This window comes from Gouania willdenowi, chromosome 7, assembly GCF_900634775.1.
Source record: "Gouania willdenowi chromosome 7, fGouWil2.1, whole genome shotgun sequence".
In the NCBI taxonomy this organism is placed as follows: Eukaryota; Metazoa; Chordata; class Actinopteri; order Blenniiformes; family Gobiesocidae; genus Gouania; species Gouania willdenowi.
Window position 1 is genome coordinate 13,468,354 of NC_041050.1, and position 141,207 is coordinate 13,609,560.

The 141,207-nt window shown below is 38.7% G+C and overlaps 3 protein-coding genes across 3 annotated transcripts; 2 read left to right on the forward strand and 1 right to left on the reverse strand.

Annotated features, from left to right (window-relative positions):
• The first annotated feature begins 11,797 nt into the window (after positions 1-11,797).
• emilin3b (elastin microfibril interfacer 3b) lies at positions 11,798-30,102 on the forward strand. The gene is made up of 6 exons (XM_028453095.1): positions 11,798-12,525; positions 26,158-26,280; positions 26,810-27,129; positions 27,234-27,580; positions 27,693-28,043; positions 28,339-30,102. The coding sequence occupies exons 1-6, from the start codon at positions 12,341-12,343 to the stop codon at positions 29,470-29,472; spliced, it is 2,460 nt and encodes an 819-aa protein (XP_028308896.1). The 5' UTR covers positions 11,798-12,340; the 3' UTR covers positions 29,473-30,102.
• Positions 30,103-38,455: 8,353 nt separating this feature from the next.
• On the reverse strand, positions 38,456-79,127 carry b4galt5 (UDP-Gal:betaGlcNAc beta 1,4- galactosyltransferase, polypeptide 5). The gene is made up of 9 exons (XM_028452070.1): positions 78,488-79,127; positions 50,678-50,797; positions 50,481-50,594; positions 49,975-50,102; positions 47,615-47,731; positions 47,323-47,510; positions 47,106-47,228; positions 45,374-45,475; positions 38,456-42,941 (listed from the first exon to the last, which is right to left on the reverse strand). The coding sequence occupies exons 1-9, from the start codon at positions 78,594-78,596 to the stop codon at positions 42,794-42,796; spliced, it is 1,149 nt and encodes a 382-aa protein (XP_028307871.1). The 5' UTR covers positions 78,597-79,127; the 3' UTR covers positions 38,456-42,793.
• Positions 79,128-79,943: 816 nt separating this feature from the next.
• Positions 79,944-106,827, forward strand: slc9a8 (solute carrier family 9 member 8). Its single transcript, XM_028452069.1, has 16 exons — positions 79,944-80,321; positions 81,709-81,893; positions 83,609-83,689; positions 86,000-86,058; positions 92,331-92,414; positions 92,592-92,693; positions 92,895-92,929; positions 94,227-94,370; positions 99,005-99,146; positions 99,238-99,343; positions 99,431-99,547; positions 100,400-100,482; positions 100,570-100,681; positions 103,751-103,974; positions 104,665-104,811; positions 105,800-106,827. Exons 2-16 carry the CDS (start codon positions 81,773-81,775, stop codon positions 105,911-105,913), a joined length of 1,671 nt encoding a protein of 556 aa, XP_028307870.1. The 5' UTR covers positions 79,944-80,321; positions 81,709-81,772; the 3' UTR covers positions 105,914-106,827.
• Positions 106,828-141,207: the final 34,380 nt, after the last annotated feature.

Below are 141,207 nucleotides of genomic sequence, written 5' to 3' on the forward strand. Positions count from 1 at the left end.
ATGAATAATTGAAATTCTTTAAATTGTGGGCCCTGAATCTATAATCTATGAAAGTTTAACTTTTTGAATGGAATTATGGAAATTATTTAATTTCCATGATATTCTAATTTTTTGGAAAGGGTCTGTATTTGTATTTGCATTGAATTATAATTAACTGGTAAACTGAGGTAATACCGATAATGTTATTAAACTAAATTCCAGAAATAAATTATTGTTTTCAGAAATGTCACACTGATTCCCAAAATCTAAATTCCTATAAACCTGTATTGAAGGCTCAATATTCACTTACTTTTTACCTGATGTACTGGTGGTCCAGCTGGCGGGTCACTTGCAGTACCCCCAGTTTAAAACATTGCAACTATACCCGTAAGTTTTTTGGAGTGATTTCAAGGTTGCAGCAAAGGAAACACAATGATGGCTTGAGCATTTTGAGTTTACGACCCTTTTAGGTGCTGACCTTACACAAACCATTAACGACTTGTGTGGGAAAAGCACACTCACACATTTAAACTAGCAATTCGGGGACACTCATAGACAAATAACTTAACACAAACACCCCACAGCATCGTAAGTGATTGGCCCATTTCTGTTGTTCATCCCACAGGAAAGAGAACAAATACAAGAACACAAGGCTGCTATTGTGTACTTCAGCATTTAGCACAGATAAGGGACAAATACCAATCTCTAGAAAACAATTGAAGCCATACATTTGAATGATTGATTATTTTTAACAGCGATAACCCAATCGCAAGTGCTATGAACTGACTTTGGCACAGTTTTGTGATACAGTCTGGTACAGCAAAACAAAAACATCAAGAAAAAGATAGAGAAAAAGCAAGCTTCATGACTTGCACCAATTTACCCGCTTAAGCCCTAGCAGAAATCCCTAAGCAGCTGACCCTGAGTGGGCCAAATACTGTAAAACACTGTTTCAAGTCTTTCCAAATAACAATAATCCTGCTTCAATATTTGTGTCTGTTTTACTGCTGGAGAGATTTCTGAGGGAATGTTGAAAAAATTAGGTACACACATGGAGCGTGTTATACCCACTCACACATCCTGCAGTGCTATCATAAGACACACAAGCTGGTGTGGGAGTTTCTCTGAAAAAACACAATCTGTACAGTGCATACCAACCTGAGCCATAGATATTCTCATAATCATATTTTACCACTTATTATGTTTTTTTTTTTGCACTCCTTTTTTGGCTTTGATGTACTTGTGAGCACTTAAAAGAGAAGATAGACTTTTACTCGTCCCACAGTGGGTACATTTGGTTTGTACTGTAGTAGAAGAATTACCTCACACAATTAAAATAAATAAATGTAACATCAATAACAAGGACACAATCACAAAGACAGGGATAAATACCGGTATATATATATATAGTAACTGGCCAGTAAATGATAATGAATAAAGTCACAGTAATGACATAAATAGTCAGAAATTATAGACAAAAATAAGCTGGTAAAAAAAAGAAATTATATAAACACAAATAAGAAAGTAAAAACAATATTATTCAAATGTAAATAGAAGCATTAAAAAAGTACAAGCAGTGCCGGGCTGTGAGATCATGATTATGTTTATATGACTAAAACTGCAAATAAAATAAAATCATACTAATTCAAGGTCATAAAATTATCCAAGAAACATTATGTATCATTATCTTAAATTATTATAGGATAAATAAGACAAATGAAATAATGTTTTTATTGGAGAGGACCTTGCAGCTGCTGAACGTCTTTGGATTTTTGAAAAAAGATTTTGAACCAATAAATGTGATTTATTTTTTAAATGTTACTGTAATACGAAAGAAGCATTTCACAGGCAACGCTACAAACGTAAACCATTTTTCTTAAGGCTTACTATGAAAGATTTATCTCACTTTTTTTTTTTTCCATCTTCAATAAATCTGTGATGATTTCACCATCATGATGATAGCCGCACACATGGCACGCCTTGTGCTGCAGTAGTGACGGGTTTTTCTCCTGCCAATTTTGACTAAGCTTTCCTGCTATGTGCACGTACACATCTTTGTGTGTGTGTGTGTGTGTGTGTGTGCGTGAGTGTGTGCACAGCCGGGCAAACCTGGAGGATTGCGTCACATGCGAAGAAAAGAGCAGTCCTGGCCAGTAAACTCGTCCTTAATTGCTTTGCAACTGAGAACACATTGCTGGGGAAACAAGGAGCTCATTGTGAGCGCGTGTTCGTCTCCACACACACCTAATATTTTCTGCAGACCGCTGACCCCCACCACAATTAACAATAAAAGCCGAAAGCTGCCAATTAAAGCACTAAGTGTTCGCATGCACGCTCACATGCAGTCACTTTGGTCCATGTGCACACACACATACCTCGTCATGGTGATGTGTTCCAACTGTGGGTCAAGATGGTGCAGCTGTCTGAGCACTGGGAATAAATGGGAAGTAAACTTGCCCGCCGGAGGTTGTACAAGATTGAGCTTCTGTGTTTCACTCTCGAAGCTTAGCATGTTGTGGTATTAAAAATGAGTGATACACGTGTGTGTGTGTGTGTTTCATGATGGCGGTGGTGGTCTGGTTATGATGTAAACCAGATGTGGGCTGGATGCAGTCGCTGGTACCCTCTGGGAGAAAAAAAAAAAAAAAAGGTATGTGTGTATCGGTGCATGTAGAGCGCCAGCATTGATTACGACTCCAGTGGAGTTTTGCATTGCACTAACCGCTTTGGCAGACCTTACAGACTGTGTTAGCTGTAATGAGATCATACCTTATGTGACTGATCCATAAATCTAACAGGTTTCATACAGCCACTGCTGTCACATGTAAAAAAAACTGGGGAATGCTGATGTTACTGCATTTGTTTATAAGCTGTGCTAAAATATAGGGACTATTCAAAAAAAGAATCGACTGTAAACATTTGGATCTAGGCAGGGGTGGACTGGGACAGCCCACTACATTATCAGTGACACCATGTAGAAGCCGTTATTAAATCAGTGATACTCAACATGTGGCTCTTTATGTCTTAATTTCATTTATTATTCCCCCGGAAAACCTTAAATGGGGACTTTTTAACCCCCTTTTAATCTATATTATTTTTGCAACTTCCTTTGTCCCATTTTCAAAAAGCTCTGACACTTTTTTCAGACTTTAGCCAATGTTTGTTTTGACACTTTTATTCAATTTCTGTTTTATCTTTAATTTATTTGACCACTTTTCATCCAAATAAGCTATAAATATTTTTTTTTCCTTTTTTCCCTTCATTTTGCCTCTTTTTGTTCCACATTTTGACCTTTTTCACTATTGTTTGCCATATTTTGCCCATTTAAGTTACCCTTTGCCATTACTTACCACTTGGTTCCTCTTTATTTGCCCATTTTTGACCACTCTTGACTGCTTTTGGTCCATTTTAGTCACATTACACTTTTTTCTTGCTATGTTTTTGCCACTTTTGGACCGTTTTTGGCCCTCTGTTACCATGTCTGCCTCCACTCGCTCGTCAAAAAAAAAAAAAACATAGTGGACCGAGCCGGTCCACTTTGGGTTGAGTGAATTATTGAGAGAGACTGATTTTAAAACCAATTTTCTCCAAGAGGCCACCAGAGAGAACATGTAGCTATGTAGATATCAGCTTGGTAAGAAGAAACAAGATTCTTTCTGCGTTTGGTAAACCTAATCAACTGTAGTCGAACAACACTGGGCTCATTTGTTTGTAGCAGGAGCCTCAGTGTGTTCACTGAGCACATATTCATTTGCACCAGGCCGCTATATCCAACTAATGTATTTTTTCATGTTCTGCTGTCAGGATAGGAAGCACTGCCGGTGCAGAGAATGTGAACTTATTCAAGAGGTCAGATGTTCTCAACTCTGTTCCCAATGGCAGGAGTGACATGATTTACAGTAACTATTAGCAAAGAAACACTAAGAGCTCATTTTGTTGAGATTTCTTAGATTATCGTTCAAGGTAAATTGATTGACTTGATTTATATTGCGTTTTATAACCACAGCGGTAGTCCCAAAGTGCATAAAAATGTATGACCTTTACAGTGGTTAGCACCAACCATCGCTTTGGTTTCACCTATGGCAAGTATTCTCTTGGATTACAGATGTTGTTTTTGTTGTTGTGATTGAAAAAAAAAAGTCAAACACCAAAAGGAACAAGTGAAAAGTAACTGGTTAATGAAGTAGTGTTGTTGATTGATTCTTGTCAAACACCTCTTGACATTTTAATTTGTCGTATTTTGTTGTAAAAATGTAAGCGTCTACCCTCTATGACAGACATGGGCAACTAGTAGACCGAGGGCCACATGTGGCATTCCGTCTAATGTTTTGCGGCCCCCAAAGCAAATCTCCCAAAATTGTAATTCAAGAAATTGGAAGGAATATGAAGACCACAATAACACACAAAATAACTGCCAAAGCACAAAGATCAGCAGCAAAATGCATAAAGTACACAAGAAAGTCCAAAAATAACAACAACCATCACTTAAACAAACAAAATGACTACAAAAATAATACATTACAGCTCCTAAGACACACAAGCTGTTAACAAAATTACACAAAATGACAGGAAAATACAGAAAACATGAACAAAAATGCAGAAAATGACAGAAAAAATAACAAAAACACACATGATGCCTCCAAAAATACACAACATGTCTAAACACCGACTAAACATCAAAACCACCAAGACAAAAAAATAAATAAATAAATAAAACCCTTTTCCTCCCGTGTTAATGCTCACATGAATGTTGATCATGTGGCGCTCGGATCAGATACAATCACAGTTTTGTGGCCCCCGCTGTGATAGAGTTGCCCTTCTCTGCTCTATGGGTTGAGACCCAGCTATCACAATCAAATTTTGCAATTGGCTGAAAATGGCAGTTTGTGACATTTTGGTGGCTTCTTACTCCACGGTTGGCCCCGCCCCTGCTATAAAAACTATCACTCTTTGACTCTGCAATAGGTGGCGAGTCGGTTGGATTGAGAGAAATGCAAATAAAGAGGTATAATGAGCATTGAGTAGGTTGTTAGCACAGCATAACCTTAGGGTTTATTTACTCTTTAAAGGGATAGTTCGCCTATTTAAGACATGACGTTGTATGCAATCCTCACCAGCACTATAGTGCATACACATTGTCTCACTCAGTGGTCACCTCCCTGGTCCGAGTTCTGGCCGTTTGAAGTTGGTCAAGAAAGTAGTCCCGGTTAGTTTCCGGGGCCACAAAACTGTGCGTTTTTAATAGAAAAAAAGATATGCGTTTGAAAACTTGATTCATTTAGCCAAAGCTGGCTGGTTGCCATCGGCGGAGTCAGACATGTTGTCCGCGAGTCGCGCTATCAACAGCTGATGGGATTAGGCGCACCGATGACGTTGACGGCAGCGCGGATTGATGGAAACGGAAGAGAAAATAGTGCCGATTAAAACTGGAGGTATGAATTTTTTTTATGGCCGGTTTTGTTCGCCTATTTAAGACGTCATGTCTTAAATAGGCGAACTATCCCTTTAAATGTGCAAATTGAATGAGTCAAACTGTACGATATGTAATATAGTAAAGTACAACCAACCAGTATGAACCAAATGCATTAAAATGTTATTAAAAGTGCATTAAAACAACAATAAAATACATCAGGAAAGTTAAAGGAATTGCAAAGATTAATTCATGTATTTGTTTATCTTCAGTATCCACTTCATCCTGCAAAGGGTTAAAAACGGCACCTTTGGGTGCAAGGTGAAAGGATGTCTGTCTATCACATAGCAAACATTAATTTTGTACAACTTTACAGCAATAATAAATCAATAATATAAACTTGTCTAATTTGAACTATCTTTAGAATTCAATGAACTATTTTGACCCATATAGGAGAAAGGAGTGCAGCAGTTTGTGCAAAAAGGATAAATCTTCTAGACTAAACACAAAAAATAACAATTAATTAGAACTAGGGTAATTGGTGAAATTAAAGGGATAAAAATAAGGATAACACAAGAAAGAGGAGGGTTTAAGTCAGTGAACCTAAAACATCTGAGCCCATGAGGTTTCCAGTGAGTCTGTCATGTTTCCGGCGTGTTCACTAACAGCGTCAGAGAAGTGGATCAACTGAGTTCATTGTGTTCCTGGAGAGTCCATTGTGTTTCCTGTGGGTCCGCTTACCCGCATCAGTGATCCAGATCAACTGACTTCATACGTCCAATGGGTCGGCTAACCCCTGTCAGCCGCCGAATCATCTGAGTCTGCAGCGTTTCTGCTCTGTTGACATTAGCCACTTTGCTAACTTGCCTTGTGTTCTAAGCAGCAGACTGTCAGAGGACTCATAAGATCCAAGTAAATGGAGACAATTGACTTTGGATTTCCAATTAGCTTGGAAGGTTTTGTTCATTAATTTGAATGATTGCAGGAACCGAGAAGCAGGTTGAGAGTTAATGCAAAAAGGGTAAAAACTAATTATCTAAATAAGATTGGCAAACGGTTATATGGTCTATATGCTTACTCAGAATGTGCAAAGTTTGTAAATTTCAATGGAAGATCAACACAATCAATTGTATAGTAGTAGAATTTTGGGGGTAAAGTTTACTGGTGTTGTCTGTCATATTATTATTAAGCCAGTATTGCTTGGTTGTGCAATGAGCCAATCCCAACATAATGGGTAACTTTATCAATGGTCATTTTTGTCTGGAACCATAAATATTGACTTTCACACTTAACAATTTTACAAATAAGCAGCACAGAAGTCTTGCAATGGATCACCAGGCAACTGTCAAACAGCATCCAAAAGAAAAATGAGCGTGACTGGGAATTATAAATGGTCTGGACTTTTGGCTGAGAGCAGGACAGAATAGCTTTGTTTGCTTTCTGGGAAGTTTTCTGGTATTCATAATGCGTATACCCCAACTAATTTAGGTTGTGGAAAATGGACAAGTAGGCATAGGAGGCATGTTTTTAGGATATATTTTATCAGTACAGCGGTTTTGAAAAGAAGCTTTAAGAGTATCTAGTATTTTACTTTCATTTACTCATTCATTCATCTTCTGTACACACTTATTCCTTGACATTCCCATTACAGACCATTTAGAGACTCCAATTGACCTAATACTGTATATGGGATTAATTATACAACATGCAAACTTCACACAGACACCACCGTTCCACTATGATGCCCATTTCCAAACATTCATTATTTAATCTGGTGTCACAAAGATTCACAGATGTGAGCCATAAATTTTCCTCCTCACTGAAAAATTATTTTTGAAGATTTTGGGCCATCGTCTCTGCAGAAACAGTTGTCACTTTGGGCCAAAATGTTGCCATCACAATGAGCTCCAGGTCCATTTCAAACACATAAAGCCTCTCTTTGTGCAACATTTAAAGTTTTTTCTGTACTGACGTTAAACATTCATGCATACCTGACGAGGCCTGACAATGAGGAGAAATCAACCATTGTGCACTCCTGGCTGAGCTCTGAAAGACCACTCCACTCCCACACCTACAGTTTTATAACTTCATATGCTCTGTGGCGTAATGTGGAAAAAAGGAGCAATTTCCATTACAGGAAGAAGGCCCTTTGACCTCTGTGAAAACACTGCATCTGGACCCCTATTTTAAGTCTTTATTGACCCTGTTTCGAGTGGCTTCTTATTTTTAACACAACAGAAGAAAAACGCAAACATCGTCAACCCTTTATTTTTGTCATTTAATTTCCATTACAAACTTTCAAATCCTTGTTTTAGGCCTTTGAGAACTCAACTATGCTTTTCCTTTATGATGGGTTAGCATTTTAGCCACACGGCAGGATGGCCAAGAGGTTTAACTCCCAGCGTGGTCTCTCTCTGGGTTGTCAGGTTCCCTCCCACAGCATAAAAACATGTATGATGGTCAGTTAAAGTATCTAAATTGGCTGTAAAAACACTTCTATCTCAGTGTCTCTATCATTTATTTCTCATCTATTGGGACTTAAAGGCACACCATGGACTTTTTGACCTAAAGAGTTGACCCATATGAGTTATTTTAAATGATTCCTCAGGCCAATATACAGGGATTGACAGTATCAATGCTCTGAGCGGGGCTTCCCTCTTGAAATACCAACTATGTAAGTTTGGAGAAGACGGACCCTCTTACACCAGGTCATGTGACCTGGAGAATGCCTGGAGAACGTTTCACTTAACGGCAGTCACGTGACCCCAGGCTCGGATATATATAGTTCCCACGTGATGTCACAACATACGGACATTTCCTGACCCGGCGCCATTGCTGTGGGCAGCTGGAACGATTTAGCCTCTGTTTACAGCCAAAAGAGCACAATATGGAAGTTTCGTGTTGGGTTAATGATGCACTTATTGCTGCAATAGTTCAGTTAAACATGGGTTCTTTAGTAAAGGAAGTCGGAAGTCAGATCCGTAACTTTGGGATAAGGATCTCTTCTCCCCGCCTCCGGAAATGTGGGCCCGCCTCGCCGTGTTGGTGGCGCTCCCCCTACTCCCTGGCCTCGCCGCCGTTGTTGGCCCCCTTCTCCAGGGGTCGGAGGGGACGGGTGACCTGGTCATGCGCGGGGTCGCCTGTCCGCCCCGACCCCGGCGCTGACCATAGCCGTGGCCCCAGCCCCGCTTCGCACCCCAGCTGTTAGAGCCAATCTTTATCCCAAAGTTACAGGTCAACTACTTTCTGCATACAGAATCAAAAGACAAGGGAGGCTGGCCCGACTGACTGTTTGTTGGTTTTTGCGACAGTGTTGCAGCGCTTGTGGTACTGGGAGGGGGTTGACATGAAAGTTACAGGTCTACCGCCCCTAGTGGCCAAAAGTTACCCAGTGTGACTTTAACAGATTTTGATTCTGCATCAGTTTTAAAAATGGAAAAATCCCTGTCTGTAATCATTGGCAGAATTTCAAAATGTTTATATCTGGGTTCGTAATTGACAGATCTTTATGAAATTTAACTCAGTTATGGCTGGTATAGCTACCCCATCAAGTTTCATCCGGATCAAATCTGGATTGTGCATTTAATCGCAAGTTTAAAAATAAATGGGGGTGCCCACACATTTTTTATCAACTATCAATAGCAATGGGGAAATATATTTCTTCCAAGCCTTTAAAGTATGAATGTTCATGTTACCATAATCAGGATCACTGTTTCAGGTAAATGCCAATACTGTATCTGGCAAAGATTATATTTGGTGCTTCGTGGACGTTGTTGTTTTGAATGATTCTTTTTTTCTGCACTGAAGAGTTTTTCTCTCTATTAGAAATATTACCCAGTCCAAGCTCAAACCTGACAATTTCCCCTGGATTTTAGACAGAAACCAGTCTATGGTCTTTAATGGCTGTGGGAAAGGTATCACCGCTTATCTTAAACTAGAGTGGACAGAAGCCAGATATTAGTGTCGGTGTCACATGATAACAAGACAATTTATGATGAAAGTAATGGAAGGTTAAACCACAGAGAAATTACCCCATCAGTGAGCCTAATAGCATATAAATACTGTATGTTGCCAAAGAAACGTGGTATTTATTAACTCTCATCTTTCCCTGATGAATAAACTACTAACGTCATTCCACTGATGCATTTTATGGTTATTGTTTTTTATGTGCTTGACTTTTGACCTGTTTTCCTCTGGGAACAGGGAAGTAAATGACAGTTATTATACTTATTTCATATCACAAAGATTGGTGGAACTTTGAGGTCAAATGGTGTCCATGACTCCAGGCCATTCAGAAGTTGATTTCATCATGTTGAAAACTATCCATCTTTTTTACTTCTTTATCATCACTGTATTGTCTTTCTGTAATCTAAATCTAATAAAAGAGTGTCCTGTGAAAACCCTGGGGAACTGATACTGAATGATGGAATGGTTAATGAAAAGATTTGGAAAGCAAAATTCCCTGATGCAACCTTTTATTTAAGTGGGTTCCTAACTAGACGCCTGTATAAAGAGAGAGGAATATCTGAATGCCACATAGATAGGACAACAAAAACAGAAATCACAGGCCAGATGTTTAAAGTTGATGGAATTCAAGATTCTGAAGTTTTTCAAAAGTTGGATGAATTTTCTCTCAGGCTTCCATTCAAACTATGGAAATTGTTCAGCTGTGCAGATAAGGAAGCTTATCTAAAATGACTCACAGATGGAGCTCGAACGATTTGAAACCAAGATCGGTCAAGTGACCATCAATCCTACCTAGTTGAACAAGGAAATTAAACAAAATATCCAGACTCCAATGACTATACGTGTTCAGACACTGTTAACGTTGATTCACTCCATGAATACAAATTATTTAATATCTTATTTTGTCTGTTTAAACAACAAACTCCTAAGCTTTACCTCTACTACTAAAATGTATTGTAAGAGTACAATAAACTGAAAACTCAGACGTGCTTTGGGAAAAACTAGTTCACCCAGCAATCCAGTCGTAATTACTCCTCTGTGGGCGCCGTGGACTCTCATACATTTAGTTTCGCTCCCATACATGATTGGCCTCTTTCTGTCCCATGAAGCTGTGTGTTTTTCTTTCACATTGACCTGTTAATGAATAGTAAATAGAGGAAGGTAAATAATGTGTAGTCTTCACTCTGCTGAGAAAAGCCCTTCAAACTAACAATCTAGATAAAAACAACAGTTCACACAGAATCGATTTCCGCTGTGGATTTCTGAAAAGCATTGCTACTATGTTTCCTTCCCAAAGAAATGGACAATATAGAAGATTAGAAGCTGTGACGTAGTCTATGGAAATATGGTCAACTTGGTACAGCCAGAAGACGCATCAGCTAATATCTGTGGTTCATGGGTTTGACTACATCTCTTAGGCTTGGCAGTACTCGTGTACTCACAAACTCTCTTGTCGACTTTAAGCCTGTTGTGGGACCAAAACCCACGATCATTTCCAGCTCATTGGCTTCTTTTGCCAACCATTGTCTTTAGTTTGATAAATCACAAAGAGGTCGCCCGTCACATTCTGCTTGAACATTTAGCCTTTAAGGCTAACCTAACACCTCACAAACACCCTGAAAACTATATTTTGCCACAAAATAATCTGCTCTATAGTTTGATTGTGAAAATGTGTGTGAGACATGTCAGATTCTTTTAGGTGGAAGAAATCTATTAACTGGAAACACTAGTCTTCATTGTGGCAAAGATTAATGGAAACATATTTTGGCTGAACCAACACCCACTCAGATGATGATCAAACACTGATACTGGCTTATTCTGCAAAATGAACACACTTGAATGCACTGAAAAACCCACTGCAGAAAGAAATCAGTGAAGGGTAGAGTTTATCTTTGATTCTCTGGTCTGGATATTTAGTAAATGTAGTGACCATTTTGTGGCAAAGAGGAGGTCTATTATGTCCAGCACTACAACATCTGAGCAGCTTGCAGTCACAGACGTCCACATGGTGCTTTGATGCACTGCTGCTTCCATAGCAGATGGAGAAAGAAAAAAAAAGCTCGAGGAAATGAAATCATTAAAAGGATTTAGGAAAAAAATCCTCACATTGTTTGAGCCAGAAAGAGCAATGAATAAAAGGATGATGAAAACAGTTAAAACTAAATTAAAGCAAAAGTTTTTCCCCCCCCTTTTAAATTCTGTTTTGAATCTGTGTCTTCATATGCAGATCTGCACATATTTGAAAAAGAGAAAACTATTCACTAAATTCCCATAAGCAGGAGGTTCCCCTCTTTACCCCCTGTGCAGAGCAGCTCGGGCACAGTTGGGGTGGGATATGCAAATACATTCAGTGTGTGTGTCTGCCCCCTCGGAGACAGCAGACCAGTGCACTGCTTCTAATGCACACACGCATGAACACACACACACACACACGCACACACACACACACACACTTACTTATGCAGTGCACAGAAATACTTGAAGAATTCAGCCTTGTTAGCACACACACATATGTGTCTCTGGAGTTCAAACCTTCTAAGAAAGACACTCATGCTTCCTTTCTCTTGGTCTTTCCTCTGTTCTGCTCTCTCTCTCTCTCTCTCTCTCTCTCTCTCTCTCTCCTCCTTCTCCTTTCCCCTCCTACAACACACCTTTGTGCTGTTTTCCTTGCCCTCTTCTCTCCCCTCCCTCTCCAGCTTCACTGGTTTTCCCTCTGCTCTATCAGATGTGCTCAGATTTTGGTTAGTGTGCAAGCTGAAGGTGTGCAGGACAAGATGCTGCAGATGATACAGCTGTATGGTCTCCATGTCACCTTCAGGGCCCACTGAGGAAAACAAGACTTCATGTGCACTGAGGACCAACTCCACACACCAAGGAACTACCACAGGTTTAGTTGGTGTTACTCAGCAGGCAGTTGCACGTTTGACTCTCTGGAATTACTCGTAACTTTTAAAAGACTTTGAAAAAGAAAAAAAGAATTAAACAATGTGGACCAAGCTGTGTAAACTTATTGCACACTTGCTTCTCCTGGAAGTGTTGCTCTCTGAGGTGAACAGTAAAGGAACTTTCTATGGAGGTCATGTCAATCCTTTCTATGGAAACAGATACAACCTCTACAAGGCTGGATTCAACCCTCAACCCTCATCAACCAAGCCCATAACCCGTCACAAGTAAGTGCTCTGTTTTGGACATGTCATCTCCACATGCTTCACTGATGTTTTATTCCCCATTTTTGGGGCGAGAGCAATGATTTCTTAAAGCATTCCAAATAATTTGAATTGAAGCAGGGCCCACCTCATACTATTTCCCCACAGAAACCCATGTCAACAGTGGGATGCAGAAATGTGGTTTCAGTTAGAGAATCAGCTTGTAAAGTATCCCAGAATTGACACTTATTTTCTGTCTTACTCATTTTCAGCCCATTTGTCTCTGGTTCACACCTAAAACCATCTGCAGCTGCAGAAAACATTGTAGAGCAACAACGACATGCTGCATCTCACAAACAGAGCCATCATTGTGGCCTTTGTGGTGCAGTGGTGGGTGCTGAGTTGATGGCAGTGGTATTGATCACAGGCAAAATGTGGTGGTGGGGGTCACATTAGAGGTAAAACTGACAGTACAGTTGGGCATTCGTCAAAGAAGGGTGTGGCTAAAATCAGCCAAGATGATCTTGAACATTAAGATGACTCTTTAAAGATGGAATGCCAATTAAGGAAAGTAAATTGTAATTTTATCATTGTTGCTGCAGAAGTTAAGTGTGTCCAAATATTGCAGGACGACTAAAATGTGATGATAGATATGCAAGAGAAGCAACAGAAATAATCATCCAGATTGGATTAGTTTTGCTATGGGATGCACAGGAACAGATGGAATAGAGTAAAAACTATGGAATAACATGAGGTTTTGTAGTGTAATGTAACCCAAGTGAGTTGCCAGGATTCATCAACAGAGTTTTTGAGTGAAATTCCAGAGATGTTTCTGTTACATCATTCCCGGACACGTTGATGTAGTTGTCAAAATGAGCTTTTTATTCCCTCAGAAAGAAACACATCTTCACTGCCGTCAAGGCTCCGTTTTTTGTTTCTCACTCTCCCACTGTATTAGTGCATCTCCTTGCTCTCCAGCGCCACCCGCTGGCGGGGAGGTACCACTACAGTCAAACAAAACAGGCTTTACAATACATGCAGTTCTAACAATTCTGAGAATGATTTCAGTTTAGCAAACACTTATTTAAGTGCTACATTTCCATAATTGGCCATGCCAAAATTAGCTCTAATGAATGAGATGGACAATGGGAAGGAATTTCATTTTCTCTCTTGTCTCTGTCATCATGTTTCCATATACAACATTTCCAAGCCTCTAGGTTTAATATTTAGATTATATTTAATATTATCCAGTCCCACCAGGATTTCGCAGGCATTTTTTGTGATTGTTGCTGGCTGAAATGCCTGATTTCGCGGGCCATTTTTCCAAAAATTGCGGTAAAAAGTTGGTTAATTATTTCTACCAATTATAAATACATATTGAGCAGACATGTTCCAGAAAAAATGTGCTTTATTGTTGGAAAGCAAACACCAACACAATTTTTTTTGGCTTATACACTGAGCATACCCTGAATGCAAAAGTTTTTAATCAAAATGATCATCAGAAGAGCAAGTCAATAAACAATATTGAACTAAAGGAATCTTAAAGTGTCATGAAGACATATCTTTAGGCATAAAAAAAAAGCATTAATGAACATACTGTATGTAATGATATTATGTGCTTGCATTCTCTTGACGTGCTTTGCAGAAGCAAAATGCTTATTTATAGACGACTTCCGCTTTTGCTCAATGATAACATTGCATTTTGAACAAAAAAAGTTTACCTCCACTCTTATGAAGCAACGTTGGGTACTGTTTTGCACGGTCCTTAGCCGATATTTTTGTAAGCAAATGCAAGGTATGACTCCATTGAGCGCTTTGTCCCAGCACTGGTTGAAAACAGGATGTGACGTGGGCATTTTCTTCTTCGTAGGTTCATTGTAAGCAGCGCAAAGCATAGACATAATATACATAGACGCACCGCTCTATTGGGGGGCAGCAGTCGATGCAGCATCTACGTATACATTTTTTGGCGCAAAGCCCATAGTACAAGTGCTAAAATGCCAAAAAATAACAATAAGCGGCCACATGTTTATGGTTTTTTTCATCGAAGTTGCAGGAAAGTTGCGGGCTTTTGGAAATATTGCATTGCCGCACTGATTTTGCGGAGTTTGTTTGATTTTGCTATAATAGTTGCGATCGCAACATTGCAAAATCCTGGAGCGACTGATTATCCATGATTTCAGTCAAAGTCATAATTATTGTTTGCATCAGAATATCAGCATTCCTCTTTCTAGAAATTTTTACAGGTGGGTTTAAACGAGTTAAAAAGACAGGAAATTTATGCTTGACTTGGCAATGATTCATTACTTCAATTGTGTTGCAGTTGAAGAAAAATTGCCAATATACACAAATATTTACCTTGTGATTTTAATACCATTTCTTAAAATTGATATGAAAAATTGAATTCCAAGCATATATCTTGGCCTAAAAAACCCTTTGTTGAACATCTAATAACTTTGCCTGTTACTAACTGGCCAACATTGACGGACAGTGACTGTTGTTTCTGGTAGCTGTGAGGCTTCTTAGCTTGTGCAGTGAGTCCAAATATAATGTTTACCCAAGAGGTGCTGACCCATCCTGGACACAGAAGCCCCTGGGGAAGTGTCAGCCTCAGACCAAGGCTGCAGATATACGAGCTCAGTTGTCCAGTGAAAATAGACACTTAAAAATAACACATGCTACAATGTGCCTATAAATATTTGTCAGCCAAGAGCGTGCTTACATTCAAATGAATTTATGTGTTTTCATGCATGTTTTCTGAAGGAATTTGTTAGCACAGCTTATAAAGTCTCTTTCCAATCTCTTGCTCCTTGTGCGTGACTTTAATAGTTTCCCAGCTGTTGATGCCTCACTGAATTTTTGTATTTATGATTAAATGATTCCATGCTTGACTTTCATTCACTGCGTCTGGTTGCCGCTGTCAGTAAATATATGGCCCTTTTGTCACTCTGTGTGACGTCTTGGACAGTTACAACCGTACCTGTCACAGCTTTATTGAGGAGTGGTTTTAGTTTCTCTGTGGCTTGTGGGTTCACATTTCATGGAGAGTGTTTTCATTCCAAGGTGTTGGCACCAAGACAATTTATAAATCAAATAAATAGGATTTCAAGGTGTTATAGTAATGCCATTTTGTTTCTCATGTTCTTCAAGAATACTTTCATTCATAAACCAGAATGTAGAAGGTGTGAAAATAGGACTTTAGTGGATTCACGTTGTAAAAATGGTAGTCTTCATCTCCCTTGGTTTAGTTTACCATGATTCATATAAGTTCTGTTTGTTCATAAAGAATTTCCAATTTCTTCTCTAAATGAGTATTTAGTTTGTAATCAATCAGGACCTCGGAAAAGACCATGTCTTAATTAATAGAATTAGAGACACATCAGAGGACTATTCTGTGATGTATGAGACAGAGTTCAAGGGCCAAAGGTCAGTATGCTACCAGAGGTTAAAAGGTCATGTGCAACTGTTGTACATTTGTGTTGGGTGTCCAGAGGAGGGCGAGCTGGGAGTCAGTCTCCTGCTAAGGGTCAACAAAGACCAGACTCAGCTTTGAAAGTCAAAGTACACCCAAGAACTGCTGCCAGTGCTTTACAGAACCAACACATACGACAGACACAGAACGACACAGAATGACTGAGAATGTTTGAGATAGTGATGCTATCAAGCATCACTATCTCATTATTATTATTCTTGTCCAGCTAGCATTATAAACATGTTTAGCTGTTTTTGTAGCTTTAGCGTATAGAAAAATTTAGAAAGCTAAGGTAAGGGTATCCATTTTATCTTAGTTCAAGGGCCACGTACAACCTAGTTTGATCTCAAGTGGGCCAGACCAAAAAAATCCATGTTTTTGTGAAGGAAAAAAAAAAAAAGTTCAGTAAGAAATACTGTGGGTCACTTACAATATTGCGAAAGTTGCAACTCATTTTTTCTAAAATGTCATGCAATTTGCCAGACATCTATAGGATAAATTACAAAAAACTTTCTGGGGTTTAGAAAACAAGATCTGATGAACTACAACCGGGCCCGCGGAACGTCTCCGCGCCAAATAGCACGTACCACGTTCCCGAAAATTCAGACTTGGTTCCAACAAAAAACAAATGAAATTGTGCAACGTAAAATTGTGATGTTTGTTGAATTGCCTTTGAAATGATAAATCACACGACTATGTTCAAATACATTTAAAAATCACCAAAAAAGGGGGTGGGCCTCTGGGCCCCCATCCCAAAAATGTCTCAGAGCGGCTCTTGACATCTCCTCATAGAATGTCCATGTCAAAAAACAGCCCGATTCAACGAGCATTAACAGAGGAGTAGTCATTTGAAAAATGGGGCCCGCTGGCGCCCCCGTGTCACATACAGAGTAATGGGTCCCATTCATATATTGGTATGTGTCAATGATTTGGTACAACCAACCGTTGTAATATTTGACTCACAAACAAATGAGAAAACAACTTTAATGGAAATTACCAAAAAAAGGGGCCCTAATCGAATTGTGCGAGGCATAATCGTAATCTACGTTTAATCTCCTTCCCAGCGGTTGGCAGTAGGAGGCCTTTATTTACCTCTTCTTCCTACCCATTGTTTCATATTTCGCATCTAAGAAACGGAGTGCTGCTCATGCTAGCTGCTCCCCAGTACTCCCGTACCAGTCCCCCATGTGATTTGTTATTGTCCTTCATGTTTCTTGGTCGGGATGTAACTGAAACTGAATTTCTCGGGGGATTAATAAAGTATAATCAATCAATCAATCAATCAATTACCTTTGAAACGATATATCACACAACTTTGTGGCCATAAATTTGGAAATTACCGGAAATGAGGGATGGGCCCCGGGACCCATTTAAAAAAAAGGGCTCCAAGCGTCTCATCATATTCATTTAGAGTATTCATACCAAACTGCATTCCAATCTAACAAGAACTAACAGAGGAGTAGTCATTTGAAAACTGGGGCCCCACTGGCGCCCCTGTGACACGTACGGGGTAATGTTTCCCATTTATATTTTGGCATCCATAGATTATACGTACCAAATTTCAGCCCGATCCGTTCTTGAATAACAGAGGAGTAGAGATTTTAATTTACACAACATGAACAATAAAAAAAAGAACAACAAGAACAAAGTGAGTGATGTTTTGAGTCCGATAGCCCGGCCTAAAAAATAGTGATTAATATTACTGCAAATAATGTAGTAGCTACTGCAAGCGGCATCATATTTTAGTAGAGTTGTAATGACATCAGATATATACAACTTCCTGTTTATGGTGATTTACAGAGTCATGTTTTTTTTGCTGTAATATTTACTTTGAACAAAATCTTCCTGTGAGCCAGAAAATACTTGAGTTTGACACATGTGGTTTAAAGCATTACTTCTACACAATCTGACTTAGGAATGAACATGTGGGGGCAACAACTATTACAGCGTTTAGAGGTTTCTCAATAGAAATGTTTTATACAGGCACGTTCATCACTGCCAAGAGAGTTAAGTTTGAATACACTTATGGAAACTCCATTGTGTTTTTGAAATAATAAACGACTTTAGCTCATCGTGTTAGCTTGCATTATGGTGGTTGACCATCTGACCTGTATTTCCAAAAATTACTTTGGAAACCTTTATCTGAGCTACCCCCGCACACCTTCATTAATTATGCAAAATTTGAGCAGTCAGATGTTTTTGAAGTGGATTGTTAGTCAGAACATAGTGTATGCCGGGGATTGCATTGGAAGATGAATATGAACATGGATCAATGATCCCGATCATGGTACCATGATCATTGACACTTTAAAGATGCACATAATTACAATAATAATAATAATAATAATAATAATAATAATAAACAGGTCAGCCTAGACCGGCAGAGACCGTGCTGACGTCTTGGAAATTCTATCATAATTAATTATTATTCACATCAACTACAGTTGAAGTTAGATTTCTACATTATGTCATGTCGATTCTTTTTGTCAACGACTTTTCAAACCTTTATTCTGAAGGCCTCAGAGAATCACAATGTCAGAACAACCCCTGTTCAGTTTGCTCCTCCTTTATCAGATAAACATGTAAGACATTTAAATCCACATTAATAACAATACAGTAGGTCAAAATATATGGACATCCCCATTTTTCCTAAAAATCCACAAGGTCATCCAGCACAAAGGTTTTGACAAATCTCAGAAAACTTTTTTTTCCCGCAAGCACAGCATTCAAAGAAGATTAAGTGCTTTTAAAAAGAGGATAAAATGTGTTATTCTGCTACCCGCATTTGAGCCTCCTAATTTGCAACAACACAAACAATCATTCATTCATCTTCTGCACAGAGTTGTTGAGCATATCTCAGATGGATTATAGTGCAAGGCGGATTACTGCCTGGACTGTACTTTAGTATATCTCAGACACATTCACAGCCACACGTGCACACTTCAATGAATCTAGCATAGCCTACATGTTTTTGTAGGGAATCGGATTTATCCTACGGGCATTCAGAGAAAACATGCAAACTCTGCAGAGAAAACATCACCAGCAAGTCCAACTTATCTGTTTGTGTTCACAGATTTAACTTCCTTGTAATGAATGCAACGTACTGATCTATACATTTACTCTGAATCTACGCAGCTCAAGAAGTATAAAGGGAACACAAACAGCCCAATGTAACTTAGTCAATCACACTTCTGGTGGAAATGACGTAGAAATGAGAGACAAGACAACCATAGCAAGACCCCCTATAAAGAAAATGTTCTGGTGGTGGTGCCCACATCTCTCTGTTCTCATCCTTTCTGGTTGATTTTTGGTCACTTTTGCATTTTGTCTTTGCCCTCACCACACTATTAGCAGTAGCATGAGACAGAGTCTACAACCCACAGAAGTTACTCAGTGAACACTGTGGCCAAAAGGTTTGCTGTGTCTGTCAGCACAGTGTCAAGGGTATGGCGGAGATACCAGGAGACAGGGGGAGGGGCCGTAGGAGGACAACAACCCATTAGCAGGGCCACTATCTGGAGCCCTATAAAATGACCTCCATCAGACCACCAATAACCATGTTTCTGTTAGAAACAGATGCCATAATGGTGGCATGAAGGTCCAATGACCACAAGTGGGACCTGTAATGACAGCTCAATGCTGTACATGGTGACTGGCATTTGCCAGAGAACACCAAGATTGGCAGCTTCACCATTGGCGCCCCGTGCTCTTCACGGATGAGAGCAGGATCAAACAGTCTGGAGACACCATGGAGAATGTTCTTCAACCTGCAACATCCTCCATTATGACAAGTTTGGCAGTGGGTACCCTGATTCAATTCAATTCAATTCAACTTTATTTATATAGCGCAAATTACAACAAAGTCATCTCAAAGCGCTTAACAAAAAATATAGAGTCCATAGTAAGAAAGAAAGACTAGTTGAGCCACAAACCATTGATCAGTCCATCCAGGTGTTCCAGACTAGTTGAGCCGCGAGCCATCGATCAGGAACCGCCAGCTCCAGCATCAAGACACCTGAAACAGAAAAGAGAGCGGAGGGCGAAGAGAAGGCACAGACTGCAGGAAAAACATGATACACTATGATACGCTCGTTCCTAGTGGTTAGGTTAACATGAAACGTCTTGCGGCATCCTCCATGCTCGGAAATGCTACCACTACAGACAAGGTTTTGTCGTGTACTGGTCGCACATATTGATATGTGGGGTGGACATCAGTGTAAATGGTGTGAAGCAGTGTGAGCAGTATGATGTTTTATGCAACCATTAGGTACCAGGATGAGATCCACAGATGGGCCCTGGGTTTGTTCTGATGGATAATAATGCTAGGCCTCATGTTGCTTGAGTTTGTCAGCAGTTCCTGCATGATGAAGGCATTGATGCTTTGGAATGGCTTGCCCACTTGTCCCAGAAGTGCTGAATCTAATCCAGCACATCTGGGACATCGTGTCTCGTTTCATGCACCAACAGCACGTCACACCATGGACTGTCCAGGAGTTTACTGATGCTTTGATCCAGGTCTGGAAGGAGATCCCTGAGGAAAAAGCCTGTTGTCTCATCAGGAGCATGTCCAGGCGTTGTAGGGAGTGCATAAAGACACACACACACACACACAGAGAATTGTTGGATCAGCCTGTGATCAGATGTTGAACCCAGACTTCCATGGAATGATACATTTGATTTCCATTGATTGATCTTATGTTATGGTGTTGTCAAAACATTCCACTATGCAATAAATAGAGGTTTTCAACTGTTTCATTGATGCGTTGCTAAAGTGTTCCCTTAATTTTTTTCGCAGTGTATAATACCTGTGCTTCCCTGTAGTTTTAATGCTGGGGATATCGAGTCATCCTTTGAACTTGTTACAGACACAAGAGCCACATACTGTGGGGCCTTTAACACTGGCTGTCAGCCTGAAATAGTCATTGTTAAAAGAGTATATGAAAATAGACCGCCCCTGGAGGATAGTGTCAGCTGATAGACATGCTTGTTAAAAGTACTATTAGTGAATGGATGGCGTTCTATCCAGCCTACTCATGTCATAAATCGGCCGAGGCTGACAGCACTGTGCTCAGTTCAAACAGTCAGGGACCCCTGCAGGTACGAGGTTGGTTAATAATGAGAATGTTGAAGCCTTCAGTGCCAAAACAAGCAAGGCAAGAGTTTGCCTTAGACAAAACAGAAGAGACTAAAGAAGATTTTAAAAAAGAACAAAATTCCAAATGTACTCAGATCATTAAATGGTGGCTATTCTCTATTTTATTTTATTATTTTAAGAAATATCAATAATGATTAACAATACAACCCGATATCAAGCATTTTCTCCCGTTGGGAATCGAGAGACACAATCAATCAAACTAAATGGTAGGCTATAGTAACCAATAGAAAGACAATGTTGTGTGAAATGGTTTCGACAAAATGAAATGGGATGCAATATGAGTTTTATTTCATTTTAATTTGGGACTGGCTGGTCCAGCGATGTGTGCATCAACTGGAGTTCATTCTTTTTAAATCAGTGTGTGGGTGTTAACTTTTCTGTTCTCCTTCACTGATTTCAAATACACAAGATGATTTTTATTAATATTGATATGTTTGGAATATCATCTAAAATATTTAATGATGTTATTTTTTTTGCAAGGAAATTTTCCTCCCAAGTCCTTTCGATTTAAAATTTTGACTGGCTTATATTAAATTTGTTGTTCCTACTGAAAATTAGAAATATTATCGAGCTTTGTACCACATATGCAGTCACCTGTGAGGCTGTTGTATACAATAAAAATCTAATACTCTGTTAGTTTTTAATCAACACACCGAAATCTAATAAATGCCATCATCCATCATTACAGAAGATAGAAGAGTTATGTGCAATTCTCTAAAACTGGTGACTATTTGCAAGGTGACAACTCAAACAAGTAGAAACCCCAACTGTAGACTATTGAACTGGTTTGATCTTACTCTTCTTTGTCTGTTTTTAGGTCCCTCTGGTCCTCCACCCACAAAATCAGTCATTGATGTGACCATCATTTGCCTCAGGCAGACATTACGCTGTCATTAGCATGAATAAGGTGTCATGAAATCTGTCATTAAGTGTCATTCGGTAAATTATGACACCTTTGGAGCTATGTTGGCATTTCTTGGGTTAAGTAGAGGGATCTAGTGGGGTTAGGAAGGGTTAGGTTTAAGATTAGGGGTTAGTTTTCGGTTTAGGTTAGGTAAGGTTAAGGTTAGGGTAAATGTGATGATGTCTGATTGTGTCCCGCAGCAGCTCCGCTCTGCATGCTCACTCACTGATAGCTCTGTCTTTGCTCAGTCACTCAGGTTTGCGGGTCTTTTCCGTTAACGTTTAGGGTTTGTTCAGCTTCAGGTTTGTTTTTACTTCGGTTTGTACTTACTTACAGTATTAAACAGTAGAGTTCTGGTAAACGTGGGTTCGTTCAGACATAGTGCTTGGTAGAATGCGACGGACGTTGCATCTCTGCCTGTTGGAGATTTTTTTTTCTTCTTTTTTTTAACCGTCAGCTGTGCTCTAACCAGTTTTTTTGACTTCACTGAGTGTCTGACACTTGCAACCGCAACTTGTTCTGTTAAAAGTTTGTTTGCCATTGTGATCAAAACCATTAATCTGAAGCTAAATGCTGATGCTGTCCTGTAAACAGTTTTCTAATCAGAAATAAATAAAACAATTTATGGTCAACCCATATCAATTGCATGCTTCAAATAACATACCGGTAAACGCCCCACCCATTTTAAGACAACACGACCCACTTCCGGCTTAAATTCCACCCACTTTTGGGTTAGGCCCTGCCCACTCTGAGTACAGATACATATACAGATAATTCATATGGTTAGCAAATACAGGCAATGCTGTACTCGCTTGTCCCTAAGAACGACACTTAATGACAGCCTTCATGACATCTTATTCATGCTAATGATAGGTGTCATAATAATGACAGCGTAATGTCAGCCTTTTTGTAAAAAAACTTCAAGTCAAGTGTGACCTGATATTTTTATATTAAATGCGCGTTCAAGCTTGTGGAGGCGTGCTACCTCAAATCATGCTAGCTTTCTAAAATTGTTGATCGCATCTTAAACTTTTGTCCTATAAAAACACTTTTGTTAAATTGTGGGGGAGATAACTTGTTGTTGCCCCAACCCCTGTTGCTAAGTACAGCTGACAATTCATGTTATAAAGGGGTGTGTATTGCCTGGCATCTGGCGATAAGATACGTATCCCGATACATAGGTCACGATACGATACAATATATCCCGATATTAAAGTATAAGGTGATTATTGCGATTTGTTTTTATATATGACTTAGGAAACAACTAATCTGTAAATGTGAGAACATTATTTATGAAATGTATTTTATTGGCATATTTTACACTCAAAACATTGACTTTAACATGCCATGTGCCAACAACTTAAAAATAAAAAAAAAATACCATACAATCTGCCTGTGGCTTTTAAACTAACTTTGACTTTAGTGCAACATGACTTTAATGCAACTTAACTGAGGTATGCCTAGAACAACAAATAAATGCAGAAAGTTAGTACTTTCTTTTTAGATTTTATTAAAAAAACACAAGCTGTTCAATATGCCCAGGTTTCAGCGTACTTCTTTGTGCAGTTACAATGTCTCCTGCAGTGGAAAAGACTTTCCTGGTTAAAAAAAAAAAAATCGATATGGATGCATTTAGAATCGATCTGAGAATTGTACGACTTAATATCGCGATATATTGCCGAATCAATTTTTTTCAACACCCCTAATGTTATATAGCCACCTACCCTGGACTAGCCTATCACAGTGCAAAAACATAAAGTTAATAATGTGATAACCGGTCAGATTTAAACCAACATTGCAATGAGCTAATGCTCACCATTGCACCACCAACTAGTCCATTTAGCCCCCGTACTTTAAGCACTCTTATGATTCCAGTTGATGCCTTTGTTAATATCCGCAACTAGATGACGTTATTATGGTTTGCTGGATGCAGTTAGTTGTTTCTGTTAATAAAATCAGCTACAAAGCTGTAGCAGGTGGCTACAGTTCATTTTCATCATTGCAAAGCCTATTTTTGGCCCTGTGTTGTGCTCCCTGTCCACAGTCAGTCAGCCACTCTTTGCTTAACAGCTCTTTCCTGCAGTCAGTTCCTTTCATAGAAAGTTGCAACAGGTTGCCAGAAAAGTGTTGGCACAGGGTGCTAAGAATGGGAAAGGTGTGCTGGATTTTACCATTTCAAGTGTGGTACAATAACAACTGCAATTGAAATCTTGCTGCTGACATAATAGATGAGTTAATATAGCACTTAACAAGCTTGCGCTCTGCTCTTTTAAACTCACACATTGAGGATGCCTTAAATTTTTCATCACGTTACTCAAGTAAATAAAGTCACTGGCCTTCATAATTGAATCAATAAATCTACTAAATAACCTTGGGAACCAAATCTGGACACCTAAAACTCTGCAAACTCATTCACTGCACTCATGCTGTTGTTTTCTGATTACACTCATTTCTCTCAACTTCTGGTATCTTCGTTAACACCCCACGTGATTGTGATCTTGTACCAATACATTTGGACTAGTGGCCTCACATGTTTAGAAGACTTAATTTATTTTGGCGTCAGTAATCTCTCCGGATTTCGTTGAGCAGCAGAAGACAGCACATGGAGGGATCAGCGTTGTGTTCCCTCAGGGTTATTAAAGAAACCAGACTGCAGGTGGGGTAGGAGAGAAACAGCATGAATGCAAATTACTAGCAGATTTGAAATGTGACATAAGTTAGGCTATTTGTATGAAATTTTCATGGGAAAAGAACATGTACCAGAAATAATGATGCAGCAAGAGCTCTGCTGTCAGATTGTTCCTGCAGCATGTATTTTATGCACCAAATAACATCTGATACATGCTCCCAGCTAAACTTCCTTGTTTTTGTATTCCTGCGGGGGGCAAGTCATCCGCAGTGAGCATTATATTGCATGTGTGAGTTTTAAGTGCTTCAAGAGCCTCCATCATACCACGTCAGCTAGGATTTATTGAACTGGTACGTCCATAAACACACGACCTGGTAGCAGGACTACAACCATCTTGAACTCGACTCCTTTCCTTCTCCCTCAGTTAATGTACGTCAACACAAGGAGATCTGTGACACAGTGTGCACTTGGACAAATGCAGTTAACTTGACCAATAGTTTACAGGATGCTTTAGCACTGTTATAGTTTGTTATGGTTCTCCTGAACCTGGTAACTTGGCATGAATACTTCTCCCTGACACTGTGTCCCTCTCTACTACCTCCAAATATTTCTATTTGTCCCAAAGCAGCTGCAGAGCAACATTAAGTAACAAGTGTTGCTAAATACTCCCTGTTGGATGTGGGAAAAGCTTCATATTCAGCCTTAAAGTGCACAGTTCATCATTTCCTGTGTTGCACGGAGGCCAAGGAAACAATAGCAGTTGCTATAGCTGCACTGGCAGTAAAGCGAGTGAGGGGTGTGGTAATGAAGGTCCAACTTCATCGTCATACACTAAGAGCTCCAAGAAATCCCACTGAACAATACTACGATTGAGATTCTTGAAGCATTCAAACCCTAGCTTGATTATCCAGTAAAACATTAAAAATATGTCAATAGAAATTAATGAAACCCTTTTTAAATTACGCTATATATATATATATATATATATATATATATATATATATATATATATATAACTGGAAATTCTAAGTTTATCTAGCAGCCTATCCAGATTGTAGTTCAGTTAAAATTAATTTATTCCATAGCTCTTTTGGCATCCCTGTTTTGTCACAGGGAGGTTTTTCACCACTCAAAGAAAGATCTTTCTCTATCCTATTTAATTTAAAAGCATCATTAATTTACAATGAAATACCCTTTCACAAAAATACAAAGTATATTATACATAATACATAATTGCCAGAAAAACTGTCTTGCCATATTAGAGTCCACCACACATATTCAGCAGCATCCCATGAGAGAACGGTAATTTATATTCAGCAGATTTGATGTAATCTGACTTTAAATGCTGAGCAAATAAACACAGCACAAAGCAAAATGAAGGTTATACTCGACATGACGAAGTGGAGTATGATCAAATATTTAGTGTGTTATAAACTATTTTACATGTAATTAAGTGCATCAAGGTGTTAAACTGTAATGCTCTTCTGCTGTTACAGAAACCATTGTGCCTTCGTGGTTCAGAGGAACGTCTCATGTATCATGCAAGATGGAGTGGCAACCTATGTCAAGGCTGAATACACGACCAAGTGCATCTGGGGCCAGAAATGTCCTGTTCTTGTGTAAGTTGATTTTTAAAACATTTACAAAGCATTATATGTTAAGTTTTATAGGATTTTCAAAAGCCTACCTTGTCTACCCTTGTATGAAGTAAAGAGGACTCTGTAGCCTAACGTCTACTCTGTGTCAATGTTGCCCTCTAGTGGTTTTGGGGTAGCCTTCAAGTCCTGATAGATAGGCATAAGGCAGAACATCTATTTGGCATTGTGATGTCTTGTAATTGGATGATTGATTTACTTGGGCATCATTCAAGTTTAGCTGCCCTCTCTATTTCCCTTAACACTGAGCCTTTGTACAGATGCAATATGCTCCTAAAACTGCTATGCAAGGATGTAGATCAGCATAATTTAAAAACCTCTTAAGGGTAAATGATAGTGTGCCTCAAAATTAGATGCTGACTCTGGAACATGCTTTATTTTAAGCTTCCAATCTTAATCTCACAAGCCTATCTCTGCTCTGCACCTCCTTCACATGAAAGTCTTAACACAGTAATGATTAATTCTCATTTGTTTTCATCATATCCCTACTCAGGTACAGGACATTCCACAAACCAACATACAAGGTGGGATATAAAACTGTGACCGAACTGGAGTGGAGATGTTGTCCCGGCTTCTCTGGAGAAAACTGCTTCGATGGAACCACATCACTGCCTGATGCATTGCCCCCTTTCAAAGGTGCAGGTTTACCCCGCCGCCCAGGTGTGAAGGGATTCCCCCATGGCCCACGACCTCCTGTGGAGCAGAAACCAGGGACTGGCCAGCTAGAACCAGGCAAACCATTCCCTGGGGTACCTGACCACAGACCAATCCCATCAGGACAACTTCCTGCAGGAAATGGAAAGCAAATCTATGGTGACATCATATTTTAACTCCATACATAAATGTATTGTGCACACTTTCTTATCCAAGTATTTGCAAAAACTAATTTTTTTTTTTTAATTTATTTTAAAATGCAGGAAACAAAAATAGCATTGCAGGAGTGACTGGTGAGCGCTTGGACCGTATGGAAGATGACCTGCGTCGACTCACTCAAGGCTTGGACACTCTTAACGGAGTGGTTGTTGGCCTTGAGGAGCGGCTGCGTACCTCTCTGCGAGAGGATACCAATAAAATGTTGGTGTCCTTGTTACCAAATACTCCCCGGGTGCCAGACTCAAGAGTTGGCTTTGGGTTAATCCCAGATGGTTCTCCTGATGGAGTGGAGGGGGCAGAAACTTTCAATGGTTTCGGAGACCTGGCAGGAAGAGTGACAGAAGTAAAGGATGAACTGCGAGCTAAGACTCACATTTTAGAGGAGATTCGGGTATATAATACTCTTACAGCAGATACATTTACACAGTCAAGTATAAATACAGTGGGGTACAGTTTATAACCTTAGAGTAAACATTACTGTGCTTTCCTCTACTTGTCCTTAGGGTATGGTCTTGGGTCATGATAACCAGCTGAAGGGGCTGCTGGATGGGGTCGGAGGTCGACCTTTTACTGGTCTTGGTGACAGTCCTCATCTGGTTGAAATCTTGGACTCCAAACTAGACATTGTGAGAGCAGAAATCCTGGATGGCTTTGAGCGCCGACTTGCAGGCCTGGAGAGCCACTGTGATGAGAGAATTGGGGCGGTGCAGAGGCAGTGCCACGAGGAACACATGGACGGTCAGGAGCAGATGCAACAGTCGTTGGATGGCAGAGAAACTGGGATCCGGGAGGAACTAGGCTCTTTGCATGCTCAGATCCAAGGTCTAACATTGACTGAGAGCTGCTGTGGACAGGTATGGCATGAGTGTAAAACAACTGAAATCATTACCTTTCCGACATCAATCCAAATACTCAGTTCCCCTTCAAGTGTAGACTAGTTTTGGATTCATATTGAACTAACAACATAAATAATTGTTTTATAGCTATTATTTTGTATAACTGACCATTTGATAAAAAAGATACAGTAAATATCTGTGTCTTTTTATATTTATAATTTAGTACGGTCTAACTTGGGAAGACTGATTTACGAGTACAGTAGGCCTGAAATTTGTTGAAAGACCTGTAACTAACTAGTTTTGGTTCTTGCAGGTAAACAGTCTGTCTCAGCGTGTGCTGCTGCTTGAGGAGTCAGTTAAAGGTCTAACAGAGTCCCAGAGGCAGCTCCAGACCGCCCTCAGTGATCAAGGCATCCACATAGAGACCCTGATTGAAACTCGACTTGTCGACATAGAGGCCCAACTTAATGCTTCTAGTGATGGACTTGGTGGCGAGAAAGGATATCCAGGGGGCCTGGATGGCTTTAAGACCATGTTAGAGGACAAGCTGAAAACCCTGGAGGAGAGAGTGTTTGTTGCAGTGGAAGAGCTGAGCAATGCTACTGCTCCAGCTCTTCTGGAAGGTCAGGTGGTCCCAGCACTAGAGACAGAGATTGAGTCAGTGAGGCGGAGAGTAGAGGGAGACCTTGATGGAATTCAGAAGCAGCTCATTGATCTACAACTTATCTGCACCTCCTCATGTGGACCTGCTACCCCACCAGCAGGTGGTATTAGTGGCTCCGAGGTAGAAGAAGAGTGTGAAGGGATGGAGAAGAAGATGACAGGCCGTCTTGACTCTCAGTCCGACAAACTGGACAATCTGAACAACACCCTTCAGAACTTACTGTTTCGCATCACCCAGGAGGAGACAGACGGCCTCGTCCAGGGAGAGATCACACTGCTTAAAGTCAACATCAATTCTGTAAACCGCACGCTGAAGGGTCTCAAAGACTCCATTAGCTTCATTGCAAGTGAAGTGGGGCACGCAAATGCTTCATGGGACCAGAGAGAGCACCAGCTCATCAACCAGGTGCATGGCATCACAAAACTGGTGGGTCACCAAGCTTCCCTGCTTGGAGCTGGGGAGAGACGGCTGGCTCAGCTCAAAGGAGAGCTTGTGACCTTGAAGAGACAATTGACTGGGGAACTGCATGGCTGCCGTTCGACAGCTATAGAGGTTAAGAAGGAGGTAAAGAATGTTGGCAGTAGGATGAGCCATGTGGAGGGCCAATGCAGTAACCTGAGCGATCTGGCAGACCACCTAGAGAGAATTAGGGCTGAGCTGGAGAAATACTCTGAATCCTACTTGGACCAGGTGAACGGGACCCTGGCCCAGCACTCAGAACAGCTGGCAGAGCTCAAAGATGAGGTCAAAGAGTGCACAGCCAACCAAAGAGAAGACCAGTAGCATTGGGAACTACAGGACAAATTAAAGTGTGCTCTGCCTTTGCTTGTGTCCTCTTTTCCAAGTCAAACATGCACTGATGCAAATAAACTGAAAGACTGAAAGCAACACAGGAAAAGGCAGAGTAAAGACACACCTATGGTTGTACAGCTGGGCAATCTATCCAGGTTTTATTCTACAGAGCATTTGTTTATGTTCTACGCTCATGTTTAGACTTTTTACTTTTTAACTTATATGAAATGACTTTGTTTTTCTCATGACAATGAACTGCATTTGAGAGGCAAAAAAACAAAACAAAAGGCTGCTATGGGTTTTCTGCACACAAGTCCCCCTGACAACCTATGTGCAGAGCCTTGTCTATATTTCTAAGATACTGTATGTCAACTTGGTGCAATTTACCATTTTGTAAACTTTTGTGTTGCACATTATTAAGAACAGCTAAGATCTACTGTTGTGACAGTTGTATAGATATCTGAACACAATGCTTACAGAGAAACGCCATCATCCACCATTGGGGAAGACGGTGAGAATGCTTTTTAGGAACAAAAAATAAAAGATCCGAAATCCTAAAAAAGTGTTTTGAGATTGAATGTGTGAATCATTTTGCATTTATATTATTGTGATGATTAGAATAATGACACCTTGATTAAACACCAGATTCTTGGTAGTTGACATTTTCAAGTTATTATGGTTGATTGGAAGAGAGTTCATGTGTCCTTGTGAATTCTCCCCAATCTTTCATTTTGGAATGTATGAATGAAATTGGTGGTTACGCAAATATTGTCATGCACACTTCTTTTAGACTTTATAAGGGAAGCAGCTGTGGCCATGGATTTAGCCCATCTCCATCAGTATGACAATTTTGTCAATTAGTATTAGTTCCTGTCGAGCACTTTGAGTTACGAGGAAAACACCAAATAATTTAAGCCATCATTAATAAATCTACATTAATAAAAAGACTAAGACATTCTGTTGTAAATATCTCAGAACATGCAACATGCTTAAACCTAAAGTAAAATGATCCTAATATTTGGAAGGCATAATAGAACATGTCTAAACTTCTCACCCATTATTGTACCATTAGGTTTTGGAGTTTTAAACATCTGCATCAAATTTTAATGCACAGTGATAATATCTGCAGTGGATAAGTGGGCTTACTGGTGGTTTCGTAGCATCTGAAATGTCATTCAAATGGCAGACGACACTAAACTGAGAGCGCCAATCTGGCATCTGCGTTTAAAGTTGCTAAGCTATTACATGGGGTCACTTCATGTATGCAATGGATCACAGATATTTTCATCTTCTCAGGCTATTTTTTTTGTCAGTAAAGGCGTGTAGAGCCAGGAAACAGAAGATATCGGACAAGATGTTAATTAAAAATAGCAGAGAAGAGCTGAAATTCTCTTGACCACCTGAGTTCCTCAACTGACCAAAATACTCCATCATAATGTTTATGTTAATGATTTATAATTCCATCTATACTTTTAATCTGAACAAAACCCTCAACTGAAAACAGAAAAAAAGCCTGTTTGATATTCAATCCCTTTAGTATCTGCAATCAACAATCTCTGAGTTATGACTGTCTGCAGTTTTCACTGAAAATACGCACGCAGCTGAAAACAGAAGTACCTATGTGACTGTCTTCATGTAATGGGCATCTGATATACATTATTGCTTTATGCTGTGCTGAATATTGTGTGGAGGAATGTGAGGCGTGTTTGAACAGACTAAGCTGTTTTATTACAGGAATTCAATTTCACCCTGAAACTCCCTGACTTCACAAAAGTGATGCATGAATGAACCAGCACTCATGAGTCATTTGGAAAAATTGTAACACTGAGTGCATCTGAGTTGCAAAAGCAGCTTTAAGATCGCATGACACAGTCAGATGACATTGTATTGAGAGACAGAGTGGAGGATATTTAAATGTATAGTGCCAAAGGTTGGGGAGCAATAATGACAATGAACAGAATGAAAAGAGCTGTAAAAATCTATTGACTGTTCATCCTAAAGCGCCGTCAGCAAAGCAACTGTACAGCATCAGCACATAGTTCTTAAAAACAACACTTCCTGGTGACAAGAACACAACGAAGCATTCATACCATAATGAATCAAGTACCCTCCTTTTCTCCCATTTCTGAATCCAAATTTGTCCGACTGCAAAATATTACTTAGAAAACTATTTAAAAACAACTTTATGATGGAATGAACGAGTGATAACAGACATTTTAAAGAATCTCATTTTGTGGAAAGTGGAAAGAAACAGTGTTTAGTGCAGTGGTTCCCAACCTTTTTTGGATTGTGACCCCATTTTGATATCAAGAATTTCTGGCGACCCCAAAGACATTTTTTTTTGTAGAATTTGTTTTTGATCATGTTTGCGCTCACACTTTAACTATATGTGTATTTCACAAAGTGAAAGTATAGAAATACAGTTGTTAAAGACTGTGTTGTTATAATTAACAAAAAAGAAACATAATTTTATAGAAATTTCAGGCGACCCCACATGGGGTTCCAAACCCAAGGTTGAAAAACACTGATTGAGTGGCTCCTCAATAGATTTATTTCTATAGTTTATATAATTTCCGGTCACCTCATGCCTGGGGTGGGACCAAGACTGACACTTTATTTGTTAATTTTCCACTTTCTCTCTCTTAAGTACCCCCCGTAGTGCCATCACATACCTTTATTTGAGAAACACTGTGTCAAACTCAAGGCCCGGGGGCCAAATCTGGCCCTTTAGGGCATCCAATTTGGCCCACAGGAGAAAGAAAAAATGACATGAATTACTGTGTAAATTACCAAATAATCCAGTTGTAGACATCTCCACAATATTTTAGGGACTTGCATTTTTCCTTTGTTTATATCATATGAATGCAGTCATTTTTTAATTGCAAATTGTGGAAATAGCACTAAATTTTTCCACAAATCAATTTCTCACAATTCCACAAAATTCCTTTAAATTACACAAAAATATGTAACAAAATCAAGAATTTATTTTTGAGTGAATTGAACTGATATTGCAAACTAGGGCATAATAATCGTAAACCTAAGGCCAACTTGAGATCAATCTGGTTCATATTTGGCCCCTGAACTAAAACGAGTTTGACACCCCGTGTAGACATATTAAGATGGTGTTGCTAAAAGTTGTGTAGTTACAGAGGAGGAGAAGTGAGAAAAGAGGCTAAGATGGCTGTTGAGGAATACCTACACAGAGAAGCACAATAATGTCAAAGAAGACGAGAATCATGTTCACGGCCCTTTCATCTGCAGCTGTATAACCCCTGAATCCAAACAGTCATGCCACAGCATGATACATTAAAAAAAAAAAATGCTACCAGAGGAGCCAAAGAAAGCAAAACAGCAGCGGTATGTGATTAAACCCCAAGGTCTGACAGCAGCTGGGTCCACTGCTATCCTTCTGGGAGTAAACCCACACAAAAGCAATGCCTTATGGGAGAGCTGAGTGAGGATGATGTGAGAAACCTGCATCAGAGATGGAAATAAAGTTTGCTAGTGTAAAGCTGGGTGATGCCCATATACCTGAGAGCGTGACAGATGTTACATAACATGAAAGAATGTTACATATTCATGTGACAACCACAGTTTTCAGCTTCAGCTTTCTCTTCTCCAAACACATACATACGGCAGCAAACACAACAAAGGTTGTGTCCCATAAGGCATTGTTGTTCTCTGTTAGTCAAACATTTGACTTAACCAGATATGAGTTCACTGTCCCTTACACTGAGCATGTCTCTACTAATATGTTAAACAAGGTACAATGAGCACAGAGGGTTTAAGTACCGCACAAAGCCAAAGGGCATGAATTCTCTCTCTCTCTCTCTCTCTCTCTGTTGTCGTTTTGTGTGTTACTGGTAATAGTATTATAAAAGTATTTTTATCTGTTTGTGTGTGTTTTTAGTATCATTTTGCAGATTTTGTTGTTGGTTGTCTGTTCTTTTTATTATTCAGGGTATTTTTGTCTTATTTGGTGCTTTTATTGTCGTTTTGTGAAGTGTTGGTAATATTTAGTAGTATTATCATTTTTGAACCAAAGAAATAAACATTATAAAACCCCATATTTTTAATGCTTTCATTTGTTAGTTTTCCTTCTCTCTCTCTCTTAAGTACCCCTGTAGTGCCACTGCGTACCCTTAGGGGTACAGGTACCCCAATTTGAGAAACTCTGGTATATACAATAGAGTGAGTGAGTGAGTGAGTGAGTGAGTGAGTGAGTGTCAGGGTTATTATACTTCTTGAAATTTAATTTTTTTGGTTTTTTAATTTTGTTTTTCAGATTTTACCTTTTTTTTTCTCCTCCAGTTTTATTTTGTTTAACAAGTAATAAAATAAAAACGCGGTGAAAAATGAAGTGGTAAATTAATATATATCTCTCTCTCTCTGTTATTCACTCATTTCCAGAAGCAGGGGGGCCTACATTGCTCTGTGTGAGTGTGACTTTATAATCAGTGTGTGTGTGTGTGTGTGTGTGTGTGTGTGTGTGTGTGTGTGTGTGTTTTGTGCCAAGACTATGAAAAGTTGTTTGACGTTAAACCATAATTAAGTGCTACTAGTCCTCAAATTTAGAGTACATGTACATTGAGTTTTTTGGTTTACTAGCATGCAAATACACTTGACTAGTGAACCAAAATGTTATTACATTATATGCTAATAAGGGGGCGGGGAAAAGCAAATTGAGTGCTGGATTTGGTTAAAATCAGTCCTACTTTATTTGCATTAGGTTCACTATACTATCAGTGAATCTTTTGGCTTTACTCATGCTACTAAAGAAATAGTCTACTAGTGAGATGAGTAAGTATAGTAGTAGTACTGGAAAACACTAATTGTGTTGTACTAGTAATGGTTTTGGCACACTAGTGTGAGAGTACACCTTAGGAGTAAAGCAAAATTGTCTACTAGTTAATTTTGTGGGATTATAGTACAAGTAGACTTAAAATCCAAGTTATACAAACTTATTCATAAGACAACTATATATCTGTGCTCGTTTGACATTGATCCAGTTTAAAGTTTTGTTCAGGTGTCATTACTCTAAATCAGAGATTCTCAACTGGTGGGTCGGGACCCAAACGTGGGTCACGGACCTGTATTGGGTGGCTCGCGGAAAGCTGGTCAAAAATAAATACATACTTAATGTTTCTCATGTTAGACTTGTGTTTTAATTTGAAAGAAACTTTCCTTTTGGCAGGCATGCTGTGAAATGCATGTTGCACTGACAAATATATCGATTTATGTTTTAAAAAAAGATTATATGTGTGTTTACAACTAAATTTGATTGGTTGATTTCTAACAAAAAGTGGGTTGGGATTTAATGATCGTGGCAAAATGTGGGCCCCAGGGTGACACCAGTTTGTCTAACTACCGTAGACATTTGTGACAGGTGCAATGGATCGCCCTGTAATCTTGTTCATATGTTTTTTCCTGTCCAACTCTAAATACGTTTTAGCAAATCTATTTTAGTACCATGTCCAAAGTGCTTTAAAAAAAGCTTGATTTTTCTTCTCATGTGGCTATTTTCGGTATTCGCGAGAACTACTCCAACTATTCAGCTCTTCACCTACAGATTAGCGTTCACATCTCTCATTGCCAGACGGCATCTCCTCATGCATTGGAAGTCAACAAATTCCCCATCCAGCACTCAATGGTTAAATAAGGTCACGTCTCTTCTGAAAGTTGAAAAGATTAGATATTCCAAGAAAGGTATGACTGACAAATTCTTTCAAAAGTGGCAAACATTTATTAACTTTTTTGAAGAAGTGTAAACCAACCCCCCTTCTTCTTTTCTTTTTACTTTACTCTATATTGTGTTAAAAAAAAAAACCTAATGAAAGGTGTGCTTTCTTTCACTTGTATTGTACAATTGAGATATCATGTTCCTGTGCACATCAATAAAAACATTAAACAGAAAATACATGCAATACCGGTGACTTAACTACTCTACTAGTAGAGGATTTTCCTTTACTTATAAAGTGATTCTCAAGTGGTGGGTCGTGGACCTGTACTGGGTGGGTCACGGACAATAAATACTTAAAGCTGCTATCTGGAGTTTGTGAGAGGATGTCTCGATGTCCCGCCCTCAAAAGCTTCACTTCCTCCCCGTGCCTCTGCCAATCTACCAGAAGCCACGCCTCTACTTTTCTGCACGCGCATCGCAGAACCTAACAAGGTTGCATTGATATAGGTCTATGGGTCAGGTAAGAGCCAAAATCATATTTACCTGTTTGCTGTTGTGGCGCGTGGCCTTGTTTCCATGCACAGTTCCGCATTCACTTTGATTGACAGTCTCAGAAACAGCCTATTGGCTGGGAGCAGAAGTCTCTCATGTTGGACTTAAGTCTATTATTTTGAAAAAATATTTTTCTTTTGACAGGCATGCAGCATTGCACAGGAAAATATATAATTTACGTTTTAAAAAAATATATACAGTATTTATATTTAGGTCACAATTTAATGACCGTGCATGGCAAAATGTGGGTCCCAGGGTGAGACCAGTTGAGAACCCCTGGTCTAATCTTTACTAGTAGAACAAAATCTTTGTTACTAGTACTACAAGTTATCTCAAAATCTCACTAGTAGTACTAATAGTGTTTTAGTCTACTAGTAATAGGCCTTCTAATAAAGCCACATGGTTGACTAGTAGTAAACCTAATGATGAAGTCAGAGGGATTAGAACCAAATCGAACAAGTTGTAAATGTTTCTAAAAGCCAATCGCAAGCCTCAATATATTTTTCCTTACTCTCTTTTTAACATATAATGCCGACTCGTGACATGTTTTGCTTCACTTGTAAAGCGTCATTGCACACTAGTAAATCTAAATTGAGTCCATGTCCTGCAAATTCAAGTACCAGTACTAGAGCTTTATTGTGGTTGATATCACTGATATCAAAGCTTGCCATACAAGACGACTCTTATGCTCTTGAGCAGTGTTTCCCAACCAGGGGTACGCGTACCCCTAAGGGTACGTGAGCACATTGCAGGGAGTACATAGAAAAATTAAGAAATTATTTCCAAGATAATAAAACATATTCTCGGTCATTTCATAAGTCAGTCAATAAAATGGTACATGTGCGCTATGACTTGTTTTTAAAATTTAAATGCCTGTTTAAAGGAGACATATTCAAAGAAGCTCCCTTTGTGGTAAATGTCATAAAAGTTATATATAACAGGCAGGTTAATTATTTGTTTTGTATTTATTTATTTATATTACTCATTATTTTTATTTATTCTTGTTTTTTTCTAATTTCAACTATTATTTTTCTTTAGTAACCATATAATCATAATATATTAGTATTAAGAACACAGTATTAATAATACAAACCTTTACTCTAATATTATTTCTTATATTTATCATTTGTATTGCCTTAAAGGCAACATCATTTTATGTTTAATTTGAGTTAAATAAGATAATGCCTGAATATTAATTGTTCAATTTATGAAGATGAAATAAAATGACTTGCGTTGAATATTCAGTTGTGTTATGTTCTACTTTTGGAGAATCATGAACACGTACGAGTGAGGGGGTACTCATGGTATGACAAAAAGGCTCAAGGGGTACACAAGACAAGAAAGGTTGGGAACCACGGATCTAGAGCGCTTCCCTCTGTGTGTGTCTGACAGCTAAGTGACGCTGGTGTTAGCATACGAAAGCCCTCTGTTTCTGAGACTCCATTAAGATGTGGCTCCTACTGCCAGGGCCTGGATGGATGCCTGCCAACACACACGCACACGCACCCGCACCCGCACCCGCACCCACACCCACACCCACACCCACACCCACACCCACACCTCTTCTTTTCCTGTTGAATATACTTAGGTAGACAACCTAGCATCAGTGTGTCCTAATGCACTATACAGTCATGTGATATCCCATCCCCTGCCACTTGGAATTCTCTTTTCTGAGCAGATAATTTAATTATCAGCTGTCACTTCTGTTAACCAGTGGTGATGCGCAGCTAATGTGCTAAATGCCAGAGGGATGGGGATGCTCTGATTCAATGAATCCTAAGTGACCCCTAGTCAAAGCATCTCCCTCCACGCTTTATGTTCCTCTCTGGGTGACAGGCCGGGGATCAAAACAAGGATCTCCATTGTTTCATGATCCCGATGTGTACTGTCAAGGGGAAGTAGAGTGACAACAGTGGAGAATGAGTTGGCTATAAAAAGAGTGCACTGAAATGAAGGAGCTCTGGTGTATTAGCAATTTGGTTGGCGTCTGTGAATGAGAAGCACCAAAGCTCTGGAGCCTGAGCCAGAATACAATAAACCTCTGTGTGATGAAGTGTTTAAAGAGGACGAGATGTTGTCCATAAGGCTGCTCTGTGCTGAGCCTCTCTCTGTAGCACGCAAGCATCACATCTGAATAAAGACAATTTGGGAACTCTAAATACATAAAAAAAAGAATAATTATCATTTTGAAAATCATTTTTGTTTGTATTCGTTCCATGTAGAAATTAAAAAAAATAAAAAATTCCAATAAGGGCAACTAGTGGCCTGGGGGCCACATGCGGCTCCTGGTCTAACTTTCTGTGGCCCCCAAAACCAATCCCCAAGAATTAGGTCAGTAAAATGCATACGTCAACTAAAGTACACAAAGTAACAACAAAATGACTAGTACCACACACAAAATGACTAGGGCTGGGCAATATATGGAGATTCAAGATATGTCAAAATCCCTATTTCGGCAATACAGAAAATTCAAATATTGCCAATATATAATATTGTCACCCTGTTAAAAAAATCGCCTAACTCATTTTTTCAAGTTTTTCAGGAAACACTCTCTGTGCTTTTGGACGCTACAAAGTGCAGACTGCTAAATGTGGTTTAACAGGAAGCACGTATGTGTGGGCAGTGAACGCTACTGTTAGTGAAAGAATCCAGTTTACCCACATTATTGCTGGTAACAGTTCAAATTACAGTACAGTCACATCTGATCGCAAGAAGAAAAATAAAAACCACACGGATAGAAAGTTGTCCATCTTTACAAGTTTTCTTTTTATTGGTGTACTTTGACAATAACAATGATGGTATAAAAGAAAATTCTCCATCATACACATTTGTATTAATCAAAGGATAATATGCCAATACACAAACAGATCCACATAAGGCTGACATCAAGTTTTGACAAGTGGCTTCAAATGGCTTCCATTCAAGAAGAATGTCTCTCCTTACAATCAGAGAGGAGATTTTTTTTCATTTATTTTTTTTATTGATGTTTCAATTTCATTGTTTCATTGTTAACTTTCATACAATAAAAAATAGTTTGATATGGATTTTTTTTTGTTTTTTAAGAGACGATTGTGTGGCTGTAATTGATGCCTGTGTCTGGTTAACATTGTGAGCAGAGGGTGTTTTTTGGCTGACACGCTGCTATTCCTGCAGAGCTTTCCTGCCACCTGCACCACACCCAAAATGCTGTCACTTTCAAAAGAGACATTTCATGCAGAAACAATCATGTGACGATTGTTAGCAATGTCGCGCTCTCTCCTACTGCTGCAGTGAGTTCAGGACAGCGAGGCGGGGAAAGCAGCACACGTCTGAGTTAGTTTATGGGGTATAACATATTTAATCAAGAGGAGGGGGGAAAAATGAGCTGGGGTGGAGATGGGGGAAGAGTGATGGAAAAACATTGATGTCACGGTGTAAGCTTCACAAGCACTTAAATGGCACCAGACACACCCCCTGAAGCCTTGTTCTTTATGCTAGCATCTGTAGTGATTTAAGACCTTATAGTTTCTAAAACACTACACACAACTATATTTACAATGATCAGTTTCTTGATATGCACTTTTTTTGTTGTTGCCCAAATTAAATATTTTTGCTTATTAAAAAAAAAAAAAAAAAAAACTTGAGTGGAAAAAAAAAGAAAGAAACACTGCAATAAATTAAGAAGCTTTAAGGCTGCCAGTCTTGTCAGATGCCCAAAAAAAGATGGTCCCGTCATTTAAACTGGCACAGAATGGATCAGAACAGGTAAGATTATGGTACGACGAAGCCTTGAGTGAGCAGCAATCTTGGTCTGGCTCGAGACCATTTACATTAAATATATAACAGGAACAAGACTAGCCAGCATGCTTTTATCATCGAGTGAAATCAATGAAGTTCCCATTTTAGATAAAAGCAGGAGAGTGCTGACCGATTTGCCCACCGTCACTTTGTCGTCTAGTAGTCACAAAAGGAACATCTTTAAATGTGTTGTTGGCTGTAAAAGCTGCTTGTTCTACATTGTAAAGTCCAGAGCCTAATACTGACTCCCAGAAAATCCAGATCATCCAAAAAAAAAAAAAAAGGGGCCTCGTCATTCTCAGAGGTCCAACTCATCACCCGAACACTCACGATAAAACCGTTTGGCTTTTGCTATATGTCCGTCTAGCTTTTAATTTAAAGCAATGACATGTTTTAAAAAATATATACTATACAGTGTGTCATGTAAGTGTTAAGAACAAGAAAGAGAACCTGCGAGTTGTTCACATCCAGGTTACTGTTTTTTGTCATCAGTGCTTTAAAAACTAAACGAGAAACAAACAAACAAAAACAAAAGTCTTCAGAGGTTCAGCCATTTCACTCAAACGCACATGGAAAAGAAAAGTTTTAACACAAATCCTGCTACTGTCTCATGACTTCCACTGGGCACCTCCTGTGTGTCGTGTCTGCTAAGGAGGGAAACACATGCTTCTGCTCACAGAAACAAAGCCAAACATTAAGGGTCTGGAATTCTGATTTACCTGGCAGGTCAATTAAAAAAAAAGGAAACAAAACTTAAAATATGTGGAAGTAAACATGCTGCTGGCTATCTACTTCACTGAAAAACACAGGGTAGGAGACGTTAAAGTTCTTGTGTCTGGCCTGTCTATATCAATCTATTTTAGGATTGTTTCAGCGAGCACTAAGAAGAGTTCCTCAAAGGAAAACTGTGGAAGGTCAGCACCATTGATTATTAATTATTATAATGGAGGTGATCAGTGAAAGCCAGCCACTAGCAGTTTCGGATTCTGCTGCTCTTCCTGTGGTTGTCACACAAAATGGCCTCCTCCAACAAGTCTGTTTCAAAGATTTAACGTCACGGGCTACAGATGAAATTCCATTTCATTAGAACCAGCTATTTACGTTACTCCAAATAGAGAAACCTTTGTCCCAATGAAATGAAATTGCCCCGTTTAACACAGACCTGAACCTCACAATCCCACACTACTTAATTTTCAGTGCATCTAAAACGGTCTGTCATATGTCACCGACTAAATCATCACATCAACCGTAGGAAAACAAAAAAAAAAAAAAAAACCAGAAACAAAAAAATTTAACAATCATGAGGAAAATAATTCAATAAAATAAATAAAACGAGGTCCAGCCTCTTTACCTCTTATTTCACGGTTGAAACACAACAGGTTTTTTTTCTTTTTTTTTTCTTTTCTTGTACATCAACAACCAACATTCTCCTCAAAAAGACACACCTTAGGAAATGTTTTTGTGTGACGTAAATTAGCTGCATGACTAGATAACAGACGAACAGCGAGGAGAGAGAGTCTGGAAAATATTCAATGGAGGAACATTAACATTCGCTCAACACTGTCAAACACACAAGTAAGGTAAGAGGAGCACTGCACTGCTGCGTATTGTCAGACGACTGTCAGCCTGCGTCAATGCACAGTGATGGGCTGCAGAACACCAAGCAAAGGAGTTCACTTCAGGTCAAACCCCCCCCCCCCAAAGCCGGTTTCACGCGGGGGAAGCCCAAAACAGGAAACAACCACAAGCTAGCAAACCTGATAGGCCTTAGAGAAGTATTCAGATCTGAATTCCCTACCAAAATTCGAGAGAAAAAGGCGTCAGCTTAAAAAACTAAACAAAAAAAGGCAGCTATCGATGGACTAATGCAGCTTATACAACCTTCATGTTAGATGAGAGCTATCGCTGAAAGAAAACAAAGCAAAAGCTTCTGTAAACACCAGTGTTGGTGACAAAAATCAAGTACTCTCTACCTCCAATGCACTTAGAAAAAAAAAAAAAAGGAAGCAAGTGAAGAAGGGATAAAAAAAAAAGAAAAATGAAACCGTTCATCTCTCCCTGGATTAGATTTGAACACTGCAAGCAGAGTGCGGACTGAGGTCCGTCTTGTCACTTTCACTTACACAGACTCCCACGAGAGATCCCCCTGATACCCTGTGAGATACGTACAGGCCATTTGCATAGCTCTCCCTCATTTACAGGCAGGCATGCTCACAAACACACACACACACACACACACACACACACACACAAGGTCTGAAAGGGTGGCGTGTTTGCGTAGGCAAAGTTGAGTTGAATGCGGAGTTTGCATACGCAGTCACTCCTTTACTGTACTCCTATGAGGATAGAATAGCACCCATGCTATTGCATCTGCAAGGTGAGGAAGCCTGGGCTGAGATGGGCTGTCGGATATCACAGCTTATTGCTAACAGGATGAGCAGTGCACTCCCAACATGTAAAATAAGGTTCTGGAACATTCAATGCAACTATGCACTTGCAAACATCACAGTCTTCCAATGGTATGTCTTGGAAACAAAATAAAAGTCAGGGGTAAAAAATAAATTAAAAAAAAAGACTTACTAAAATAATATTCTCTTAACTCAAAATGAAGTATTTCATACAATATAGATTTATAGATTAAGACAGAAAACACTCACTCTTTATAACATCTTCTTTTGCTCTTGGTAGATTTGGCATTTTACCATAATATGCAGAACCAGCTGCAAGAGTCCACTCGGTTTGATTTGCTGCGTGTGTGTGTGTGTGTGTGTGTGTGTGTGTGTGTGCATGCAAATGTCTTAACAAGTTTACTGCATTACTTAAATTAAAATAATAATAAAAAAAAAAGTGCAAGAAAAAAATAAACATTTAAAACCAAAGCGTCAGGACCATGTCAGCACACGTAAGTCGAACTCTCCAGAGCGTGCATGTGTGAAGTGCACTTGAATGCGCGCAAGAATCATTGCCTGTTGTAATAATCAAGTGCAGGGCCAAGCGAAATGACGCGATGAATGAAAGCGGAAGGCCAAAATGGTGCAAAAGGCATGTGGAGACTGGAGTCTAGATAAGACCAGATGAGACGAGTGATGAGCTATGGCACAAACGAGTGCAGTATTTACCCCGACATATGGATCATGGAACAACGCTCTTTTGGGTCTCCGTTTTTGCATACAAACAAAAGGGAACAAAGCAAAGAAAATCTGTCAAATGAAAACGTTAAGCAGTGCTGAAACTGGTGAAATATGGCTGATGTCCCAGAGGACTTTGATTCCCAGGTATTTTTGCAGTCCAGCTCTGCCGACGTCAGTAGTCGGCTACGGGTGCAAGGTTTCTGCTCAAGCTGACTGTGATGTTGGTGTAGAGGGGCATCCTGAACACTACAGGCAAGTAGTTCAGGTTGTTGAGACCATCCACTTTCTGTCTCTCTTTTGAGTGGCGTAGTAGACTATATCTGCAAGTACAGAAACTCAGTCAGGCAAAACACACACACACACACAGTAAAAACATATAAAAATAACATAGTGAAGAGCAGTTATTCCTATAGGGCAACCTTTAATCTGAAAGGAGTCATTTTGGCTCATCTCACCTGGATTAAAGTTTCAGTTATAGTTCATTTGTTTGTTTGTTTCAGTCTAACAAAAATATTCAAACAAATATCACAATTTAAAGATATATATCTATATATTAAAGACTGAAACAGGCAGAAGTAAAAATGCTTCTATGCCCAACATAAGTTACCTTTTCCAATAATACACAAAAGAAAAAAAAAAAACTACAAACATACTTTCTTTTAAATACAACATTTAACAAAAAACACAAACATATTTCTACTGCTTCACATAACTCTCTAAAATACATTGTGGCATTTTCTTTTTAGAACTTATTTTTATTTATTTATCAACTGTATTCCACAAATTAACCCCTAGAACAGACAGACATCTCCATTTTACTTCTAATCTTGCTTTTGGTAAAGTAAACATAAATTGATCTCTTGTGCTGCGTTCACACCGGATGTGTCACGAAATGTTTGTGCGTCCAGATTACATACAAAGTCAATGGGTAGATGCGTCCCAGAGGCGAAATCTTTCCTGTGCGTTGGCCGAGCGAGCGCGATCCCGATTTTTCATCATATTGGCACATTCGCAAGAGTTGAAAATATTGAACTCCTGCGACTGTTTTGCATGACGCGCAGACGCAAAAGCCAATCAGAGTCCTCGTTAACAATGACGTCAGGCCGTCAACCAGGAAACCGCCAAAAAACTCCATATAGAAGAAGAAACCATTCATATAGCACTGCAGACAGATATTGGATTGAAGCATGGAGGAGAAGTTTGTGACCGACCCGAGCTGTACGATACAGCCAGTTATTGGTACCAAGAGTTGAGTGTGAAAAGTATGAAAAGAAACAGAGCCTGGTTGTCACCTTTTCGGGAATCTGGTGGGCGGATCTTCACTTCAGATTTGCATATGAAGCGAATTAGGGACATTTTTTGATCCTGCGAAACCTGCGAACGTTTCGTGCGGCAGACGCATACGGTGCCGCAGAAGGCGCATTCAGTGTGAACGCAGCATTAGTCTGTATTTGCTGGTCTACGGTGAGAAGTATTTTTGAATGCCTTCTGGAAGACTATTATTTTGCTTTGAACATTATCTGTTATTTTATAATAAACAATATCTTTAAATGTCATTAGTTTTGATTTAACAAATAATGGATGTGTGTGGTCATAATATCCTGCTTTGTTTATCAATCATACAGCCTTTTTTTGCAATATAACAATATCATTTATTATGGTTTTAAAAGTGGTTCCCCTGAGTTCCAATGTGTCCTTCTGGAGCCAAAATAAGCCCTTCTCAATGAAGACATACAGTGTATAAAAATCGATATAAAGTTAAAATTATTTAGCATAATATCTAAAGTTAATTTACTTGTAGGGCTACAAAAAAATGAATTTGATAACATGATCATGTAGTTAACTCATGCTAATTGCTAATTTCTTCCCAAATATCAAGGATGCATATTTAGCCGGCACGTTAGCAGTTCAATGAATCTCTCCCCACACAATTGAAATTTCTATTTTTTTCCAGGATAGTGTTTTTGTTGGTTTAGTTCTCTTATCAAGGATTTCAAACTTTAAGTTAGCTCCAGGTGCAAGAAAAGTTGACAGTTATTGCACAAGTGATTTATTTTTAGGTTGAAAAATTGTTCCGTCATGATTTTTTTATGTGTCAACGAACCACATGAGAATCCAGAGCCGCAGGTTGCAGACCCCTGCTATAGGGAAAGCCATCAAAGCCATATTTCACAACTGAGTTGGAAAACATCCTCTAACGTAATCAAAGAATTTAAATTAAAAATTATTTCATATTTGTATCAAAAGTAATCCACACTAACAATACAGAATTATTAAATTCCACAACATGTTCTCCAACCAATATTTAGCCAGCTTTAGAGCTTTGGGGTCGGCAGGGGCCTCACAAAATTTAATTAATTTTTAGTGGGCTGTGGCATTCTTGAGTTTAGAGGAATAAACGACAGTTCATTGCTGCCAAAAGTCTGAAAAACACAGAAAGTATTTATGTTTTGGTTGATTATTACCACAATGTTTCTTATAAACACATGAAAAAAACATTTCTTCTTTTGCCTGTTTTAAGTAACTTAAGAATTCAGCCTTGAGCGTAGCAGCACATCACATGGAAAGTCTTTAAAAGAGTTGAAATACTCTCAAAGTCATTGCTTTGGCTTCTCATGTGACTGGCCTGTATCACATGAGCCTAAGCCTCATTGCAGTTATCAGCTGCCACTTTTGACCACAGGCTGGAAGAAGACTGTGGTCATGACTTTGTGTGTGTATGTGCAGAAAATCTGAAAACATTGACACAAACCTTCCCAGGAACTGAACTTCCCCACGATGGTGGTGTGGAATAGACATGTAGCGTCCCTGCTCTCCGTGCGGCCTGCTTACTGAGTAGTTGGCAAACTGCACCCTGTGGAAACATTGGTTTAGTTTGACGACACACTCAACTAGCAACGGTCAGACTAACAGATAAAACACAGCAACTTACGACATTTCACTAGTGTCAGGGTTGGGGTCAATTACAATTGTAAATGTGTAATTGATAATTAATTACAACAATGAGAAAATCAGTTTCTGTTGAAATCATAATTTGATTGTAATTTAGTTCAGATCATTTACTTTGTAATTGAAATGATCATGGAAATTAAATAAAAACTGTCAATTCCAATTTAATTAAATGCAAAATTGGAGAACGATGTTACAGTTGTATGGCTTAGACATATATAGTTAATAATTATTAAAATATGTTTCTTATCAAGTTTACCTGTCAGTTTTCTTGTGGATCATTTTACCATTTAAAAAAAAAAATAATTTAAATATAGGGGTATACTGACATAAGAAAAAGCTCAGACGCCCACACCAATTATTATATTTTCATTGATTAGGAAGCGTAACAAGGAAACAAAGAGATGAAAAACAAATTAGATGATAAAGATTATTTTTAGTGTATTTTACAGCTGATTTAAGACATGGGTCAAATTGGCCAGTTATCATAAGATGTGCTAACAGAAAGCTAACACAAGGTGGTTACGTTTCATGAGGTTACATATATTAAAGGCTCAGTGATTGTGATGATTTGTAATTGACTTTCAAAGGAAAATAATAAATGTAATTTCAATTGTAATTAGAGAAAATGCCCATCAACGTAAACGTAATTAAGTTGTAACTGAACATGGGTAATTGAAGACGTGCCATTGAAAAATGTAATTGACCCCAACCCTGGTAGTTATACACCATATTATCGGCACGTCATTGGTATGGGAAGATATTGGCTTTAAAAGTAAGTATGTAATCAATAAAATTAACACTTCTATGCACTTTCTTCCCGACTCGACATCCCACAATGCAATACGCAAAAATGTCAACAAAAGCACTCTTGTCAGTAGAAATGAAAATTAACTTTCAAGCGGCAATTTCAACCTTTGCCAATTTTTTTTCGAGCAATTTTTTATTGATCGATGACACAAAGACAATGGATTTATCTGATAATAAAATGTTGCGATTATTGATATTACATTTTTTTCAGCTTTATCTTTTGTATGCATTAGCAGCAGGCCGACATGATGAAGAGTCTGCAGAATACTTCTGTATGTCAATTCTACTGTAGAAAACTAGATGATCTCTGCAATTAGGCGTGAGGGAGAAAATATTGTTAATCGTACAAAAGGGTTGTAAAACTACAGCTCATCAGCCAAAAATCCATTACTGTGCATCGCTACATTTCACAAAGGAAATTGGATGGACTTATTTACATTCATAATAAAATATCCAACATTAACTTATAAAGAGAGAATTTGGCAGTGTTTAAAGACAACAATGTGTGGACAGCTGCCTGGAGCCGTGTATGTCAGGGAAATACTGCGAGGCAAAGACAAACTGAGGGAAAAAAAGCTAAACTAATACCAATGTATGGTTGGTGCCAACTGGGCAAACTCATCTCACAAGTACGCCTAAAAAGTCAACAATAGCGACAGCTTCAAGCTGCAATCTGTCAGATAGTCCTGCTGGTGTGAGTCGGTGTGTGGGTGTATTTCTCCCACCTGTTCCAGAGGTCATCGTCCTCTCCTCCCCACCCCCAGAATGCATTAGGAAATCCATTAATCTTTTTGAACTGCTTCACCGTCAGGCCACTGACTCCTCCAAAGAACTCATTATATGGAAGCCTTGGTGGGACAATTACACATATTAGTTTCATTATCCATTTCAAGTGGGAATACATTTGCTGTACTTTAACATTGGGGCAGAGTCGGCGCTCACATGTAGGAGTACTTGTCAAGTTTGACGGCAAAATGTCGGGGCATGCCAGCACAGCCGTAGTAGTTCCTGTCGTTCTCCATGAGATGGTCCACATCGTGGAAAATGAGACAGTCCCAGTCGAAGTCTTTAATAGCTTCCTTGAAGCCCACGTTGAACAACATTGCTCGGTTAAAAGGTTCTGTACCCGCCTAAAGACAAATGAAGACAATCTTTAAACCTCACACTGGTTTGAAGTGGTTCTATTCCTTGGTTCTATTGACTTTTTTAAAATGATTGTGTGATGTGTGTATACCTGCTCTATGACATAAAAAGCAAACTGGAGTCTCTGTTTCTGCAGCACTGGCACAAGGTGCCTCAGGAGGATGGGCAGGTGTTCATGTCGGTTTCTAAAAGGAACCAGAATCGCCACCTAGAAACATATTCCAGAAAACAAAATTATGGCGATGAAGTCTTAAGAGAAAACACACAACAGTTTATATTGCAAGGGGAGGTACAAAACGGCTTATATAATATGGTTGTGCTCTATCAACAGGACTTTAGAGCTAAGGTGTAAGTGAACACAGCAATAAAATCATTCATTACAAGGCAGTAAAAACAAGCAGGTTTGTGTAAAAAGGAAGGAAAAAAATTGAAACGAAATTGACACGACATGAGGCAAAGCATGGACGTTTGCTTGATTTACAATTAAATATAAGACCACAAAAATATAATGTAATTCAAAGATCAGAATGAAAGAACAAAAACTAAATAATAGAACAATTCCCAGAGTCATATTTTGTTGGGATGTTCTGCTAAAACTGCTCAAATGAAGAATAAAGATATGTAAAACTCTAAACTTGAACAACCCTCCCCAAAAAACTCTCTTAAATTATTGCTAAGAACATATTTATTGTATTTCAACAAGTAAATGGTAACTGACTTTAATTCAAGTACTAATATCAAAAACAAGTGGTTTAACTTTGCCAATTCTGATTTTGTTAAGTTCTGAAATTCTAAAAAAGTAATCATAACAATTTAAATTAAATTTTTCATTAAAAAACATGATTTAAAAATTGATTTGGACATTTTTGGATCGATACTATAATCAATTTTTTCTTACAGCCTTACATTAAAAATGTATACAATATTATCTATATATTTTACAATTTATAATTACATAAATAATATTAACTCAAATGGTATTTTGAGACAATGCCGTATTTTGATAAAAGATCGTAAAACGCACAGCTGTGTAGCTAGAGGCGTGCATCGCAAAATATCTGTAAAGTAAAACAATCACCCTCATTACTGACACAATTTCAATTTACATAGTTTGAGAAACACTTGATTTAATAATATGAATATTACTTTTAAAAATACATTTGCCCAAAAAAACTAACAGGCAACTGGGGGTTGCTCAATGACCACAGGTGGTCTGCGGACCACTCTTTGAGAAAGGCTTAGACTGTCAACATCCTAGTAAGAGCTTGAGAAAAGAGCAAAAATCAGCATTTAGTATTGAACGCAGGGTCTTAGTGCATGTTGGATAAGAGCTGTTATTCTGCTGCTATACACTACTTGTAATATTTTAACCACCATTGTTTTTTATGATGAAGCAAGTTTGTGAAATGGTGTAGTGTTTAGCTATGTGGTCACAAGTAAGGGTGTCAGAAAAAATCCGTTCTGCGATATATTGTGATATTTCACCGTGAAATTATCGCATCGATCCAAAAAATGTCCATATCTATTTATTTAAATCATGTTTTTTAACTAAAAAAACAATTACTGTGCGAACATATTAATCGCACAAAAACGCTCGGTTATTTTCACAAAACATACTGGGCACTTTTATAGATGCATATTAGGGCTGAACAATTTTGGAAAAAAATTGAATTGCGATATTTTTCCTCAATATTGCAATTTATTATGCGATTATTTTTTCAAGGGCCTCTTGTCATGTATTTTTCAATGAACACAAGCAATAAATCAATCTGTTTTATAATAAACAATAATAAAGCACAGATTATCTAACTAACTTCACATTTCATGAAACATGTGGACTGCACTTCTTAAACACTCTGAACTTAACAGGACAGTACAAGACAGGACAAGAAAAAAAAAAAAATGATATTGCGGTAATATCGCAAATGCAATTAATCATTCAGCCCTAATGCATGTGGTTGCTTTCTTTTTTTTTTCTTTTTTAAGAATTTAAGAACTTTACAGAATCAGAAACAGTTGTGAAGGCAAAAGTTGAACTTTTTTTGAAAAATGTAATTTGACAGTTTGATAAACATATCGCTTGTTTTTTATATTGATACTTGAATTACAGCTTGTTACCATTAACTTGTTGTCATAAGTTAAAAAAAAAAAACAATTAAATCAATTGTATTTCATACCATGTTGCAATTGCAAAGGTGAAATTTGTTTTATTGATATTGCGATGTATATCGTATAGTTTAGTACCTGGATAAAACATATTGTGGCATGCAAATTGTGAATCGTATCGTCAGATTCATGGCAATGCACACCCCTAGTCACAAGGTTTGCTGCTTAGGTTAATAAAGATTGAATGAAAAAACAAAAAAACAAAACATGGTGCTGAAAAGGGTTGAATTGTGCACTTAAAATGACACTGCCCAGTCTGTTCATTCCTGCAGTGGCAACACTTACCCTCCAGCGAGGCAAACAGTCTTTGGGCTTCCAGTAGCCTCCCTCTGCAATGCTCGGCTCTCCCTCGAGCAGAGATCGTTCCACCTCCTCCAGAGACACTTCACTCATGTTCACCTCCACCCTGCCCTCTGTGTGAGGGAGAGAGGAAAGAAGAGTGTCAGAGGCAGAAAAGACCACGAGTGGGAAGTTGGAAGTGAAAAGAACCATGGTGTGCAGATGAAAGAAATGCAACCGAGAATGAAGAAATCACACAGGAAGGAAAATGAATCCAGAAAATGTCAAAGCCAGTCAGAGCGGAGCATTCTGGGTTATGGCGTTGGAACGCATTTTTCACACATCATCAATAAATGCTCAGATAAATCTTGTGCGCTAAACATTACATCAGTCATAACTGCAACCAAAGCCTACACAAACTGGTTAACTGTTGATGACTGAGTTATGTTTCCATTTGATGACGTCTGAAGGGAAAAAAAAAATAAAAATGCAACTTTATTTTGATTACTTACTCATCAAGGGAAGCTTCTCAGGGCAGATCTGCGAGGGGAGGTAGGTGAAACCATCAGGGAGGTACGTGGTGGGAGGTGCGTCACTCTCATTGAAGTTGAAATCATACGAGTAATCTGAAAAAAACACGCAAGCATCATTCTTGAATTGTTCCACATTTTAAAACATGCTTTTCAAATGAGCAGCAGCGTTGGTTTACCTGTGCCGTTGATGTTGTAAGCTCCTCTAACCACTTGTTCAAGGACCTGCGCACCAATGTTTTTCACATTCTCTCTGATCTGGATGCCCCTGGCTTGGACCATGAACACGTACTCATTAACTGTAGACAGAAAGACAAGAAAAAAAAAAAAATGTCAAACAATGTCATTATTCAGTCAAGCTATTCTACTACAGTACATGAAAAATACTGGTGGTATTTCAACTTATTGACTTTTCTTTATTCCCTACAATAGGGGAAGAACAATGTAGAGCTCTGTTCATGTTTTTTTTTAGTTTAAAAAAAAAAAAAAAAGGCCTGAGTGCCAACACAATCTTCCACCTGATCTGGTACAAATGAATTTCTGCATTGGTGACCTAATAGGGGTATTTCCCAACCACACATCAACAGGCTTTCAGAGAAGAGGCCAAATGCTGGAATGTTAATCCAGCACAATGAGGAAGAGGGGAAAGCTTAAACTTATTTACAGGGTCTCCACAGTATATTACTGCTAAACAGTTCAAACTAGCAAGTATAGAGTAAGTTCTGCTTCATTACTCTTCAACTTTGACTGACATATGAGGTCAAATAGTACTCAGATTAAACCATAATTGTCTCAAAATATATAAAGAAAATATTTCACCAATTTAGCGAAATTAGAGAACAGTAAGTAAACTTTAAACCATAACCATTATTATTTATAAAAAAAAGAGGCAAACATAGATGATCATGGTAAAACAGGCAACATGAAAAGTGGAAGCAGAAAGCAGAAACGCTCGAGTGAAGTTCAGTGCCATCATAACAACCACCTTCCTGACGTCGGAATGTCATGCCCCAGATATCAAACAATCCTCTCTTCTGCATGACAACCTTCTAATCAAATGTAGGATTCCAGCCGCATGTGTTGAATAGATTTGCACAGACATTGTTATTTAGAATTTTATGAAGAAAACTGGGCAGAACTTCAATTTAATGCAGGTTGACCCACAACCGAAAAAACCCCAAAAAACCCAAGTGTGACCTTGCATGAAAATGTGGTGAGCAACAGACCAACACTGGGGAAAAAGCGTGGTACGGGTCTGAAAAGGAACAACACGTGATTTCCTCTGAAATATGTCAACCGTTGGAACTTTTTTCTTGTTTAAAAGTGAACTGGACACTGAATAAACCACTAATTACTCGCTATAGAGGACTAGTGCATGTGTGCATGGCAGCTCTTAGTGTGTGAGTAGAATACTGTAGATATTATGTAGAAGGTTAAAGTTCATGTAACGAATATGTTAATAATAAATGGGTCAGTTTTTCTCATACCTACTGTTGCTGACTATTGTTCTCTGTTTGAGTGACATCACTTACTACATAATAAATAATAAAAGTATGTACAATTCGTGCTGATCTCGTATCGGATCGATATCGGTATCGACCAACACTCAGCGCTGCAATATCGGTATCGTATCGGAAGTGAAAAAGTTGTATCGGGGCATCCCTAGTTGTGATGAAGCAATATAACTAATTAGGTATTCCAGTTGGCCTTATGTGTTTTTTGCAGAATGCTGCTGATCCATTCATCCATCATTTGAATGTGGTTTAAGTTTTACCTTGTGGCATTACCGTGTCATTACATTGTCGAAAGTTTAAAAAAAAGAAAATGGCTATAGTACTGTATATTGTTACTCTCAAGAGCTGAATGTTTCTCATTTTCAGTCAGTTTCAAATAAAAAACCCTGATCTGAAATTTAAAAAAAAAAAAAAAAAAAAAAAAAACGCTTCATCCTTTTAAACGTCCAAAGATTATCTTTAAACTGGAAGCAAATATAAAAAAAAACACCCCTTTATAACTCACTGCATATGTTTCAAACTCAAGACTCGGGGGGCCAAATCTGGCCCTAGAGCATCAAATCCAGCTTGCTCGAGAAAATAAAAATTATAGAAAAAACATGGAACATTTTGTGAATGTAAAAACTAATTCAGTTGTAGATATCTCAGCCTCTCCAAACACGGAAATTCAATTAAAGTTTTTCACTGCAGTCATTTTTAATATAGAATTGTGGAAAGAATTATGATTTTTTTTCGAAATCTCACATTTTCCTCAAATTATTCCACAAAATATCACAATATTTAAAAAATCAGGGACATTTAAGTTAAGACCCTGCAGGAACTGATATACTCACTACTTTATCATATATAATTTATACGTAAAAATACAAACCAGGGCATATTAATGTTGAATCTTTTCCCCACAAAAAAATATGTAGCCCACTTAAGCTCAAACTGGTGTGTATTTGGCCCCTGATCTAAAAAGACTCATATGTCCCTGTTTGTATTCAGTAAAATGACTGATAAAGTCTGTTTACTGGAACAGAAATAATAATAGGCTTGTTAATTCTGCAAAGATAATTGTAGTTGATTGACATGTTCTATCATTGAAGAGGCTCTGTAACATGCTGCTGTCCCAGCAATAGATCTAAAGTACATTTGTGATTTTGTTCCAAGTCCACCATTACAGGCCATTAATCCAATCCATCGTTTACCTTAATGCCACAATATCATAATCTGCACTCTTGTGTCCTCTAGATGCGGACACACACACAAAGTTGGAAATCCACAAAAAGCAATTTGTCATTAGTAACTGTATTACAGTCTCCATCAGATTCATCTTACTTTGATATAAACTGTCAGGCGTGCAGGAGTAAGGACTCGTGGCTAAGTAAGATTCAACTGAAAAGGTTGTCCTCCTTCTTCTGAAAGACAAAAATAATTCCGTGCAGCTAAAGTAAATCTAGATTTAGGATATCTGATCAAGGATGTGCAAGGGAAACATTGTGTTTGCCTTTGTCACCACACAACAGGAAGGATCAGCACACAAATGCACAAGTACAAAAACCTTCTCTTGCTTGTGCACCTTCCGAGACACGATATGTTGGAATAATGCTACGAGGTTTCTGGAGTATGACCCGATGAAGGCTCCAACACATTGTGAAAGGAGCTCCATACAACTCCTGTCAACCATATGGAGATACATTATCTATGTACTGGCCGCCAGGGACAAATGTTCTGTGTGCAATCATGCGCACAGAACATTTCTTAAAGTATCTCAGAACCTCTCCTTCTTATATTCAGAAAGTAGAAATATAGAAAGTAACTACCGTACATGTTTGATCATCTGGACATTAACTTCTAAGCATGTAGGGGCTCTCACATCAAACATTGACTCTAGAGACAAGGGTAATGGTGAATCCAGAGGTGTTCAAGGCTATAAACTGTGACAAATGCAACAAAACAGAGCTCAGCATTAGAGGAATGTAACAAAGTAAGCTACAACACAAGGACATTACTGAGGACTTGCTAAAGGGAAGGTAAACCCAATCACACAAGCAGCACTTTGATGCAACGTTGCATGCTTTTATAACGCAACATACATGTAGACCAGTGAGGCCCAACCCTAGCCTGACTGCACCCAACTCCATAAACCCCCCCCCCCCCCCAATTCTTACCCATCAGGAATGACAAGAGACCTTGGTCGACCTTGTCTTTTATAGCACTCCCAGAACATGTTGTCCCCATGCCAAGCCCAACCCACATCACTCCCTCTCTCCACTACATTGTCTTTCTCCTTATCCTCCTCTTCATCTCTCTGTGATGCTGTTTTCTATTTTTTTGTGCGCTACATGGTTCCTATCACGTTCTGTCAACTATGTTTGTTCCCATCATTTAGGTGAATAATCTGGATGATGGATTGCAGCCTTATGGGGACAATTTCAAGCACAGCCCTTGGACCATATTGTAGTGCAGCAGAGGTTAATCGAAAGAGAAAAAAACAACAAACAAGCAAAAACAGAAAGGAAAGAAGTGAACAACCCCCCTTCCACTCAGAAGCAATTAACTGCACATTGATAGCTCAGCAGTGGGAGGTGATCGGTCCTGTTCTGCTCACACTCTGATAAGCCGAAAGGTGGTTTATTCTCTCCCGGGTGAGATAAAGTATCTTCTGTATGCACACATTGTACATACACGCAGAGCTTTTAGGATTTAAAAGCCGTCACTCGCAGAAAGGGTCATTCTTTTGCCGCCACCTATCAGTGACACCCACAGGCCTAGATATTTATGAACAGATCCAAGAAATCAGGCTTTGTGAGTGGAAATTCATCATGGATGTGTGTTACTGTGGCGTTGATGGCAGTTGAAGTATTGAGCTCTCAGTGATGTAACATGTTGCCTTTTAGATGATTCAGCATATCAAACTGGCTTTGTTATTAGCTAGTAAACAGAGTATTAACACCTAATTATTCACAATTAACTGGAGTAACAACTGAAATTGGAAGGTATTGATCTATTGAGGGTGGCACAAGATGGCCATGTAAATTGACTTCCTGTTTTAGGGCATCTGATTTTCCATGATGGCGGATAACGGATGAAAAAAAAATGAATTAATGTTCTGAAATGGAAAAATCAATCCGACGCATAAAAAGCAATCTGCCTCGTTTTTCTTTTGCTTTTTTTTTTTTTAAACACATGCATTCTTTATTTCAAATTGGGCCCCAAAATGACACAGAAATGCCTATCATGCATGTTTTGGGACAATATCATGCATTTACAAGCGATCTTACAAAAGAAAACAGGTGATTGAATCTCTCGAGAGCAAGAAATGATTCTGATCAATACATAAATCCCTAAGTCAATGCAAAAACATATTGAATGTTTTTGTCTTCTATATATGTTGAAAGGAGCGTATCCCAGCTGTACCATAGCATAGTTTTAGTCTCATTGCTGCAAATTCATATTGTTTTAAAAGAAATCTTGACGTGGTCTCTCTTGCAGAAAGCCAGTCACTTTTTTTCTCACTGAGCATTTCCCTTGTCTACTACATTGATGTTAAATAATAAACCAGTCGTTAAGCTCTCAATAATAAGATTTTCAAGCCTCACATTTAGTACCAGCCATGCGAGGAAACAGGACAAATAGAGCACGAGACAGATGTATGGGATATGGACCCATTTTTTAAAATACAAAGTAGTGAAACTTTGACAACCTAATCTTACAAACCGAGCAGCCATGTCAAATCAGAATCATCATTTAACGTGATGTTAAACAATCCTTTCTGCCAAAAGATGGTAGTCACATGAGGTTTACCATTTGAGAGTGGCGTGGAAGCTGTGTCTCAGATATGGGAAGGATGTAAATTTGGGACGCATCATCAGTAGACTAGGGTGGGAACCTCTGGGTAACTCACAATACGATACGCAATACAAAGCTCACGATAATGATTATCTCACAATATGACGATACTGCAATTATCAATATATTGGTCAAAAATCAATCTACGAAAATATGACATATGAAAAAAAAAGATTAAGTGAAAAAATACAATTTTTGTTTTATATCTGAAATACAATAAATTGAAAAAGTGTCCTATGAACAGTGACACTATTTTAGTGCAACATTTCTGAAAATAAGTGTCAACATACCAATGTAAACGAATAAGTATCTCCAATAGTGCTTTCTGTAAACAAAAAATAAGGTCTTTCTTACCAGTGACACCATTATAGTGCAATATTCCAGTAAACTATATCTTGGTTCCTTTAACAAACATTGACAAAATTCCTGTGAAGACCTACCTGCACATTTTAGTGAAAAAGCAGAAAAGGTTTTGAAAATAATAAAATAAATATTAAAAAAAATATCATTTTTAAAATCGATACTTAGCGTGAGCGTATCGGAAATTGATTGTGTGAAAAAATATTCTGATACATTGCCGTATCGAGATATTGTCACACGACAGTAGACTAGTGTTACTCTGAATCAGGGGATGTTTCTGCCGTTTAAACACTAGACACCCGCATCAAAGGTGGCCAGCTACAGGGTGATCAAGCCTGAGCTTGCATCCCATAACCGTTTCCCACACTCTCCTATCTGCAGCTTTAGGCCACCTCACACACATACAGAAACACCTCCAGTAGACTGACTTATCACAGATATAGTCTCTATAAATAAGGCTTTTCTGAGAAAAGATCATAAAATGTTCCCAAACTGCAGTGTGATGCTAACGTTATCTTCACAAGCTGCGGCGCCTTTGCATAACATCAGATTAAGCACTCAAGCTGACGTCCGACTGCAGTTAAGCAAAGTTTCCCTTTGACCTGGTTGTATCATAGGATAAAAGTTTTGTGTTGCGTAGTTTGCATGAAGTAGTTTTTTCCTCCGAATAATTTTCCGGAAGTCAAAGGAAAAACCGAATCGGACGAATGCGTATTGTCCTAAAGGCCTTTAGACACTTTAGAACTAAGAGTTTTTATTTTATTTTGAAATTAGTACATTTATTTAAAAAAAATAGTAAAAAAAAAAAACAGTGTAAGTGGTTTCGGCTCCCCATGAGAAGAAATCATGAGTCTAATTATGGTCACATTGTATGAAGTCATATGTTCATCCTAAGGCTCAGTCAGCTGCACTACAAACAGAGACAGAGGCACACATGGGCACAGATGCCTTTTGACCTAAAACCCCCACTGTCTGACAATGGCACTGTGTGTGTCTGCAACAACAATGACAGGAAACCCATGATGACTGCATGCAGTGCACGGACTACAACGCTCGTCATGTGCAAGGGGATTTGAAAGTGCTCCCAAGAGTTTCAATGGTTAACAGAAAACACGGAATTGAGGGGCTGACAGACAGGATCCAGAGACAGCAAGAATACATGACACTGATGGGAGAGAGAGGGGGAAAAACAAGAAAAAGAAAAGCACAAAAGGCCCGGTCCCTAGAGCACATGTCTTACTACATCAGAAGTGACGTCAGCTCTTATCAGAGTTTCTGGCAGGCTGACTGCTTCCTGAGAGCATTCAAATCACTCGGAAACCCATTCTGACTTCACTACTTTCCACTTCCTGGACAAACACTTTCATTCATTCAATCAGTGTTGGCCACACTTCCAGTCTTCAATTATATTTCAAACTGGCTACACACAGTACATATTAATAACTAACAGAAGCACTAAAAAAAAAAAAAAAAAATCACTACTTTTCTGCATGTAGAAGCAAAATGTTTGAATATAGTATTTTAAAAGGCTTTAGGATATCCATATACTGGAGTGAGACTTCAGATAGGAGACTGGTTACATAATCTAAGGCCACATTCTTCATCCAGTCCACAGTCAAAGGTCAGCGAAAGCCTGCAGGTGTAACGGTAGCACAAGTCTGGCTGCGTGGGTATATAAAGCCTTTAGATTCAAAGTGTTACTGAAATGACAACAACAAAATGCCTTGGTAAACATTTCCAGCATGACAAGAATAGCTGCCTTTGCATTCAGTTCAAGTGTTGTTTTATGGACTGATAAAAATGACAAATCATTCGGCAAAAAAATACCTGTATTTCTTTAATATTGTCTCAACCGTTTGTCCATGAATAGAATATTCATGAACCGATATTGATATTGGTCCGACATCAGCCAGAAAACGAATATCGGATTTTATCGGACTGCATCTAAAATCACCGATATAAGCGCTCCGCTAAAATTTTCCGCTCCAGCACTTCTATCCATAGGTGACTGTGGTTCACACTACAACAAAGTAGGTGGCGGTAATGCAGCCTAACTTTGGTGCTGGTTTTATAATTGATTGATTGATTTATTTTATTCAATTGTAAAATTATGCAGAAAATATGTTGAAAGTTAAAATGTATGTAACCAATTGGTTAATAATAAATGGGTCAGTTTTTCTCATACCTACTGTTGCTGACTATTGTTCTGTTTGAGTGACATCACTTGATCAAGCCTTTTCTAACATTCCACACTCCAAAAAATAAGTAATAAAAGTATGAATGATTTGTGCTGATATCGTATCGGTTCAATATCGGTATCGGCCGACACGAAAGGCAGCATCGTATCAGAAGGGAAAAAGTTGTATCGGGACATCCCTAATATAAACAATTTATTAATCCAACCTGACACTACATTAATTTAATTAGATACATTGAGTATTTAGAATTGTTTTTATACGAGTGTTGAACATTGTATAAAACTAAAAAAAAACTAATTAAGTGCTTGATATAGGAAAGAGAAAACTAGAGCAATACTCTTAAACATTATGCTTTTCTAATTTGTTACATTAGTGCAGAGAAGAAGAAAAATAGAAGAAAAAAGTAGTTTTACTAACAAACTTTCCCGTTTAAAGCTGCTTTGTATGACTCTGTTCAATCAACGACATTATCAAGTTCATTTATTTCCAGACAGTGAAATCATCCACTCTTGTCTCTTCCTTAAGCACTACCCAGTTTTAACAGTTACCTTGTAGAGAGCGAGTGGAGCTGATAACATGCTATTACTCTATAATGCATATCATTGTGTGTAATCATCCTATTGTGTTCATAATAACTCTTAGAGCAAGAAAAAACAAACCAAATAAACATTCTCAAATATCAGACACAGCATACACGAGCACATGCCAGCAGGAACAACATGAAATCTAGTTGAGGTCATTATTGGTCCCTCTGTCCCCCATCTGCTCTGTAGTTCCAAATATACTGTACGTATGAGTGTGATTGTGTGCGTGTCCATATGAGCCTCTCAGTGCGCATGAGTGACCCTCCCCTGAGTCACCGAGTCCGCTGAACCACTACACAGCAGAGAAACATGGGGAGCGGACATGGTGAGGAAAAGAACATACACAGTGGTGCGAGGAATCCTTGTTTTCACCCTGCTGTGTGACAAAATATACAAGCGAGGGGCTAAAAAAATACAGATTCCATACATGCACGTGTGTGTGGGCTTCTAAAGGGGGCGTGTCTTTTGTTAATATACCTAACTGGCATCAATTTCATGCTTCATGTTCTGCTGCATGATTTTGTAGGCAGAGAAATAAAGAGACATGCATATATTTAAGTTAGTACCTTTTTCCCTGTTATTTTCTGTATCAAATCCCCTTTCAGAGGAACCCATTTCTGCATCATTTCACCTACTTTCATTGTGTTTCCATTTCATTGTCTTTCCCTCTTTAGATGCGTTTACTGGCTATTTAACGTCCCAAAACCATAGCTAACATACAAAATCGGGTTAATAAAGTCAAATACTGTTATTACATTTAGAAGCTCCAGTTGGGCTTTTGTAATGCTCAAATCACAAAAGAATACATCCTGAAAGCTTTATAATGTCCGTTCGCAATGCTTTAGACCAGGGGTGTCAAACTCATTTCAGTTCAGGGGCAAAATACGAAGCAGTTTATCCTCAGCAGGCGCATAATTTAGGCGGGAGAATGAGTAATTTGAACATTATTGTGCTCCAGTTTGCACTTCCATGTATAAACACATTATAAAGTATAACTGACACATATTAGTCCCTGTACGATCTTAACTTTAACATTTTTTTTTATTTTGTGGCCAATTTTTATATATGTATATCATTGTGGAGATTTCAAGCTGAGATTTTAGTCTGTAAGTATACAATAACTCATGGTTTCTCTGACTTTTTTGCTGCAGGCCAAATTGGATGCTCTAAAGGGCCGAATTTGGCCCCCGGCCCTTGAGTTTGACAAATCTACTTTAGATCCTCAGCTACCTCTTTCATGGAAAAAATACCATGGAAATGTGGAATATGGTCAGAAAGCATAATTTGTGAAACCTTTAATTACCGGCAACCGGCAAATCCCCCTCAGATTTTGCAGGAAAAGCTGCACAGCCGTGTAATTGTAGCTGCTTCTGCCATGACATGTGTCACCAGGTAAAATGACCACCAGTTCAGCTAATACACTTTCAGCTAAACCTGTAGATTTTAACGCAGGTATGATACAGGGTTCTCACCAGGAAATTTTCACAGCATTGGGGTATCACGTGGGCTAAATTTAGTGAAGTAAAGCTAAAGCTAACCATTTGTTCCAGCCTTACCTTAATGCTAAAAGTATTGGTTGAATTGGTGACGATGATAATGAATGTAGTTAGAGTTACTCATGCTTGGTGTGTGTATATACACACCAAGCATGACCTTGGTGTGTGTATATACACACCAAGCATGACCTTGGTGTGTATATGTATATATATATATATATGTATATATATATATATGTCTCCACTAATAAATACTCACACACACTGTATAAACAACAAATAATATTTTATTCAAAAGACTGATTCCAAGACACGCTAAATGACAACCTGAAATCCATGCACTCAAAAAGCCCAAACAACTGAGCAAGTAGCTGCCTGACAAACATAGTAGAACCTTTAGCGGCTTGACTGACTGATATTTCCATTGGGAAGTTGAAAGGAGCCAAAAATAGAGCGGAGACAATGATTGCTGCACTACAGACAGGTGAAGAGAAACATGACTCTGAGTGAATGATAATGTTGCTTAGTAACTGCTGAATGAGTAGATTCGACACCTACTGCAAACCACCACTACACTCATGTTTCTCTGTGCAATAAAGCGATTGGATGAAAAGTCATGAAGAAGCAAAGAAAATTACATTCTTATTTGTCGCTTTCAGATTTGCACAGACATCCAGCATTGCAGCAAACAGAAGCAGTGATGAGGAACGATGGGGATGTTAGTTAGAGGTCTGGGAATGCTATCGGTTTTCCAGTGATTTTTGGCTCCTGCGGTTTGCCTGCAGCTGTCAGAGATAACCCTGCCCGACCGCCGCTCTTTTCTGCTTTCAATGATCACATTAAGGCGTTTCTTTTCTAACTAGTGCAGTGTATGGATAAGGTATGAACCCTTTAAAGTTACTCACCACCTGGGCGGCTTCTGACGGAAAAACAGCTAAACTGCTAAAGAGCACGGCAAACATTAGCTGAGGGTACATCTCAGCCTGCTGCTTTAGTATATCAACATTCTGTTGTTTTAAGATGTACATTTAACTATTAACTCATCCCACTTAAACCTACTATGATTACCAAACGTGTTCATGTGGAGCTTTTGTGAATACCAGTTAATCTCCTTTGATGTAAAGAGCGCAACACATTGTGCAAATCTGACAACATCTACACAACAGCACAGTTGTGACAATATTGGGGCTTGGTAGGATGAGTACCAATGCATTCCTGCTGCACCTCCACCACCACTCCCCTACGCCCATTTCCGCCTGATTTTACAATTGGCGGCTTTCCAGTACATTCTTGTGTTACTGCAACACACACACACACACACACACACACACACACACACACACACACACACACACACACACACACACACACACACACACACACACACACACACACACACACACACACACACACACACACACACCGTACTGCCTATTTCTTTCCCTGCTTGCTCTATTTTCTTGTTTTCCACCCCCAGAAGAAAGATGAGGTCTCTTCACAGCTGGAGGTTACTCCTGTTGACTGAACAAATGGGCCAAAGTAGGCAGCTAGTATATCACTCTGCCACAGAGTGCTACAGACAATGATGCAAGATGCAGATAAAGCCACACGTGCCCTTCCCAGTGGATTTCCATATTTAACTCTTTGCAATAACTCCCCAAGTGGCAACTTACAAATTCAAAATTTCAAAACTTGCAGATTGCACTGTGACTTAAGGATCATTAACATCTAGTATCGCTTTGAAATACTGTAATCATAATGATCACATTGTTTAATTAAAACAGAAACTGGAATATGGCTATGCTTGGACAAACCTGAAGACACTAAAGAAATTATTAGTAAAGGTGGGACAATATATATATATATATATAATACGACCAGACATTGCGATATTAAAACGTCAGAAGATGTTTCACCAAGAGTACAAGTTTTATCGCAAGAGAAAGGGGAAGCTTGAATAAAAATAAATCTACACAATCTAATAGACATCAGATTGTTATGGTTTTATGAATTCTTATTGATTAGAAAAGGTCATACCCAGAGTATGTCCAGAGTTAAAATCAAATTAAAGCATGGATAAATGTCATTATTTTTAGTAATTGTTTTAATTTCCAAAAGGCAGTGGTTATCCAAACGGTTGCCGTATCAATAAGCCAACATTCTATCCGTACGCAGCACCCCTCACTGGCACTGAAGATTTGTTTTTACGTCATTGATCAGCTCAAAGACTGATTTCCAAAAGCATGAATCAAGGCCTTATTCCTATACAAGGTTGCTTTTTATTGAAACAAAGTTTGCAATAAGTGTATGCATATCAGTAATAAAAGGCTTTGATTCATTATTGATTAGATTACTTATCAATGGATGCAACTGATCTAAGTTTGTGTTCTGCAATTACTTAAAGCCTAGGTCGTCTCACACTTCAGTGGTCTGGTTTCACACCATTGCATTAAAAAGGCCACTAGTAATTAGTGCTCATTCAGTTGGTGCCATTATCATAGCACAGTGGTTTTGAATGTGCTGTGACCACAGCTAGAATTTGTTAATCAACTAAGTTGCCCTCCTGAGGTTTTAATTGCGAGCCTTTCTACAGGCGCTCCTACATTGGATTCTTCCATGTTGATTGTCTCCTGAACTCCATTCACATGGTTATTGCTGCAAACACAGATGGGTGATGAAGTAAAGCTACACCATCAGTGAACTACATTTCGCTTTTGATGGTGTTGATCTGGAAATATGAGAATCTGACAGGTGTTGGAAGACAGCATCATGACATGCAGTGTCAAATAGAGGTAATCAAGTACACTTAGAAATAAGCCATGGATCAAATCATAGAGCGAGTGAAGTTCATCCAATAACAACATTGGTTGTAAGTGAGGAACCAATGAGGAGTTATAGATTATTCGTCCTGCCTTACGTTAAAATATCTGATTATTTATTGAGGGGGATTTTTAAAAAGTCAAAATGGCAAAATTGATTCTCCCGTTTAATCATGTGTAATCACGGCAAGAGTCTTTCTCCCTTTACAAACTGTTGTAAAAAAAAGTTTCAAACCTGTTTAACATAATAGACCTCTTCTTTTTTCAATGCAAATTTTGTACGAGGTTTTTTCTAATGCAAAATTCTCTTTTTAAAAATGCTAGGCGATTCATTTTTGGTTGGACAGGTTATTTGCAGTTGCACTTTATTCCCAATGAGGACATTTGTTTTCACTTTTTCAATTAAAAGAAAATACTTGCAATAATTAAATCGGAATTGGAATTGAAAATTGAGTTTTCAAAGTAAAAAAAAAAAAAAAACATTGGGATTTTGTTGAGCAGCCTTGGTTAGTAGAGTGAGTAGAGATCACTGTGAATCGGGTAATTTCTCGATCTGTTGATTGTTCCAGTTTGTCATTCATTAAGCCATGTGTTTACAGGCGTCTAACCAAGCTTCAAACTGGTGAATGCAAGGTACAGCCACTCTATTAGGAAGAAACTGTACAGAAAAAAAATTTGGGGTAAACTGGTGTTTTGGCAAAATCTAGCCAATAGGCTACAAACCTACACAACCCTTCTCTGTTCCACTTCCTACTGGCTGTTTTATGCATTTAAAGTGAATGTTTGATTTTAATAGGCTGTTTATATGTAAATTAAAAATAAGAATAAAAATAAGCTAATAAAAATGATGCCCTCTTTCTTTTTCTTTTCTTTTTAGGTATTTCATACTATGTAGTCCTTTTATAAAAGAGTGTATAACTCACAGGGAAATCATTTGTAATTCCATATTCAGTAGTGTCCTTTAATATTTCCACATGCAAGCAGACATGTACCATTTTAAAGGTCACCATCAACACAAACACCAGAATTGAGTAGCCTACTCAATAAGCACAATTAAATAAGCCTGCAAAGAAATATGCATGGCCGAGACACAATTACATTTTTTCAATATTATAGACGAGAACAGATTAGACTCACTTCAGTCTAAAACCAACACGTTCATCCCAATAATAATTGCCTACAATGGGCAGCAGTCCAACCGTCACCAACACTGCATATATGCCTAAAACATAACTCTGACAATGTTCTTGTTGTATTCCAACTCATTGCTAGTTACAGTTTGACAGCCCTCAAACACATGACCAATGTAACCACAGTAACCATTTCAATAACAAAGAGAGAGGCCCAGACCAGGTTAACAAAGACTAGGAGTCTCCTCAGCATGATTAGGTTACATAAATGATTAGAGCCTCAACACAAGTCCTTCGGCTGGCCACTGAAATGACTCACAACCCTCCAGCCAGACAACGACACACCTCCACCCCCACCTCTGTGACACTCAGCTACCATCTGCCAGTGGTCAAATATCCAGACATCATGGCCCGGCTTGGGTCACCTTACACTACAGGGTATGACAGAAAAGTATTATTACTTTTTTGAGGGATCACTTTTTGATTCATTCCAGAAATGGAAACTCAGGAAAAGACGCTGATATTTGACGAGAGCAAAAAAAAAAACCCAAAAGAGTTAAAAGGGGATTCTGTCAGTGAAGACATGCATCCTGATTACAATAGTAAGAGTGGATTAAACCCCTCAGGAACTGCAAAACCTATAAAACATGACTGGTGACACGCTGAAGGGCGTAAAGCTGTGCCATCACATCAGAGATTGATTAAGGTACAATACCTGGGAAACTTTCGGTTTGCTTAAACAAACAAGAGATGGTTTTGTATTGTTGACTGGTCAAATAAAGAAATAATACTAAAAACCACACCTTTATCACACACTGCATGAAATCTAAGCTTCCCGTCTCTGTAAAGAGATATACAATGTTTTATTGTCTGTGAAAGGAAACAGACCAAGTGCATCTTTAACACTAGAACCGCTATGAATAAACGTCATAAAGGTCATCGGCTGCAATCTGCCCTCCCTCCAGGACCTGTACGCCTCCAGGATTTTGAGGCGTGCAGGAAAGATTGTGGCCGACCCCTCCCACCCCGGTCATAAACTGTTTCAATCTCTCCCTTCTGGTAGGAGGTTTCGGTCCATCAGGACCAGAACCTCCAGACACAAAAACAGCTTCTTTCCCTCTGCCACCATCCACATGAACACACCCCAAGTCACCCACTGAACCCCCCCCCCTCTTTTTGTTGCTTGTTTTGTGCACCAACCACCAAGTCAAATTCCTTGTACTGTCCTCAAAACTGTACATGGCAAATAAAACATTTCTGATTCTGATTCTGATTCTGATTATTGCATTAATAGAAATAGTTAGAATGTCATTATCCATTTCTGCTGTTTGTAAAAGTGGCCAAATATTTTGTCTTAAAAAAAAAAGGTAAATCTTATAATCCAAATAATTCCCAAATAAGATTAACTTCGAATATGTTATTGTACAGCTCATTAAAGCTTTTTATTTGAAGTTTGTGTCAACTGTTGCACATTAGAGCGAAACATTCATTGGATTGTACTGTCTAAATATAGGTGTGCCCATTTAATGATTTAAAAGTAAGATATCATGCCGTCAATGGGGAGCTTCAAGAGAAATGCTCATGCCTGTGAATAACCTAACAAAGAGCGATGAACTCCCACTCAGTTGATGTTTAACTAAATTCCTTTGTGAATAGCCTGGTTAGAGTAACAAGTCCTTGGCCTGTGCACAAGCTTTTACAACACAGGAACCTCACAAAATGACCCTGCTGGCAGATTTACACAAACAAAGAAAATGCAGATGGCAGTAGGAAAAAAAAGCATGCATTTCAATATCAAAGAGTTTTCTTTGGTACCTAAAATCTTCATTTTGTTTCTCATACAATAGAGATAAATATTATATTATTTTCCCCAGGGGAATAAATTCACAAACTCCACCTAAAATACAGTATATATCGGCTTCTTGTGATTTATTGGGGGGGGGGGGGGGTTCTTACTTAAAGTGGGGGTACCACCCTCACTGTCCCAGACTGAGAAATGCCTCGATGACAGTAATGACTGCAGCCTTTAGGATTTATTGCCCCCCTGATTATCAAGTGAACACAGAAGGCGTGTTTCTGTTGTTGCTGTGACAATAAAAAAGAAGTCAGTTCATGACGGGAACACGTCCTCGGGGAACCAAGGCAACTGAAGTGGAAATGTCAAACACCATATCTACTGTACAGTCTAAGGACTGAGTTGTTGGGCATCTTAAAACTTCCGCTGTTCACATGTCATAAGAAAAGTTTTCAATGATTCCTGATAGCATCATAGATTTTTAAATTTAGAACAGGATTCATAACTGCAAATCTATTTTGTGTTCTTGCCCATTTAAAAATAAATTTGACGGAGCTTAGCATGCCGATTATATTCAACTCTGACTATCTTTAGTCTGGATACAACTGCAAGAGGCTAGTTGGTTTGAGCTAAATGAATGGATTCATTTGACAGCATGCGAGTGAAAGATGAACCGCTTTGAGAGGGTTTCAGAATTGTGGGCATTACCACAAAAGAAGGATCAACACAAATGCAGGTGCAAAAAGCATGAATGGGCACAAGCATGATCACAGGCACGGAAATCCTTAAATTCACTGCGTCGCACGAATAAAAACTAGACTGTGGCCATGTTGACCTTTTCTGGAGTCTGCTTAAGTGTGCTTACATCTATGATAAGACTTTTTAATTCTCATTTAAAACTTGGTGGGGGGGGGGGGGGGGGGTGAGAGAACCCCCCCTCAAGCTTTTAGTGAGGCTTCTGTGGAGTCAATGGGTACGAGATACAGCATCAAGCAAAAGCTCAATGTGCCAGAAGTTCTCATCAGTCCTCATCAAAGTTAATGATTAACAGTACATCCTCCAAAACAGGTCAGATCAGTTTGGAGTAACAACACATTAGTTACAGTGTTGTTGTGGTTAACACTGCCTTCATGGATGCCATTTCCAATTCATTTTAAAATAACTAGACACTATAGCACCTAACCCATCGCATGTTCCTGATTGTTATTAGAAATCTTTATTGATGCTCCGCTTGTTTTTCTCCAAACCTGAAAGGATAGTTTTGATGCCATGTTTGCCATCCTAACTAATGGCATAAATGAAGTGCTTAAAACATTCCTTAGGGCCTCAGATTTTCAGTGACGGTGGAAACAGACAAAAGTGAATGCATGTTCTGAAACCGGACACACATACATATATATATATATATATGATTGGAAAACTGGTGACTGAATGAGTAGAAAGTGTGACAAATATGTCCTATTCCGCCCATAATCCGGTTACAGTGAAACTAGTGATTATTTTATCCTGTGATTGAAAATGCAGTCCTTCATCTGAGATGTATTTTTAAAGTATTGCGATGAACAAGCGATTCCAATTTTTTTTGACTGCATTCAAATTTAAAAAGGCACTGGTTTAGTTGTTGGTGTATTAGTTGAATTGGTGGTCATTTTACCTGGTGACACGTCATGGCAGAAGCAGCTACAATCACACGGCTGCGCAGGGTTTCATGCAAAAATGAATTACTGCCAGTTGGCGGCTATTAAATGTTAGGCCTGGGCCGATATCACATTTTCCTGGATGATATATTGTCTCACAAATTATTGCTGATAAACAATATTATTTTAGACCAAAATCAACCACTAATGTTAATCATAATAATGTAAGTACACCCTTTAAAATGCAATAAACTTGTATTTCTAGTATTCATGACCGTTGTAATTACATATCTCATGGCTTATCAAGTCTCAAATTGCACTTCAGTAAATATTAACCACAGAGGTACAGTATATAGTTGTTGATTACTTTAGAAGTAACTCTGCCAGTCCAGTGAGGATTTTGTCACCCAATTCACATAATGTGTTTGTGGCTTTGTTTGGCAGGTTTTATCGTCACTAAAGAAATAAAATAATGCAGGTTGGTTTTAGTATGCTTGTGTCAGTAGTTATTGTCTTTTTACGGGGACATCATATGTTCCCATATCAGACGACACCGTATGTCCTATTAAAGGCGTCACAAAATAATGTTTTGGGACCAACTTGAACTTACTCATTTCTATGGTATTTCCTGTATTTAACGGCCCAGTTGCTCTTGTGACGTATTTCCGCAGCGTAACATCCTGTTTTTGTGAACTGTCTGAAGCATTAAAAATTGTAGAATTAATAACAGTAGTTTACTTTATAAACCCTATATAGCATGTGTGGAATGATTTTGAGAAGTTTAATAGCCAGTAAAGTCATCTAAACAGAGAAATTTGATGAAAGGGAAATAAATTACAAAAGTGTAAAATGTTGCAGACATGATGTGGCAATGGGTATACAATGACATGGTATTTGGGAATTTTTGAAACAGAAAATTGGAGGGTCTACTTCTGCAATTTTGGTCCCTATCAACATCATGACAAGAACCGTTCGCGCCACTACATCCCAGAGGTGATTTATTGAACCAATATCTGGTGACTGTGGAGGCCACAGGAGTAGTGGCCTCATTGTCTTATTCTAGATGCCATTTTGAGAATATTTGAGCCTTGTGAAAGGTTGTATTATCCTCAAGCAAAAAAAAAATGAACACCCTGTGTTCAAAAATAGACAAGCCTGGGCACCAAACGTACCTAGGTGGGCTGTCTGCCACAAATACCAAACTGACGGACTGACACAAGGCAGGATGAATGCATACTTTCATGTTCACAACAAATTCTGACATGACTATCTAACTGTCACAGCAATATTTGAGCCCTATCAGACAACATAAATGCAATTAGATGTCCAGCTTTGTGTAAACTCGAGTTGTAGTTTTTGTTCTAAACAGTTAAGGTTGATGTTCAATTAGAGATGGTTTTGAGCATTACTTGTAGGTGTTGTTTACTCTTGCCTTTCGATGATGTCAAACTATTCTGGGCATTCTCTTCTGACATTTGGTAAATACAAGTCAGTTCTCCCCATACATTGTTAACACCTCATTATACTGCCCTGTAAAGCCATAAAATTAGATGTTATTTTATGCTTAATGTCAGATTTGAGATTACCTATAGTATTCTGATCTAAGGGCGTGCAATATGACAAAGATAAATATGTAAAGGATTAGAATGTGACAACAACCTGCCAAAGTGCAAAGATGGTAGAACAGGCTGTAGTGTGCATTTTTGCCCTCTGCAGTACTGTTTCTATTGCCATTTGTCTGTTTTCCCATGCACTAACTGCGGTGAATCTAGGGCTGGGCAGTATACGGGTTCACACCGAATACCGGTATATATATATATATTTTCTTCACGATATGAATTTTTAATATACCGCAGTGTCGGTGTATTTGATTACACAACTTTCGGAACGCTACGGAAAGACACAATAGAAAGCTCTGAAGCTGCATGTGAGCATGAGCATGCATGCGCATGCAACTGCAACAGGAGAACAACACTGACGGACACGGAGGCACGGTTAGCTTAGCATGTTGGCAGTAAAACAGAAAAAAAAGAGAGCAATTTGCAATTCCTATAACTCGGAAATAAGTCCTGGTGGAGCTGCAAACAAGACGCTACTTTATTCACCATAAGAAACCACCACACCACTGAGTATGCAGCATTTAACGCTAGAACTCAAGCTAATGCTAAAGCTAAGCTAGCGCAGGAAAGAGCCATTGGGCTGCTGTTGCAAACTTGTATTCTTATTACTAATGTGAAATTGTTCTACAATATTCACTCATCATGACAGTAAAATAGACCATCCTAAATCAATCTACTGTAGTAATTCCTCTCTCTTATCTTAATCCTCTATTCATCCCTTATCCTTATATTAATCAGTTGTGTTTTTGTTCCGCACACCGACTACCAGGTCAAATTCCATTTAAAACTGTACTTGGCAGAATAAACCTTTTTGATTCTAATTATGATTCTCAACCAGTACAAAATGCTGTGAACACCTGATTATGCATGAAAAAAAAAACCATCATATACCGTGAAACCATTGGAATTCATTTATTTATTATTATTTTTTTTTGGGGCTTTCTCGGGTGTGTATGGGGGGGGCGATGGCTGCCTCTCGGCTTGGGATCTTGGGGGCGTTCGGGGGGCTGCTTGGCCGTGGGGTGGTCGCCGGGGGCCCCGAGATTGCCCGCTCTTGCTGCTGGCCCGACTGCTTCTTCGGGCCCGGGGGCGGCTCGTGGGCTTTGCAGTGGCGGTTCTTGGAAATACATTTGTCATGGATGCACTGGCCTTGGGCGGTGGGATAACACTCATACTGGACTCAACCATAGACACGTTGTTCCCAAATACCTGTTTTATGGAATTTCCACTCACTTCTTCCTCTGTTCACAGCCACCACCATTATTCCTAAGCCGCACACTGGTCACCAAACTGGCTTGATAACACAACAATAAGCACAATATACACAACCACAATTTCACATCGCATAACTTGAAACCTATCAACTACTCCCCACCCATTCCATTTCCATTTTTTGGTCATACCGCCCGTCCCTAAGTGCATCCAAAGTTTTTTTTATCTACCGAATCCCAACATTTGCTAGTTTGCTTCTTGTCAGCACTACAGACATACAGAAGAACCAATCAGAGCGAATTGTAGGCACTAGGCAGTGTCTCGCTATATAAAAAGAAAAGTGAGGAGTTGGTTCCTAAAAGAAACTCCACCTCAATAACATGGTAGGGGATGGATCCCTGACTGAGCCCGATGGGGCTCAACGGTACGCATTATTGTTTACGCCTGTATGCAGGTGCAAAAAAATAAATAAATAAATAAAACATAAGGAAAAACTCTCCAAAACAGGAGAACCAAAAGACAAACGGCTTTGTCAGATGAACATGGAATGATGCTAAACACAGACGAGTCGTGATGTCTTCCATTGCAAAAGGAAATCTGATACACCTGCAAATCTATTGCTTCAAACAAGATTTCTCTCTGGCAGTAGGTGGAAAGTACATGATAGATGCACACATGATGGTAGGATTAAACAACCTGCAGGCCATCAGTGCACAAGCATATCGTAGGAAAACAGAAAGAAAGTTGTCAATACGTGAAGTGAATGAACCGTTTTCAATTTGTATTCCTTCATCTTATACACAGTAGAACTACTGTACATTAAAATGTTGGTATTTACATATAGAAACAAAAAGTTTTTGAGCACAAAATGTTTTTTTTATGAAGAAAACACATTTTGACCTTTACATTCTGGCTTGCTTCCCAAGATACAAACCTAGGGGAAACACTACAGACTTTTTAACAACCGCTTGCAGCTCACTTGATTTTTTTTGGACCAATTTTAGAAAACCCAACTATAGAAAAAAATGTGAGGTAGGTCTAAAGTTGATGAAGTACTCATTCCCAGCATCTGAGTATTTAAGTTGCAACCAAATTATCGGCTAATTACTTGCATAAAAGGGCAGTTAAACAGGTTCTCCCTTTAAAATGTCTTGTCAATAAAATCTAAAACTTTATGGCAGTTTGGATGAAGGAGTAGAGAGAGACGGAGTCAAGATTTGGGGTTGCTGGTCATATGCAGACAGGGTTTATTATGTCACAGGGTTTGGGTCGAACAGACCGGTCGGGGATTCACTACTCAACACGCAACACAACTTTTTGAAAACGAGATTACGGCCGGAATTGTTTGTCACACTTTCTAGACACTAAATTACATGTTTTCCTGTGAAAAATAACATGCGCATGCCTGATATTGAGCCAAAACGTGCATGTGAGGCAATTCTGCCTCATGTTGGGACCTGATTTTAAAAAAGAGAGAGAACAAGAGAGAGTAAACAACAACAACAAACTGGTTAATTGCTTCTCCATTTCAGAAGGCGAACTCAATTTTTTTCGCCCGATTTCTGCAATCACAAAAAATTGGAGGCCCCATATCAATTACATTAATGGTAGACCAGTATTTGACCAACAGTAATATTTGATTATTAAGCATACAGATATAAATGCATCTCTCAATAAAAAATGCTGTTACAAGTTAACTAGAAGCATTAATATTTATATCACGCCGATTACATAATAACAGTGCTTTAAAGAGATCAACACCCAGGCAACCCTTAATATTACTTCTGAACAAATCAATACCTCATCTTGTATGAAGCCATTTGAACAATACAGTCTAGACTTTGTACTGTCAGCAGGCCACACCTCAAAAAGACACACTAAGGTATACACGCCATACAAACTGATAGACTGATGCACACCCACTCACAGCCAGTGCACAGGGGGATGAACCTGACCTCTCGAGACAACAAACCCCCAAACATCTGCTAATCGTACCGTTGTGCTGAGTGCACCTGTGTGCAGGTTTGCATGCATGCAACTCTGTTTGTGCACAAATCTTGGGGGCCGTGTATACCCTAGTGCTCACTCCGGTGGGATCCTCTCATGCTTTAATTAAGTAAACTGCAGCAGTCAGGCCCAGCTGTGCCCTGCATCCCCAGCCTGCATCAGTCAGCATCCACTCAGGGGCGCCACAGGGGCTGCGGTGTCAGTGTATATGGTCACATGGAGACGAGAGAAACAAAGAAAGTCCAAAGCAGACCATAAAAAGAGAGAGAGAGAGAGAGAGAGAGAGAGAGAGAGAGCGAGAGCGAGAGATGGACTAAGCAGAGAAAGTGAGGCATGCTGCTGCTCCACCACCTGGGTTTCATAGGAAGCCCTGATCAGGTGTTCTGGAAGGGTTCCCTGATGTGCACAACAACAAAAGGAAAGAGGCTCTGCTGCGAAACGCTTTACTGTCATCCCTGGGGTACCCCATTCTCCTTTTATTCTCAGTTTACAGCTTTCTCGCCCTTTTGACCCATATATTCTTTGCAAAAAGCAATATCATTTTAATAAGATCGCCTTTTGCAAATCTGGTCACGTTGAGAAGTGGCATGCATGAATACGTAACCAAATACTCACATTATTCAAAATGCATTTTTTTCCCTCCTTTTAAATCCACATCATCCCAGATCGAGCTGTTTTTGACCTGATTTTACACCTTTATGAGCAAGAATGACGAACGTCAGGACATTTTATGTTTTATAAGATCATTCTGTGGTCTGAGGTGTGTTAGGAGTGAATTTGTCCCCATAATTGGCTCTGAGACGGGTCAGGGAGCACAATCGTAAATATTAAACCTGTCCAATATTTACGACCATAACTCCTTGTTTGTGTGTGTGTGCGTGTGGGGGGGCACCTCATGATTCGATTATGAATTGATGCAGCTAGTTGAAACTTTTACACAGCAATTCTATGTTTCTCACAGTGAACACTGATAAATTGAGGTTTTTAAAAATATATCAGTTGCATTCAAATAGGAGACAAATGAACTTTTAATTGAACTTATTACTAAATGAAACAGTTTGGTTAGAACTACATGGTAACGGGCCAAATTATATATTACTTATATATTATTTACAATTTATTATATATAATGAACTAGATAAGTAGCTAAAGTACTCGTGCTTTTAAAATATCAATAAATCCAATAAAATTTCCTTCACAGTATTTCATGCAACTTCCCATTAAAATAAACATTATTGGACATACTGTATGCATTGAACATATATTACTATTTCTGAATGATGATGCATCAATTATTTCTCCCACCCCTCCTCGTGACCCCATGATTTATGACGTGAAATGTAATGCAGCCTTTCTGTGTTTAAACGTCTGATCTCCGAGTTCAGCAGCAGCACGTCAAAATATTTACCGAGTAGGAGCTCCAACTTTGGGTGGTGTTCCAAGTCACTCATTTCATTAGGTCAGAAAAAATCAGAGTTCAGAGTTGCTTGGTATTGACCACACAGGAAGTCAGCGGTTGGACAGAACAATATCAGAGCACATAACACACAGTACGATCAAAACTGTTCTTTGCCTGATTTTTCTATCTTCTTTTGTAGGGCCTGTAATAAATAAAAACATATCTCTAAAGATTTAGAAAAGCCTTATGTGTGTATCCCGGTTTACAAAAAGAATATTAAAAAATCTCTCATATGAGAGAATCCAGGTCAGGTCTGCCACCACCAATAGAAAACAGATGTATACAACAATAAAATGAAGAGAATGATAACACACAACACATTTCTGTATCACTAAAAATATTCACAACCACAAATTTGAAAAAAACCTGCAGGTGAATGAATGACTAGAAGCCTCTGGTTCTCTGTTTCAAAATGATTTCACAGTAAACTCATTTGCGTTTCTTCAGCTTTCTCCAATTAGATGTACAGTAATTAATGGCCAAATAAATTTCACGAGATAGAGCTCGCAAAACATGGCTATTGGCTAATATAGTATATTAAGTTAACTATTGTAGATTTGTGGAAGGGAACGTCTGAAAAAGTCTGAAATCACGTGATTTTAAGTCGCACAAGATTTTGCATGGAATCTGACATGTGGACATCTGTCTGTTTGCCACACTTGCTGGACATACAGCCACTGGTTTTACTGGGGAAAAATATGGTCGAAATGTGTGATAAATGTGAGGTAATAGTCTGTGTCATACAGTAGCTATTTCTGTTTCAGGAAGTGAGACATCTCTGTGACGAACTCTTAACATCAGTTAAGAGGAAAAATGATGTGTAAATGTGTGAAATTTTCCCAAATCGTGCATGTGAGGGTATATTTCATTTTCTATTGCCATCTAGGCCTGATTTAATAATAATAATAATATGAATAAAATATTGCCACAAGTGAATTCCTTGATTTTTGTCTGTTTTTGGTGGTCACAGAAAAATGGAGACTTAAATCTTTTACTTGCACCTAATCAAACCAACCAAGTATTATTATAATAACCAATATGGAAACTAGAAATACTTTTACTAATCTCATAGACATTTGTGTTATATTTTCAAACATACAAGGACCTTTTTATGGCCCACCCTATAGGATATTTAAGTGGTTGTGGATACTAAGTGACTCCCTCATTGAAGCAAACAACACTGTAAAGCAATTCCCATAGTTTTAAGAAAACAAAATTTGATAAAACTAACCTTGTTTTTTATTATTTACAGGAAATGCAGCAACATGACAAGACACCATTATAGATTTAAATGCTGTATTGTGATTTTCAACAATTCTACAGTTTTATTTAGCAGACGCTTTTATCCAAAGCGACGTACCCACAGTGATGGCCCAGGTTTGTTTCAAAGCGGTGACCAAAACCTGCTTTCTTAATCGTTACATCACCACTACCACATTTTTTTTTTTTAAATGATTAAATGTTTTGTTAACCAGATCCATTTGCTTCCGCCTACTTGTGTTTGATTGAGCTGGTGCCTTACTCTTACTGGTCCATCTACATCCACAGCTTCTGAAACTCAGCTAATGTCTGTAAAATCAATAGCACTAGCAGCGAGTAAATCATACCACTTTAAGACCAAAAAAATTGGCTCCATTTATGTTTAACACCATCCTCTTTCCTCTCACACGGGTTTGTTCTTCAGGCCTGCTCTAGAAGACTACAGCTTTTAGAAACAGCAGCAAAGGCCGCCTGGTCTTACCGACCATCAATAATTAATAGACTGGTGATGACGGCCCTTGTTCCCTTCTTTAAACCCCCCCCCAGTAAACCATGTGTGCTATAAAGATCGACAATGAGTAGAACCTAAAGCCTAGGCATGTCTCTATCAAATCAAACAAACACCGCTAACACTAAAGGTATAAATATATACACAAAAAAAGTATGTATCACATGTATTTTACAATTTGGGAAAAAAAATGTTATGTCCTGCTTCTTGGACTTAATAGAGTTATTTTTGTCACTAATGCATCCTCATATAAGAAATAATCCATCTATTGATCAACTTGTCCACAGCTGGTAAAAAGTGTGAAAAGATCAATATCCATTTTGAGGACTGCGTCCAGGTTTCTTTATTGTGTATTAAAAGGCTAGACCTGTACAACAGGAACAGCATTTCCCTCAAAACTACATTTATGTACAGACATGGAATGTGTATTTTATTTTTAACAGCAAATCTATTGTTTAAAAAAAAAAATTGACAAAACTGTATTTTCTCCTGGAACTGTATTTAATTTAATCCATATTGGCAACGACTGCTTTCGAAAGGAGCACAAAGCCTTCTACTTAACAGTGAATCAGCCTCTTACAAGTATGATCAGCAAGCACACAGGATATCCTACCAAGATCACCTTAAACCAGAAATAGGAAAAGGTTGAAGAGGCCAACTACAAAAAACACCTTTGGTTTCCTCACAGACATTTCCCTGTGAAGCTTCCTGTTTTGGTTTCTAAAATAGAATAGATGTAGTCATTGCTGGTGCTCATCAACACATTCATTATTGTTCACATATCGAGTCAATGGAAAGTTTGAAAAGATTTGTTGGCACCAAAATCAAGGACAAAGTCTAATTTTTTTAGGCAGTGGCTATCCGTACGGTTGCCGTATCAATATACCGACATTCTATCCGTACGTAGCGCCCCTATTTGGCCAGTTTAGGTCACGTGATAGGTCAGTCATTGGCCAGTTTAGATTGCGTGACTAAGACTAAATCTTACCCTAAACCTAACCCTAAGGCTGAATGATTAATTGCATTTGCAATATCCATCCATCCATCTTCATACCTGCTTATTCCCGTTTAACAGGGTCGCGGGGGTCTGCCGGTGCTAATCTCCGGCTCTCATAGGGCGCTGGGCGGGGGTACACCCTGGACAGGGCGCGGGTCCATCACATGCATTTGCGATATCATAAAACGCAATTTTCTAATCGCGAACACTGCAATTTCATTTTATTTTTGTTTTTTAGTTTTGTCTTGTACTGTCCTGTTGAGTTCAGAGTGTTCACGAAGTTCAGTCCACATGTTTACATGTTTCATGAAACGTGAAGTTAGATATGTTGGAGAGGTAAAGCCACATATTTGTTTGCTTTATTGTTGTAATCTGTGCTTTGAAATGTATATTTTATATCTAAAGAAAATAAATAATAATAAATAAAAATATATCTGAAATTGTTCGTTGAAAAATACATGACAGAGGCCCTTGAAAACATTATTGCATATTAAACTGCAATATTGAGAAAAAAAAAAAAAAAAAAAAAAAAACGCAATTAGATTACTTTCCAAAATCCTTCGGCCCAACCTAACCCTAAAAATTGCTGCGATATTGGGTTATGACCTAACCCCAATCCGAAGACGCTATGTATTTGTACTTCGGTAAGCGTACCTATAGCACTGGGAGTTGTCTGTACAGCAACTGTACAAATACACACTTTTTTTTTTTTTTTTCAAGTGCTATACAACACATTTAAAAAGATGAGCTCTGAAATAAGTAACCAATGCTAGGACATCACATGGGTGAGACACACCTAAAACAATTACAGTTATTGCTCCTTCAATCTGTGATAAGAAGAGTGGACCCTGGCCTTAGTTAAACATGATCACTACTGAGCACACACCACACATACACACAAACACACACACACCCAAACCACACACACACACACACACACACACCCCACAAAACAACAAAAGGGTGGGGATGGTGTATCCCAATACTGAGCCAGTAAATGATAAAGCGAAATAGAGCTTTGCGGCTGTATTGCACAGATGCATGTGACTTCCAGGCAGCACATGATGTCAGGAATGACTGGCCCTGTAACTGATAATCATATGCTCAGCTTGACATCACACATGCCATTTAGGCCTATAGATCCATGAATCATGAGTTGAACTTTGCAATGCCTGATGAAAACACAACCAAGCTAAATATTTATCAAATACATACATGAGTGTATGAGATTTTGGGCCAATTTAATTGATGTCTGCAGCACAAATCATCAAATCAAGGCCAAAATAGCACATTTTGCATAAGCTGAGCTCACAGGCCCTCCAACATTAGCTGGACTATAATAGGTGTTGTGATGGTGGGGCTGTTATTACCATGACCAGTAGGTGGACATTATAGAAGAGTGAGCACCAACGTCTCATCATCGATTGAGGAAGATCAGGGCTGAGCTGAGGCGCATGGCCGAGCTGTCACACGACCACACAGCACATGCAAATCAAGCTCGCTTGATCCTCCAATCTGAAAATGATCAATAAAAACCAAGCCGTTCAGTACACTTACCGATTCCGGGGGCGGAGTAGATGAAATATAGCGCCGAGGTGGATAGGGAAAAAAGGAATAAAAGCCCAAGGTATGACCTTCTCCGGAACCGCAAAGGTGTCGGCATCATACAGGCAGCGAAAGCACACAGAGGCACGCTAGCGTATGTACGGCGACGGTTGAGCGGTTCCGAGGAGTCCAGATGCCGGAGCCGACAGTCCACAGACGGGTTGGGCTAATTGAGCAGAATGGAGTGGTCGGTCTGCGGCAGCGCGGAGCCAGGCGGGCGACGAGGAAGTCGGTGTATTTCCACAGCAGCAAATCGAGTAAAGGATGGAGCATCCGGGATTCAAACGAGACACTCAAAATCCATTTTCTGAGATGAGTTTCGGGTGTAGTCGGCGGTGGGTCCGGGGTGTCGGGGCGGCTGACGATGACAGCGCGGTTCGAAGTGGCCTGCTGTTCTAGGGAGAGACCATCGTTCGGAAATTCACACACTACGTCGCTATGGTGTTTTACGCCGCTGCCTGCTCTACGTCTGCCTGCCCGCCCAGCCCAATGAATGGAGCGGTCCCTCTGTAAAAAAATCAGCAATACTTAAGTGGGCGTAACTGTAGCTGCTCTGCTGCCCGAAAAACACGTCCGTATCCGACATCAAAGGCATATCCTTACCACCGCAAATCCCATCAGAGCTACTATCTCTGTACTACCTGCGGTAAAGTCCCACTTTAGCCACTTAGCTACAAAAAACCGCACCACATGGTGTCCAGTTAGTTAGCACAATAGCCAGCAGCTACACAACTGCTAGTTAATTTTATAAGCAAGGATGAATGCTACACTTTTTTTCTTTTTTTTTTCTTTCCCTTTCTCAATATTTTCTTACATTTTGTGTCGAACGTTTGTTTAATTAGAAATAAATTTACAAATTTCCATCCCAAACCGTCAATTTTATTATTATTATTATTATTATTATTATTATTATTATTATTATTATTATATATTAGTAAAGTATACATATCATATTAATATTGTAGTATTATTATAATATAAATTATAGTAAAGATTTTTTTTTAAACACCTAAATACAATAATGTTTATCCATAGCATAGATATTATTTTAAAAGAAACTCTAGATATTTCAAATGGTTTTTTTGCGTCTAGCATTAGCAAATATATAATATATGATAGTGTCTCCCAGTACGTAATACGCCACTGCCAATAGACATTGCTTGAATATGACTACATTACCCACAACACCCAGATTAACACGCTAACATTACAAGGACTTGTGGGAAAAAGCTTTTTTTTCATTTTATTTTTTTTAAATTATAATGAAAGTATCAGGAATACTGCACGTTTTCATTCCAAAGCAACAATAAACAGCATTGTTAAAATATGCCATTATAAAAATACATTGACAATGTTGGTTTGATAACGTGATGAGTTGTTTTATTAAAATGAAAAGGAAAAAAAAACTACATCCCCCAGCTAAAGCCCGACCAGGAAGTTGAAGCGTGACGTCATCAGAATACATGGAGCTGTCGACATGAAACTGCTCTTCTTGCTTTATTTCCAAACGTTGCTTTTAGGTTTAAATTCAGTGAGGTGAAAATGAGAGGATTGTGCCTCACATTGTTTTCGTTATTGTTTTTGCTGCTATTCTATGACCTGTGCGTGTCAGTGCGAGCTGAAGGACAACAGCAGTCGCTACGAGACAGAGATGACGACGGAGTGACAGAGTGAATGTGAACCATAAGGAAAATCCTTCTGCTGAAACTAAGTCACCATTAATAACTAAGGAAAACAAAAAAGAACTCGATCCAGACGAGCTTCAGAGGGATGAGCCGTCCTTCAGGTTCGAAACATTATTATGTACATGTATGTATATATGTTTGATGTGCATGTATAAATTGTATATATATATATTATCTAGAGCCTTGTTTGGTTTTTGTTATGGGGTAGGTGTGTATAAGCTTTTGCTTCAACCTACACCCTTTCAGCTGATTAGTTAGATAATCGAGTGTCGTTTGTTCAGTTTTTCTGGAGACTGCTGGAATAAAATTCTAATTATTATTATATTATGGCCGTGGCTATTGATACGGAAATACTGCCAGTCTGGTCATACGCAGCGTCCCTCATTGGCCAGTTTAGATAACGTGATAGGTGCACCACGTGACTTAAAGTTCCGTCAGTTTTATTTTAGCTCATATTTATTTTTAGCTACCGCTGTAATCCTTTTATTTCAGCCCTAACCATAACCCAGGAAATACCCTAAAATGTTTGTTTTTTACGTATATTTATTTTTGAAGGTTTTGAAATTTTAAATTTTAGATACGTTGAAATGAAAAAATATATATAACAAAAACAGGTTTTGAACCCTCGTTAGCAGAAGGAAGGATTCTTGAGTGCAGCGCCATAGACCACCCGGCCATCTTGACACGGCGAAAACACAGGCACATTACGGTTATGTAGAAAAAGTCCGGAAAATGTACTAGTTTCTGTATCAATAGACACTTCGTATTATTATAGTGTGCACATGGTCAAGTATAAGGATTAAGGATTCATTTTCAACATGTTGGCCTAGGAGTTGAAAATCCTAATTCATGATTTGAATAAGCTGAGTTTCTGAAGATTTTTATTTTATTTTTTTATTTTTTATCATATATAGTTTTGTTGCTGTTTTAAATGTAAACTGACTCAGGTGCACAAGCAGTTTTCATGCAACAGGGTCCATTCCAGCCACATATACAATACATATGGTTCTTATACCAATACACCACTGAGCAGCATAAGATGAGGACCTAGAAACACTAATACTCTACTTTTATTTAGATTTGGAAAAAAATCATAGTAAACCATGCAGGTACAGTATAAGTAAATCAGAACACGCTAGCAGGCCATGGTACAGTATACTTAAAGCTAAATGCTAATTTTCAAATTGTGGGGGTGGGATAATATGGGGCCACATAAATGTGATTGTCTGATCTGACGGCCACATTATCAACATTAATGTCAGCATTTGTGTTGCTTGTATATAGTTATTATAACTGTTATAACTATTATTATTGTTGTAATTTTTTGTGTTTTTGATACGGTTTCGATGTGTAATATTATTATTTTTACTGCGTAATGTTGTATGTTTACTATTCGGCTGCACAAAATTAGACCGAGGGCAGCATGTGGCCCCCGACCCGCCAGTTGCCCGTGTCTGCGCTCCACTAACATGCCTTTTTTCCCTCCAGGAAGCCCAACGACACCACCGATAACCACGGCAATGAATCCCTCCACTCCACAACAACCACCGCCATGCCAACCATCCCGGCACCACCGACCCCCAAGAATATTCTCCCTGTACAGACTGGGGTCAAGGCTCAAGAAGAAGAACAGTCCAGTGGGATGACTATATTCTTCAGTCTACTCGTTATTGGTTGGTTCTTATTGGTTGACGCTAAAAATGTACTTGACTGATGCATTCTGTTGATGTTCAAATCTGATTGTAGTCCAAGAAAAAGGTCGTCCAGAGTCCTTCCGAAAATCTATGTAGAAAATCATTCAGGATTATGAAAGTTGATAAAAATAAATACATTTAGATTAAAAAAACAAAAAAAAAACAGATGGTGCTTGCACATTCTAAAAGCCAAAAGTACATTTCAAATTATAACTAGTTTTCTAGGTACATTTGTTCCCTCCTACATGCTAAATGAGCATATAACTACAAGAATTTTAGTCTAGAAAATGTTATAGTAGGCCTATTACCATGAACTATAATATACATGATCTTTTAAGAAGCCAGACTTTTTGTTTTCTGCAAAAACAAAGAAGCAATTACTACTTTTCTCTGCAATTTATTATAACCTTTTTTTTGGCCTTATGTTGCCTATGTAACTACACTCAGCAATATTGGCTGTACTCTTTCTCCCTCAGGATAATTTATACCACTCTCCTTTCACTGTTTTGAACTGTTGCCCTCAGGGAGACCATTTAGAGAACAAAAATATCAAGGCAAAAAAAAAAAAAACGACTTAAAACAGTGTTTATCCCAGACCCATACTAGCGCTGAACTCCCAAATAACGTCGGGTGCAGTAAACCTCAGGAATTATTTCTAATCTGCAAATATATTTTATTGTCATTTTTTGGATGTGCACCATGACAATTTCCACTTTCAACTTTGTTTTATTTCTACAATGACAATAAATGTATTCTATTCTATTCTATGTTAATTATATTCATATTAATTCACTGTAAGCTGCTACGTAATACTTCTAGCTAGGCAATTTTATCTTCTTTTTCGAATAAGATGTTAAGGTTTTAATTTTTTTTTTCAGGAAATTTACTTTGATCTCCTATTTTTTGAAAACTTCCTGAAAAAAGCTGTCTGAATAAATTGAACCGTAAAATATTATAACTGCTACCCCTGTTCATTTTGTTATTGCCGATAGATAAAATCATAGTGTTTGCCTCATTGATCAATTAATCGAACATTATTTGCTCAAAAAAGAAAGGAAAAAGGTCAAAAGTGTTGCTTAAAAGTTTGTTTTTGTCTCCACCTTTTTTTTTTTGACAATTTTAGTCCTGTAAACAGAAATATACAAGGGATTTTACTTCATTCTTACTGTGAGTTCTTTGGTAGATAAGAAGGACAGTGATTTGCTTGTTCCCGGTATTTCTGATGATATTAGTATATCTACAGTATTGCACCCGACTCCGCAACTACACATCCCACAATGCAATCTGTGAAAATTTCAACGAATGCAATTGTGTACGGTGGAGATAAAAACAAACTCGTAGTTGTGAATGGTGTTTGATTAACTAATTTATGAGGCATACACTAATAATAATTATTTGGGGTAGCAGGTTTAAATAATAAAATGTCAAAGTTTGATACGTCAAACTGCTTTATAGTTATCCATCTAATGTAATCAAATTTAATATCTTGTTTGTACACCTTTCAATTAAACCTGTGTTCATTTCAGAGGTGGTTATTGGTTGGATAACTATGTGTTGGGAACCCGTTGGCATGATTAAAAATAAACTGAATAAATAAAATAAAAAAAAATTATTTCTTATGACATTGACGTTAATGAATGCATAAAAAAAAATATTCATGCAGTTTTTTCTTGTTTTTGAATGTCTTTCCTCAGGGATCTGCATCATCTTGGTGCACCTGCTCATCAAATTCAAGCTCCATTTTCTCCCAGAGAGTGTGGCTGTAGTGTCCCTTGGTGAGTGCACGAGACGTTGTGCAGAATTTCTGAAACATTTTGAAATCGTAGAAAGTAGTACTCAAACTGTTTGTCTTTTTTGTTTTTTAATCTTTGTGAAATCACTGTTACATTATGCTGTATGTTTTCCCTTAAATCAGTGGTTTCCAAACCAAATGGGAAGAAAAAAAAGTGTGTCCTATTTTGAAAAAAATTAAATTTGGACTATTACTACTAGAATTTACAATCAATATTTAACTTCAAAAGAAAGAAAGAAATACCATCCCATTGTTCCATAAGTCAAATTTTCAGATTTAGTTGTTTTTCAAACTATTCAAGTTGTATTTAAGGCCAAAAATGAATTATTACCTGAAAACCTTTAAAAGCTCTTTATTGAGAGTGAAGGGACTCACAAACTGAGAAGTAAAATTAATTTTAGGTCTGTGAGTGTGTGGACAACAAGGAAAAGCTTTTGTATAATTATCAGTATGTTGAATAAAGTTCTGGAACAGTTTGCCAATGGAAATGAAAGAGTGTACAAATATCAAGCAATTTAAAAGAACATATAGAGAAAATATCCGTATGACAATTTTGAAAATGTGTAATATGTCTTTTGTGTATTTAATCAAAATCATATAAAGATGAGACAAAATGAATATATTAACAGCAGCAATGGCTGGAAAACAGGATGCTGAAAATTGATTATTTGTTACTGTAATGTAGGGAAAGGGGTGGGACTAATATGTTTATACTTCCACTCAATCCCTTTTGAACACAACAAGTATGTGTATGCAGTAATATATGCATTTATTGTTTAGTTTTTTTCTGGAGGGAAGCCATCTGCATCAAATATTTTGTTTATTGCAATACTGTTACTTGTTTTATTGCATTTGTTCAAAATATAAACAGTATATCACAATAAAAAATAAGTATTGATAACTAATACTTTTAGAACAGTAATAAAGCTCTTTATAATAATGTGCAAAAAAATAAAAAAATAAATCATGCTCAAGGGCCCCCTAGTTTGGGAACCACAGCCTAAATCTCATAGTTTCCTCCAAACCCCTGTGCAATGAATCAATCTGTTTCATAATTAACAATTTCAGATTTATTTAAACTTTAAATAAATATAAAATATACATTTTAAAGCACAGATTACAACAATAAAGCAAACAACTCTGTGGCTTTACCTCTTCAACATATCTAACTAACTTCACATATCATGAAACATGTAAACATGTGGACTGTCCCGCCCTAAACAGCCTCACTTCCTCCCACTGCCTCTGCCAATCTACCAGTAGCCACACCTTTACGTTTCTGCATGCTTATCACAGAACATAACAAGGTTGCATTGGGTCGCATTGATATAGGTTTATGGATCAAGTAAGAGCTAAAATCATATTTACCTGTTTGCTGTTGTGACGCGCAGCCTTGTTTCTGTGTACAGTTCCGTATTCACTTTGATTGACAGTCTCAGAAACAGGAAGTTGAAGCCTATTGGCTGGGCGATCACAGCGATCGTTTCCATTTGTATAGGGGTCTATAGGATGAAGGAGGGACTTATATACATTAATGTATATGAAAAACCACCAGCAGTAGATCATAGTAAAAGACTAGTTAGGTGTTTTTTTCGCATTTCAAAAGAATGATACATAAACATAGATTTCTCAGAAACTCTGGATATCAGCTTTAAACACTCTGAACTTAACAGGACAGTAGAAGGCAGGACAATAAAAAAAATGAAAAAAAAGAAATTGCAGCCTTTGCAATTAGAAAATTGTGTTTTATGATATTGCGATAATATTGCAAATGCAATTAATCATTCAGCTCTAGTACACAGGACTAAAAAGATTGGGAACCACTGCTATAGAGGATTCTGTTAAAGGGAGATAACACTGTGCCTACATACCAGGAAGAGCCCATTTTCCTTTCCCATCATTTCCTTTCTCCCATCCACTTATTGTAAGACTTCCTGTGCACTATCCTTCTCCATCTGGCACCGCATGCTGGCTTATGGCTTAATTCTTTCTTCATCTTATCTTTTCGCTGCTCTTTACACAGCTTTGTGTGGCTCACATTTTAATTAATGTTTTGCTGTGCTAAAGTGCTCATGGCCCAAAGGGATATTCTCCTAGAAAATATGAAGACAATGGCCTTCTGATGCTCTTAAGATCTGATTCGCCCGCATTCTGCCGGACATTCATTCAGCACTAGTTCAATAAAAAACAGCCTTTAGGATCTCAGTTCAAATCTTCAAATGTAGATTGATTGTATTCTATATTCTGTCTAGTTGTGTGTCTATTGTTGTTGTTGACATGTCTTCTTTTCCAGGCATTCTAATGGGAGGAATTATAAAAATCATTGAGTTCCAGGAACTGGCCAACTGGAAGGTAAATTTTGATTAATGGATCATCCTTTCTTTTCTTTGGTTCCTGCTGCATGAATCATATTAGCGGTTTTAAGGCTTCTCACATAATTAGGTTTTGATTGAAACCCAAATAAAACACAAACGCACACATGAGCATTTAACACAAAAATGCAACATTGCAGCAGCTGCACTCCTTATGTCTGTAAAGGCCAGTTATGCTGTAGCTCAAGCCAAAAGGAGAAACGCTTTCCTCAGTTCTTGTATAATCTAATTTATCCAACTGCAAAATTCCCCGGGAACCCCCCCTCTACCAACCCAATAAGCATCTGTCATTCTTGTGCTTTTTTTCACTTTTTTTTCTCCGAGCTCAGCCTTTTTGCGCAGTTATTCATTTCCTGGTTGCTGTTTTTGTCACGAATCACATCTTACTATGGTATATTCATTTTGTTATTGAATCCCAGTGACACACAATTTTCTCCACTCCCTATATCTTTAGCTGTTACACATTCATCCATAAAACATTTTTGTCTTGCAGGCTGTAATTAACATTCCATGTTTTTCTTTTCTTTTCTACCAGTGAGTGAATGGATGAATAAGAGAGGTAGAGAGAGATGCAGAGTGAGTGGGGGAGGGAGAAAAAGAGGACAGGTTGTCAATGTTTCTTGCACACTGGGGCCCATTGTTTTCTAGCTTTGGGGGGCCCCCAATATGCTGCTGAGTCATCGACACTAGTAACCAGAGCCCTCGTAGCCTCTCTACTACCCACACTGCCTCTGTCCTGTGATTCCCTGTATAACCACCTCTGTTTGCGCCCCTCCTGCAAAAACTCAACTCCTCACTTGTTTATGTTTCCCACGACTGTTCAGCAAAATGCAGTTTTATATTTCGTAAGTGCTATAGTTCCAATACTCTATGCTATTAGGCTGGTTGTTCAGCTGCTTGGATATGACGGGGGGCTTTTTAGGCCACCACAGGCTTCACAAGACCCGGGAGGCTAATGATTTTAGTTTGTTTTTGAGAAAAGCCTCGCAGTATTTGAAGGGTCAGGCAACCTGTTCAGTGACTAATGCAGCTTGTGGGCACAGCCGAGATTCTGTCACTGCGATTTTTGCTCAACTTTCTAAGTCATGCATGCAAAGACTGTATGTACGTGTAAAGATTTGTATTTGCCTTTGTTCTTGCATGTAATTTAAACCGACTTCCTTCATTTACACATAAAGTAGAGCTAAAATATGTGAATATAACATTTAATAACAAGAGAACCAAGAGAGCGCTGCAAACCTCCGCTAAGAGTCAAATATTCTCTTTGTCAGATACCATGATAATTCACACTTTAAAGGCTCATTAGTAAACATACAGTAAGTCCAATTGTATGGGCACTCCCATTGTTTTTGATAAATTGTGATGAAGTGCACAATCCAAATCTCATCTGGATGAAACTCAGTGGGATAATTGAGGAACCAACTCGACATAACTGAGTCAAATTTCATAAAGATTGGTGATTTTTTTTTTTTTTTAAATTTGGCCTATAATGACTGATAGGGATCTCTCAATTTTTAATTTGATCCAGAATCAGTAAATTGATTCGTATCCCCTTCAAAATTTAATGGAACCTTCCATGACGCAAGGTCTATCTTTGGTTAAAATGTTGTCAAAATCAGTTAAATGCTTTTAACGAAATCCTGCTAACATTAATAAAAAGTGAAAGTTGACTGTTTTTCAGGAAATACATTTTCCATATTAGAAATGAATATCGAAGAAAAGCAAATTAGGTTTTCCAAATAAAGGTTCACAAAGAAATGTTTTAATTTGGCTTTCAAAATAAACCAACAAAAATAAAGTACAGACTGTAGCCACCTGACTACTTTTAGTCAATTCTGAGTCATTTTAAATATAATTTTGCAATGAAAGTTGTTCTGCTTCAAGATCTACTTTGAGGTTATTACCAAACCTATCAGCACTAGCCTATACACTAGGCCTGAGCAATATATCGAGATTTCAATATATATCGAGTTTTCATTATCGCCTTTATCAATATGTCTATTTTATAGCTTATTTTGTAATAAAATACCAGTTTTATGAGTCACTGCTTTCGCTACTTCTCAGAATAGCATGTAAAGCACAGCTAGATTGATTGCTGAGTGCTTCCTAACCCAGACCTTGTCCTAAACATCCACACTACAGAACTCACTCACACGTGCTGTCCCTTACAGGAGGAAAAGCCAAAAGTATCACATGCCATGCAGCTGTTTGTTAATAAATGTGCCTGTTTGGCATTTTACATCAGCAAATTGGCAACACTTTATAATAACTATCCATTATAAGTAGATCATTAATACAATTAGTTAATGAGTTATAAATTGCTTGTTGAATATTTTCTTATAGTTCCAGGATTTATAACTGTGTCTGATAGATAGCCAATAGATAACTTACAAGCTGTTAACATATTGTACATTACATTTTAACTGTATGTTAATGATTTATAACTACAGTGGGGAAAATAAATATTTGATACACTTTTGATTTTGCAAGTTTTCCCACTTCCAAAGACGGGAGAGGTCTGTAATTTTTATCATAGGTACACTTCAACTGTACGAGACAGAATATAAAAAAATCCACATAAACACATTGTAAATAATTTAAATGTTATTGCATAAAATAAGTATTTGATACAACATAAAAAATGAAACTTAATATTTAGTACAGAATCCAATTACAGATGTCAGATGTTTGGTATAGTTCTTGACCAACTTATATAATGTCAAGTTAGTAAATGTGGAATAGTTGCAACTTTAGAATAATGTGTATAAAGTTTTAACTTATACTTAACAAGTCATTAGTGAGTATTTTACTAAACGCTTATTCATGATCTATTACTAATTTACAAGGTACAGTTATAATACATTAACATACAGTTAATGTGTAATTTATAATTTGTTAACTAGCCGCTTATAAGTTATTTATTGGCTATCTATAAGTTACACTTATCCATCCTAGACAAACTGTTAGCAAATATTCAACAAGCAATTTATAACTCATTACTAACAGTTTATTAATGATCTATAAACTACTTATAACGGATAGTTATATTATAAAGTGTTACCAGCAAAGGTATCTTGTAATTGTCTTTCTGGTAAAACTGAAGTTTTAATTATCAAGATTTATATCGTATATCGCCATTTTGAATAAAAATATAGAGATATGAATTTTGGTCCATATTGCCCAGCTCTACTGTACACTTTTAATTGCTATGGCTGCTACAGTATTCTACCTGGCCACTTTTAGTTTTAACTGGTCTATTGTTGACAGCCATGGAGTATGTAGTAGTACATCTTCTTTATTAAAGGCTGACTATGCCTTGTCCTTTGGTTGGAGGGCCGACACATTTGCTGATCTAGATCGCCAGCAGGACTCCCTTCCAAGCCTCCGAGGGTGTGCAGGCCCCTGAGGCAGCAGCATGCTGTCATGGCTAAATCTGACCTCTCCCTTTTTTTTTTTTTTTACCACCAATCTGCTTTCTATGTCTTTTTTCCCCCCCATTTCTTCCCTTGTTCGCTCCATCCAGCATATGAATTGAAGATTATTCTTTGTTCTATTTTCTGGTATTCTTCACTGCTTTTTCATCGGTCCATGTCTCCCCTGTGCTCTGACACAGATTGGAAAAGAGCGTACAGTATGTGGATATGAAGAAACATGCTGGCAGCAATGTCTCCCAGGCAAAGTACCTGATTTAAAAAAAAGGTGAATCTTTTCCGCACTCCCGATATTAATTTAATCTCCTCGATTTTAAAATGTTCCCGTCTGTCCAGTTTAATCAGCAATGTGCTGTAGTTTAAGCCACCAAAGGCAGACACTTTTTTTAAAGGATTACTTTCACATTTTTAAGAAGCAGAGTGACAGAAAGAGGAACGTTTTTTTTTTTAATTGTGGTTTCAGGGGCCCTTTTCACATTTGATGATGTCATAGGCTGTTCAGACCGAGCCTCCAGGGAGCCCAGATTCCTAACGAGAGTTTCTTCAGCCTATTTCCTCACTCATCCTCCACCCCTCCTAGATTTTTCACTTATGTTTCTACCCTTTTTTAACCACATTCCTTTCATTTTTGTCATTCATCTTTTTTTCATTTAGCTGAATTTCTGTCTCAGCAGTTCTTCAGAGTGAATCCATCCTCCGCCCTTTGGTTGGATTGCTTTATTTCCTCATTTGAGGTGTGAGGATCTCGCTCTTTCAAATAATATCAAATCAGCTGGTCTTCAGGCTGAAGCTTCACGTAATAAGATAAGTTGACAAACTTAACATTTGGGTTAATACAAGCTTCACATATAAATTTAGCCTTTCTATAACACAAATAGAATTATATAAAATACAGAAAATAACCAGTGGCATAACCATAAACTGGTGCTAATGATGGAATGATAAATAAATATGGTTATAGTTCCTTACCTCTTTGGACTTATGGAAGTGGCTGCATAAATTGATTGCACAAATTCCTTTAATGACAGACATAGGTTGATATATTTTGTTTCATTTTTGTTCTTTATTGTATTTTCTATATTTGGTCATGGCTCCCTTATTGTTTAAAGTTCATTCACAATAATCAAGTGAGTAAATGGTGCTCAAATAAAAGATAGTTTTTGTTAATCTCTTCACGGTTGTTGTAGTTTTTTCACCAGCATTAATATATTTATTTACAGTATTTGTTTGTTTGTCTGTTAGTAGGATTACGTCAAAAGTACGCAATGGATTTTGATGACATTTTAACAAAAGATAGACCTTAAATTCAATATACTGATTCTGGATCAGTTTCAAAAATCGAAAAATCCCTATTTCTCATCATTGGCGAAAAATTCATATTTTAGTTTGTCATTGACTGATAATGAATTTTCACGTCGGGTTGGTTCCTCCAATACCCAACTGAGTTTAATCCAAAACGGATTTGAACTGCACATTTCATCATGATTTAAAAAAATAAAATAAAATGGGGGTGCCCACACATTTGGACCTACTGTATGGTTATTAATGGGGCTATACATTTCTTCCAAGCCTTTAAAGTGTGAATGATCATGGTATAATGATCACGATCAGTGATCCATATAACTGCCAACATCTGGCAAAGAGGATATTTGGTGTTTGGCAGAGGTTTGTGCTCTTTGAGTGCTCTTGTTTTCAATTCATATTGTGTTTTAAAATGTCAACAATTGCTGTGTAAGATCATTGATTTCTCTGGACTAACATTTGTGTGTGAATATTAATGATCATTTTTTGTTTCTCCACAATCTGTAATGTTTTCTTTGGCTGCAATTTTGTTTGAAGGTATCCCACATAAATCATCAAATATAGAAGTCATTATCTCCATGTCAGGTTGCTTTTAGAATTGTTTGGAGGGAAATTACTACCAACTTTGTGTTATAAAATGATTTATTTAACACAAAGAGGGAAGTTGTTGTTCAGCTGGATCCATGAGATAATATATTTTACATGAACCTTCTTTTATTCTTTCTCTGTACTGACTTTGACATTATGCACACACTTCTCATACACTCTCTGATGCAGGAACACGTGGTGCATCACGCACGGACACATTGGCAGTTGGTGCGTAATGCACCGGCACATGATGCCAATGCTTGATCTAGGAGGATGGCCCATTTAGCCAAGAAGCAACAATGATTTCATTATATTACTGAAATAAATCAGAGAGCGTCTGACACAGAAAAGCTGTGTGGAAGTGTGTGTCTACTTGAATGAATGAAAGACTGTGAAATGAAAACATTTGTAGGTAGTTCTCTACAATCCTGGAGCAAATAGTGTGATGCACATTAACTCTGGTTCTTGAATCAACAAGATCCAGAGTTCATCTGCGCTGTGATGATCTGGCAGCTTAGCAAAGCCCCACCCTTAACACTTTCTTATCTATCATGACTAAGTATAGGGTCAGCAGATAGTCTGTGAACAGTCAAATCAGCAGAAGTCAAGTCTTTATTTAAGGCTGAGAAATAACTAAGCACATTCTTTATTAATTAGTTTCTCGTTTTGGTTTATTGAAGAAAACAAAATGTAAAGATATCCGTCCATCACAAAATGATCACAGAAGGACTGAATTCTCTATTTTCCTGTTATAAGTTCATCCTGACTGCACTCAGGACTCAGCATTTTCCATGTACCTCAGCAGTTTGTTACTGTTGGCCAGCTTCCCTCTCCAAACCAAGGTTGTAGTCAATAGTCAGCCGCTGGCCTGCTGCACTTTATTTACTTTACAAATGTGGAATGTGTAACTGTTTCTTCTCTTTACTGGAAGGAGGAGGAAATGTTTCGGCCCAACATGTTCTTCCTTTTGATTCTGCCACCTATCATCTTTGAGTCAGGCTACTCTCTTCATAAGGTACGACAGACTTTTTTCAGAATAAAACACTTGATTATTATGTATAGTGTAATACAACTCACAGTAAATATTCACTCATCCATGCTTCAATTGTAATGCTGACAATGCATTGTCATTTTTGTATTAGCGTGCTACCAAGCTCATGAATAGTTAAAATTAATGTCAATGTATGTGCAGGGGAACTTCTTCCAGAACATTGGCTCCATTACTCTGTTCGCTGTAATCGGCACGATCATTTCTGCCTTCATAGTGGGCGGAGGGATCTATTTTCTGGGCCAGGTAAGGATTGGTTAAGTAAACAACTCTGTCATTGGCACAAAGAAATGCGGAAGAGGGTCAATGTGTTTTGATATAATGCTTTACGATGTCGACTTTTCGTCTTCCTGCATGTTTTTACACTATGGCTTATTATAAGATGTTATTATTACCAGATCTCTCTATTCAACTCCTAAATGTCCTGTTTCTTGTTTTAATTCTCAGGCTGATGTGATCTATAAAATGACAATGACTGACAGGTGAGTGGGGAGGAAAAAAAAAATCAACGTTCTTTCCTCCTTTATTCATAAGGCCTCCAAGGATTTAAATATTTTACTTGAAGGCATAAAAACCGCCCTCCCTTTGGTTTACAATTATTTTAAGAACTATTGGATTACAAAGTCTCATCCCCCACTGACACAGACGGCCTTCTGTTGAGTTTGGAACACTTGCCCGTCTCTGTAACATAAGAGTTCATCTTTTGGCCAGTTTCAGACAGTGAGATAATCTTTCTGCCACAGATAGCTGACACCATCACTGTGTGTTTCTCCCCTCCCGGGTGTTTATTTAAAAGTAATCTGGGGTTATTTTAGGTCATTTTTAATGCCCAGCCAGCGTGTGTTCCAATGTTCAGGTGCTTTTTTTTTTTTTTTTAGCTTTTTCCGTTTGCCAACTAAACGGAGGAAGGCAGCAGTTTCTGAAAGCTAAAGAGGTGTTATTTACAGCCGAATAATGTCATTTTACTCACAAGTGCCAAAATCATTAAAGATGCCGCTTTGTTTGACAAAATCGTCACACACAAGGAAAAGAGAAGAGACCAAGATTAATTGAAAGAGACCAAATACTGGTTGATGTAATTAAACAAGTTTTGATGAACTATGGCCAGGTCCGTACAACGTCCCTGCGCCGAATGTCACGCACCACATTCTCGAGAACTCAGTGAAATGACTCGGCTCCACCGAGTAAAACAAGTTGTGCGACGTAAAATTATAATCTACGTTGAATTGCTTTTGAAACGATATATCACCCGACTATAAATGAAATTAATTAAAAAAATTACCGGAAAAGGGGGTGAGCCCCCCCCCCCCTTTCAAAAAGGTCTCTGAGAGGCTCTTGACATCTACTCATAGAATATCCATGTCAAATTACAGCCCAATTAACGGAGGACTAGTCATATGAAAAATGGGGATCTTGTACCAAACTGCATTCCAATCTAACGAGAACTAACGGAGGAGTAGTCATTGGAAAAATGGGGCCCCCGGGGTCCCCCTGATGCCCCGTGACACGTACGGGGTAATGTGCTCCATTTATACATTGGTATAGGCCAATGATTTGGTACCACTAACCATCGTAATATTTGACTCGCAAATAAATGAGATATTTACTTTATTTTTTTTTTCTCATTTTGTCTCTCATAGTTGAGGTATACCTATGATTAAAATTACAGGCCTCTCTCATCTTTTTAAGTGGGAGAACTTGCACAATTGGTGGCTGACTAAATATTTTTTTGCCCCTCTGTAATCATTAGCAACTTCTCCTCTTGTCGTCTCACTGTAGCTTTGCCTTCGGCTCGCTTATCTCAGCCGTGGACCCTGTAGCTACCATCGCCATCTTCAACGCCCTCAACGTAGATCCGGTCCTCAACATGCTGGTGTTTGGTGAGAGCATCCTCAATGACGCCGTCTCCATCGTCCTCACCAAGTAAGGGTCCGATCGGTCCACTGACCAGTGCACCATCACATTGGCACATGCATGATGTTGACAGATTTTTGCAGCAGCAGCCTCGAGGACCACATGCTAAAGGATTTATACTAGAGGTCGACCGATATGGGATTTTCAAAGGCCGATGCAAATACCGATATTCTTTAAAAAATTCTAAATCTAAAGCCGATATACGTTTTTTTAAAGGACGTTGATTATGAAAGACAATTGAAACACTCATTTGATATAAATGTATATATTAGAAATTAAATTAAATACACCAATAGAACTCTTAACATTTATTGAACTTTAAATATACCCGTACACAACCAAGTAAAACAAAAAGTCCAGGACGGGGAAGTAGCAGTAAAGCACGACAACAATGTGCAACGAGTCGGTTTAAACTATTCCAAGCTTCTTTCTTAACTTAAAGTATCTAGTAATTAAGTTCATTAAATATTTTAAAATATACAATCAAACAGTAACCTGAAAAGTGGTTAGGATAAGGATATTCAATCAATATTCAATCAGGCACTATTATGTAATATACTTATTTGAAAGCGTATTCTACCTCTCCCATGCTATTATTATTATTACTTTTTTTGTTGTTGTTGTTGTATATTCATATATCCGAATGGATGTTTATGTTTTTTCTTTTTTCCTTGAATGGCTACTCTAAAATGCTAAATAAATAAATAATGATAAAAAACATTTTAAATATCGACCAATATTTAGTTTATACAAAAGAATCAGAACTGTCAACAGGTTTCTTTCTCCTAAAAGCATGTGCAGTTACACTCTGAATGTTTATTTATCTTTTAGGTATTGATAAAGGAATAGATTATGTCTTTAATCAGTAGCCGTTCATCATAAGGCGTGGCTTTTCTTCAGATAGTTTAGTGAGGTTATGCTGATTGTGGACAAGCATGTTACACACAAGTAAGTCTGTGTTTGTGTGTAATAGATATTCAAAAGACAGGAAATCCAAAAACGGTATTAAATACATAGTCTTATTTTGAGCGTTATGATTTTGTTTTAATAACATGGCTATCCAGACTCCGGCATCTGTATGTACGCAATGTTGCACTTTATTGATTTAGAATAAAACAAATGCAAAGTAAAATGTGTGTCGAAAAAAGAAATGCAAGTATTTACAGCTGAATTTAGAATTTAAATACTGATCTTTTAGGAATGCATTTCTGCCATTGTTTGACTTTAGTTTGTTTTCGTCAAGATAGTTTTTTTTACTCCTTTCGTTTGTTTTTAAATGTCAATTTGTAGTTGTTTTTTTTTTTTTTGATAAATTACAGAGAAATTAATGTGAATCAAAATACTGAGATTGTTATTAAATCTGAATGCAGTTTTTTATTTTTATTATTCCATTATTTATTTATTTTCAAAAACCTTTGTTGTAAAGTAACTTTAATGTTACCATGAATCGCCAGCACAAATTATTTCTTGTAAACTTGTAATTGTCACCATTTCGGAACTTGTTGTTTAGCAAAATAGTAAATATTGTTTCGCTTTTATGTCACAAACTTCAGCGTTAACTTGTCTCTCCATGCCCAAACTTGTTTGAATTGAATCATCTGCATGCACACACAATCATTAGCGACTGAAATGAAAACACAAAGTTTGTTGTTATTAAATGTGAATTCCGTTTTTTTTTTAATTATTATTATTATTATTTTTTTTTTATTTATTATTTATTCATGTTCAGAAACTTTTGTTGTAAAGTAACTTTAACCATGAATAGCTAGCATGCTGTTCATGTGCTTACTGTATATTGACTTCTACAGATACTTACACAAAAAATAACAGAAAAACATTCCAGATGTACAAAAGCATGCTGAACATTTGCTCTGCATTACCGGTTACCTCAGGAATTTCCTAAACTGTACAATAATAAGAGTGTGGGAGGTACAGGATGTTTATATTTGAAAAGCGAGATTGCGTTTCACATTATGGGCAGAACAAAAGCCCTTACGTTTTTTTTTATTATTTTGTTTTTGTGAATATTTCTGGTATTTGCAGCATATGAACTTTGTGTTCTTCATTTTCTAGTCGGGTTATCGTTTCATACACGCTTTAGTGGATTCATATCATGCTGTCACATTTGAAAACACAGACGACGGGTGACAGAGGATGTTTTAAGTGCAGCTATAATAATGGTGTCACGGATCCTGGTGTTGACATAAGGTAGAGTCTGTTCAGACTGTCTCTCACAAATGTTTCATGAGCAAATTTCCACTACGTCACTCACAACCAGACGTAAAGTTGACTGGCGAGTTGGACACACTTCACAGGAATTACTTGTTTGTTCCTTGTTTGTCACTCACTCTTGGGTCTTTATTCTCACTTTATTGCTGCCTTATCTTCCCTACTCGCAGCGTGCTAAATGTGCAAAGTGATCTCAAGTGTGTGAACACACTCCTGAAGAGTAAATGAGAGCATGAATAATAGTTAGATAGAACAGCCCTGGCAGTTTGCTTGTTGTTAGCACATCAGCATAGCTTTCCAGTTTGACCCACGCTCATGCTAACGCTTGTACGTGGGTGCTTGGTAATAGGCATTAGCCTCAGGTTACTGATTTAACCGTGCGGTCGAGCCGTTTGTGCGCTTCCTTTATAATCAACTATTGTTAATTATAAAAAGGGGATTTGAACTGATGAAAAAAATAAACCGTCAGTCTTCTGTTGAGATTATGCTGACAAAATTAACCTCGCCAAAATAAACTAAAGTGCAATTGTCGGAGTGTTATCTTTAATTCAATTCAATTCAACTTTATTTATGCAGCGCAAATTACAACAATAGTCATCTTGAAATGCTATCAAAATATAAAATACTTAAGAAAAAAGAAAAAAAAACAACAATTATACATGAACATGCATCCGCTACAGTGGGGAGAAAAATCATCATTTAATTTTTAATGATAGATAAATGATTTAGTACATTTAACTTATTTTATTAATACAATTAATATAATACATGAATTAATCATTTAATATTTATTTAACATATTGTTAGCAATATTGATTGATTAAATAATATTTTTTGTCCCGTGTACCTCTTTCACATTTTCGTCAAATCATTTGTACCCCTTTCCATATCATAAGTACCTTATCCATAATTTCATATGCATTTTTATTTGTGGAACAGCAAGCTCTTCTAAATGTGTCTCGAAGATTGGTTCTTCAAATTCAAAACAATGAGTGGAATTTAAAGTGGAATTTAGTTAAACTACAACTTTTATGTGATTACTTCAATAGTAAGTAAATAGTGTCTTTTGTAAAATGTAGCTAATTATTGTCTCCTATTGTCAGAAGTGTGATCAAATGGCCTCGACATCATAAAATAATCCTGTTTCAAGAAATTACAAGAAAATATAGTGTTTTATTTTGCAATAGTACTGTTAGTTTGTGGTGAATTTGTCTAAAAAGGAACTAGGTAAATTTCCTAATTATTTTTGTTAAATCAGGAGTACCCACTGCAATGTGGTCCCGTACCCCTGTTTGGGAACCACTGATTTAGTCCAAATAATTGGTTCATTTTAATGAAATATTTGTGCTACACTTTTCTGTGACGTCCCATTTCCTTGTCGATGACTCATTAAACAGGTGTCATGACGTATTAAGTATTTGTTTAGCCAACACGATTCCCAGTGTAGGATTACAAACTCCATTCACACTCATCCACATGCACACATTCCAGCCTTCATCATTAGTGGAGTGTTCGTGCCCCCTACTGACTGTAATGTGCATTACAACACTAGACATTTAGCAGTGGCAGTGCTCCTCTGTAGTAATCAGAGATGTAAAGAGTGCTGTTATTAGAAGTACTGTTACTTGATTGAAATCGTACTCAAGTACAAGTAAGTTATACATAAAATACTCAAGTACAAGTAAAAGTAGCTCAATTAAATAGTACAATTTTCTGACCTTACCTTAGCTGAAGGTCTGGTAGCTCAGGTGTTGGTCTCCCATCTTTTAAAAGCTGTCGTTTTTTCTTAAAAGAAAGTTTCTTTATCGTCTCTAGCGCTGTCATCCTGCCTGTAGCGTTATCCAGCCCACTAGCTAGAGAACGTAGCAGCAGCCACGTGATATCAATTCACTAATGCACTCTGAAGGTACGTATAACATTTAGCATAGCGCGGTTACGTCCAAAAGCAGCGTAGAGAGCTGCCTTTTTACGTAAATGGTTGTCATCTTGGGGAACTGACTGCACATGCGCAAACACTCAAAAACACGCTATGGGAACAGAGGCAGAGCAGCAGTGTTGTTTACGGAGAGGATGTGGCCTCCTCCTGCCTTACAGTGGAGTGAGTGTGTGCAGCGTCTCTGCCGTACCAGGAAAGAGCGATGTTTAGTCATTTAGGCAATGAAAAGCACAAAATGCAGACACTTTCAAACTTAGAGATACTGTAGGCTATCAGAAATGGAAAAATATATAATTTATAATTATATCATAATTAAAACAAATATTCAAAATATTAATTCAGCCTTGGGTACGCACTGCCTACCTTGACTGCACATCACTGCATAAAAGCAACTCAATTACAGTAACGTGAGTACTTGTAGTCCACTTTCACCTCTGTAGTAGTGATGTTTCTTTTTCTTTATTTCTCTTTTTTCCAGCACAGCTGAGGGTGTTTTCTCGCACTCCGACAGCTCCATGGTGACGGGTTGGGAGACGTTTATACAAGCTCTGGGTAATTTCCTGACCATGTTCTTTGGTTCTGCAGCCCTGGGAACACTCACTGGAGTCATCTCAGCTCTTGTATCCAATCATGTTTGTGTAGTTCACATTCATGTGAAGGCTTCATGTTGTCATGGACTTGGTTTTTTAAATTTCTTAACATGTTGATTAGTTTCTAAAGCACTTTGATCTGCGAAAAACACCCTCGCTGGAGTTTGGCATGATGATAATCTTTGCTTACATTCCCTATGGGCTGGCGGAGGGGATCAAACTGTCTGGTGAGTGAGTGAATGTTTATAATAATCCTTTTAGAAGTTAAGCTTCTACTCCAACAGCGACTTTGCTCTTTTCCTCTCGATGTGCAGGAATCATGTCGATCCTGTTTGCTGGAATTGTGATGTCTCACTACACCCATCACAACTTATCACCTGTCACTCAGATCCTGATGCAGCAGACACTGCGCACGGTGGCGTTCATGTGTGGTCAGTGTCTCCCTAATCTGAACCACACATTTGTCTGGTTTTTTATCTTCTCGAACAGTGTTTCTCAAATGGGGGTCTGCGATGGCACTACAGGGGGTACTTGAGAGACACAGAGAGGGGAAAATTAACAGATGAAAGTACAAAGTATAGTATTTTACTAAATATTACTAGCAACTCACAAAACAACAAAAACACCCAAAATAAGATAAAAAAATATACAGAATAATACAAAAATTAAAAGACAAACAACGACATAATACACAAAATAACACCAAAAACACACACTAAAAGAGAAAAGACACACTACATGAGAGAAAAACACACAAGATCCCTACAAAATACATAAAAATAACAGAGAAACATACAAAATGACATAAGAAACAACCAAACGACACCAAAAAAACAAAAACTGAGAGAATAATTTAAATAATACCAACAACAAACAAATACAACAAAAACACACAAAATAAGAGAAAAAGATACTTTCAAAAATAAAAAGAACAGACAAACGACAACAAAATGATGATAGATGTGATCTTAGAACATGAACTGAAAATACAAGGGCTAGACTTGGTCCCACATCAGGAGGGAGATGACCATAAATGAAAGAAATTTAGAAATTAATCTATTCAGGAGACAGTAACTACTGTTTCATTGTACTTATTTACAAAAAGAGATTCTTTAAAATGTGTTATCACTCATTCATTCCATTATTATGCTCTATAGTTGTTTTTTCACAGTATTCTGAGCAAGATGTTGTAGTCGGACAAAGGGAGTACTTGAGGCAAAAAAGTTTGAGAACCACTTTTCTAGAATGTTCCCTAACATCTTTCTGAATCATTCTCTCCTCAGAGACGTGTGTGTTTGCCTTCCTGGGTTTGTCCATCTTCAGCTTCCCCCATAAATTTGAAATGTCCTTTGTGATCTGGTGCATAGTAAGTGTTTTTCATTGTTTCACTGCCTTCGTGGCTTTTGTTCTTATTGATCAACATCTGGTCTGACAGCTGTTTGTCTCTCTGCAGGTGCTGGTTCTTCTTGGCAGAGCCGTAAACATCTTCCCACTGTCGTTCCTACTAAACTTTTTCAGGGACCACAAGATCACACCCAAAATGATGTTCATCATGTGGTTTAGCGGTGAGGTGATACAACACGCTCAATAATAGGCCTTTGTGCAAGTGGAATGACAGGCAGTCGGTCCTTTGTCTGAAACCGCCCCGTCAGAAAGGTCACGTCCCTGTGTATTAGTGAAAGCAGTCACACGCCTACATCTGAAACTAGCAACGACAGTAAAACGTGAAAAGAAAAACATTAGATCAGATGTGGGCAACTTTTATCACAGTAGGGGCTGCAAAAATGTGATTGTCTAATCTGAGGATCACATTATCAATATTCATGTCATCATCTAGAATAACGACAAATCTGAGCATTAATACAGGTAAAAAGACGAAGAGTTTTGTGGTCATTTTATATATTTTTTTCTTTAATTTTATGTGTTTTTGTTGTTATTTTGTGTATTTTAATTTTTTATTGCAGCTTTTTTGTGCTATTGGAGTCATTCTGTGTGTTTTTGGAGTGTTCTTTCTTGTTTTGTGTGTTTTTGGAATCATTTTGTGTATTTTTGCTGTTATTTTGTGTGTTTTGTGCTATTGGAGTCATTTTGTGTGTTTTTGGAGTGTCATTTGTTGTTTTATGTGTTTTTGAGTCATGTTGTGTATTTTTGTTTTTGTTTTGTATCTGTTTTTGGTGCATTCACTTTGGAGGCCACACAAAATTGAATCGAGGGCTGCATGTACCAGTTTCCCACCTTTTTCACCTTAATACATCCTTCTCGTAGTCCCTGTGAAGATAATACAAGTGTTTATGGGGTGATTGGGGGGTCTTTCATCTCCCCCTGCTGTCTCTGAAAACAGCACTTGCAACTTTCCTGTCTCCAACCCGGTGGCCAGACGTACTGCTTTACGGCAGCCCATTGCAAACACACATCGCGGCAACAGGAACGCACACACACTCGCAACGCAGCACTCCGTCAGGCAGCACACACACAAATATCCATTCATCTATCTATCTATCCATCCATCCATCCATCTTCAGAGCCACTTTGTCAGCACACAAACACATGACACACATTTCCACACTCCCTTCCGTATTACTCCCACATAATTCATTTATTTTACTTGTCTGTGTGAAAGCACCCTTAGTGTCACTGTTGTATTAGGAGATTTTAAAAGGTAACTTAAAATGTATTGAGAATACAATATGACAAAAGAGAACAGATATGACAAATTACTGATAAAGCAAAGCACCAAGCTTGCACTAAAACTCTCAGAATTGCCACACAGTAAATCACAACTTCAAAGTACAAAATAGTTAATCAATAGTTAAAACAAGACTAACAATGTACTAAAATCAAAATAAAATAAAATAAAAGGATGGGAATGAAAATAGCGTTAGCAAAATTCAATGTTTAGCATTTGCAATAGCTTAAAGAATTATCTATTTCCTCCTATAAAATGTCCAGAAAAGATTCACTTGGATTCTCTGAAGTCCAAAAGTCCTCCACGAGTGAAGGTGTGCGCACCTATCTTTATGTCTTTATAACTCTGTAATGGACTGGTGACCTGCTCTGGGTGTGCTCCAGCACCCTGTGACCCTAATCGTGATCAGCAGCTATAGATGATGGATGAAGGGATCTCTGTATTGGTGACATGTGAGGAAATGAAATAGGAACCTTCAGAAGCCAATGAGCCACTGACTAACCTCACAATATTACAACATCACAGTCCAAGCAATACTGACTATACTGTTCAACATCAATTTACAAAAAGTTACCCAAAAAAAAGCAAAGTGTGCACCTCAAGGACATAAGAACAATTGTATGCGATTTTATTTTTTATAAAACACTTCTCACTCTTTAACTCTCTTTCTTATGTATGTTTAAATGTTAAACTACATCTTTTTTTAAAATAAATATGAATACAGCTCTTCATTTTTCTTTATCCACTATTTTTTACCCACTGGGTCAGAGGTGGGCTACTTCTATCACAGCGGGGGCCACAAAATTGTGTTGGTGTAATCGAAGGGCCACATTATCAACATTCATGTCAGCATTTAGAATAATGACCAATCTGAGCACTAACACAAGAAAAAAACGAGTTTATCGTAATTTTGTGTGTTTTTCTGTCATTCTGTGTATGTTTGTTGTTGTCTTACTTGTTATGAGGCCTTTTGTGCATTTCTGTTGTCCTTTTGTGTATTTTTTTTTTTTTTCTCCCAAAAAACATGTTTTTTGGAGTCATGTGTATTTGTGTCATCATTTTTGCATTTTTTGGAGTAATTTTTGTTTAATTCTGTTGTCGCTTTCCTTGTTTGTTAGTACTATGGGTTTGCAAAGTCATTTTTTATGTTTTTCTTGTCTTTTTGTGTAGTTTTGTTCTCATTTTCTTTCATTTTGTATATGTTTTGAGTCATTTTGTATATCTTTGTTATTTGGAGTAATTTTGTGTATTACCGTTTGTTCAAGTTTGTAGTAGGTTTGTGTGTTTTTGGAGTCTTATATATATATATATTTTGTCTCTTACTGTATTTTTCTGCAATGTTGTAATTATTTGTATCGTTTAATGCATTGCTTCTCAAACTTTTTTCACTAAGCACCACCTCAGAAAATACTTGGCTCTCCAAGGACCACCATAATGACCAACATTAAAATACAGTTGTGTAGTTTAGTATTCATTAAAAACAAGGCAGAGGTTTTATTTAACAAGTATGTCTAATATTGTTGGCCACTGTAACATTACACACAGTGTGAACAGCAACTCTGCATTTAAATATAGGGAAATAAAACACTGTACTTAATTAATGAATCAAATAAAATTAATTTAGTGTACCACTAGATGGAGCCCGCGTACCACAGTTTGAGAATCAGTGGTTTAATGTATTCTTGCTTTTGTTTTGTGTATTTTTCTGTCAATTTGTATGTTTACTTTTGGGGCCACATCAAATTAGACCGAGGGCCGCATTTAGCCCCAGGCCACCAGTTGCCTATGTCTCGTGATCATTTGGTGTTATTGCTGCCACTATTTTTTTGTTGTTGTTTTTTAAATATCCTTTCCTGAACAGAAAATCCAATGACCAAAACAAACACTGCCCCTCACATACAGCACTATGTTTAGTCCAATCCATTATAAACTCTGTTGTTTCTCCTAGGGCTGCGTGGTGCTATTCCTTATGCGCTGAGCCTTCATTTGGGTCTGGAACCCATTGAGAAACGCCAGCTCATTGGTACCACCACCATCATCATCGTGCTCTTCACCATCCTCCTTCTCGGAGGCGGGACTATGCCACTAATCCGCATCATGGACATCGAGGACAACAGCCAGTCGCGTCGAAAAAACAAGAAAGACATCAATCTCAGCAAGACACAGAAAATGGTAATGGATGTTGCTCCCTGGTCACACGCACGCACACACACACCCCTCTCATCCACCATCAGGCTCTTACTGTTTTATACTGAGAGAAAAACATCAAATGATTGATGGTGGTTTATGCGAAGGACACTGAATCAGCAGGGAGGACAGCACTTTCATCACACAGATGCACTCTGGGAAACGCCTCAACTCTGGAAATTTTTCAATTTCTAAAACTGGATACAAGCAGATGCATTTTAATATTTCAGTCTATTGTGTTAGCACTAACGCGAGATAATGGGGTATTCTTTTGAAATGCGTATCGACACTGAGGTCATCGACTGCTTGTGGTGCTGCAGCTTCATGATTTATATGTAAAGTATTGGCATGATTGATGTCTTCTGAAGCTAAGTGTTACTCCCCTGAGGTACTTACAGCCTAGATCTATCAATCCCTTATTTCACTTGATGGCTTTCATGGCCTCTTTGATGTAAATCCTTCTCTCTGGTCCCTTTGCTCTTTCTCCATCATCTTTGTTCCATCTGTGTGTGATCTTAACTCCCACACCCTCACCACCGTCCTGCTAATTTATCTTATCGCTGCACACGCTTTCCACTCATTTATATCATTCACCTCTGCCTCCTTGATTGTTCCCACTGCTCTCATTTTCATCTGTATGTTTATCTGACTCCTTGTCTTGGCTATTTTCTTTAGGGTAATACCATTGAGGCAGATCACCTCTCGGAGCTCACAGAAGAAGAGTATGAAGCTCATATATACCAGAGACAAGACCTGAAAGGCTTCATGTGGCTCGATGCAAAGTACCTTAATCCCTTCTTCACCCGCCGACTCACCCAAGAGGTAAGAGTGACCAAAACACACAATGGTGTGAATCTCATGAAAGGTCACAGGTAATTGCTCACAATTGCTTTAAAGCTGCTGGAGACAAATAATGTGTTTCAGATAAAGACATAGTCTAGGCCTCATAGCTCAAAAGAACATTTAAAAAGTTGGAGTTGGCACTTAAAAGTTTGTTTTAATCTCCACTGTAAACCATGTTTGAGATTGTGGGAAAAGTTTTGTGCATTGCATTTTGTGGAGTGCTGTAGACCAGGGATTCTCAACCTTTTCAGCCCGTGACCCCCAAAATAAAGGTGCCAGAGACCGGGGACCCCCACTGTACCTGTAGGTGGTTGATCACAGACATGAATTTTGAAGAACAGTCATGTGGAGACAGGGTCATCTATGTGGAGGAATAAAGGGGAGAGCTTTTTGGGGGTCCATCAATAAAGTCAGAAAAATGATGATCCATTGTTCTATGAATCTGTGGTAACCACATTTATTTATTTATCTGAATAATATACACTGTTATCCAGGAAGTTTAGTATTATTTGGGCTGTAGTATATAGTCATCTTAAAGATGTAAATCCTCATTTTAATCAGAAATAAAATGGAATAAAAGGGACCAAAAAATGGTGGAAAGGGTTTATTAGTGTCGAAAAATGTCTTAAAAGTGGACATTTTTTAGAAAAGGTATTGAAATTTGATGGACAAGTGGCAGAATTTGGAGTAATGCAGCAAAAATGCATTAAAAGTAGCAAAAATATGACAAAAAAGTGATAAAAATAGGTTAAAATATGGCAACTTTGGTCTAGTTGCAGAAAAAGGGTAAAAATAAGCAAAATCTGGCTCAAAATGTAAAAACAATAAATAAATCCTAGTTTCTTGAAGGCATCTGGCGACCCCAAATGGGGTCCTTATCCCAAGATTGAGAACCTCTGCCGTAGACTGAATTTGATCTGATCAGGCTTTGTTTCAGTGTATGATTGATGTCGTTGGTGTTTGACAGGATTTGTTACACGGTCGAATACAGATGAAGACGCTGACCAACAAGTGGTATGAAGAAGTCCGTCAGGGACCGTCGGGCTCGGAGGACGAAGAGGACGAGGCCGAACTCCTGTGAACACAATTAACTTTATTTGAAAAAAAACCTTGAACTGCAGTCGTTAGTCGTTGACGATGACGCGCCCAAATGTTCCTGTGTCAAATTCTCATCAACGTGCACTTTTTTTATAGGTTCTCTTGCCACTCAAAGAACGTGACACTGCTCTAGTCTGTGTGTGAGTTCACAGTACAAAGCAATGTAGTTCACATAAGGTTTGCTCAACAACTCACAAACATTTCTACATCCAAATGAAAGAAGAAAATGGAGATCTAACTATTTAAAGGTATAAAATAGCACTTTTTCAGTTTCTTTCAGATTGGGGGACTTATTTTGTGATTTTGACTCCATCCTTAAACTGCAAGTTATGCTTCCATTTAAGCAGAGTTAGAGCGGTTCGACTGAAGGCTTAAATGTTAAGTGGGATTTGTTAAAGCCACAGATTTTTGTTCAGATTAAATTAATCCATTCTGTCCGAGTTATGTTTCTGAATTAATATGTTTTACTTACTGTATGTGCATGTGGAATGAAGATAAAGTTCCTTATGATGAATGAGCCAGGCTTCCTAAAGAAATTAGAGATTTCATTATTAACCTGTTTTGAATTAAGAAGCCCTTAAAAAAGGAAATGTCTCCACTGCAAGCGTGCCACAGGAATATGGTTCATCAAAACGGATGATTCACTGTCTTTGTATTTTTAATTCATTTAATTTAAAGGTCCGTGCCACTGTATTTGCTAAAAGTGGGACAGATGATGTTAAGGTCTGTCTTGATTTGAACTATGCGGGTTCTTATGCAGATGAAGCCACCAGTGAATGTGAGTTGAGTGCGACTCATATTTATTTATTAATTGTTACTGTGCTATTTGTGGGGCAAAAGCTTTTATATAACCTCTCTGAGGGCTGAAGAATATTAAAAATATATTTCATGAACATCTATGACTTTCGATTCCATTATATGTCATGTGGTAACTTATATAGTCAATTTAAAAAAAAAAAAACACTCACAATTTTACTTTGAAAAGAAAATAACAGGCTTTTAACGAAGAACTGAATTTTTTTTAAGTCAGTTTCAGTGATCATTTCTTTAAAAATGGCTTTCCAATCTAGAAGCTGCATGAACTAATTAATTCTGGCATAGATTGCGTTGGGACCTTTTGGAGGTTAAATTGTGTCTTCCTGAGAATGAGAGCTAGTCACTGTCCTCGAGGTAATTACAAAACCTCAAAAGGTTAATGCTCAGTCTTGCTGGGTAAAATGTCCTGTAAGCCTAAAGACAAAACTCTCCCGTCCGTCCAGCCCTAAGGACCAGCAGACAGCCATACCCTTGAAACGTCTCATGGGATCTCATTACACATCCTAATGAGAGGGATCCTAGTCAGTTCTGTAATTACTGCTGGCAGTTGATCCCCATACAGTGTGTGTTCAAGTAGAGCAGGTCTGTGTGTAAAGTCAAAAGACGGTGAAAATGCCATCAGTGCCTAAAGGAAACTCATGATTATTAGTTTATTGCATTGATTATGTTTTTGTTTTGTATTATTTTGATTAGTATTCATGCAGACACATCTTAAGAATATGTAATCCTAAAAACTGCAATTGTCACAAGATTATGCAGTTGTAATAACAACTTTGAACCACTAGGAGGGTGTGAATCCTATGAATTGGTCCATATGTCAATCCCAATCCTTCAGTGGGGAAGATAAATCTGTCGGAACCAGGGTTGGGGTCAATTATAATTGTAATTATGTAACTGATAATTAATTACAATTATAATTGTAACTGTAATTGGAAAAATCTGTTGCTGTTGTAATCATAATTTAATTGTACCATAATTAAGCTCAGACAATTGAGTTGTAATTGGCATGGTAATTCTATAAAAACTACAATTTAATTGGGGAACCATGTTACAGTTCTATGGCCTACACATCTGTAGTTAACATATTAAGGTTTCATTTATTTAGACAACTATTCCTTAGGAATTTCACTTTGATCTCCTGACATGTTTTGACTGTCAACTGCCAGTCTTCATCAGAGGCGTCTGCTGATTGCTTTGATGTTTCCTTGACTTCCGTGTAGTAATTCCAGCAAGATTATTTTTTGTCTACTTTTTGAATTCAACTGTTCCTTAGGAAATCCACTTTTATCTCCTAACATGTTTCAACTGTCAAAGTCATCAGCAGATGCCTCTGACGAAGACTGGTAGTTGACAGTTGAAACATGCCAGGAGATCAAAGTGGATTTCCTGAGGAACAGTTGTCTGATTAAATAAACCTGAACATATTATTCAAAAATAATCTTGCTGGAGTTATCTGTAGTTAACAATCAATAAAATATTCATATACTTTTCCCACTACCTGCCAGCTCTCTTAAGGATAATTTTATCAATAAAATAATTAAAACAATTTAGGGATATACTGACAGAAAAAGGCTCAGACGCCCACACCAAAAATATTAATACCTATATTTTCATTGATAAAAAAAAGCCTAACAAGGAAACCAAGAGATGAGAAAAAATTGATTGAAAGATTATTTATTATTTATTTATTTACTTTACAGCTGATTTAAGACATGGGTCAAAACTGACCCGTTATCATAAGACATGCTCACAGAATGGTAACACAAGAGGAAGGTTAAGTTAAGGTTATTTATTAAAGGCTTAGTAATTGTGATTAATTGAATTTTTACTTTAGTAATTGAGACCGTGATTGTAATTGACTTGCAATGGAATATAATCATTTTAATTTCAATTGGAATAAATGCTTGTCATTGTAATCATAATTGTTGTAATTGATGAACATGGATAATTGAAAGCTTAATTGTAATTGACCCCAACCCTGGTAGAAACTGATGATAAAATTCACATGTGCCAAAGATTAGAGAAGAATATTACTTGTTGAATTAATATTTATTAATTTTACTGCCAAAAAGCAAATGATCAACTGCTGGCAGAAGAAATGAGGGAAATGTAATTACCATCTTGGTTGCACGCACAGGTGATAAATTAATATCTCATTCTGTCACATTGAAGGGGGGGGGGGGGGGGGGGGGGTACAGGGAGTAGAGACTCAAAGTAGGAATTGTAAAGGGTGGGGAAGAGTAGATTATTTGAAAGTGAGATGTGAAGTTTTAGTTGTGCATATTGTGCTTATTATATTGTGTAATCAAGCCAGTCTGGTGACAAGTGTGAAGCTTAGGTATAATGGTGGTGGCTGTGGACAGAAGGAAGGAGTGAGTGGTTATACCTAATGCAGGTATTTTGGATCAACGTGTCTAAGGTTAAGTCCAGTACGAGTTTTATCCCACAGCCCAAGGCGTGCCAGTGCATCATAGACCAATATATGTGCAAAAACCACTACTTCAAACCCAAGCGCTGCCCCGGGCCCAAAGACACAGCCAGGCCAGAAGAAAGAGCGGGGGCCGAGGAGGCCCAGGTCACCCCCCCCTGACGCTCCCAAGATCCCAGGCCGAGAGGCAGCCACCGCCCCCCAAATACACACCCGAGAAAGCCCCAAGGAGGACTTTGTTGTAATTTACGCTATATAAATAAAGTTGAATTGAAAAAACTGAACAGAATTGTATCCTTCTTTTCTCAGACATCTGTTTCTGCTGTTGTTTCATCCTCCCCAGAGGAAAAATCACCTTAAACTCTTTAAGATACGTATTTGAAAATAGAAATGTTCTTTACATTGACCTAAAGCGTCACCAAACAGTGTGATCTAGAAAACAAAAAAACTACTGAAGTTAAAACACAATCATGCATCAACTGTGAAGCTGGAGATTTGGATTTAGAGACAGAGGAACACAGACAGAGACAAAAAAACAAATACTGGTCTTGAATAATTTAACACTTCCAAATATCATTCAAGGAGTTAATTTAATGAACTTTTTTTTTTTTTTTTTTAAAGGAACTTAAGTTCCGTAGAGTTTCAATCCATCTTTTCCATTTCTCACATTTCAAGGATCCAACATATCTAGAGGAAGCTTTGATCAGTGAGATGTTGGATGAGTTCAACTAATGTGAGGAAAATACTTAACGCACACACACGCATACACACATGGACTAACATGTGAGCCACGTGTGCCAAAGACTAGAAAAAAAAAATGACTTGTTGGGGTAATAAAGACTATTTTCTGCCAAATAGCAAAGATCAACTGTTGGCAGAATAAATGAGGGAAATATAATTATCATCTTAGTGGCACAGATGGTAAATAAGCACTCATTTTGGCACATTGAGCATTCCTGAATATGCAGTTATGCACGTGTAGTGTACACTTTGTTAGTGGATGTATATTACAAATGCAATTAAGCATGATGGCATTATATGGGTATTTAACTGGCCAGTATCTCCTAAAATATAAGATATGTGATGCATTTCTGAAATGAAAACATCAAAACCAACATTACTCAAACATTACCAACAACCTCAAACAACTGCACACATATCACTAAACCCATCTTTCTGAAATGGCTAAACTCAATAACAGATGTAGACAAAGAGGGAAATAAGTGTTTGTTACAGGTTAAATGGACCAATCTGCAAAAAAAAGACAGAAAGTCAAGGGTGCCAATGAGTGCGATCAATAATGTAAAGAACAGAGTGACTGGTAATGTGCTGGAGGTAATTAGACGACTGGATTAGAAAGCCAATGAGGGCTCACTGTATCGACTGTTCGTTGGACATCAGTCCAGATAAAACTGACTTACTGAGGAGACGTGTGTGTCAAAACCGCATTGAGGACTCATTCTAATAATGGTATGTGATTAAAGTCTGTGATTTTACCTGCTTCATGAAGAAAAATAAATGTTTTTTTTGTGTGTTCTCACAGAAGCAAAGTCAGGTGAACTCGGAAAAAGTGATTATTTTAAATACAAAGAAAAACAGAGCAAAGCTGTAGCTGTGATTGGCTGTGAGTTGCATTCAAAATATCTTCAACAAAAGTACAGTATTAATATCAATACAGTTGAGGCCTACACGATTTAAAAAGGAAAATGTAAACATATAGACACGACATTTTGCGTTCCACAATGTTCATTGTTAGAGTATTATATTATGATATAGAGCACTGGAACATTTGAATAGCAGTAGTTATTTAACCTGTGAGTTGCATCTTAACGACAAGGACATAAAGCCCTTATTATTGAGCCATGACATTCATTTCATAATCCTAACAGAAATCTATAATATACTAAATCACACACATAACAGGGAAAATTACCCACTTGTGCAAAGGCCAAGTCATTGATGTAGTCAATGACAAAGTCATTCATGCAGTTATATATATATATATATATATATATACATACACAGTGCTGTATACTTTTGTGCTTTTCTATTATAACAGATCTTTTGTAAAACAATATATTTCATGCAGCAATGACTTGTACATTTTTTGATACAAACCTATTTTTGATGATGTATAGTTGTGGTGATTGCTACAGAATGCATTTTTTAATATATTTCCTGAAATTATTAACATTTAAAAGTAGATAATGACTTCTCTTCTTTAAATTACAATATAAATCACATTTACTTAAAAGTGAGGTTTGATCTTGTTTTGCACATGAATGTATTAAATGCGATGTTTTGCCGCTTTTATGCAACATAGAGGGTCTCAGGCTTTTTGATTTCTGACTCATTCTGACATATTTCTAGCCATTTTTTCCCCCCATTGGTATCTAAGTTCACATGCTGCAGTAAATACAGAGCCATTTACACGTGCATTCTTTATATGTACAGTTATTTATATCAGCTGACTGATACGACCCATGAGTTACCGAGTGAACAAATGGTTATATAATACGATTGAATAAAATATGTGAATAAAAGCTAATCAACTCCACAGTGTAAATATCTGAATTCAAACTCGTCACTTTCAGACACATATTCAAGTGCAGTCGCCTCAACAAAGCGACATTTTTCTTTTTTATATAGGGTTAGAGTTATACTGTGTTCTAATGAGAATAGGAAGTAAAACATCTCACAGCATGTGGAGAACATTGAATAACCTATTACAGTTTCTAGGGAAGTAAGATAATACTTTTATGTCGATACCCGCTATTGTCCACCAACACTAAATTTGAACAGATACTGGTATATATATATATATATATATACACATTAGTGGTGGGACTAGATTAAAAAACAATCTAATTAATTAGAGGTTTTGTAATTAAGTAAACTCGATTAATCATAACATTTGAAATGAGAAGCAACATTTTTCAAATTGAAATAGATTATTGGTATATGACTGAATCAATGAAAACAATAAATTCGCTTAAACAACGCAATTGTGTTTATCATTGTAATCACTGAGTGCTAAGATAATGTGCGATATGAATAAAGATTATCATGATTGCAATGTTCACAAGGCACAAGTTATATTCATGCTTTTCTGGATTTTTTCTTTTGAAAACTTTCTGAAACAAATTTGTTTTTGTGTGTTAAAATAAAACAGCATTTAGTACAGAACATTCCAGTGAAGTGGATGTTGCAGTGTTCTCCTCAGGTTCTCCTGATCGTAGTCTGTGCATCAGTATTATTGGTATACTGGAAACTTGTGAAACGAGAAAGGTTCCGCACTGTTTGGAGAACAAAACAAAAGCGATTAACTGCCTAATTTTTTTGGGGGCGTATTTTTTCTGTAATTACTTAATCGTGTTAAAGTCCCAACCCTAATATATATGGACTCCCTCCAACCAATCTCTAATTGAAGGTCACATTATACACTGCTATAAAAATAAGGGGAACACCAAAACAACACAATGTAACTCCAAGTCAATCACGCTTCTGGGAAATCAGCCTGTCCAGTTCAAAAACAACATTGATTGTGAATCCATTGCACGTGCTGTTGAGCAAATGGAACAGGCCACAGATGGACAAATAGAGACAAAACAAAACAACCCCTATAAAGGAGTGGTTCTGCAGGTGGTGTCCACAGATCATTTTTCTGCTCTCATCCTTTCTGTCAGATGTTTTGGTCACATATGCTTTTGTCAGTGTTCCACCACTGGAGGTATCATGACTGAGGGTTTCCACTGGATACGTCTCCACTGCGCCACGGCACCGATCCGGTTTTTCCCCGCTGTCCACCGTCCGGTCATCCCCACCGGTTGCGTTTTGAGTGCACCACGGTGCAACCCAGTTGGACGACTGTGACGTCAAGAGACAGAGCAGTTCTCACAATATTTATATAATTGCACGAGAACGCAGTTAAATGTATGTGTTATAAACGCAACAATAAACAGATAAACAGGTCAGTGTTCCTCATGAAGGAGTACAAGAAGGTTGGACTCTGGATTTGTCAGAGCCACATTTTAAAATAGATAAAACTGCACCAGTAAAACATGAACTAAATCAAAGTTGCTGCAGTTTACAGTGCAGTCACAGTATGAGAGGAAACAATACAGTGAATGTGATTTTGTTTTTACACATTAAGACGTTTTGGTGATGTAGTTACTTAAAATATAATCTGAAGTGTTTTATTTTGAAAAGTAACCGACTATTTTATTGCTGAGTACCTGCTTAATTTCCTGTTTAGCTTCATTTGGTCTGCGCTGATTGATGTCTCGTGCTCCGCTGTCCGCCAGAACTAGAAGCCCTGCGTACATCTGGCGGAGGGCACCGGACTGCCACATCTGGGAAGGAGCAGACACGCAGCGCAGCGGACCCTGTGGAAATTAACACGTAGACTAAAGTGTAAACTTATCTGCTGTGGTGTTGTGGTGGCGACGTAAGGCAGCGGAGCCGCATCCAGTGGAAATTGGGGGTGAGACGGTGTTTACAACCCACTGAATTCACTCAGGTGGTGCTGCTCTTCCAAGATGGCACATCGATGCGAGTGTCTCCCAGCACAGATACCAGGAGACAGGCCTGTACACCAGGAGACGTGGGGGGGGGGGGGGGGGGGGGGGGGGCATAGAAGGGTAACAACCCAGCAGCAGGACCTCTAACTCCTCAGAGCTTTCTCTGTAGCTACCCCCACCCTATGGAATTCCCTACCAAGCCACATCCGCAACTGCAACGACCTCCCATCCTTCATATCACTACTCAAAACTCACCTGTTTCACTCAGATTTTAATGTTTAAACCACCCACCCACTCACTTGTTTTCTCTATGTCATATTTTCTTCTATCTCTTGTTGTTTTTATTCTGTGTCTCGAAAAGCGCTTTTAAATAAAATGTATTATTATTATTATTATTATTATTATTATTATTATTATTATTATTTGTGCAAGGAAGAACAGGAGAACTGCCAGTGCCCTGCAAAATGACCTTCAGCAAGCCACTAATGTGCATGTTTCTGCTCAAACGCTCAGAGACAGACTCCATGAGGGGGGTGTGAGGGCCCAACATCCATAGGTGGGGCCTGTGCTTACAGTCCAACACCGTGCAGAGCGATTGGCATTTGCCAGAGAACATCAAGATTGGCAAATTCACCATTGGTGTCCTGTGCTCTTCACGGATGAGGGAAGGTTCACACTGAGCACATGCGACTGAATTGACAGTCTGAAGACGCTGTGGAGAACATTACACTACCTGCAACATCATCCAGCATGACCGGTTTGGCGGTGGGTCAGTAATGGTTTGGGGAGGGATGTTTTTGGAAGGCCATGTGCTAGCCAGAGGTATCTTGACTGCAGTTAGGTACCGGGATGAACTCCTCAGACCCATTGTGAAACCATATGCTGGTGCAGTGGGCCCTGGATTCCTTCTGATGCGTGACATGTGGCTGAAGCGTGTCAGCAGTTTCTGTACGATGAAGGCATTGATGCTATAGACTGGCCTGAAAGTTCCCGAGACCTGAATCCAACTGAGCACATCTGGGACATCATGTCTCGTCCAGAAGCTGACTGATGCTTTAATCCAGGTCTGGGAGGAGATCCCTCAGGAGACACTTTGCTGTCTCATCAGGAACATGCCCAGGCATTGTAGGGAGGTCATACAGGCACCAGGAGGCCACACACACACTACTCCTCCAGAGCTCTAAATGCCAAACATGTTCCAAGGTTAGAAAAAGAAACACTCCCTTGTGGTTTGCACCTCTTCCTTTAGAACCTTGTTTGCATTCCTGCTTCTCAGATCAATTTTAACCATCCTGCCATTTTGTATGTCATCTAGTTTTTATCAGGCATAAAGGTTTCGTTACCATAATGTATTTATCAAAAAGATTCACACAGGTTCACTCGGCCTTGTGCGGCCAACCCTCGGGGTGGGTTCGTGTGGTTTAAGAAGGAAATGTTCTGTTTTCTATCCTTGTCACGTCAGAAATCCCCTGTATTGTACATGAGTTGGAGTCTTACATTATGACTCTTGCTGGTCTTTGAGGCCAGGAAACCCAAACATGGTGTGAAACATGTCTTATTTCGTGTGTTCTGAAAAGCTTTAACAGCCCCTGTGAGCTGGAAAATGTATAAGCCATACCAAGCTGATTAACAATTTATATTCATCAGGATCACAGTACGTTCCCATCCACAGTGGATTTCCAGTGATGTAAAGATATTTATTCTTACTGCCGAAACATAACAGACACAAAACCCCACAATTGACGGAGGGGATTGGATGTTTTCACATTTATTGACAAAATAATAAGAAAAAACAAGATATTTTTGTCAAAGTACAGAGCTGAGGAAGAGCACAAATCTAACAAGCAATGGCAATGGCTGCGTGTGTGAGAGAAGCAACGGAGGAAATTAGAGTCTCAGGTAGAGAGTCTCACACACATGTCGATCAGGTGAGCTTCACTATCGATCATTGTCTACGTGACGTGTGCAGGCGTGTACACGTGTACAGGTAAGTGTGTGAGTGTATAATGGACCATCATTTAGTCCGGTTACAGTCTGTGTCAGATCTAAGTGTTAACATGTTACGTAGATGGTTCTACATAGTGAAGGTCACCTGATTACTGCAGCTTCACTCAAATCACACCTGCCACTTCACCTAACTACTGAAAATAGATACGTTTAGTGAAAGTTAGGCAGGCAGGTACACGTGGATGGACTGGTGCGCATGAATTTAGAATGGATTCCCCCCCCCCCCCCCAGCACACACACACACACACGCACCAAACGTGACAATACAAATATGAAAATGACTCAAAATACACAAAACTAAATACTTATACAGGAAATACACAAAAGACAACAGCAATGCAAAAAACTACACTAAAAAAAGATACAAAATGACTCCAGAATCACACTACAAAGGCAACAAAAAAACAATAATTATACAAAAAATGCACAAAAAGACAACAGAAAGATAGAAAAACACACACAAGGACTCCAAAAAACATATATTACAGAAAAATACACCAAACGGAAAAAATAACACATTTATCATGCGCATGTCTCATAGAATTAAACCAGGGAAATCGCACACACTTTTTTATTTTGCATCCGCAAATAAACCCCTTTATTACACTACAGAGTATGTACACCTCATTGTACATCCAACCTTTAAACTCATACTCATTTGACCATAATTGACAACTCTACTTAAGCTCCCACATGAATACATACTTCCGACGGGCACTGTACTAGTGTTTTTATTTTTGAAACTTCAACGGGACCATGGTGAGCATTTCTGAGGTCAATGGTCATTGTTTGTGTGTAAACTGCAGAGTATAGTTCTAACAGCTCCGTCTGTGTGTGATGGAGCCTACACACGTTTGAACAACTGTGTATTAAACTTTTATTAAGCCTAAGGTGTGTTCCCGCAATGCCAGGATTACATGTCAACCTTCACTTTTCAAATAGCACGCGTGTAAATGTGCAGCATTACTGGAATCTAAATAAATTAAAAGACGTGAGCATCACCAAAATCTTTTTCCACAACAGCAAACCCAGCTGAATATTTAAAAACCCTCCCCTGACAAGCATCCAGAGAAATACAGATATAACCTTGGAATTTGCATCATCAACAAAGTGCCTTCCACAACATGATGACAAAGTGCTATTGTGTGCTCCACATTGAGTCTGTGACTGCCAGTGGGAGGATCACCTGGCAAAGAGAGGAACGCGGGGAGTGACGGGATGAGGAGTGAAGAAGAATGCATGGAAAACGAGAGATGTTGAGAGAATTAGAGAATGACACATTCTGCCTCTGAAGGTCATCGTGTCACACACCCTTGTAGTCACATTTACCCCTGACACCATGATGAAGCTGTTCCTGTTTCAGAACCATAAATCAGAGCTCCTCCTCTGCAATAAGTGTATTCTTTTACTGTCATGTGGCATACACTGAGGAGCCCATTAGTAATAACTCACAATGCCATCGTCCTGCTACAAAGAAACAGGCTTTTATTACAGAATTGAAGTCATGACCCCTTGTCTTTTATAATTCTCTTTAGTGCTTTACTGATCGTTGTCACGTTACAAGGACGTTCAGGAAATCCACTGCATTCCATTTCCTTTGGACACTGCAGGAGACAGAAGCTAACTGTCACTTTATAAAAGTATGAAGTAATAACTTTCCAGTGATGGGAAAAATGTTAGCGATTTATTTTAGTTGTCGTAAAACACAGAAAACACATCTCCTAATGTGTTTTCTGTGTGTTGAATAGGTTCAGGTCACATGCACCTACACAGCATTCCTCTGTATATCCACTAAATGTCTTGCATTCCCACACTTCCTGTGTAAATACGTGATTGCTATTTAATGTCAGTTGCTCTTTTGCTGCAGTCTTTTAGTTCCAGTAGATGAAACATTTATTTCAGCTCAGATTTTTGGTCGTCTGTAATATTGTGTTTGCTTGGCTCATGATGCAAATTTTGTTTTTTTCACTCATAGCAATCCAAAAATTATATTTAGTCAGGCCTAAGTGCAATTTCGACAGTAGTGCAAATTACTGAAAAAGAAAACGCTGATCTCACAGGTCTTTTATAAAGCAAATGAAAACGTATCTTGGCGCAAATCCCAAGCAAACATCTGAGCTTTATGAACGTTATCACACACGTGGCCATCGCCCCGACATTATTGAGTTAAAAAAATATGTAGTCAAAGAAAAAACAACAAAGCATTAATATATTTATTAATATAACTCCTTGGAGCAACTATTATATTTGCACAGCATGGGTGTTTGAACAAGCGGGTCAGAAAAATGAATTAAAAAAAAATAATAATGAATTACAACAGCAGAAATACCCCATTAATTTAATCCACAAACACTTAAATCTCTCAATTAACATGTACGAAAAGGTATAGGAAGAAGTGTAAACTGACAAGTGACAATACAATTAATTACCCATATATCATTATACAAACAATCTACATATTCACAATTATTTGGAAGCTGCATGGTATTTAAGTCTTTCAAACATATATTTTCTCCTTTTACTTATTTTTCCTTTTTTATGTGTGCCTTCTTTTATCATAAAACATTTATTTGCCTTCATAAAATTTTCTCTAATGTAAAAATATCCATTATCTGAATACAAGAAATATGAAATGTTTACTAGTTTTGTTGTTGAGGCATCAAGTTGGTCTAATGGCTGTCCATGGTCCTGATCTGATATAGATGAACATTTATTGAATTCTCATGAATGAGGCAAACAGTTTATTTTTTCACAAACTACTACAGTTTAAATAAGAGCACATGCATATGATGAGATATGAAACCATTTTTCTCATGACATAAATCTTTTTTAAAGCCTGATTTATATGAGTGGTTTGTGAATGATTCTATTTGGCTCGAAGCCTGATGATAAAATGTGATAGTTATGCATACGGTTCATTACTTTCTGGTCGGCTCATTTAAGAATTTCCAGAGCTAGCTCATTATCAGCAGGTGATGATATGTATAAACTACATAAATATATTCACAGTAAATTGTAAAGATAATTATGTGTCACATACACAGTATAATAAAAATGCATACACTGCAGGAGCAGCCCATTTGCCCTTAAGCGTAACCTTGTGACTGTAATTTCAGTCATTTTATCTGCCTCTGAGAGGTCACGATGAGCCTCCTTTTGAATTCAAGTTAATGATAGACCAGAATTCAGTGGATGATGAATATTTATCTTAACACTTAACACAAACTAGTTCTCTATATTTTTCTATATGTAAGAATAACAACAGCATAATTGTGTCATTAAGATTAAAATGAATGCAAATAAATGAGACTTTTTTTTTGTCAGTTTTTTTTCAAGATTTATGCTCAAGCTGCCCTACATTAGCAGCATTGGTAGATACCAATTTATCTAAACTTATCTAGAGAACTCTTATCAAAATAGACATTTTTAGACAATGATATAACTCATATTTTTTTTTTGGTAATTTAGTGTTTTAAAAACAATGTACAAAAATCATCCTTTTATTTATTAAGATGTTAAATTCTAGTTATTTATTTTCATTATTTAGACTAAAGGGATCGAGGTAAGCTCTGCCCATGAAAATAAAAAAAGTTTACAAACTCTGAAAGAGCCTATAAAAAAAAAAAAAACTCTTCCTCACCCTCCACGGGCGGTCTCTTTTTTTCCTCCAAGCTCGGGTCCTCTACCAGAGGCCTGGGAGCTTGAGGGTTCTGTGCAGTATCTTTGCTGTTCCTAGAACTGCACTTTTCTGGACCGAGATGTCTGATGTATTTCCTGGGATCTGCTGGAGCCACTCCTCCAGTTTGGGGGTCACTGCCCCGAGTGCCCCATTGACCACGGGCACCACTGATGCCTTCACCCTCCAGGTTTTCTGAAACTCTTCTCTGAGCCCCTGGTATTTCTCTAGTTTCTCGTGTTCCTTTTTCCTGATCTTGAAGTCGCTTGGTATTGCTATGTCGACCACAACGGCTTTCCTCTGCTCTTTGTCCACCACCACAATGTCTGGTTGGTTCGCCATTACCATTCTGTCCGTCTGTATCTGGAAGTCCCACAGGATCTTGGCTCGGTCATTCTCTACCTTTGGAGGTGTTTCCCACTTTGACCTTGGGGTTTCCAGCCCATACTCTGCACAGATGTTCCTGTACACTATACCAGTCACTTGGTTATGGCGCTCCATGTAAGCTTTCCCTGCCAGCATCTTACACCCTGCAGTTATGTGCTGGATTGTCTCATTGGCCTCTCTGCACAGTCTACACCTGGGGTCTTGTCTGGTGTGATAGATCTGGGCCTCTATTGCTCTGGTGCTCAAGGCCTGCTCCTGTGCAGCCATGATGAGTGCCTCTGTGCTGTCCTTTAGTCCGGCTCTGTCTAGCCATTGGTAGGATTTCTTGATATCCGCCACTTCAGTTATGTTTCGGTGGTACATCCCGTGTTGGGGCTTGTCCTCCCATGACGGAACCTCCAGCACCTCATCTTCTGTTCCCCATTGTCTGAGACATTCACTGAGCACGTCATCTGTTGGAGCCTTGTCCTTGATGTACTTATGGATCTTGGATGTTTCATCCTGGATAGTGGCTCTCACACTCACTAGTCCTCGGCCTCCTTCCTTCCGGCTAGCGTACAGTCTCAGAGTGCTGGATTTGGGGTGGAACCCTCCGTGCATGGTTAGGAGCTTTCGCGTCTTAACATCTGTGGTCTGTATCTCATGCTTTGGCCAGCTTATTATTCCTGCAGGCTGTCTGATTACTGGCAGGGCGTAGCTGTTTATTGCCCGGGAATTGTTCTTGCCATTGAGCTGGCTTCTTAGGACCTGCCGTACTCGTTGGAGGTATTTGTCCGTAGCCGCTTTCCTTGTCACCTCTTCGAGGTTGCTATTTGCTTGTGGGATTCTGAGGTACTTGTAACTGTCCTCAATGTCTGCTGTTGTTCCTTCTGGGAGTGAGACCCCTTCTGTGTGGACTACCTTCCCTCTCTTAGTCACCATCCGACCACATTTCTCTCGTCCGAGTGACATCCCAATGTCTGCACTGTATATCCGGGTGGTATGGATCAGTGAGTCGATGTCTCGCTCATTCTTAGCGTACAGCTTGATGTCATCCATGTAGAGGAGGTGACTGATGGTGGCCCCGTTCCTGAGTCGGTATCCATAGCCAGTTTTGTTGATTATTTGGCTGAGGGGGTTCAGACCTATGCAGAACAGCAGTGGGGACAGGGCGTCTCCTTGGAATATGCCACATTTGATGGAGACTTGTGCAAGTGGCTTGCCATTGGCATCAAGGGTGGTTTTCCACAGCCTCATCGAGTTCGCAATGAAGGCTCTTAGAGTCCTGTTGATGTTGTATAGCTCCAGGCATTCAATGATCCAAGTATGTGGCATTGAGTCGTAGGCCTTCTTGTAATCAATCCAGGCAGTGCTCCGGTTAGTATGTCGGGTTCTGCAGTCTCGAGCGACTGTTCTGTCTACCAGGAGCTGGTGTTTGGCACCTCTGGTATCTTTACCGATTCCCTTCTGAGCTGTGTTCATGTATTGATCCATGTGCCCACTTATCTTAGCCGCTATGGTGCCGGACATGAGCTTCCACGTTGTGGAGAGGCAGGTTATTGGGCGATAGTTGGATGGGACTGTACACCTTCAGGATCAGGATTGTGCGCCCTTCGGTTAACCATTCAGGGTGGTTCCCATCTCTCAGCAGCTGGTTCATTTGTATATATATATATATATACACACTTCACATGAACGTTCTTGCCTTTGACCACAATTAATTTAAAGTAGTGTTTGTATCGACACCTTAAAAATGCCAATTTTTCATTGGACTGCTCAACGCTCGCCATCTCTGCTGCTTCATCAAATCTGTAGTGGTTGTGTGTGTGGCGTGTGTGCTGGCACATGTGTAAAAACACTGACTCTGACTGGCTACCATGAAATATGACGCCGCCTTAGCCAATCATAATCGCTCACCTTGTTTTTAACCCACCTCCTCATGACAGCTGCGTATGAAGCCAGGGGTGCTAAAGTAATTAGTTAGATTACCCCGTTACTGAAAAAAAAAAAAACGATGTTACCTAACGCCGTTATTCCAAACACTGTATATAAGTAAATGGAAGGAGGGCAAATGCAATGAGGGTGTCCTTACTTTTGGACCTACTGTTTGGTCATTACCGGCAACCCTGGAAAGGAGCAAGCAGGTTGGAAAATTGTTTTATGTATGGTTAGTAATGGAGATTGGGATTTTTTCCAAGCCTTTATCTGACAAAGAGGATGTTTGGTGCTTGGCAGAGGTTTGCGGTCTTTGGGCCCATTCTTCCATTTGCACAAGTGTTTTTTACACGCGTGCAGTTATACGGGCATCTCTTATGTGTATTCTCTCATCCAGACTCCTGACACGCCCACCACACTTGAATTGACTGAGCGTGCGTAAGGCTGTGAAGTCAGGCTGTAAATAATGCCCCGCTGATTGGCTGGCTTGTTGTCTTGCACACACAAAGTAATGAAATAAAACATGTACAGTAGATGGTGATATGTACTTATTCAAGTTGGTTGCAACATGCCAATAACCAAGAAAGAAAGAAGAAGGCTGTGAGTGAAGGCAGTCTGATGTACTTTATTTACAAGGAGGCAGACTGGGCCATTATGTCATTTTTTTGGGGTTTCTGGAAATCATGGAAGATGGAGGTTTTCTAACACTTGTAAATGTCTGTAAAGAGCCGTAACTGGGATGAAGCAGTGCAGCAACAGACTTCAATGAAGGGGAGAATGGTGCATAGCCAGATTCAGCTTTTCACTGCACAGCTTTTCTGACTCACGCCCATGGGAGAATAGAGACCTCTGAGTACTCTAATTAGTATTAGTCTTACAGCACCATCTTCTTCTAAATGAGGGGTTGGAGGTTTGATCCCAGTTCTATACTTGTCTATGTGTCCTTGGGCAAGACACTGAACCCTAAGTTGTTTCCAATGGTTGATTAGTGCGAGTGGGATTACCTCGGTGGAAATAAAGAACTATATAAATCAAGTATTTACCATTTTCTTTCTTTCAAGAACAAAGCAGAAAATGAAAAGACCCATTCCTCTCTCTTTCATTCTAAATGAAATAACTACAGTAGGTTTACTCCCTATATGATTTATTGGGTAGAAAGTTGTCATTTTGCACGGAGAAACACCTCAGTTTACCTACAGCCTCAATAAACACAGGAAAATGGAAAGATAAGTAAAACATGAGTGAGGGTGGAGCAGTGTATGATGGGGCGTAGTTGGATGTCATTTACTCAAGGGACTTGCCCTTGAACAGAAACACCTCTATTTCCACCAAAGTGCAGTGCATAAAGCAGCAGAGGAATTGTCATTGACCATGAGAGCAGGATGCTGACTGGCTAACGGACTTAGAAGAGGTGATGTGACTCACAATGAGCTGCGAGTCAGGTGCAAAGAAAGTCAGATGGTTACATTACATCTCTGAGCTATAGATGTGTTACACACAGGTGTGTGAACAGCTGTCCTGTCCATCCTGAATTGAAACACAAACCCTGGGGATAATTGGTGTGAAATGAGCCGTTGCTCACACATTACAAGGTTGGATTGTGCTCTAGTCACTCAGCGTAATGAAAATCTATGGAATAAGGGAATGGGCACCTATAGTGTGCATCACTATGTCAACCTGTGTGTGTATACTTGAGCTGTAACTACATTTAGGAATTACCTGTTAAAAAACGCTGCTCACTGCAAGTAGAGTTGCTAATTTACTGTAAGTCCGATGCTCGATCTCCAGCAGCAATGGTGACTTTCTTGATGGTTTCAACAAGATTATAGGTATGTTGTAAGTGTTAAAGATTAGGTGTATTGTGAGATCACTGCAGAGTTCAAACAGAGTATGGACATTTCCTGTCAACCTACACATGAGAAATACTGTATACTTTCAGGTGTGGAGATGGATTGAACCAATTACAAATCCTCGGCCAGGGTCCCGCCTACAATCCTACATATGCAGCCTGGGCAGATGGGTGGGCAGGAATCATACAAAACAGAAAGAACGAGATGAACACTCCTGCTTTCAATTCAGAGATGCTTTTCATTAATATGCAGGGCACCAAATTACAAAGCCTCACAGAAGACAACTAAGAATAGAGTAAAGAAAATGGAAAGTGGAGTTCAACCTTCGATACACCTTTTTTACAAAAAGAAAGATTTAAGGCTTTACCAGACACTCCAGAAAAATCTTCAAAGATACTGTAATATTTTTTTGTGTCTTTCATAATATTTCCTGAAATTCCTTATATTCTCCATGTCTTCCTTGAAACATAAAACACACAAAGTCTTCTTCTGAATCTATATCAGTTTCATCTCATCCAAATGCTCCACTGCTAAAGCTGCAGTTTGTAGAATCCTCTCTCCGCTCCATTTTGAAACAGAAACCAAACCTCCCTTACCGGTATATTTTCTGAACGCTCTCAATATAGACTAGTGACAAATGTATGGACTTAATCCTGTGTTATTGGAGATTTTTCTGGTGTTTTAGAGACAAACATGAACGCACGTATCACTCTAGTTACCGTCCCGGAGCAACGCGGCTGCTGCCGTCATCTCGTCCCCACCTGAGAGCTCACAGAGGCGGCTGTGATCCCTGCTGACTGCCGCTCTGAACCAGACTATAGAATTAATTCACCTTGAATAAGCTTATCTTGGTTTACATGCGTCTGTTATTACTCTCTCTCTGACACCTGTGTGTGTGTGCGTGTGTGTGTTGGGGGGGGAACTCTGCAAAAGCGATTCGTTCCTCCTCAGTATGTTTGTGGCTTTAAACTGCTGCTTCTCCACCTCAATCTGCCTTTTTACTCTTGGTTTGCTGTGTAACTGTTGTGTCCAAAGCTGTTATGGACACTTTTGCCTGGACGCCGGTCACTACATTACATTTTACTACCGAGGGTACCTGAACGCCCCTCAACTTCAGTCGAGCAGCCAATAGTAACGCCAAAAACAGCTCATGGAGCACCCGTGTTTGTAGAAAGATCTCTGATTGGCTGAAGTTCAACGTCACGCTCCTGGATTTATAAAAGTCATTTTACAGAGTCAAGAGAAGGAGAATAGCTTCATTGTCCACTCAGAACGCTGATTACGAGTTGCTCAAAGATGATTATGGATCTTAGACCAAATGATACCAAAAAAAAAGTTACAAATTGCAGCTTTATCTCATTGGTTGTGGTACAAAAAAACCAAAGCGTTGAGGTTACATTTCTGCCAGCTGGGAGTTTTTTAGTCATGGATCGGAGGCATCTTCGCTTGCGGGAGCCAGCTTAATAAAACATCTGTGAGAAAACAGGGTCAGCTGGTCAAAAGACTTGCAAAATGCACCATCTATGAGGTTCATTATGTGTGCCAAGCATGTACATGTAATGTGTAGTGAGTTTGGGAATGAAGACTGCAGTGCTGCTGAATATGCTTTCTTCTGCATCTACATCGTCTGTATCAAATACAATCACATTATCTTTGACAATGCAATATTCTTGCAGACGTGTGCAAGGTAGGTCAGGATCCTCCCAGAATGATTATTTCCCAGGGAAGCAATGAAAATGCTCAATACATACTGTATCTCCCCTCTACACCTGGACTCTCGTCAAATATTACAGCAACATGCTTTTGTGCAAGATGTGTTTTAAGTGGCCCTGTTTCTTTCTGGTAAACTGCACCAAAGGGACTTTTCCTTTAGCTGATGAAATCCAGGCATTGCTCCTTCATTGATTATCTTTCCTTTTAAAAATCTTCTCATTGCAGGTTGGTCAGTCATATAGAGAGGAATATTGACTGCAGATCATGTTGCAAACCAATCTTCACAAATATATATACCTGTATATATATATATATATATATATATATATATATATATTTATCAAAGTGACTTTATAAAGTCATTTATTGTTTTTAACAGCCATTTACATTCCGCTGTATCTGAAACTAGTCCCAAGGCTGCTGCTACCTTTAGTTTTGACCATCAGGGGGAATATTAATGTGTACGTTTGTCAATGTTAGCACATCAACAATAGTTAATGCTTTTCTGAGCAATACACTTATTGAACACCAAACTTGTTGCTTTTTTTCTCCTTCAGATAATATTTTTCTAGTGAGTTTGTTCATTTGTCTGTCATGAACTTATTCATTTTGGCTAAGGCAACGTGCCAGCACATGCGACACACACACACACACCGCAGATTGGAAGAAGCAGCAGAGACGGTGAGCATGGAGCAGTCTGATGAAAAGTTGACATTTTTAAGGTGACGATACAAACACTTCTTTAAATTAATTGTGGTCAAAGGCAAGAACATGCATGTGAAGTGTTCATTATATCCAGGAGAGAAGACTTTGTCGACATCCGTTGTAAGCAACTAAAAATAAATGAAGCACCTCACGACACATGCATCAATCAATCAATCAATCAATCAATCAATCAATCAATCAATCAATCAATCAATCAATCAATCAATCAATCAATCAATCAATCAATCTTTTATTTGTATAGCGCCAAACCATAACCAATGGTATCTCAAGACACTTTACAGTAGAGCAGTCTTAAGGACGGACTCTTCATTTTATGGATACACACATATGCATATATACGTATATACACATACATATGTATCCCACACCCAACATGAATTCATCATGGCGGCAAGGAAAACCTTCTGTTAAGCAGCAGGAACCTTGTGTGGATCCCATTCCTATGATGAACAGCCATCCACGTTATGCTGTGTTGGGTGTGTGCAGAGGAAAGGGTGGAGACAGAGTTGTTGAGACTCTGTAACTCCACACTGAGGATCCCACGGACCTGCAAGACAAAAGCCAGAAGGAGTACAGGAGCAAACACACAAGGGAAGAAGCAGACATAGAGGGAGTGTTTGAGAGAGGAATGGGACCCTCTCCGGTCCCTCTCTAACCTAAATGACCTCTCTCTTAACGCCCTCTCCAACCTATCTCCAACCGAGCATGCCAGACCCCCCCACTGGCAGTCTATGCCTATTGCATCTTAACTTAGCTGGTTCCTAACTAAAAGCTTTACCAAAGAGGAATGTTTTGAGCCTAACCTTAAAGGTACAGAGGGTGTCTGCCCCCCGAACCGTGGTTGGTAGATGGTTCCAGAGAAGTGGGGCCTGATAACTGAAAGCTCTTCCTCCTATACTACTTCTAGAGACAAATGGAACAACGAGTAGGCCAGCATTTTGAGAGCATAGTGTTCTGGGGGGTTTGTATGGCACTACAAGCTCCTTGAGATAGACTGGTGCCTGTCCATTTAGGGCTTTATAAGTGAGAAGAAGAATCTTGAATTCTATTCTATATTTTATGGGAAGCCAATGCAGAGAGGCTAATACAGGAGTAATGTGATCTCTTCTCCTAGTTTTAGTCAGTACACGTGTTGCAGCATTTTGAACCCGCTGAAGTGTTTTAAGCAACTTGCTCGGGCAGCCTGCTAAAAGAAAATTACAATAATCCAGTCTAGAGATAACAAAATCATGGACTAGCTTTTCGGCGTCGCCCTGAGACAGGATAGGTCTGATTTTAGCAATGTTACGGAGATGAAAGAAGGCAGTTCTTGAAGTTTGTTTTTAGTGAGGGTTGAAGGATAAATCCTGATCAAATTGAACCCCAAGGTTTCTAACAGTTGTGCTTCGTGCCAGAGTAATGCCATCTTGGGCAGTTAGGCTAGCATAGGGTTTACGGGTTGTTTGTTTGAGTGTGTCAGTTTCAGAGCTAAACTACGAAGCTTTCCTCTGACGTTTAATAGTTTTTTCCCTCAATGGGGCAATTGAGTCAAAGGTGGATTTTAGTAGACTAGCAGAGCTATCGACAAGCAGATCCAGTTGAGAGGGGTTATAATTAATATCATAGTTATTTATTGGATGATGCACTGAGTTTAAGGCAGCAGGAATGGCCTCTTTAAATTTAGCCACAGCACTATTGGACAGATTTCTACTCGTAACTATTTTATTGCACAGTGCGAGATCCTCTAGGATAATGTTAAAAGATATTAAAAAGTGATCTGATAGCAGAGGATTTTCAGGGTAGACTTTTAGTTCATTAATATCAAGGCCATCTGTTAGAACAAGATCAAGAGTATGATTTAAACGATGAGTAGCTTCATTAATAGTTTGAAAAAAGCCAACTGTGTTTATTAGGGACATAAAGGCTGAGCTCAGGCTATCACTATCTTTGTCAACATGGATATTAAAATCTCCTACTATCAGTATTTTATCAGAACTGAGGACTAAGTTTGATATAAACTCAGAGAATTCAGATAGAAATTCAGAATAAGGGCCTGGAGGACGGTAAATTATCGCAAATAAGACTGGCTGGCAGGTTTTTGATTCGGTATGAGATAAATTTAGAACCAGGCTTTCAAAGGAAGTGTAACTGGCCTTTGGTTTAGGATAGATTAGGAGAGAGGAATGATAAATAGCTGCTACACCACCTCCACGGCCAATGTCTCGTGGCATATGAGTATTTAAATGACTGGGAGGAGTGGCTTCATTTGAACTAACATATTCATCTTGATACAGCCATGTTTCAGTTAAACAGAATAAATCAAAGTTATTTTCTGAGATAAGGTCATTTACTAGTAGAGATTTGGATCTCAGTGATCTAATATTTAATAGAGCACATCTAATGGTTTTATGTTTTGGTGTTTCTATATTTGAGATTTTAATTTTTTTTCAGATTTTTATAATTGATACCTCTTTTATTTGATTTTATGTTAAAATCATTGTGAAATTTGGGTCGGGGGACAGACACCGTCTCCATAAAATAATATTCACCAGCATCACAACAGTTGTCATGGCGATGAACACAGCTATCATAATAGCAATGGGAGGGAAACTGTCCTAAGGCAAGCGCAGAGGGGCGTGGAGGACTCCACCTCTGTTACATGGTCTCATTCATGAGATGTCATAACAGTGACTGTGCCATGTTTTCTGACAGTAGAGATGCTCCCGCCAAAGTAGGATGGATTCCATCTCTTCCTATCAGGTTCGATTTTTCCCAGAAGGATCTCCAATTATCAATGACGCCACCTCGGTTTCTGGACACCACCTCGATAGCCAGCGGTTAAATGATGACATGCGACTATACATGTCATCACTGGTCAGATTTGGTTAGGGACCAGAGAAAACCAGAGTCCGACAATGTTTTAGCATGAGCACAAACTGATTCAATTTTCACTTTGGTTGCTTCTGACTGACGACGTCGGGAGTCATTAGTGCCGACGTGGAGGACTATCCTATCAAACTTACGGTTACTCTTTGCCAGCAACTTTAGATTTGATTCTATGTCGCCCGCTCTGGCCCCTGGGATGCACCTCACGATGCCCGCTGACGTCGCCAATTATCCGACTCCCCGGTGAGTGTGTTGTCCTTACGGAGGGGGGAGAACCTGTTTGAGACGTGAACAAGGTGGTGTCCTGAGCGGCTTTTTGACCTTCGACTATGCTTACCACGGACAGTAACCCAGTCATTGCTGGCCGGGGGGAAGCTAAGCTAGAGCTAGCGCTAGCACGGTCCGCACCGGCTAGGTCCTGCTTGCTAGCTTCGGGTTTGGTATCAGGGGTGCGGAACCGCTTTTCCAGATTGTTGATCCTCGCCTCCATATCTAACAGTGCGCTACACTTTATGCAACTACCATTGTCCCTAAAGGAGGACGAGGAGTAACTAAACATCTGACACACCGGGCAGGAGAGCGGAGGGGAGGAGAGAGAAGCCATAGGTGCTAAATTTAAGCTAAGCTAAGCTAAGCTAAGGACAAAAAGGAAGTTTAAAGGAGATTACACTGCCTCTAAGAGGCGAGGTTGCTTTATACTTAACCTTCGTACGTTTAACTGTACGGTAAAAAATTAAAACAAGTGTTTTCAAGGCTAGAATATCAATGACAACAAGTTTGATTAGCGTTAGCAGAACACAGTAGTAGAGCGCTGCGAGCAGCGGTAGAGCGTAAACAGGAAATGATCGATACGTCACCACGTCAGCACCACGTCACCACGCATCTAAAAAATGTGAATTATTTGACATACAGCAACATTTTTTTTTTAATAGTAACGCAAATAGTTACTTTCCTTGGTAGTGAGTTACTTTTATTATAGAGTTATTTAGTTACTAACGCAGTTACTTTTTTGAACAAGTAGTGAGTATAACTAATTACTTTTTTAAAGTAATGTTCCCAGCACTGTTTATATCTAACATTCTGTGTTGCACAACTTCTTTTATTGAAGAAAAAATGAGACACTCCTTATAAAAGTAACATCTTTTTTTTAAATTATCAGCACCCCCACATATCAATTCCACACCCCCTTAGCACCGGGAGAGAAAAAATCCTGGTGCCGTGCCTGATGTACACAACAGTGTAAAGCTGAACCTCCAACCCATTCATAGGCCAATCTCCTCTTTTGGACACGCATTATTTTTTTCTCCTTTCTTGTTTCACTCTTATATTAAAGCCATGTCAGTTTTTAGAGCTGCTTTTCTCATAGGACGAGGCATTAATTACCCACTTTATCACCACACACAGCCAAAAAATACCACTGAGACGCACCATAACTGTTGAAGTAATGAAATGAAGTAGTGAATTATCACATATGTCAAAGAGATTGATTACAAAGACTCGCCACAACTTTTAATCAGTCTGGCCTATCCAAATATGCACCAAAGACTATATTCTCCCATTTGTGCTTAAGAAGTTTTTTTTTAATGTGCATAGAGTTGCACATGTTCAATCAATCAATCAATCTTTTATTTGTATAGCGCCAAATCATAACCAATGGTATCTCAAGACACTTTACAGTAGAGCAGTCTTAAGGACGGACTCTTCATTTTATGGACACATATGCATATACAGTACATTGTTTACTAATTCAGTCTAAAAACTTTTCATCACTCAGGTTTCTAACATAATTCTCTGGAAATTGCTCCAACGAATAGATACTTACTGGTACAGTATGGTAACAAACACTGTATCCAGCTATTGTTATTACATCTGCTGACGGATGGAGAGGTTTGTGTCTCTGCTAACTTGTTCTGAGCTGAGGTTTGAATCACCACTGGGTCTTATTTACTAGAATAGTTCCTCACATCATGGATCACATGTCCAGCTGTGTACTGCAAATAACCAAAAACAAAAGATGTAGACTGAAGTAATTATATTAGCTTTTTGCTAGCTTAACTATTAAATTTTCCATGTCGACATGTTTCCTCTTTTTACACAGACATGAGTGAACTGACAGAGCTGTCAAAGCAAAAATTAAGTATCATTACAGTGATCAGTTACCAAGACAACAGTCCATGCTATGAAAACAATTTCTGGCTTTATGGCAGCCTATAGATATAGAAAGTAAAAACCAAGAAATAGTGTCTAAGTAAGGGTTCAATTGCTCGTGTAATGCTTTTACACCTTTTGTGCTTCTTCTGTTATTTTACAAATCCTATAGAATATGGTGAAGGAATGGTGGGAGATATAGCTGACGTTGCACTCCAATAGGATGGGGCTCAAGAGGCCATAAAGACAGTGTGCAATCATTTCTAGAACTAGAAAGACAGGCAGTTGTTCTTTGTCATGTGAATTCACATGTCTTTTTAAGGGCTTCAAGGGTAAAATTCATGAAACAAAACATGCACAGTAGCTGGCGATATGCACCAATGATGATAATGGTAAATGGACTTGATTTTATATAGCACTTTATCACCACACTGAAGCAGTCTCAAAGCGCTTTACATAACAGCTCATTCACCCAATCACTCTCACATTCACACACCAGTGGGACAGGACTGCCATGCAAGGCGCTAGTCGACCACTGGGAGCAACTTAGGGTTCAGTGTCTTGCCCAAGGACACTTCGACACATAGTCAGGTACTGGGATCGAACCCCCAACCTCTCGATCAGAAGACGACCCACTACCACCTGAGCCACGGTCGCCAATAATGATGATGATGATGATGATGATGATGATGAGGAAGAAGGTTAGGAAGAAGAAGAGGAGGAAGAAGAAGAATAGGAAGAAGAAGCGGAAGAAGAAGAGGGAGAAAAAGAGGGAGAGGAAGAGGAAGAGGAAGAGGAAGAGGAAGAGGAAGAAGAAGAAGAAGAAGAAGAAGAAGAAGAAGAAAAAAGGTGCCACTCATTCATTGTAGGGTTAACACACAGAGATAGACAGTCACATGCACACACACGTTCAATCCGATGATTGATTTTGAAATGCTACACCTGTGGGTGTTCATCTAGCTTTATGTTAATCTCTGTCTCACACCTTGGCATTTCATAAGAGTTTACCAGCTGTCCGCTGAGCCACGTAACCAATTGCAATGATCTGTAGAAATCCTCCATCCTTAACAAAAGCAATTACTACATCTCATTTACTCTGCGTTTTTGCCTTTGCTTTAAACATAACAACATGGCAAGCTACCTAAAATTGCTCTGAGACTTATCTCTGGTTCAGCGACAGCTGCATAGTTCCCATAGTGCCGTGTATAGTAAGTGTCATATGTATGGCGCATGATGGCCACACGTGTAAAGTGTCCCTGCATACACGTTACTGAAGGGCTTTCTGCATGATGCGCAGGACGGAAATAGTCCCCCTTTAAATGAACCATGAACAGTGCTGGCTTACTGGAGGTCTGAAGATAGAAAGGCATCCTAATGATGCTACGCGTGATGTGTGCACGATTGTATATAGAGCTCACATTAGCGCCATTATCTTTCTTAAGTAATTATGTGCTAGAATTGAGGAGGGGCCGTGAGTGTGGAAAGGATGAAACAGCTTCATCATCGCACACCTTTAAACAGTGCATTTTGTTCCGTGTGTGTGTGTGTGTGTGTGTGTGTGTGTGTGTGTGTGTGTGTGGATAGGTGTGTTGCATGTTGCAGAGGCTGATAAGAGTTGCTTAGACATGTCCTCTGGATGTCACAATACCCTGAGGATGGAGGTGTCACCGAGGAGGATATCAGGCAGAACAAGGGCTGGCTCTGCTCTGTGATTCCTGACTCCCTCCATCCCTCCAGTGCTTCTCCTCTTCAACTCCACATGCTGTGTTTATATATTCTCTTAAATTTATATCCAAAATTGTGCTGCAACATGGAAACTAAATTTACCTTTAGCCGGAAACTCATAATGTTGCATGAAATCAGTAACAAAGGTATAATAAAGGAAATTGTAGCTGACAAACCTGTTATAGATTGACACATTTTCTTAAAGCAAAAAAAAATAAAAAAATAAAAAATCAATTTAGTACGATGAATTCCCTTTTTTTTAAAAAACCCTTCACAAAGAGACATAAATACACACATAGCTTCACAGCCTTCTATCTTGCCTGCAACTAGACTGCATTTGCCACATCAGGCAGCAGATTTATCTTATTCTTCCCCCCTGACTTCACTCCACAGTGGCTTTCTCTTGATTCTCTCAACAACACAGGGGGCTATTTTAAGTAACTGGCAGTCCTGTCAGGGGTCTGAGCCAGAAAGAGAATGAACCTCATTTCATAATGACTTCTGTTATGTTTTACCCTATTTTCTGCTCTCTCTGGGGGGTTTGTTACATAACTACATTCAAAGATGTGGCTTAGGCTTACACACATATGCTCAAATAACAGAAACAGAAGGATTTTGTACACTGAGGGCCAGATTCACAAAGATCTGAAGTAAAGGGTGGTTATTTAGTTGTGTCTCTAAATCCTTTAGTGACGCAGTGTCCTCACTTGCTGCGTGGAATTCACTACAATTGCAGCAATCATTCGTGCACGAGCAGAACTGGTGCAGACCGCCCCTATTTAAATGAGCGTTTTGCTCGTTGAACTCATGGAGTGCCATTCACGTCTATAGACGTGAATGGCACTCTTGTGTTTTTTTGGCTGAGGTTGCCAGGAGACAGTGTGACAAAGCTCTCCATTGAATATCTAACTTGTACCATGATGTAGTGACCAACTGGTGACATGTAGGTGGCAGCAGCCCACCTTTGGATGAGCGATCACCTGTGATGGGCAGAGCTCAGAGGGGGAGAAAAAGAGTTTATGAGACAGAATATGGCGCTACGAGAGTTGATGCTGAATCTCCCAGCAGCACACATTCGACCAGAGCATGTGTGGAACCTAAGTGACTATTGAGAGTGTTGCGATGGTGAAATAAAACAATCAAAAAAATGGGGCAAGCAATGACACCGGGAGAAGGAGAAAGTTGCGTGTGGGGAGAACGATGGGGGAGAGACTTGGAGGAAGGCCAAAATACAGTAAGAAAACCATTCAATTCTGACCTAGATAGCAAAATAATAATCATGTTACCATCAAAAGTCTGGTCTCAGTCACCACGCTGCGGTGGGTGAAGAAAATGCCGACTGGAGAAGAATTACAAATGTGTTTAAGGGGAAGTAAATGTCCGCTGAGAAGCCGCAGGGTTTGGAACTGTTGCCACCTGCGGTCACAGATCTTTTCAGGTCACAGATTTTGGCACAACACCAGCATTCGGCTTTGGCTCTTGGTGATGTCATTAACTAGTCGACGTCAACTCGACTAGTATGCGCATAGAGTCGACCTTTAAAATTATGTAGTTGTTCAACCCCTGCTATGCATATTCATCAGAGGGAAACAGGCTAAATGGATGAGGGTGCATTTGGAAGCACGGCAGCGCCGCACACCTGATTCTTTAGGCTTTGTACTCCTTATTACCGCGTGGAGTGACGTTTGCACACGTTTTAATACTCCTTAACCTTTTGTGAATCCACCCGTCAGTGCATAATATAATCATATAAATGTTAAAATTAAATAAGCTTGCAACTCTCCTAAACAGACATTGATTAAAATGTTCAAGTAGAATCAGCAGAGGTAATCTATCATAGTCGCTAGCCTATAATTCTTAAAATGCTATAGCTTAAAACCAACCAAACAAAAAATCCCACAAAAACAGTTATGACAGCAATTATTTACCAATACTAACATTTCTGTTCATGATGAAACAAAAAAGTATTAATGATGCATGTGTGATATTCAGAAGGTATTAGTACACTGAGTCATTTTGTCAGCTTAGATCCTCCTCTTCTATTTTTGCAACGCAAGTTATTTGGATAGCTCTTTAATTAAGTTAAGCTTTACATTTCTATTATTAACCTGAATAACAATTTATCCCTCTGTTGAAGTTCTGTCACACTGTATTGACTATACGCAATTTTCGATCGATAAAGCAGCTTTTCCTTCATATTGAAACCCAAGTGGTCTGTAATTACCAACATGTGAAACATGTCCACATGAATAAAGTGTGAACACACGTGATCCAAAATCAATTCAAACATTAGAAAAGCCTTCAATGTGTCAACTACCTATAGTATTTTTGATGGGAAAAGTATTTCAACTTTAAGTTTGTTTATCTGCATCACAGATATGTTGGATTTCAATAAATTTTACATTTATTCAGAAGATTGATATCAACGAAAATACAAGTTCAACATCATATTTTTTTCCATGTCTTTCTCACAGGTCTATAACCTGCCAGGGCTCACAGCTTCTTACTAATCTTTTTATATAGTACGAGCTTTGGTGTCAAACTTGCTGTAATTTGCTTGTGGGCTTACAATAAATGATGCATCAATAGCTGCTCTTGATTATGCCAACCAAAGCAGCACCCACGCCTTACGCAAACCCTTCATCAGAATACGTTTTATCTCCTCAGTGTGAGGAGTTCTTTCTTATGATCCTTCGCACAGATAACATTCTCGGTTTGGATCACCCGCTGAGTGGCTGACTAAATCCAGTCGAGGACATGAATACAGTAATGTGCACAAGAAGGAATACTCACAGTCACAAGTCAATTTGGCATGGTAGTGGAAGTAGTGAGGTTACAAGTAGCAGCACTGCTAGTTTAGCCGTAGCATTGCTTTTCAGCAATTAAGCTACTTTCTTGGCCAAATAGCGCGGTAGCATCCACAGTATGTGGTGCCCAATGTAAAAACTCGCTCACTGTTTCCGTGCTGACATAATTTGAACATTGAGCTCATTTTTTAAAAAATGCATATTGTGCAGTGCACGTTTCAGGTGTTATCAACTTCGTTGCGCACAGCCAAAGGCCATTCATAGGGTGACTTTTTCATCAGTGCGATTGCGCTCACCCGTTGAGGTGAGCCGCAGAGAATCAAAGTTCACACCTGGGAATCACCTGAGTGGTATTTAAAATGTTTGGGCCCAAAAAGATTGACAGGTTCTCATCCCTAAGCAGCTAATGGAAAATCTAATTTAATGGATTAGGAATCTCTCCATGTCGTTTGGCTCACAAAACTGGAAATGACTCTATTCACATTTCCTGTTCCTCAAAGCTGACAATTTATCACAGCAATGTGACAATAAATCAAGGCTTTTTAAAAGGGGCATGACAACAAAAACTTGAGCACTGCTGTTGCCGACATGTCCGTGACAGAGTTCAGTTGCGTTTCAGCAGAATCTCACGGCCACATTTTAACCACAAATTATCCACAGATGTGCTTTCACAGGTGCTCGGCTTCCATTTTTCATTAAATCCAACCATGGCCATGTTTTCAAATTGTCTAATTCATTGCCTTTCCACAAAGCGTTATTTGCTGTATTATCTTCATGCAGCTTGCGGCTTGTTATTTGTCAGCATATGCACTGTACTGTTGTTAATTGATAACACAATCAGCAAAGACATTATGCATGGAGGGGTTAAAGCTGCTGATTAAGCATGAAGTGTTTCTCTGAGGGAACCATTTGCCAAGTGTTGGCAGATAATATGAAACTACTGGGGCTCTAGAAAAACACACCCAGAAACCTAAAGAGACAATACGCTGTCAGTAATGCAGAATAACTATGATGTTTCTATATTTGGGATGATTGTGAGCATAAAGAGCAGCACCAGATGTATTAGAAAAAAATTGTATGCTTGCCAGGGGGGCCGGGGCCGCCTCCCTGGAGAGGGCGTTGTATTGTGGTGCCCTGCGGGCCTGTGCTGGCCCTGATGCGGGCGCAGACTTCTTTCCTGCCCGGCCGCTCCCTGTTGCGGCGGGGGGGCCGCTTCGGGCTAGCGTGCGGCGGGGGTCGTCCCCTGGACTGTTGGGGGGTGTGGCTGGTGTCTGGCCGCGTCTGGGGGGTGGGGGTGCCGCCTTACCCCGTGGGGCCAATGTGGTCTGGGGGGTTGCCGCGGGGTGGGTCTCCGGCCGTGCTGCTCGGCGCGTCCCTGGGGTCCGCTGTGCCGCGTGCCCGTCTGCGCCACCTACCCTCTCCGGTGGCCCGCCATGTGGACGGCCCGGGCTCGCACCAGACAGGCCTCCAAAATTGAACACCTCACTTCACTCCCAGCTGGTCTGGGTCACTCACTTGGTGCACCACACACCCATACCCAACCCTTGGGGGGCTGGATGGTGGGGCTGAGGGTGGAGGGTGCTGCCGCCTGTGCTACTGAGTAGTGGCGTGGGGGCGGCATTCCCACCTCAAATTCAACACACCACCACCTGGAGGGTGCGACTACCACTTCCACCCTCCGGATTTATTTGCACCACATACACATATTTGCGCCTCATACATTCACTAAACACACACATTCACACAGGGGATCCTACCCACCATAACAGGAAGGTGTGTAGGATCACATATTTGGTGGTCGGTGGGGCGCCTTGGGGTTGGGAGTTTGGGGCGGCGGCGGAGTGCGCCGGCTCCTCGTCGGCTTCTAGGTGCTTTCTCAGGTGTGTATGTGGGGGGCGGTGGCTGCCTCTCGGCTTGGTGTCTTGGGGGCGTCTGGGGGGCTGCTCAGCCGGGGGGGTTGCCTGGGCTCCCTGGCCCCCGCTCTTTCGGCTATTCTGGCTGCGTCCTTGAGTCCGGGGCAGCGCTTGGGTTTACATTGGCAGTATCTTGCACATACATCTGTCTACGATGCACTAGCATGCCTTGGACTGTGGGATAAAACTTGTAGTGGGCTTAACTTTAGACACGTTGATCTCAAACACCTGCTTCAGGTATTAACACTCACTCTTTCCCTCTGCCCACAGCCACCACCATGATAGTTAAGCCTCACGCCTGCAACTTCACATCTCACTCTCACTTTACAGTAATCAACTCCTCCCCACCCTTCCATTTCTCTACCTTGAATCGCTCCTCCCTGCTCTCTTCCCCCTCCACCTTCCCCCCCCCACCCCCTCACCTAGATGTAACACTGCCCTCTCTTTTTATATTCTCCCTTTAATAAAGTGTTTCTTACCCTTCCTTAGGGAGGGCTGGTGATGGTCACAATTATGCAATAAAATAATGCAATTTATTTAATTGCAATAACAAAAAAAAAAAAAAAATGCATTGCTGTCTAAAAAAGATTGCACTTCTTGTAGTGTTGACCTTTGACAGCATGTGCAGACAAAAAAAATAAAAATAAAAAAATTGTACATATGTACTGTACATACTCCTGCCACAAGAAATGGGAATTTCATTCTACAATATAACAACACAGCGTTTGACACCACGGACCATTTATGCGGTGACTGTGTGTGGGCTGTGGTTATTAACTGCAAAATGAAATGTCTGTTCTAATGTCTGATACCGAGGCACCCCCCTGTCTCAGATACTCACAGACACGCTACACTTTTACACAGACAATGTGAGAAGAAGGACCAGAATAATTTATGCATCAGTTAAACCAATTTACAAGCTGACAAAGAGGATTTTAGAACATCACTCACACAACACAGGCATGGATTCCTATTTATACCATATTCATCTGAGTGGCAGTTATGAAGCCTGACCCTTCGACAATACGCTGCATGATGCAATTGAGAAAGATCTGCATATTGCGCATGCACACACACACGCACACGCACACACACACACACACACAAGCTCTCTACAACTGTGTGCAAAAATGTATTTGACAGTTTGTCAGTATAACACCAGCTCAGTGTAGCAGAAGAGAAATGATTATTGCAGCTGAAACGAGGCTTATTGTACTGTATTCTCCAGAGAACTTTAAACCTCTTAAATGTTGATTAAAGTCCCAACAACTATCCTTCAGCAGGTTATAACTAGGCTGTTGTTTCCTATTAAAGGTCACTGTAAGTAGCCCATGGCCTGGTTTATGAATCCTCACAGCATCTGTCACTTTAACCAGCTTTAGAAATATGAAATCCTCAATTTATACACAGTATACGGCACAGTTAAGCACATATTTGAGTCTAAGGAAGGGGAATTGTGATAATTGTGCACGCATTGTGATGCATGTCAAGCAGGACTTTTTAATCTTTGTAAATATTTTTGCTTTCAGCAGCCTAACAGCAATTAGCCATCAACCAGAAACTGCCTGATAGGATTTATCTTGAGATGCATGTGATAAGCATGCACACTGTATCGGCAGGCGTGGTTTGCATGTGGAAAACCCTACTGGGAGAAGAAATGAAAAGAAAAAAAAAACAGAGAGAAAGCACATAACACCGACATCTTTATGGTTGCTTTACTGATTAATTTTCATCCTCCAAGGAAAGGCTTCCAAACCGTTGATTGCTGCTATAGTTTTATATTCACTTATCGTAATTACATAGGAATTTTGAGGTCAAAGGGAGACTTCTAGGATCTTCCCTCTTAAAATCAGTTTAAGATATGCATCCACTTATAATTACTGCACCACTCTCCCACTTTCTAAACATCCCACTCATCTGACTTACAGTTTATTTGTTTCCATTCATTATTACGCTCCCCTGCTGAGCAAAGACGAGGTCATGGGAATGTCACATGGTGTAACACTGATGATGTAACAACACAGAACACAGAAAAATAAAGATGGGTGATTGTTATACATTTATATATCTAACACATCGAAACTTGTAGTGCAAAACTTACAAAACTTCAAAAAAGAGGCTTATGTTGTTGAAAGATGTGTTTTTTTAATTAGAAATGTTAATCATACTTAATTAATACTTTACATCATCAATATAGAAACTTTCCAAGCATTTGTGAGCTTGAACATTTTTTTTTTAATTTGCAAACTGGATTAAAATAGTTTTGGAGGTGACTCTTTTTTAAATCACAGATGATGAGATTATAGACTAAAGGTACTATTACGTAAATCCAGCCTATATGTTTAAGCTGTGCTCGCTCTCATCTTTCAAATAAAATCTACAAAAGCAGCAGATTCAAGGTTTTGCACAAAAAATCTGGTAGTGTCTTTTTTCTAAAACAGTAACAGCCCATAGATTATTTGGTTTTTTGGCATAATTCCTATTAACAAAATATTCTTCCTTAAATTAGAGTGAAAGTAAATGTTCATGATAATTGGTTGAAGTTCAGGCAAATATTTGGCATGGTTAATATGGTGCATTATATACAGTAATACTAGTGGTGTAGTGGTCCCTGGAGAAGAGGGTAGTATCTTAATTTTTCAATTTATGTTAAATAATCCCAGAAAAACACCCTGTTTTAAAAACAGTAACATGGAGGAAGGATTAGGTCATTACTAAACCACATGGTCCAGCCATAGTCTAAAAACAGGCAACTATGCATTTTCATTCAACTATTCTTCATTTTTTTTTTTTTTTTAAATAAAAAACAAAACCAAACAAAAAAAAAAAAAACAGTGTACACAGGAAGTAGAATGTATAATTATTGACTAGAGAAAGGGTAGGATTAAATAAGAAAATGCTTCTTCCTGATCCCTTCTTCGAACATGTGAAGTTAATATTGTTTCAATTCTTTCCAATTAATTTAAGTGTTTTCATTTGCTCTTGTTTTGTTTTTTGTTCTGTTTTTGTATTACTCTCACGAGTTTGAAATACAGCCTTCATTCATTCATTCATTTCTCAAACAACAGTATGTATGAATGTAAAATATAACCTATACAACAAAAAGGAAAAATATACAAAACACAATTTACTCTTAACACAATCAAACCTACAACAAAATACATAAAAAGAACTTCAAAAACAACACTGAACAACAAAAATACATAAAATGAGAAAAAATAAACAAAACGACTCCAAACACAAATTATGAAAGCTGGTTTGTTCAGAAATCACTATTTTCCACACAATTATTGAATGATGGGCATCAGGGAGTCTTACTACACCAGCAGTGTTGGGTAAGTTAATCTAAAGTGGTAATATATTTATATTACTACTTACTAGGATAAAAATGTAATATATTTGTGTTACAATATTACTGTTTTTTAAAATGTAACTGAGTTACACTACTTTGAGTTACTTTTGGTCCAGAACACTAATTATATCACACTGACAGTGTTCTAATAAGATCTGTCTAAGTTTTGTTTCAAACACTTCTTCTGTTTCAGGAGCAGAAAGCTCTTTTTTGTTTCCCATAAGTTATATTTAACTATGATGATCATCTTTTTTTCCTCAAATAAATGCAAACAGTGAGAAAACAAAGCAAATATGCACTTAAAATAAAAGTGCATGTAACTTGAGTTACTTTAATTGTAACTAGTAATATATTCACTTTTCATTTTTGTAATGAGTTATACTACTGAGTTACTTCAAAAAAGCAATATATTACTATTATATATTACAAA

Coding starts and splice junctions, on each gene's coding strand:
- b4galt5 (XM_028452070.1), bottom strand. CDS start 78,596: ATGATGCCGACACCTTTGCGGTTCCGGAGAAGGTCATACCTTGGGCTT. Junction 50,798..78,487: donor CTACTCCGCCCCCGGAATCG/GTAAGTGTACTG, acceptor TTCTGTCTACAG/TTAATGAGTACGTGTTCATG. Junction 50,595..50,677: donor TTACAACATCAACGGCACAG/GTAAACCAACGC, acceptor TGTTTTTTTCAG/ATTACTCGTATGATTTCAAC.
- emilin3b (XM_028453095.1), top strand. CDS start 12,341: ATGTGGACCAAGCTGTGTAAACTTATTGCACACTTGCTTCTCCTGGAA. Junction 12,526..26,157: donor AAGCCCATAACCCGTCACAA/GTAAGTGCTCTG, acceptor CTGCTGTTACAG/AAACCATTGTGCCTTCGTGG. Junction 27,130..27,233: donor AAATGGAAAGCAAATCTATG/GTGACATCATAT, acceptor TTTAAAATGCAG/GAAACAAAAATAGCATTGCA.
- slc9a8 (XM_028452069.1), top strand. CDS start 81,773: ATGCCAACCATCCCGGCACCACCGACCCCCAAGAATATTCTCCCTGTA. Junction 83,690..85,999: donor TGTGGCTGTAGTGTCCCTTG/GTGAGTGCACGA, acceptor CTTCTTTTCCAG/GCATTCTAATGGGAGGAATT. Junction 86,059..92,330: donor AGGAACTGGCCAACTGGAAG/GTAAATTTTGAT, acceptor CTTTACTGGAAG/GAGGAGGAAATGTTTCGGCC.